The 144,179-nt window shown below is 49.0% G+C and overlaps 3 protein-coding genes and 1 non-coding gene across 6 annotated transcripts in view; 3 read left to right on the top strand and 1 right to left on the bottom strand.

Moving 5' to 3' along the window:
• srrm3 (serine/arginine repetitive matrix 3) overlaps positions 1-36,421 on the bottom strand; it is a 40,425-nt gene extending 4,004 nt beyond the window's left edge. Inside the window, exons 1-9 of one of the 3 annotated variants that reach the window (XM_028982347.1) lie at positions 36,238-36,421; positions 18,210-18,424; positions 10,423-10,515; positions 9,581-9,679; positions 9,375-9,455; positions 8,916-8,984; positions 4,560-4,610; positions 4,312-4,416; positions 3,872-4,013 (exon numbers count right to left, since the gene is read on the bottom strand). In XM_028982347.1, coding sequence (XP_028838180.1) covers positions 3,872-4,013; positions 4,312-4,416; positions 4,560-4,610; positions 8,916-8,984; positions 9,375-9,455; positions 9,581-9,679; positions 10,423-10,515; positions 18,210-18,412 — 843 coding nt within the window. In that variant the 5' untranslated portion in view covers positions 18,413-18,424; positions 36,238-36,421. Of the gene's footprint in view, positions 1-3,871; positions 4,029-4,311; positions 4,417-4,559; positions 4,611-8,915; positions 8,985-9,374; positions 9,456-9,580; positions 9,680-10,422; positions 10,516-18,209; positions 18,425-36,237 lie in introns of all 3 variants that reach the window. The other 2 variants (XM_028982346.1, XM_028982348.1) reach the window with 2 other exon arrangements.
• Positions 36,422-42,324: 5,903 nt separating this feature from the next.
• On the top strand, positions 42,325-42,395 carry trnag-gcc (transfer RNA glycine (anticodon GCC)). The gene has a single exon. It is a non-coding gene; the product is annotated as a tRNA-Gly (tRNA).
• Positions 42,396-43,233: 838 nt separating this feature from the next.
• On the top strand, positions 43,234-47,515 carry LOC114792783 (solute carrier family 46 member 3). Its single transcript, XM_028984217.1, has 5 exons — positions 43,234-43,555; positions 44,115-44,979; positions 45,620-45,703; positions 45,849-46,005; positions 46,894-47,515. Exons 1-5 carry the CDS (start codon positions 43,364-43,366, stop codon positions 46,985-46,987), a joined length of 1,392 nt encoding a protein of 463 aa, XP_028840050.1. The 5' UTR covers positions 43,234-43,363; the 3' UTR covers positions 46,988-47,515.
• Positions 47,516-74,746: 27,231 nt separating this feature from the next.
• dchs1b (dachsous cadherin-related 1b) lies at positions 74,747-138,635 on the top strand. The gene is made up of 21 exons (XM_028983973.1): positions 74,747-74,946; positions 82,065-83,883; positions 117,399-117,587; positions 118,118-118,349; positions 119,226-119,462; positions 119,542-120,564; positions 122,112-122,299; positions 122,644-122,740; positions 122,916-123,073; positions 125,361-126,210; positions 128,026-128,265; positions 128,750-128,875; positions 128,942-129,151; positions 131,280-132,146; positions 132,601-132,714; positions 132,793-133,004; positions 133,098-133,249; positions 133,556-133,686; positions 133,773-134,059; positions 134,516-134,657; positions 134,893-138,635. The coding sequence occupies exons 2-21, from the start codon at positions 82,090-82,092 to the stop codon at positions 137,493-137,495; spliced, it is 9,852 nt and encodes a 3,283-aa protein (XP_028839806.1). The 5' UTR covers positions 74,747-74,946; positions 82,065-82,089; the 3' UTR covers positions 137,496-138,635.
• Positions 138,636-144,179: the final 5,544 nt, after the last annotated feature.

Here is a 144,179-nt window from a genome sequence, read left to right as displayed (position 1 = left end):
CAGTTTTAGAAAATGGCTAAAACACAAAAGTGAAATCAAACTTAGGAATAAAAAAAAAAAAAAAAAAAAACGAAAAAGAAAAAAGGACAACTCGACAGAACATCACAGAAATGGAAGGAACAAAATAAAGATTCACAATAATAAAATCAGTCGAATCAGAAAACAAATTCCATTTACTCAAGAGTAACTTTCTGTTTGTGGATCTTTTTTTTTTTTTTTTTTTTTGCCCTGCAGACAATTGCTGAGATGTGAACAGCGACCCATTTCCTCTGACTGTTACTGGTTAATCTCATAACTCCCTTTCGGTTAACATCCACTTACCAATAAAGTGGTATTCCCTCCTTTAGTAGGTAAGGTATGAAGAAAAGGGAAAAGTGGGGCAACATAAGTGCATCATTAGAGTCACAAAATGCAAGAGAAAAAGACACAAAACTCTTCCCTGGCTGTGAATCATGAGACAAATGCATGGAAATCAAACTGAAGAGAGAAACCAAAGGAAACGTACAATGTGTAGAGGAACGCGCTTTATTCCCAGGTAGGTGATGATCCATAGGACAACGTTTTTTCTATTAATCTGTTCTTTTGTCCTAAGCGCATACATTTTCATATATACCATAGTTTTATACATGCTATGCAGCAATTCTTCTTATTAGTAGTACTTTGGAGTTTACTTGTAGCAAATATCGCTAACTTAAAGTTTTGCTCACATTTTAATTTACATTTACTTTTATTCCAATGATATTGCGCAAAGCTATAAAAATGCGAATGATTTCTGTTACGGAAATGATCTAAAATTGTACCACTTTACTGTGATTTTGTAGAATTAAATCAGATAGGTGATAATAACAGCGTGCATACTCCAGTTAATACGTGAACACGTTTCCGACAACGGTGGCGTTTCTCGCTGGACGGATACGGATAATTTATCTGGGGACGTTGCCAGAGACGTAACGACATCCAACCGCTAAACGCAGGAGCACTAAAGAAGATTGGCACGAGCCCTGGTGCAGATGACAACATGGCCTTCGTGAACAGAACTGAACATGAATCGGAAAGGAAATAAACATAGAATAATAATAAATGGATAAAGGAACCATTTCACCAAGGAACAGAAAGATGCAGCACAGACATGGAAGCATTCTACCGAAAACAGAAGAGACGTGGACAAGGACATGAGCCGTAGAGGAGGGTAGTGCGCTGGACATTTCAGTATGAGCTGAGGAGGAGGAGTTAAAATCAAAGGATAAAAGACTCAAGGAGTTGAACATTTTTCAGAATATTTTCGTAACAACTGAAACTGTTTTAGGCTTTTAAATGAAAAAAAAAAAAAGAAAAAAAAAAAAAGAACGAGAGAAACATAGAAGTCAAGCTAGGGTGCTCGTCACATTCTCATCTGAATAAAGACCACGTGCGTAGGCAGAGGATTACCTACCTTCCATTTCAACCAGAGACACGTATGCAAGATCAACAGAAACAAGGAAAGGAGGAAACAAGGGAAAAAAAAACAAAAAACAAAAGGAGAAAGGAGAAAGGAAAGTTCTCCGCAGCGGAATGGGAAAAAGACAATGAATTCTTTTAGTATCAGCGCCAGGCACCGCTCCTCACACTGAGGAGGTGGGGAACAGACCAACAAACAGAACTGAGGCAAGAAATGAAGGAAGAGCCCACAAACGAAGACGAGAAGAGAGAGAAGAGAAGAGACGTCTAGAGCTACGTGACGCGCCGCCGTGTTTTTCCGCTCTGATAAATGCAGCCACCACAGTACCAGGGCAGGGGGGGTGAATTAAAAAATAAATCAGATGGGGTGGATGGAGGGGGCGGGGCATGCAGATGATGGAGGTGGAGGGGTGGAAGTGACACACGAACACGACACGGATGGGATGGGCGGTGTAGGGTGGCGCCGCTAGGGTGGGGCACGTTTAAAAGGGACCCCGGTGGCCTGACGCCTCGCCATGCAGCCACGTGTACAGGCGAGTGGCATGTGGTCATCTCTACAGGCCGTCCCTTCGGGTCCAAATATCTACAGTCCCTTTAATGTCACTAAAATGTGGCACGTTGTCCTATCTAAACGGTGACACTGTACTTTAAACAACCAGACAGACACAAGACAAACTGAAACAAAAGAGGACATAAGAAAAGGCATAGATTGACCTTAGGTGTCCCCAACAAACTGTCTGAACACCGTGCTACAGGTGCAGGCCTGGAGGTCCTACGTCTCCTGAATATCAAGAAGCCACCTGCCGGGACGGAAAGTCCCTGCCTTACTGCGTCCCACATAGAGAGGTGAGAGTAAGCATCGGGCGGGGGGACAGTCGGACAGAAGTGACACTGCCACCCAGAGGCAACATGCAGGTCAAGATGAGCGAGTTCAGAAGGGCGGCACCTGTGACAGATCTGGAGGAAGGGGGGTGCTACAGCATCACTGTGCAGAACATGTGCGTTGAAGACAGCTGAATTGACAAGAAGAACTGATAATTGACATACCCATTTAACCTACGTGGTCCACTTCCAAAGAACATGAGTGCTTTTCACACAAACAAGACAGAAAAGTTTGGGTTTTTAATTCGCGGGAAGTCAGCAGTCAAACCAACAGGGGTGGTGGGGTCAAATAAAAGAGTGACGGATGGGGCATGCAGTCGAGAAAACAGAGAGAGAGAGAGAGAGAGAGAGGAGAGAGAGAGACAGCAGTTCAGACCTCCTCGAACGCATGCAATGTGAGCAGACGCCACGCGCTGGCCGTTAGACCATCATCCTCACGAAGAGGCCTGTAAACTCCAAAACCAATAACAGCAGGTAGACAGAAAGACCGGTGCCGGTATCTGCTACACAAGCGTCCCTGAAAGAGAATTAATTTGCGTCTGTCGCCGGTCCAGATGCCCCACGACAGTTCTAAAATAACATGGAAACGTGTAATGCGATGTACGGTGCCTAGAAAACAATAGGCACCGTACATAAACCAGAGTCGGCTTTAGGCAGCACAGCCGCCATTTTTAATCGATCTGATGCGGAGTGTAAAAACAGACTTCATAACTTCTCTATTTGCTATTGTGATGGAGCATTCAGCTTTGAGAGCAGATGGAAGCGGTACGATTATTTGAACAAGCGAGGCCTACACGTATTAAATGTAATTCATGTACATAAAACGGAAGTGTGAGGCTGCAGAATCCCACCCGACAGTGAAAACACCGTTTTTTCATGTCAATTAATAATGCACCACTGACTTGGTTATTGGTAAAGAGTGCGATGCCAATTCTATCTCTTCTAATAGTAGTGTGGCAACACCACGTACCTGGTCACTTATTAAAATAAACCCTCCTACGAGAGCGGGCATGTGGCAGGAAAGGGAGCGACGAGCCACCACGACAAAGCGAGGAAGAAAAACGTGTCTTATCGTTTTATATTATATATTATATATATTTTTTGTTTTAATGACATCTTTCCTGTCGATTGTGGTCCTCAAACCCAACCCAACCTGCTATGGTGAGGTGTTTCTTTTTTTTTTAAAACCTACCGTCAATGCTAAACAGCGCTGTAGCATTTAAAAAAAAGAAATGAAATGGCCATATGATCATATATGATCAGCTGTCAGACTGCCGGTGGTGAAATTCTGAAAGGTTTGTCATGCCCTCTGGCTTCCTGTGCAACAGTCGAGGCATAAAAGCAGAAGAGAGCGCCCACGGGGTGTTTATTTTAGTTAAAGAGGGGACCCCCCTACCCACAAGGAACAGTCTGAGAGAAAAACAGTCAAACAGACAACAGATCAAATAAAAGAAGTCAACCCACACTGATATGGCTGGACTGGGGGAGAGGGGGAGGTGCGGAGGAGACCGTTGTGGAGGGCGTGGTGGGCGGAGCAGAGGAGACTACGTACATTGTGCACTTTCTCTCCGTCCTGGTGGCCGCGCACGTGGTCCTTGCCGTTGCGGGCGCGGTCACCGTGGTTTCCGTTCTGCCACGCCGAGGAGTCGTCCGCGGCTGGGGCGGGGCCGGGACTTCCATCAGACGCGTCCATCCTGTGGCGGGCGGGCCTGGCATCACACACACGACTGCGTCATCGGCGTGTGTGTGTGACGCGCTGGTGTGTGTGTGTGGTGCTCGTACATTTACGGCATTTACCAGACGCCCTTATCCAGAGCGACTTACAATCAGTAGTTACAGGGACAGTCCCCCCCTGGAGACACTCAGAGTTAAGTGTCCTGCTCAGGGACACGATGGTAGTAAGTGGGGTTTGAACCTGGGTCTTCTGGTTCACAGGCGAGTGTGTTACACGCTAGGCCACTACACCCCGCGTGCTGAGGTACGTGTGTGTACCTGCCAGGGGATCCGTTCAGGCTTCCAGCAGAGGAGACCGAAGCACTGCGTGAGCTGCAGCTCCATCGTCTGTGGGAACTCCTGCTCGGAGAGTCAGCTGGAGACCTGAGCGGTATAAACAATGGCGTACAATTACGTGTGCAGATGTGCAGCCCTTCCGCGTTCATTATCCGTTTCCGCTGATTTGCACATACACGCGCCTAGAAGCCGTGTTTAGAATAATAAATTCCTCGATGCCCCGTCCTCACCTTTTCCTCTGTTTGTTCTTGTCTTTGTGTTTGTTCTTTAAGCTCCCAGACCTGGTAAAAAACACAATTTTAAGTCAGTAGGGGGCTTGAAGTAAAGCTTCAGGTCATATGTATTTCGGCAGCTGAGAGGTCGACGCGGGCGCGGCTGGACGCGTTGCCATGACAACAGGCCGTCTTTGCAGACTCCGAAGTCTCACCGGCACCTCCTCTTTCCCTGGGAGTCGGAGGCAGACCTGCCGGAGACATCAGGAGTCGCTGCTTCACCGCGATCCCACGAACTCTTACCGTTGGAGAAGCAACGAGACGCTCTGAGCAAGAATAACGAATGCCCCCCAACGTTAAAACTCGGGGCCGCGGAAATTAACCTCACAATCGATGCATCGCCATGCAAACACGCAGAACATAATCGATTATATCATAATGATGGTGATTTTCTGGAGGCGTGGGTTGCATCGTGATGATTTGATCATCGAGGCACGGACAATCGTAACCGAATCGAATCGTGAGACCAGTGAGGGTTCACACCTCTGGTTAGAAGTGAAGAACTTCACTCATCTGGTTGCAATGGTGGATTCATGAACAGTTGATGTGCTGGAAGCAGGAAAAAGTGTCGTCACTTTACTGACAAGATTATGATGGTAGACAGAACATCTCCAACACAGCAGATGAGGTGTTCCTGACATGCAGTGGTTAGTAGTGGTCCAAAAAAGGACAACCGGTGAACCCACAAGCCCGACCCCAATCAAAACCTCTTGCATTAGGTACAAGAACGTCTGAGGTGGATCATGACAGGGTAAAAGAAGGTACCCTGGTCTGATGGATCATGTTTCATCTGAACCCTTGGGAAGAATAGGCAGTGCAATGTTCTGGTCAATGTTCTGCTCGGAATCCTTGGATCATGTATTCATCTTGATGTTTCTTTGACATGTACCACCTACCTAAACATTGCCGACCACGTACACCCTTCCATGGATACGGCACTTGTGGATAAAAGGATGCTCCGCCCTTCCACACTATAGAAGCTGTTTAGGAGTGGCTTTGAGGAACATTAGATGAAGCTGTTGAAAATTCCCAAAATCTGATGGAGAATCTGTGGGGTGCTGTGCTGGAGGATCAAGTCCGATCCACGCAGCCACCGACTCGCAACTCCCAGGATCTGCCACTGACGGCTTGTGGACTCCAAGAGAGCTTGTGGGAATGAATTCACAAGGTCAAGAGCAAGACTGTGGTGCAAAGCAAGAAAAGTCACGTCACACAAAAGACACAGCGCCGGTTCAGAAAGGTTCGGCTCTCACAGAGGCAGCAGGGTTATTATTAACATATATAAAAAAAATTCTAGATTCAACATTTAAATCCCAGGCTCTTTCTGTTTATTACAGAGTGGGCCACATGGTGGCACCGGTGGGTTCTCAAGCATGTAGATGTAGCGACTTCGTCCCTCTAGACTGTAATAACACCTAATCTAGACCACAATGGGGCGATAACACTCTGAATAGCAATGCAACTTACATTCCATAAACGCTCATCATGTAGATTTTTATGTAGATGAGTTTTTGTCATTCAAATGGTTTGTTTTCTGCTAGAGCAGTCCTGGCTTTCGAAATGCCTCAACTTGACCCTAATTTACTACTTTACCTTCCTCAGCCTGTTCCACGTCCAGCGAGACGCAGGCGATAACATGTAGGAACAGTCACTGAGGGATGCTGATCGCCTCGAACCAGCTCATCCAGACACCAGACACTCCACTGCAGATGCAGATCTGATCACATCCAGACACACGCTCGCTGTGTCTTCCACCCACGGGTCCATTATTTATTAAAGTAGACGCAGCCCTTCCTCAGTGACACGAGAGAGGAGGGGGACGAGTGAGGTGGGGCGAGGCGTGGCACTTATTTCAGCACTACTGAACATGAATTGCACAAGGTGTTCAGGTTATTAGAGAAATAAATTCGTACCCGAGGGACCGTGTTAGACCACAAGGGAGGAAACATGTCATCATGTCCCCAGCGTGTCCTCAGTCCTCCACTAGATCCATAAGTGGCGCATGCACTGAAGTACCTGCTCTTACACGTCTCACCCTGTACCACCATGATGAGCAATTTTTACTGAGATTTACTCCTCACACCTGCAGTATTTTCACTGCAAAAAAACCTTGGCAAATGTAACAGCCCTCCTGTCCCAGAGAATACGTGAAACGTTTTCATTTGCATTCATTAACTCGGTGGATGCTTTCATCCAAAACGTAATGAATAAAGGAGCAGAGAGAAGGTTAGAGGCAGAATCGCAACACCCAGAAAGAGCCAGGACTGGATCAGAAACATACAAATGAACAATGGATGCTACAGAATACTCCGTTAATAAACTGATAGTTGATCACAAATCCTTATATATTATTATTTGTGCTTGTCCTTCAGATTAATTAAATTGATTTTTTTATGAAGTGCTTGTTGTGTTATAATTATAACATTTTATTATGGTTGTGCTAGGGTCATGTTATGATTGGTGTAAGGTTGTACTATGGTTGTGTTATAATTGGTGTAAGGTTGTACTTTAGCTGTGTTGTGATTGCTGTAAGGTTGTACTATGGTTGTGTTATAATTGGTGTAAAGTTGTATTATGGTTGTGTTATAAATGGTGTAAGGTTGTACTATAGCTGTGTTATGATTGGTGTAAGGTTGTACTATGGTTGTGTTATAATTGGTGTAAAGTTGTATTATGGTTGTGTTATAAATGGTGTAAGGTTGTACTATAGCTGTGTTATGATTGGTGTAAGGTTGTACTATGATTGTGTTATAATTGGTGTAAAGTTTTACTATGGTTGTGTTATAATTGGTGTAAGGTTGTACTATAGCTGTGTTATGATTGGTGTAAGGTTGTACTATGGTTGTGTTATAATTGGTGTAAAGTTGTACTATGGTTGTGTTATAATTGGTGTAAGGTTGTACTATAGCTGTGTTATGAATGGTGTAAGGTTGTACTATGGTTGTGTTATAATTGGTGTAAAGTTGTACTATGGTTTGTGTTATAATTGGTGTATGGATGTACTATGGTTGTGTTATAATTGGTGTAAGGTTGTACTATAGCTGTGTTATGATTGGTGTAAGGTTGTACTATGATTGTGTTATAATTGGTGTAAAGTTGTACTATGGTTGTGTTATAATTGGTGTAAGGATGAACTATAGCTGTGTTATGATTGGTGTAAGGTTGTGCTATGGTTGTGTTATAATTGGTGTAAGGTTGTACTTTAGCTGTGTTGTGATTGCTGTAAGGTTGTACTATGGTTGTGTTATAATTGGTGTAAAGTTGTACTATAGCTGTGTTATGATTGGTGTAAGGTTGTACTATGATTGTGTTATAATTGGTGTAAAGTTGTACTATGGTTGTGTTATAATTGGTGTAAAGTTGTACTATGGTTGTGTTATAATTGGTGTAAGGATGAACTATAGCTGTGTTATGATTGGTGTAAGGTTGTACTATGGTTGTGTTATAATTGGTGTAAAGTTGTACTCTGGTTGTGTTATAATTGGTCTAAGGATGTACTATAGTAGTGTTAAGTCTGGTGTAAGGTTGCACTATAGCTGTGTTATGATTGGTGTAAGGATGAACTATGGTTGTGTTATAATTGGTGTAAAGTTGTACTATGGTTGTGTTATGATTGGTGTAAGGATGTACTATAGTAGTGTTAAGACTGGTATAAGGTTGCACTATAGCTGTGTTATGATTGGTGTAAGGTTGTGCTAGGGTCGTGTTATGATTGATGTTAGGCTGTACTGTAGTTGTGTTATAATTGATGTAAAGTTGTACTATGGTTGTGTTATGATTGGTGTAAAGTTGTACTATGGTTGTGTTATAATTGGTGTAAAGTTGTATTATGGTTGTGTTATAAATGGTGTAAGGTTGTACTATAGTTGTGTTATAATTGGTGTAAGGTTGTACTATAGCTGTGTTGTGATTGGTGTAAGGATGTTCTATGGTTGTGTTATAATTGGTGTAAAGTTGTATTATGGTTGTGTTATAAATGGTGTAAGGTTGTACTATAGTTGTATTAGGATTGGTGTAATGTTGTGCTATGATGGTGTTATAATTGGTGTAAGGATGTATTATAGTTGTTTTATGATTGGTGTAAGGTTGTGCTAGGGTCGTGTTATGATTGATGTTAGGATGTACTGTAGTTGTGTTATAATTGGTGTAATGTTGTACTATAGTTGTGTTATGATTGATGTTAGGATGTACTGTAGTTGTGTTATAATTGGTGTAATGTTGTACTATAGTTGTGTTATGATTGGTGTAAGCTCATGCTATGGTTGTGTTCATGATTATAACTGATGTGAGGTTGTGTTACAGTTCTGAACACACCTGTCTCTTTTGTGCTTCTTTCTGCTCTTCTTCTTCTTCTCTCTGCGGGGGTCAGGAGACCCCTCCACCCTGCAGGAGACACAGAGGAGAAAACGGAAGAGGACTGAATAAGGAGTAGCGCTTTGCCCGAACTCCTGCACCTGAGATCTGCAAGGCTGAGCGACCCTTTTGTTTTCGTATGTCTTATTGTTCAGTTTGGTGCTCCCCTCTTGGTTCTCTTCTCTCCGTGTATGTCACCTTCTGTTATCTGAATATGTGTTTGTCTCTTGATCTATTTTTGTTCTGTTTTCCTCCTGCATTTTTTTTGTTGTTGCCTTCAGCTAAGATTCTGCCTTGTGCTTTTCCCGGTGTCGCTATCATCTGAGAGACTCATTATCTCACTCAGGCAAACCCTCTTACTGCGCACCAGCCATTTAAAGATTCTTATCTGCTCTGATCAGAAACATGTGAAGAGCTCACCGGCTCCTTCTCCGCCCGGATTTCCTTTTCTTCCTCTTCCTGGGACGGGGCGAGGGAGAGCTGCTTAACTTCCTCTTTGTTCTGTTTTAAAGCAGGGAATATAAAAAAAAAAGGCAAAAACAAAAAGTTACACTCTCTATTGCTCTGCGACACATCGGTATCACTATCTGTAACACAACTGCCACACGGCCATGAACACTATGCACCTATAGTCGTCGTCATAGTAACCGTCCTGCCAGTCACTCTCCTCCCCGTATCCATCTGCCAAGGCTGGGTCGTTCAGGTGATGGGGATCGAGGGCAACCCTGTGGACCCAAGGCACCAGACTGAGATGTCATTTCCACACATTATTCATGCATATCAAAGCATTTTAAATCACCTTTACATTTACAGCATTTACCAGGCGCCCTTATCCAGAGCGACTTACAATCAGTAGTTACAGGGACAGTCTTGCTCATGGAGACACTCAGGGTTAAGTGTCTTGCTCAGGGACACAATGGTAGCAAGTGGGATTTGAACCTGGGTCTTCTGGTTCACAGGCGAGTGCGTTACCCGCTAGGCTACTACCAACCCTAAATGTCTGAGGGTGACACTACGACTGAATCCTAGCAATAACAGGTCATATTCAATACAAATGGAAACATTTACACTGAAGCCCCTCCCACATAACTGTTCTCAAACCCTCCAATTAACATGTTACCGCCACCCATTAATACTTAAACCCCGCCCATTAACGTCCTGATTGGAACGTAAAAACGATTTCCGTGTTACAGCATGAATAAAATTCCATCTGCGAAAAAAGGTGTGCTGGTGCTGGACGATGAGACTATGCCGCGGAACCGCTGGCGGCTCGTTTATTAAGTCGGGGACTCCGGGCTGTGGCGGTGATGTACGGTTGCCGTGGTTTCGCTCGGGGCTGTGGCTGGGATTTAACCGGGGCCATTCGTCATCTGTAAAGCAGCCGGTCAGCCAGCCTCTCCACTCTAGGCACAGCTGTGTGTGTGTGTGTGTGTGTGTGTGTCTGTATGAAATTGTGTGTTCTACTTACGGTGTTAGTCCGTCTCTGGTGATCACCCCCTCCTTCTCCATCAGCATCTGCCGGAAAGTTCCGACTTTCTGCCTGATCTCCTCCTCGGAGTACCTGCACACAAACATGTACAAACGGCCACAGAAATCTGCTTCAATTATGACTAATGGTTGAAAATGTACATGAATAAATGTGGCATCCGATCTTTTTTTTTGCGCCACGAAAAACGAGCGGGGGTGAAAGAGGCGGGGCCACGGCCGTGGAGACGCTGTGACTGTAACACCGAGTCACTGCCACGCCCCCCAAACACACACTTTTCGTCTCTCATGTGTCCACACAGTAACCGGGACGACCTCCTCATTTCAGCACACACGCCGATCACGAGTCGCGACTTCCTGTGTCCGCACAGGGCCACGCCCGTTTCTGGCAGTTTAGCGTAAACATGGGCACGGGCATCTTTTTCCGAGAGGCCGACACGGGAAGTGGCGAGCTGTGGCCTTTCACACATGGCGGGGAAGCGGAAGGTCCCTGCAGCGTCACGGGGACGAGGGACAGTTAATAAAATGACATCCGAGTCGATATTCATTCGGGCCCCCATTGATCGGAGACACTTAACGGGACTGACACGGTTAGGGCTGCCGGGGACTCGCCATGCGGGTAAACATCAACGTTTTCACATCGCAGAGGACCTGTTGCCTGTGAACATTACCCAGCATGCAAATGGGCCGGTCTGGACATTAAACAGACTGCAGAGACGAGATTAGCACGGTCTGGATGGGCTCAGAGTTGGCCGTCGAGCCCCAGTTTTTAGACACGTGCAGGGGAGGGTTCCAGAAGGTGTTTTGGCGTGGTTTCACTTGGGTTCTCGTCCTCTGTTTGTCTGGCGTGCCTGTGGGACGCCTTGTCCAATTGGCCTAATCGGAGACGTTCAGCCGTTTCACACACTATCAGCTCTTCTCCAGGAGGAGATTTGGCGGACCAGGGGGACCGCGGGGCCGTCGTCTTACTGAACCTACATATGCGCCAGCGTAGGGCGCTACTAGAAAGTGAAGGTGCAGTGATCGTCATTGTGAAACACTGCAGCGCAGCACACAGCATGACAGGCGCCCGGGGACCAGTGTGTGGGGACGGTGCTTTGCTCGGTGGCACCTCAGTTGCACCATGGCAGATCGAGATTGCAACCTTCTGATTACTGGGGTCCCTTCCTTAACTGCTAGGCCACCACTATTCAGTCTGGGTTTTCCTACGACTATTCATAACGGCTATTAATAAAGGTTACGCCGTGTATTAAAACAGTTGCATTGTTAAAGGTCCCCTATCATGAAAATGTGCCTTGGTGAGATGATTTAACATTAACGAGTTCCCCGAGCCTGTCTATGGTCCTGCAGTGGCTAGAAATGGTGATAGCTGTAAAGAGTGCTTTGGTCATTTTGTTCAGAGAGCAGCAGCTCAGACGGTCAGATCTGGAATTTGTCCCCTTATGTAGTCATTTACAGCATTTATCAGACGCCCTTATCCAGAGCGACTTACAATCAGTAGTTACAGGGACAGTCTCCCTGGAGCAATTTAGGGTTAAGTGTCTTGCTCAGGGACACAATGGTAGTAAGTGGGATTCGAACCCGGGTCTTCTGGTTCATTTAAAGCTACAGACGGTGAAACGGTGAAAATCTAGTCGTGGAACTGGATCAAAGTGTCTGAACTTCGGAAAGAGACGTCAGATACAGAATTAGGGGACCAACCAGACCAAAATATAAAAAAAATAGCATAACCTTTAATGCTACTTTTTTCAGACATAAATACCCCCAGAAATGTAGTACACAGGCTCCCTCACTTGGTGGAAGGGTGTTAATGGCTGTAACTATTTTAACGATAAACATTTACGTACAATTGTACTGCTTCTGTAATCTTTGTATTCTGCTGTGTGTACGAGTTCCACTGTATTGTATACTGCTGTTGTTTCGTACTGTTGTGCTTGAGGGACACCATTGACTGGAATAAAATTCATTCGCATACTCACACAAAAACGTGATTCGGATTCAGATTTTTGGTATTTATCTGCCCGCTGGTGGCTTATTTTGCTCACAAGTCACGATTACGAGAAACCTCTCCAAATGTCCGGAGAGAAAGAGGTGGTGATCGGAGAACATCGATCTTCTGCCCGGCGGAGTAAAGCCACTGACCCTCTCTTTAACAGCGAGGTCATGACTTCACGTGCGAGCGAGTCTGCAGCCATCAGCGGCTCACCCAGTTCACCTCGATGGGGGTTGTTAATGGATGGCGGTAACGACGACGTCAGAACATTCTGAAAGAGGCCTGATTTAAGTTGCTTCCTGATGAATCTCCTCTGCTGCTGGAATGGAACGACGCGGACAACTGTTTCTCACTCTTGAGCCTTCTTGAGCGTGATGTACGAACTGGCGTCTTCTTGTAGGAGCGATTGGGTGCAGCTGGAAACACAGCGGGCACCGGTCTGCTTGACGGTGGGGCTCCAGCCTTGGACAGGTGTGCATGGCTGGAGCCCAATTATAAGGACCTGCTGAGCAGCCGACCCGGGACCATGCGTGGACCGTGCGACCATGGACAATTGCCACATGCTGGCGGGTTTCTTTTTGTTCTCCCCTTTTGTTTCGCCTGATTTTTGGCCCTCGTGCCTGTTTGGTTTGTGTTCTAATAAATCGTGTTTGCCAGTATGTCCCGCCTCGGCGCTTCATTCCCCCGTAAGCTCGCGGACGTGACAAAGACAGGTGAACTCAGTCCGGACATATGAATAACTTCGCAAAATTAACACAGAAAATTAACATAAGAAAAAAATAAAATCACATTTTAATAAAACTTCACGCTCCTTCGTGAAGACCAAACTGCAGCCGCTAACATGCCCGGGCTAACTAGCTGACAACACGTGCCCCCCAACTCATTTTGGGCCACCACAACCAATACAGCAACGTATACACATATTTACAATTTTACACATCAAACAAGAGCCCCTACTTACACCATGTAAATCAGAAAACTGATCCAACCACGTACCTCCCTCCAGACAGGTGACCTAATTTCTGACAGTTTAACCCCTTACCTCCACTACAAAACAGATTTTGGTAAAATAAAATTACACAACATATCTAAAAGGAAATAAAACACATTAATTCCCTGCTACACATAGGTTGATCATGAAACTATGTGAAGATGCGCCATAAGTAGGATGCACGACCACAGCTCTGACGATGAGGAACTTTATTATGGAGCTGGAAAACCGCATGACTGCAGTGGTCCGTCTAGACACTCCATTCTGACTGATTTTCTTTCTTTTTCTATTCTATATTCAAATATATATTCACACGTAATATATATTTGGTTGTCATTAGAACACAGACAGAGACGCTCCCCTGTGCCATTAAGACGTTCATTATGCCAATTTTCTCACATAAAAACACACACACACGCACCCACAGCGCATATTGAAACATAATTGCAATTAGAAACAGGCATAATTTCCCGTAAACGTGTTGAATAAATCATCAGTTTAATCAAAGCCAAACAAGCGTCTTGCGACTTACAAGTGTGACATCACGGGGGGGCGGGGCTTGTTTAGGAGGGATGAAAGGTTACAATTCAATGATAAATAAATAAAAAATCGTGTTCTACCAAATTCTACCAAATTTCCCTTAGACATACTACTATATAGAGCAGGATGAATATGGTTTCATTATATGGTTATTTCTATTTATTTGTATTTTGCTGTTTAAAAAGTGTGCGAAACTGATTAGGGTCAAGATGCTGACTCAGCCGCTCCCCTTCTGTCATCATGACCCCGCCCCGGCTGCCCCCCACACCAGACATATGGTCCCTTCCCATCACCTGGGTCCCTGGGGGCCCTGTAAACACCCAGCTGCTCCCCTCCACCCAACCCCATCCCGATAATCCCACTCGTCTGTTGCCGAGGTGGAGAGCCGTGGCAGGACAAGCAGGCTGCAAACTGCGTGGCGTGAGATTCTGATCTTTCCGGGCAACAACTCCCCTCAGCGAAACCTTTCAATTCAAATAGTCTCGCTACTGTTAACACCCACGGCGTCTGGAGTTTGGATTGATGACAAACTGGCAAGATTCGTCCTTTTCTCTCACAACAGGCTACGCAGCTCCTGGTCCAGGCAATGGTCATCTCTAAACTGGACTATTGTAACTCTCTCCTGGCTGGAGCCTCTGCGGTCACCATAAAACCCCTCCAGATGGTCCAAAACGTAGCAGCCCGCCTCATCTTCAATCAGCCGAAACACCCCCACGTCCCGCCTCTCCTCACCTCTCTCCACCGGCTCCCGGTAGCCGCTCGCATCGAGTTTAAATCCTTGATGCTGCCTACAGGGCCGTAAATGGAAGTTCTCCCTCTTACACCAACACACTACTAGCCAGATACACTCCTGCACGCCCGCTCAGATCTGCAAATGAAATGAGACTAAAAATCCCCTCTTCACGGGGTCTCCGGTCCCATTCGACTCTGTTCTCCTTTGTTGTCCCTGGCTGGTGGGACAACTTGGCTTCCAAACGGCTTCCATTCGACTAGCCGAGACGACCACCACCTTTAAGAAGCAGCTGAAAACCCACTTGTTCTAAAAGCATTTCAGACGAATCTAACACTAACACACACACTCACAAAAAAAAAAAAATGTTCCTCGTCCAGCACTTAACAAGTCCCGAGCATGTTCTATTCCTGACAAGTTCGGCCTTATCAGGGATCTTAGTTTTGTAACTCAAAATCTATAGAAACCGAACGAGAATTGCTGGTGTCGTCCTCTTGTAAGTCGCTTTGGATAAAAGCGTCTGCAAAGTAAAGTAAAGTAAAGTAAAGTAAAGTAAAGTAAAGTAAAGTAAAGTAAAGTAAAGTAAAGTGTTTACATTGAGGAGAAGGTGAGAATGAAAAAAAGCTGCAGATTCGCTTCTTTCTTGAACGCAGCTTGTGTATTTATCCGAGAAGCTACGCTGCTCCATTAAATGCAAGGCCACGCGCCTCGTCATTAATTAGCGTCACCGCTAGCTTTGTGCCTCCACTCCGAGCAAGTCTGAAAGGTTCCGAATGTGGCCGTGGGCGCGCCGAGGATAAGCGACAACAAATCCACCGTAGGCGCCGAGTCCCCGTGATGCGACGCTCGGGGACGAAAACATCCTAATGAAGAACGCCGTTGTTCTGTTCGGCCTTCGGTTTAAAAAAATGCAAACCAACCCACACTGGGAGCACAGGGCACGAGCAGACGGGTGCTGAAAAAGTGGTTGTGGGCGGGGCTTCACCTCGATCTCCAGAAAGGGTCACCGGCACACTCTCTTTCTTCGACTGCGAACAGTGATCATTAGATCATCCCGCATGTTGAGAAATGGCCATCATTAAGAGGCAGTGATGACTACATTTACATTTACGGCATTTATCCCTTATACATCTCGGTTGTAGTTTTTTCTTACATACAGTACAGGCCAAAAGTCTGGACACACCTTCTCATTCAATGTGTTTTCTTTATCTTCATGACCATTTACGTTGGTAGATTTTCACTGAAGGCATCAAAACTGTGAATGAACACATGTGGAGTTATGTACTTAACAAAAAGTGGAGACCTGGCCTCCACAGTCACTGGACCTGAACCCAATCCAGATGGTTTGGGGTGAGCTGGATCAACAAGTGCTACCACTGGGAACTCCTTCAAGACTGTTGGAGAAGCATTTCAGGTGACGACCTCTTGAAGCTCATTGAGAGAATGCCAAGAGTGTGCAAAGCAGTAATCAGAGCAAAGAAACTAGAATATAAAACATGTTTTCACTTATTTCACCTTTTTTTGTTAAGTACAGAACTCATTCATACAGGGAGTGCAGAATTATTAGGCAATTGAGTATTTTGTCCACATCATCCTCTTCATGCATGTTGTCTTACTCCAAGCTGTATAGGCTCGAAAGCCTACTACCAATTAAGCATATTAGGTGATGTGCATCTCTGTAATGAGAAGGGGTGTGGTCTAATGACATCAACACCCTATATCAGGTGTGCATAATTATTAGGCAACTTCCTTTCCTTTGGCAAAATGGGTCAAAAGAAGGACTTGACAGGCTCAGAAAAGTCAAAACTAGTGAGATATCGTGCAGAGGGATGCAGCACTCTTAAAATTGCAAAGCTTCTGAAGCGTGATCATCGAACAATCAAGCGTTTCATTCCAAATAGTCAACAGGGTCGCAAGAAGCGTGTGGAAAAACCAAGGCGCAAAATAACTGCCCATGAACTGAGAAAAGTCAAGCGTGCAGCTGCCAAGATGCCACTTGCCACCAGTTTGGCCATATTTCAGAGCTGCAACATCACTGGAGTGAGCATTGCACACCTGGTGCTTTTGGGCAGAGACATGGCCAAGGTAAGAAAGGCTGAAAGACGACCACCACTGAACAAGACACACAAGCTGAAACGTCAAGACTGGGCCAAGAAATATCTCAAGACTGATTTTTCTAAGGTTTTATGGACTGATGAAATGAGAGTGAGTCTTGATTGACCAGATGGATGGGCGCGTGGCTGGATTGGTAAAGGGCAGAGAGCTCCAGTCCGACTCAGACGCGTCCAAGTACTCCACAGCGTGGCTGGCAAGAAAGGGTATAAAAGAAGAAAAACTAATGACATGGCCTCCTTGTTCACCTGATCTGAACCCCATTGAAAACCTGTGGTCTATCATCAAATGTGAGATTTACAAGGAGGGAAAACAGTACACCTCTCTGAACAGTGTCTGGGAGGCTGTGGTTGCTGCTGCACGCAATGTTGATGGTGAACAGATCAAAACACTGACAGAATCCATGGATGGCAGTGATTTCGCTGATTTGTTTTTGTTTTGTTTTTGAATGTCAGAAATGTATATTTCTGGAGATGTGGAGACGTTATATTAGTTTCACTGGTAAAAATAAATAATTGAAATGGGTATATATTTGTTTTTGTTAAGCTGCCTAATAATTATGCACAGTAATAGTCACCTGCACACACAGATATCCCCCTAAAATAGCTAAAAATAAAAACAAACTAAAAACTTCTTCCAAATACATTCAGCTTTGATATTAATGAGTTTTTTTTGGGTTCGTTGAGAACATGGTTGTTCAATAATAAAATTATTCCTCAAAAATACAACTTACAGGGAGTGCAGAATACAAATTCTGCACTCCCTGTAGTGTTGATGCCTTCAGTGAGAATCTACCAACGTAAATGGTCACGAAAATAAAGAAAACACGTTGAATGAGAAGGTGTCCAAACCTTTGGCCTCTACTGTAACTGCCGTTTGAAAATACTCCAGGGGAAATTCATTCCATCACCGAGGGGCCAAGACGGAGAAGAGTCTAGACACATGTCTTCCTCGTACCTTTAGGTGTGGAGGGACAGGCGAGCAGTACAGGAGGGTCAGAGAGGGCGAGGTGCGGTGCGAGGTATGGTAGTATGAGGTAGGATGGTGAAACCCCATGTTTGGCTTTGTAGGCCAGCGTCAGTATTTTGAATCTGATGCGGGGAGCAGCTACTGGGATCTACAGCAATTACATGTACAGCATGTGTACGAGGTGCAGAAAAGCTGCCAGATGTTTGCTGTATTATGATATCACAATAATGCACCATGTGTGGGTGTAAAAATCCCACTCACAGGCATAAATTGAAAGTTCAGGGCCAAGTACATTCCCAAATGCAAAAATAAAAACCATCTTTTAAATTTTTGTGCATCACACTTTCTTATTACAAAATGTAGGAGTAAAATGATCCTTTCATGTGGATTTGTCACCACTCATTTCCCGCAGTTTTCCCCGTCTGTCAGACTCACCCCTGCTCCTCCATCATCTCCTGCAGCTCCATGCACTTGAGCTCCACCCTCCGCTTGCGCTCGTGGTCCAGGATCTCTCGCCGGGCCTTCTTCACCACAACTGGCTCCTCCGCGGCAGGCTCCTCGGCCGCGGGCGTCCCCGGCTGCGCGGGGAGGCCGTTGGTGCCGTCCTGGGGAGACGGAGCCTTCGCCCCATCGTACATGGCCACGGCGTGCTGAGCAAGGGCGAGAGAGAGAGAGAGGATTCTATTTTTAAACACTGTTGTGCTATTAACACACACACTCACTGGCACTGTATAACAGAGGCAAGAAGACCAGAAAAAAAACAGGAACAGCAAATACAATACATTCAATAAAAATCCATTATTAAATATGGAATTACTACGAATATTATAAGAAAGAAAAATACATAAGAGGGCAGAATCGAAGATTACATAATCAAACAAAGCTGCTGAACAACCACATGAAATAATTTTATTAGCATCCAAATAATCCGAACAATAAAAAAAAAAAGTTGTATTTGGATGTAGGGTGGTAGTAGCCTAGCGGGTAACCCAGAAGACCCGGGTTCAAACCCCACTTACTACCATCGTGTCCCTGAGAAAGACACTTAACCCTGAGTGTCTCCAGGGGGGGACTGTCCCCGTCACTGCTGACTGTAAGTCGCTCTGGATAAGGACGTCTGGTAAATGCTGTAAATGTATATCAAATAATTCCTGGTTGTGTATAATTCATAACTTATTCATAATCTAATGAAATATCTAATTTAACCCAAGCCTACTCATTAACTCATGAACTCGTTAATGGAAACAAATGAGCAGAATAGACTGTGGAGTTGGAATGGCCGCGGCCCATGATGACGAATTCGTTTGAATGAGCAGGTCCGGTGACGAGGATGCACGGCGCGGCGACGTCTGGCTCCGAGACACGCCCGAACCCGCTAACGCATCCTCGCTGCGCTGCCCGGAAATCTGCAGCGCTGATGGCATCATTTTTCACAGATGCCGCAACAAAAAAAACAGATCGCTTTATCCGCGGCTCACTTTTTTCCCCCCATTCTTACCGCCGCCGGCTGCAGCAAAACAGGAAGCTGCGGCAATGGGGCGATATTAAGATATTAATGATGCGTCCGCCGCTAGAACAGCCTTCCGAAGGGTAAACGGGCCGACCAAAGTCCCAGTTCTCTCCCACTACAACAGGTGGCGCGCCAGAAGGCGCCATCGTCGCCGAATACATTATCCTGCAAATCACCGCGCCGAGAGCCGCACCTCGCGTCTCTTATCCTCCCCCACCGCCCAGGCGCCGGCGTGACCAGACCGGCCTCTCGTCCCTCATTAGGCCGAAGGACGGGCGGAGTCGCCAGCGTGCGCATACCGAACCCTCCACAAGGCTGAGCGAAAGCGACTGGCGCGTGGCACCGGTCCCCGGCACCGCCTCCCGATGTTACAGGGACGAGTCAGGCCGCCATGGACGGAGAAGCTCCGCGGAGATCAGGCCCAAGGCTGCATTAGATCATTTGCATTATTTAGTCCTTGTGCTTCAGGAAACAAATCATCATTGAAGGACCAAGGACATGTTCATTATTATTAATACAGCAACGGTAAACCGACTACAACCGGCAAAAGTCTCCAGGTAACAGCCAGGACTGACTGGGGCATTCGCCTTGTATAAATAGCCAAGGTCGCTTAAGGCCGTGTGGCCTGTGACCGGCGGCCATTTAAATGTAGTGAAGGTCCCACTGAGGTCATGTCCTTCATGGGTGATGCAGGGCTAAATGCAGAGTGTGCCGCGCTGCGGTGAATCGGCCGGTTCCTTTCACCAAGCACTTTGAACAGCCTCGGTATATGAGGCTCCCAGGAGGAGGAGGAAGGTGCCGGCTACTGATAGAAACACGCCACATTTACGGCACTCTGCGGTAATCAGCGTGGATTCAGAGATGGGCGCCTGAAACAGTGGTAGGCAGGATGCCGTGGGCAGGCCGGAGCCCGGTGTAATGACGTCTGCGACGCCGCTCCGGCTCCCCGCAGCCCCCCCGACTTGTTTTCTGCTGACGCCAGATTGCACCGAACAAGCAGAGTTTCAGCAGAAATGAGCTCGACGAGGGAACAATCTGGAGCAATCGCTAGTGCGAACAGAGCGCAGCGCGGAATCGGCACGGTAATGAAGCAGGTGTTCTGCCGTACACCCATAGGTAAACTAATTTGCATGCAAAATATAATGTCCACTCATTAAATGTGGCAAAAAGTCATGGTCTTCGATGGCATCGATGGGCGGAAACGCATTCAGCAACCTCGAGTTCCCCGCACGTAGCGGTGTACACGGTAATCAGTATGTAAAGTGCTACTCATCCTTTTCTGTAGTAGAAAAACACATCAAAATGCTACTAGCTAAAGATCCCGATATTCTGGACTAGCGGTGCAACGGTAATTGGTAAAATACCGAGCTGTTCGTTTGTCCAATGCGACACTATGGACCACGATTTCGTTTTTTTCAGTTCATTTCGAAATTTGTCCAGCAATGTCCAGTGATTGGACATTAACCCCGTCAATGTCCAGTCACTGGTGTGACTCCACCCGCTTGACCCATCTCACACTGTTATAACCGGAGTTCGAGGTTCGAACGAGCAAATCAAACAGGTAGCCTGTATTTTTGTGCGTGTGCGAGGGTGAAATGCTGGGATTTAAAAAGGTAAACCACAGACGTGCGGGCTGATGATCCGCCCAACCACATAACACAGCTAGTCAAACCGCAGATTTGAAATGCACCGTCTATCGAAAAATTACTTTGAACATACCTACCGTGGCATAAAACATAAGAAAATATGAAATAGTTCTCTTTACGCGCAAAACATGTACCAAGAACGAACCGAAACCATGGCCTAAAAATCGAGGTACAGACCATACTGAAGTGAATGTGACACCACAGCACAGCACCCAGTGCGCACAGTGAAATGTGGTCTCTGCGTTTAACCCATCCCCTGAGGACGTCGGGCAGCCATGACACAGTGGCACCTCAGTGCCAGATTGGCGGATCGGGATCCGAACCGGCAACCTTCTGATTACGGGGCCGCTTCCTTAACTGCTAGGACACCACTGCCCCTCAAACAAATGAAGGCACCACTGGGATTCGAACCCAGGAATACTCCTGTTTACTAGACAGGCACTTTAAGCAACTCAAGACTCTGGAACAATGCCGGTGACAGAGGCAACGCCCTTGAGACGATGCAATTGTGATCAAGATTGGCAGAAAGATTGGTTTCAGACCCAGACTGAGATAAACAGGCTCACAGGGGAAATATGCTCATTCAGATGGTTCCATATCCACCAATTTTAACATGTATCTGCAACTTCACACATTAGACCTACCCAACGTACGTATCTACTGCTGCTTAATTCAAATCACTATTGATCTTCAGCAATGGCTCCGAAGCACTGCGGTCTTGAAAAATTCATGCCATTTATCACACCTCTTTTGCCACAGACACCAGCTCTCAGTCCTCACCTGGTGGAAAGTGGCTCGTTCATTTCGACTGGCCCTCGGGGAGGGCTGACACATGGCACAGACAGTCAAGGACGCGAGTAAAAACGATGAACAGTGCAGCCTTTTAAAACTGTCTGGAGCTCAATTTACCCACTCAGGTGTGTCGGCACGAAGGTCCGTTTCGGCCCAGAGCAATTGGTTTCGTCCCCAAAGCATCAACAGGGACCTCCGGACTTCTCAGAAGTGAGGTATGGACTTTTCTAAAAGTTTACAAGTCTTGCCGGTGATTGATTAGCGGATCAGATCACTAATCGCAAGGACAACTAGACCCTGTTTGACTGCAACTGTAGAGTCTTGTTGGTGCAGTAACATACGGGAAGAGTGGCAGTAGACACTCTACTATCAACCGGAAAACCATAAAGTCACAGGTTCAAGCCACAGTGGGTGGGGTTGGTGGCCCAAACGTGGCGTGCGCTGCTCTGAAGCCCGTTATTTTCTAAGGCTTGCGTCGCGAAAGAGAGGTTTTCAGTGCCGTATCCGTACCACATTTTCGCACGACCAATAGAGTCAAAGCTTCGGGTGTTCGGTCTTCCCCTTCGAGGCACACGCACACACAACCACAAAGCGGGAATGGAGGAAAAGCTGATTTTTGATAGGTGAAAAACCTTGTTTACTCTACTGCACACCCCTTCCGACGGACGGAGCGCCGTATGCCCACGCTCCGCCAATTTGGCTGCATTCGCCATTCGTCGGGTCCCGTTCTCCCCACTGCTTCCGTCCCTCTCCTGCCCGCCTCCCGACTCTCGCTCAATGGCTGCATACAGCCGACCCAGCACGTCTGCGCATGTGTCCTCCGGGGGTTGCATTTATGGAAATCGCGATTTTGGTTTGATTTTTGATATATTTTTCAGCCCTACACTTGACCACGAGTGTCTCCAGGGGGACTGTCCCCTTAACTACTGATTGTAAGGCGCTCTGGATAAGGTCTGGCAATCACTCGCTCCTCCACTTGGTCCATTGCTGTGTCCCACGTGGGACATGCCGGGGTCTGAAGTTGGAATAAGAGGTTTAAGATGAACACGTTGGCCTTGACCTACAGTGGTCGGCACTGACCAGCTGCTACGATTCAGAGGTCACCGGCTTTTGGGACAGAGGGTCTGTTGTGTGACAAGGATCGTGAGCCATAACCTGCAGCAGGATTCCTCCAGTGGGAACAATATCAAGTCAGGGAGCACAGGGACAGTAAGAACATCCGAATTGGATCCGTCAAATATAAACAGGTAGTTACCCTTCTTCTTCCCCTCCCGACTCAGAGATGACAGGCCCATTGCACCGTGCTGAGAGTAATTTATAATGCATTGCAGGAGCGGAGTGCTCCGGCTTTTTCCATCGTTCCTTCTCTTCCATCGTTCCTTCTCTCCCCCTCTCGTCCCTCTTATGTCCTGGATTTCCACGCTGGTGGAAGCCGAAGCGCAGCGGCTCCGGAGGATATTCCAATCTTCCTTCCAAACGCTTTAATTACCAAACTTTACGCGCCACTCCTCCGGGGGACGATTCGGAAGACGCGCCGTCGATCCAACGCAGAATTCATTAAGAGCCGCACACTCTTCACCTCCTCGCTGGTACCCTTCCGGCATGATTAAAAGATTCAGGGGATCCAACCGCACACACAATTTTTACATTTTCAGGGGTGTAACGATACATCACGAATCGGCGGACAATATAATATAAATGTCTGAGATGAAAACGCCACCTCAGTGCGCTACGGAGTGCACCGGTACGGCACAAAGTACACGAAAAGCCACAATGCACAAATTGCGGAGGCTGCAGCGATTATAAAAATCTACTTGCCCCATATCAAGTGTTTTACCCACAAGACAAGCTCCCCGCATCACATGACTGCTGGGTGGCATCAGACGAAGCACTTCGTGAATTTGGTTCAAGGGATCTTATTTTAGTTTTGTTTGGCCAATTTTTAAAAAATGTATTTGTATAAAATTCGCGAGAAATCGAATCTGAAACATTTGCCTGGTTTATGATGTTTCTGGTTATATAACCTATACTATATAACCTATATAACCTCTTGTTGATTCAAGTTTTGTTCTACAATGTACATTCTTACAACCCTATTAAATACGCTTCTAAAAAGGACCTAAAATAAATGAAATTGCATTTACACAGAAAGGAGGGTTTGTTCAAATGAATTGTACAATCGATGCATCACGATTCAGACATCGATGCATCTTTCTGCACGTTTTCCATTGTAAACATACTTATTCCTCGAAAGACTTTCAATTATGAAGTGTATGGGGGGAAAAGAGCAAATGCAATATGACAAATCCTGTTTAACCACTGGACATAATGATAATAAAATCAGCGTGTTTGTATGGATTGGACACTGACAGCCTCTTTGGACCAGCTGGCCGTGAGTTTACGTCGCGTTGGTGTGTGTGAAAGTCCCGCCTCCGCAGGGGCATGTATAGAAACGTGAATTATACACAATTCCGCGTTTTACAACGGACTCCATTACATTTCTTGGATTCTGTGATGCCGTCCGCGTTTTCCACATCGCGGAATTCATAGGGCCCTGTGTGTGGGGGCTGAGGAGCATGTTACTGTGTGTGTGTATGTGTGTGTGTGTGTGTGTGTGCAGAAGCCCCACTGATTTTGCTGAAAGAGATGCCAGACTGAATCCATCTGCCCATAACAACACTATCCAGCCGAGAGGGTTTGGAGGAAATACAAATTCCCCCACCGAGGTCAGAGATCCTGGAATGACCCTCCAGTGAAGTGGCAAATGTTGCTTTTACAAAGACTGATTCACTTCTGAAGGCTAATGCTGCCGTGAGGGTCTCGGGATGGAGTCCCGGGTTAAGATCTGACCCCAGCCTGCACCATCTTTGCTGAAGAACACAGCAGAACTTTACCAACAATGTCAATCAAACATCAACAGAGCATCCATCCATCATCAGCGCCTTTAGACTCCTCACGAAGGCATTTCATGCTCAATGGTTAATGGCCCACGGCGAGGGGGCATGAAGGACATTTCTGCTGCAGGCCGTATTTTCTGTGGAACCTTCTCTCTTCAAGTTAGACTCCATGCTGAGAGGACTGAGGGGGGTTGCAGGTCCGTGTGTGTGTGTGTGTGTGTGTGTGGAGGCATAAATCACGTAAATTCAAGCCAATATGGCAGCATTAGCATATTGACATGGAAATATTACAAACAACCAATACAGTATAATTCAACTTCAGCAACATAAACGTTGCACTGCAATTGAATGTGCAGTGCACATATATTTTAATGTATTGTCACGGTTGTGTTTCTGAACAGGGTTAGGGCCGGCTCCTGTCATTTCCCATGGGTCTGTGCAGCGAACCTGGCGCACTCCTCAGCCGTGGGCGGGTTACGCGTTGGACTGAGGAGCCCGGGAGGAGCTGGAGAGGAACCGGGAGTTTCAAAGTGTGCTGTTGTCCATCAGAACGAGCCCTGCGGTGCTGGGACAAAAAAAAAGAAAAAAGGTTTCTGCCGCATTTCAACACTCATCACCATGTCACTTACGAAAGGACAAACCGTCAATCACCTGCTCTGCTGGCTGTGCGGTGTTGAACGGTGATTCCCTTTGCGGTGGACGGACATTTAAAGAATTTTAAACATTTACAGGAGAATTGGTGGCCTAGCGGGCCCGTAATCGGAAGGCTGCGGGTTCAAATCCCGAAACGCCAAGGTGCCAGCCGAGGTCCCCTTGATGAAGGTATCATCATGGCTGTCACGGCTGCCCACTGTCACCAAGGGTGATGGTTAAAAGCAGAGGACACGTTTCACCGTTAACCATACTTCATAAGAAGAATTCATAAGACTAAAGCCTAAAGAGCTGATGCGATGCACGGTGCTTTTTTTTATATAAAAAGCATTCTTATATTTTATATAAGAATGTGGCATACAAAGACGTTTTATTCATTCACGCCAGTGCTTTAAATTCTCGTTTATTTCTCTAAATCCTGATGTGTACTTACAAACATGATCTTATCTGGTACCAGGAAAACTGTTTTTGTACGAGGAATGGTGAAGCACTCTTGTCTGTCCTGGTCGTTCCACGGCTCTGCTGAGTCACCGGTCAAGTGTGTGTGTGTGTGTGTGTGTGTGTCACTGAAGACTCCTTCCTGCTGCCTTTGCTTCACTAAGAGCATGGTGTGTGGGTGACACTGTTAATTACAGCACACACACACACACACACACACACACACAGGGTGTTCTGCTGCTCATCAGCACAGACTGAGCTTCATAAGAGCAGGACATCTCATCCAAACACAGTCCCACCCTCCACACAGCTATGGGGGCTCCTCAAGACACCACAACCTCCAACTAGTACACAAACACACACACACACGCACACACACAGATCTGGGTCACATTCAGCACTAGCACGCATTTATTTCTTCAGAAGAGCTCATTTCTTGCAACAACCGCCGCTCAGAGTCTGCCTACATCTTTGAATCCCTGAGGTTATATTATTTGGCCAGAAGAAGCCAGTTGGGGTCCATTCAGAAGAAGAACGTTTTTCAGCACCACCACATCTGTTTCTCGCCGCCTGGGTTTTTTCGGCAGATTTCAGCTTCACTACTGAACGCGGCGCGTCTCCACGGCAACCAAGACACGAAGAATTCAGGGCTCATTAGCTGGGCCGCGCTCAGAATGCAGATAGGTGAGTATATTATTGTCACAGGGGGAATTCGATGACGTACTTGCAGACATACTTTGGGCGTGGGGATAAGCCGTCGTACCGGTAGAGGACGCTGGGCGAGCGGGGCAGGAGGACCGGGGGCGCCTGGCCGGCGAGGAATGAGGAAGCAATGGACGCGCTGCAACGCAGCGGGGAGTCAGTTCGGGATCTTTGGGAAGGACCGGGGCAGAGGAGAACCGGAAGACGCCGGGTTTCAGGATGGTCCGGGATCTTGGAATGGACGGGAGTAGGTCTTGGGCGGCAGGACGGTAGGGGAGCTTGGAATCCCGTCTTAACCGATGGGTCAGGTAGGTTCAAGGTCAGGGGCAGGTAGAGGTTGTAGCCAGGAAGTTCCGGTCGGGGTTTTTTACGTGGTTTCCAGGGGATCAGGCAATTCTCGAAGTCGTGGGCAGGCGAAGGTCGTATTACAGGAAGGTACAATTATCTTGGGTCGTGGGTGAGAGAGCTAGCGTCTCTGGCGAGTAAACTCATACAAAGAGCGGGCGTGTCTCCTTGGGGTTACCTCACTTTTATACTTGCCACCGCCCGCGTCCATTTCCTCTTCCGGGTCGTCGTCTCCCAGGCTGGTGAGGCGCCCTCTAGCGGGCTGGAGGCGCGTTGGCCATGACAATTATATAAGAGGCCTAAAAATGATACCACGCAAAATCTCAACATTCAACGTCACTCCATCTAAAGAAATAAAAAAAAAAAGTGGTTCTTCTGTGGTATGAGCAGTCTACCAGTGTATCAGAAGGTTGCCGGTTCGAATCCCGATCCGCCAAGGTGCCACTGAGCAAAGCACCGTCCCCACACACTGCTCCCCGGGCGCCTGTCATGGCTGCCCACTGCTCACTCAGGGTGATGGGTTAAATGCAGAGGACAAATTGCACTGTGTGCACCGTGTGCTGTGCTGCTGTGACAATCACTTCACTTTAAGGATTTTAAGCACTTTAAGCATGACCATATCCATGTAAATCAAAATGGCAGTAACAATTATTCCTGTGTGGCTGCACCAATCAGCAATCAGGACACAGGGCAGGGTCACCACCCCACCAGCGGCACGTGTCCTGTCCAACGCCACCAAGAAACATTTCAGGACCTACACTAGGGGCAACATTCCGTCGTGTTTCACGCCGGCGATGCCTGGACCTGGGCGTGTGTGGCGTGACGGCGGTGTCCCGGTAAGGGGAAGTAGGCTTCGTAAAAGAAAGACAAAGCCTGCCAGGACAAGCGGTGGGGGAGGGACGGGGCAGAAGCCAGCCTGTCGTCAGGTGAAAACCCTCCGACGGCTTATTTCCCCCGCAACCCCGCCGCTTCCCTGCGTGGCTCCTCCCCCTCCTCCTGGCGGCAGGACGGAGGCGAGGAGATAAAGACAGAGGGAGGGGGGACGCAGACGGGAGAGGCCGGAGTGACAGGCGCGTCTCTCCCGCCATCTGCTCGTCACACACCTGAGCGCTCGCAACGCGGGCAGAGCGGCTGCCCCTCCGCGGTGACGGCTCAATCTGCGCCCGAAAAGTTCGTTCGTTTGTTTTAATTCCAACTCGAGTAAAAAAACAGGAGCGTTGCCGTCACGTGACCGGGGTGGGGGTGGGGCCGGGCGAATATTAAATTACGTCTCCGAACGCGTGGCCCGAAGCCATAATCATAAGCTGCTCGTGCGAGTTGGATGGGATTAAGGAGCAGGCGGGGGAGGTGTAATCCGCAACTCGATATTAAGAGGGCGGAGAGCGTTTAATACGCAACGCCGGCGAGGGGGACAGAGCGACCGAGGACGTTGCGTCCCAGAGAAGTCCCAGCTTCGTCCCGGGTTCGTCCCGTCCACCACTATTACTGCCTATCGTTATTTTTACATAGAGCCCGCCCACACCCCGCCTATCTCACCGATTAGTCAAAAAGGTCAAAGGTCAAAACGATAAACTCGGAAGACAGCAAAGAGTCAGGATTTTGTAAAGAACCATTTTCTGTTATCAGGGTGACCTCAACTCAGTAGACCAGCAGAACCCTAAATTCAGCAAAAGATCTAGATTCTTCCTCACACCCTGCATCGGGTGCCGTGTGCCGTACCGCGGCGTAAAAATAACCTCCATCATGAGTCAGCGGGCACGTGACGCCCTCGCCACGGGCCGAGCGCCCTCCCTTCTCGCTTCCGCCTGGGTCGGCCTGTAACCGCATTAGTCACAGAGACTCTTTTCCCGCACGTTTCCACCCCAAAACAGCACATCTAATATTTATCAAGCAGACGTTCTAAACCTTCCCAGCTATCACAGCGCCACTTCACTGTCTAGTTAATAAATGATAATAAAAACCCAAACGCAGATATCGCTGAGTATAAAAAAAGCATTTCCCTCTATACACAGACCCTGGACATATTGATGCAGTATTGGTGAAAAAGTAACATATTTTCCTATATACATCGATAAAAACACGACCACTGCACATTAAACTAGCTAATAAATACATAAACGTGATCCATCAAAGCGGCCATTAAAAGCCATTATGACGCAAACAAGCCGGCAAGTGTCCCATGAGTCTCTGGTACTCGTCTCAGTGAGCTCGTATCAGGTGCTATATGATGCCTCATTGCCCCTCTGGGATTGGACGGTGGGGTTGGGTGTCCACGCCCGGTCTAATATCCTGTCCTGGACGGGCTTCTGTGGCCATCTGCTTCCCGTCCGGTCGCCGGCCGTAGTCCAGCGTGAGCGTTGGCTCATCGCGGCTCTTCTGGTTCACGTGAGGAATTACGGCGTGCGGGATTTTTGCCGCCTAACATAACAACCTGCAGCGAGACAGCGAGGGACACACTCGGGGATTTGATTCACGTCAGGCGCGCTGCTCCTGTTCCAAACCACTTAACAGCTATACTAAATAACTCGGGAACCAGCATCAACGTGAAGTTAGCAGATCTTTAATCTCACCACTAACACCAAGGCCGTCAAGGTCAGCAAAACAAAAAAAATGAAACGTTTTTTCATAAAACTTTATTTAAATTAGGAGAATCATAGCATTTAAATGAAACGTGTTAACTTTAAATGAACCTTGTTAAACACCTTGTTAAATCGTGGCAAGCGTTAAACAGCGAAGAGCGTTAAACAGCGAAGAGCGTTAAACAGCGAAGAACGTTAAGCATCAAAGAACGTTAAACAGCAAAGAACGTTAAACAGCGAAGAACGTTAAACAGCGAAGAACGTTAAACAGCGAAGAACGGTAAACAGCAAAGAGCGTTAAACAGCGAAGAGCGTTAAACAGCGAAGAGCGTTAAACAGCGAAGAACGTTAAGCATCAAAGAACGTTAAACAGCAAAGAACGTTAAACAGCGAAGAGCGTTAAACAGCGAAGAGCGTTAAACAGCGAAGAACGTTAAGCATCAAAGAACGGTAAACAGCAAAGAGCGTTAAACAGCGAAGAGCGTTAAACAGCGAAGAACGTTAAGCATCAAAGAACGGTAAACAGCAACGAACGTTAAACAGCGAAGAGCGTTAAACAGCGAAGAGCGTTAAACAGCGAAGCGCATTAATCAGCGATTAACGTTAAACAGTGAAGCGCCTTAAACAGCGATCAACGTTAAACAGCGAAGAAAGTTAAACAGTGAAGAGCGGTATCAAAGAACGGTAAACAGCAAAGCGTGGTAAACAGCAAAGCGTGGTAAACAGCGATCAACTTTAAACAGTGAAGATCGCTAAAAAACAGCGATCAACATTGAACAGCGGCGAACGTTAAACGGCGACGAGCGTTAAACGGCGACGAACGTTAAATGGCGACGAACGTTAAACGCCCACGAACGTTAAACGCCAAAGAATGTTAAACAGAATCAAGCAAATGCCAGTGAAATGTCAATCGAAAGCAGCTACAAATTTTGCCGTAGTAAAAATGCGTACGGCGTCATTATGCTACAATCGTCCATGCAAAATCATCTTCGTCTTCACCGCGATGCATTGATTATGACATCTTTTTTCTGAAAATTTCTACATTGTAGAACAAAACTTGAATCAACAAGAGGTTATATAGGTTATATAATATAGGTTATATAACCAGAAACATCATAAACCAGGCAAATGTTTCAGATTCGAGGCTAACTGTTGATTGACTGTTAAAACAGGCTAAAGGATCTTTAAAAAAGGACAAAAACAACATTGTGTGTAAATGAAATGGGTGGATTTGGGAATAAATGCGGCAATAGAAAAGACCTCCTTCCTGTCTCCGTATCAGACCTACGGTGACCCCGGCGCTACACTGGGGAGACTGCCGATGCCCAGATGTCATGTGGGAAAAGGTCAGAGTGCCTGCGGCGCCAACACACCAGTGAGATTGTGGTCCATTCCAGCCCCTTTTTAATACCCCCAGCTAAGGAACATTTTAAACGCTAACAAATACCAAAAGCAGAACACATGCCGAGATGAAGGAACAGAAAGGTCTTTGGTGAACGATTATTATTATTAGTCTGCTTCGCTTCTAAAGAACACAATAAAATCTCCACCGGAACCTCCAACTCCCATCATGCACAGAGGAGGTAAAAAAGGTTTGGAAGGATGAACAGTAATGACCCTTAAATTATATATGATGTGCATGACCACAATAAAATGATTTCTCATGAATAAACTGGGTAGACATTTATAATTCGACCCAGATTACATCTGTGTGTAATCTATGTTTATATATAAAACATACATACATACAGTACAGGCCAAAAATCTGTACACGCCTTCTCATTCAACGTGTTTTCTTTATTTTCATGACCATTTACGTTGGTAGATTCTCACTGAAGGCATCAAAACTATGAATGAACACATGTGGAGTTATGTACTTAACAAAAAAAGGTGAAATGATTGAAAACATGTTTTATATTCTAGTTTCTTTGCTCTGGTTACTGCTTTGCACACTCTTGGAATTCTCTCGATGAGCTTCAAGAGGTCGTCACCTGAAATGCTTCTCCAACAGTCTTGAAGGAGTTCCCAGAGGTGTTTAGCACTTGTTGGTCCAGCTCACCCCAAACCATCTGGATTGGGTTCAGGTCCGGTGACTGTGGAGGCCAGATCTCCACTTTTTGTTAAGTACAGAACTCCACATGTGTTCATTCATGGTTTTGATGCTTTCAGTGAGAATCTACCAACGTAAATGGTCATGAAAATAAAGAAAACACATTGAATGAGAAGGTGTACTCTATGTATGTGAAAAAAAAACTATTTCATCATATTACTATTTTTTACCATGTTCTGACTTCCACATTGTTTGGTCATCTGCCTCTGATGGCCTCAGCCGAACTGAAGAGCTGTTATCTTTTAGAAACTAGTCATTGTACTACAACAGCATTGTATTGTGTGATAAAGGCTAAAGGTCAAAGTCAGGTTATTGAAAACTGTAAGCTTTAGCAGGTGTTTCATAAACTTGGTTCCTTTTAAATTCATACACAGAACAGAGAATAACAGCCATGCTGCAGGTTCAAACTCTCAACACACACACACACACACACACACACACACACACATACTCTGAAGCCTCCTCCTGTCATGTGTCAGGTCTACATTATTAATGAGCCTGAGCTCCTCAGACAAGTCAAATCCCCGAATATACCTCCTACAACACACTCCACACACACATTCACATTTACACACACCGGCACAAAGACACGCATTTCATCTCATGCCAACCAATACTGCATTTTTATACACACACACACACACACACACACACACACACACACACACAGCAGATGTCACCTGATGCCGCTTTGTGTGGGTTCTCCAACCAGACAGCGCTCTCCTGCATAATTCAGCACTTCAGTGAGGAGAGGATAACGCCTGCTATTCATGCACACTCGAACACCCTGGTCCTCACCGGCCATCGGCAGCCGATAAAGACTGGCCTCGAACCCCTCACGTGGCATTCAAACGGCAGTACAAAACCCACACAAGGTTCATCCGTCCGCCATCACTTCGAAGCAGCTCTCCAACGCGAAACATTAACACATTAATTATTTTAGAAGATTTTTACACAGCAGATGACGCGGCATACCGGTTTAAACAAAGCGTCCTAATTAATCACACGGAGCAAGATATTTTACATTTTAATCATTTCATTTCCAGTCGTTTAGTTGGAAGTGCTCGTAACAGCACAAAAACACTTTGACTTTCAACTAAAATGTTAAATTTACGCGGCAAACATAGATTTTTTTAGGATTTAGGAGAGGAGAAACGAACTTTTTCCTTGATTATTTCCATCGCCCAGTAGATGGATCTTTTATTATATTTGTGTATGTGACGTATTGACGGCGGCAGGACAGTGACCGCTGGCCAACAATGCTTAGCATGTAGCGCTTAGCGTCAAATTTGAAAATAGTGCCCATAGACTTATATTTACAGCATTTTCCAGACGCCCTAATCCAGAGGGACTTACAGTCAGTAGTTACAGGGACAGTCCCCCCCTGTAGACACTAAGGGTTAAGTGTCTTGCTCAGGGACACGATGGTAGTAAGTGGGGTTTGAACCTGGGTCTTCTGGTTCATAGGCGAGTGTGTTAGCCGCTAGGCTACTACCACCCGTGTAAAGCATGACACGTTGAGCTCAACTCGCTGTTGTGAAAAGGGCCTTCAGATTTGCTACCATGAGCAGAAAAACTGCTCCCAACAGGTCCCAAAGGTCCAAAATAAGCCCCAACTGGACCAGGCATCTGAACTGAGGGAACCAGGCATCGCTGCACCTCAACCATGGACCTGCGCATCTCTTTCAATCACGCCCGTTCATCTGATCCTTCACTGGCCACCAGACCTTCTCGGTTCACCGTTCGGCCGGAAGCTGAGCGGAAATATCCGACTTTAATTGAGCAATAACGAATCTGGGCTGAAGGGTAAACATCTGACACCGTTCTCCGGGCAGAGGCTCTGAAGGCTCTGAAGGCCTCTTTAATTATTCACTGCCACGTCTTATCTGGATTTTATTTTATGCCAAATGAGGTCTCCTTTGAAGGCGCTGGTGAATTAAAGTTTCACACGTTCTGACTCTTCAATCCAAACTCATCCACCGCCTGGGACGTCAATAAAACAAGAAGCCAGGGACCCCAACATGAGCGTCCAGCGTCCATCTCTGAACCCTAACGTGAGCGTCCAGCTCTGACCCCCAACATGAGCGTCCAGCTCTGAACCCTAACGTGAGCGTCCAGCTCTGAGCCCCAACATGAGCGTCCAGCTCTGAACCCTAACGTGAGCGTCCAGCTCTGACCCCCTACATGAGCGTCCAGCTCTGAACCCTAACGTGAGCGTCCAGCTCTGAACCCTAACGTGAGCGTCCAGCTCTGACCCTCAACATGAGCGTCCAGCTCTGAACCCTAACGTGAGCGTCCAGCTCTGACCCCCAACATGAGCGTCCAGCTCTGAACCCTAACGTGAGCGTCCAGCTCTGACCCCCAACATGAGCGTCCAGCTCTGAACCCTAACGTGAGCGTCCAGCTCTGAACCCTAACGTGAGCGTCCAGCTCTGACCCTCAACATGAGCGTCCAGCTCTGAACCCTAACGTGAGCGTCCAGCTCTGACCCCCAACATGAGCGTCCAGCTCTGACCCCCTAACAGTGAGCGTCCAGCTCTGAGCCCCAACATGAGCGTCAGCTCTGAACCCTAACGTGAGCAGTCCAGCTCTGAACCCCTAACGTGAGCAGTCCAGCTCTGACCCTCAACATGAGCGCCCAGCTCTGAACCCTAACGTGAGCGTCCAGCTCTGACCCTGACCCCCAACGTGAGCATCCAGCTCTGACCCCCTACATGAGCGTCCAGCTCTGAACCCTAACGTGAGCGTCCAGCTCTGAGCCCCAACATGAGCGTCCAGTGTCCACCTCTGACCCCCAACGTGAGCATCCAGCTCTGAACCCCTACATGAGTGTCCAGCATCTAGCTCTGAACCCCAATATGAGCGTCCAGTGTCCAGCTCTGACCCGGAAGGAACCCCCAGATCCGTTCCCCAGGATTCCGACAGATGTAAACACACACGTGCGCACAGGGTAGCTGTGTCCTTCAGGGAGGCGAGAGAAGTAGGACAGTGTGAGGAGGAGGAGGACCATTGCATCAGTGCAGTATTATAACAGAAAAGTCCTTCTGCAGTACCAGTGCAGCAGTACAGAGAGAGAGGGAGGGAGGGAGAGAGAAAGAGAGAGAGAGGGAGGGAGAGAGAAAGAGAGAGAGAGGGAGGGAGGGACAGAGAAGAGAGAGAGAGAGAAGAGGGAGGGAGGGGAGGGAGGGAGGGAGAGAGAGAGAGGGAGGGAGGGAGAGAGAGAGAGAGGGAGGAGGGAGAGAGAAAGAGAGAGAAAGAGGAGAGAGAGAGAGAGAGGGAGGAGGAGGAGAGAGAGGAGGGAGAGAGAGAGAGAGAGAGAGGGGGGGGAGAGAGAGAGAAGAGGAAAGAGAGAGGAGAGAGATAGAGGAGGGAGGGAGAGAGAGAGAGAGGGAGGGAGGGCCATATTGCTCATCAGACACCATTAAGCCCCAGAAGAAGGGGGTGGGGCTGAACACTTGGGGGGGTGGAGCCTGCAGCTCTCAGCACCACTGCTGTAGAACCGCACCAGCCTTCCTCCACGCTCCCTCGTCCACACGCGCACAGACAAATCCACACAAATCAGACCGGGATTTTCCTGCCTCGATCCGTCCTCACTTACGATCTAACGCTGAACTGAGGGCTGACAACGTGTGAGTGAAACGTGCCCGTTTCCAATGCAGTATACAAGACGTTCGCCATCGAGATCTCCCCATTCTGACCTGTCCGCATGTTCTGGGCGTGGTCACTTTTAACTGAAGTTATTATTATCATCATACTATCATTATTATCATCGTAGTATATCGTATACTACGTACCAAACGTATCCATACGCTGCTAAATTATCATTCTGCTGCCACTTTGTCTAGTTTGTGTCGCCCTGCACTGTATTGTGGGTCGGTGTCCTTTGTCATGTTTTTGTGCTATTTCCACTTGCACACTGTGAGTCCCCGAAGCCTCGCTGTCTCGTCTCTCTCTGTGCGCCTGTGTGGGACTTTGGGGTCCAGTTCTCCTTGCAGCTCCGCGTGTCTCGCAGCTCAGTGACATATCTGGCCACGCGGCCTGCGCCACACATCAAACGATCCAGAACATTCTACTTCTGGGTGTCTCTGCGTAACTAGAACGCAGACAATCATGGAACCCGAAGACATGTTTGAGGTGACGTTAGTGCACAATGTTTGTCACAGCGCATCAACAACCAGGACATTAACACAGACTGTGGGTGTCACGCACTTTTGTTTGGTGTGCCAAAAGGCCGGGTGCGAGGGACATTGGCATGTCCTCGGGGACAACATTGATCTCCTCGTTACGGTGACAGCAGCCAGCGGGTGGGACGTGGCGGGGGAAGGGAGGGGAGGCGCTTCGTCCTTGCCGTTGGTTTGAGCGACTTTGACGGATGCCGCTGAAGAGCCGGACGTTTTCTGCCCGCGGTGGCGCCCCCTGGCGGTAGGAGGCCGCGTCACACTGCTGCAGTGTGGCCAGAGTTGCCAGGATTAAAAATAAATTGTGTATTGCACTCCACTGTCACTGTCGCCTTTTTATTGCAACTGGTTAGTCTCCCGAGGTCTACACATTAACGCGGGATCTGGGGTTAAAGGAGCGAGCAGAACCTCCACTGGGCATTATGATGAGGCATAAGAGCGTTATAACGATGTTGGTTGTGCGCAGGTTCCTCACATTCTCCACCTCTCCAGGATCACAGCGCCCTGGACGATTCCTTTCGCCCTTTCATCCCGCCATCGCGTAATCCCCACCGCAGCGCGGCCACAAAAGCAGCCCGGGCGGCGTCGCGCCGGCGGACGGACGCAACAACGTACCTGTCGCTCGTCGACTGCGGCGGCTCTCCCGCGGGCTTCTCGGTCCGGTGGCGCCTGTGCTGCGGCCGCTCGGCTCCCATCCACTCGTCGTCGGGCTGAGGCTGCGCTCCCGGTCCCCGCTGCTGAAGTGCTGGACAGCGCAGCGGCGGCGTCAATAACATGCGGCTGGTGTCGGCGCTACGGGGCCGCGCCCTCTGGCGGCCGGAGGCTGCGCTGCACGACGCGGCCGTGTCCGCGGTTGCCAGGACGGCGCTTTTTACGCCGTTTTCATTTGACTGCAGAGGTCTACCACGTCGAGATCAGCTCCGTACACGTTTTAAAAATCCTTTTAATTTACAGTCTTCCTCATAATCACAAAGACTCTTATTATCTGGAAGCATGAAATTCTTTTTCTTCTTAAAATTAACTAATAATTATTAGATTAATTTCTGTTTATGTCAATTTTAAAGTTTAAAGTGAAAAGTTTAAAGTGTAGTGATTGCCACTTGTAATACACAGCAGCACAGCACATGGTGCACACAGTGAAATGTGTCCTCTGTATTTAACCATCACCCTTGGTGAGCGGTGGGCACCATGACAGGGCGCCCGGGGAGCAGTGTGTGGGGACGGTGCTTTGCTCAGTGGCACCTCAGTAGCACCTCGGCAGATCGGGATTTGAACCGACAACCTTCTGATTACGGGGCCGCTTCCTAGGCCACTGCTGCCCCAAAGGAACCGCGGAGAATGCGGGAGAATTTACCACGGTGGTAGTGACAACAACTGCTGGTTAACATGATTACTTTCTCGTTACAACAGTTTACACTCAGACCCCGTTTTTCTCTGAAACAGGTACATTTCTATCTAATTTCTATCTAATTCCGTCCACACGGAAACCTAGGATGGTTACTCTCTAAAACGGGCTCCAGCCTGCCCACTCTGAAACCTGATTGGCTTACTTACTCATGCTGTCATGTTCGTTTGCTGGCTCTAGATTCTGGAATATTTGATTCAGTCTGCGGGCATCAATCTGCCGGGAGACTTGGGATGTCTGTCACGCTGGTTTGACGTGGCGAGGCAGTAGATCTGGAACGATGGCTGGACATGGCGAGGAAGGAGGACGCATATGCACGACGTGAACATCACCAAACACCGACCCAACGGCGAACAGACACGAACAGGGCAGCTTTATCCAATCATACACAGGTGAAAACAGGAAACATAATAGCACAGGACCAACATGAAACTCCGGTCCCGAATGCATGAAACCACCTATCCTGTGACCCAAGGTTCATAGTTTATCATTTCTGGTCTGCTTAAACAGTGCTTGATAGTAAATTGTCTTTGGGCCAGTGGTGGCCTAGCGGGTAAGGAAGCGGACTCGTAATCGAAAGGAACCATCCCCTCACACTGCTCCCCGGGGAGCCAAGGGTGATGGTCAAATGCAGAGGACACATTTCGTTGTGTCACCATGTGCTGTAGAAATAATCACTTTCATATGTATGTGTATTCAGAGCCAGACTTTCAAAGTAAAATGTATAAAATAATAAAAAATAACTGTGTTAATGCACAATAAAGTCATCAAATGGCGTTAGTTTAGTTAATGTGTTCATTTACATATTTACATAATTAATTTATCTATATCAAGAATCTTTCATTAACATGTTAACATCATATGATTGATATGCAATATGTCAAGAATTCTTCATATACATATATTTACATACATTTTGTAAATGAAAGAAATTCTTCATAGTCATGGACATGAACGTCTTCATGAAGACATAATGTGGGGAAAGTATTTATATCTAAACTTGCATTAAAAGTTTATAAGAAGAATGGAAAATACTGCCAATCGAGAGGAGAGAAAGGAGGTTTATAAAAAGTGTAGCGACACGCCCAACGATCAGCCGCCGAAGATCAAAGAGGAAGTCAGCACTGAAAGAAATGAAGAGCCGGACAAGTATAACTTTAAATCACTGTTGAAGAGTGAGTATGAAAGACTGGAAGCGGCTGAAGAAAGACGAGACTAGGCTATTAATGACTGTCTGTCTGCCATAGAGAGCATATATTTGGGATTGAATATTAATAAAGAAAAAGATCTGCAGAGCTGCTAGGAGAACACAACAGTTCTTCATAATTAAATGGACCGACTGCTCAAGAAGTGTCAGTCTCTGCAGGCTCAGGATGGTAATGAGCATGAGGAGCAACGTATAACGGATCAGCTCTGCAACAGATGCAAAATAATGTTGGAACGCGAGGAAAACTCCCCACCAAAGCACATTCCAGATGAGACACACAAGTTCTCTCTGCAATCTACCGTCAAGAATGTATTTAGCAGTCCTATACATTTCGGACTCCTTGCTGTTGGATTCACAGTCGCCTGCCTTTACTAAATAATGAAGCCTGAGATCTGAAGAGCAACGTTTCCAATCAAATGAAAGTGAAGTGGAGGACGTTCCGAACAACTGCCACCATGCCCAGGTCTGGCCGTCCAAGCAAACTCACCCCCAGAGCAGACCGCAAGATGTTCAAAGAAGTCATCAGACATCCTAAAATGTCCCCACGGGAAGTCCAGCAGGCTCTGGCTACTGTGGCGGTGAAAGTGCATGTCTCTACTATCAGGAAGTTTGACTTTCGTTCTTGGAGGGGTGCGAGGCGGAAGCATTTTCTCTCTAAGCACAGGACGAAGTTTGCCAGAGCGAATGTGGACAAAGGCCATGACGTCTGGCATAATGTTCTTGAATTATGTGGACACCAGGACGGAAGACATGTTTGGCGGAAACCAAGTACGTCCTTCCAAGAAAAGAGCCTCGTGCCAACATTCATTTTAGTTCATATCTATTTTTTGATATGTACAAAAATTGTTGATTAATCGCAATTATGTCACTTTCTTTGGAGTAATAGATAAAAGCATGAACGGACATTGATAATGCGAACAGTTCTTAATAAAATAATAAAACATGCACAATCAATTTAGCAAACAGCGTTAGTTAAACAGTGTGTTCATAATTACAGAATTCATTTGAAATATACATTTTAACATAATATGATTGATAAGCAAGATTTCTTCATATGCATTGTAACGGAATAAAATTCTTAATGAAGATACAATGCGGGGAAAGTATTTATATCTGAACTTACATTAAAAGTTTATAACAAGAATGGCAAATACTACCAGTGAGAGAAGAACTGTAGTGAAGGACAATGGATCACTGTTGAAAAGTGAATATAAGAGACCAACATCGACTCGAGAAGATAGACACGAGGTTTAGAAGAAGTGTAACGGTGCCTTGCACAGCAGGTCTGCTGATTCACAAAAAGAGTATCACGAGTATCTGCAGGGTCGAGCTACACGTACTCGTGTGGAAAATCCATACACCGTCCACACTGAGAAACTGAGCACGGACCAGGAACTGCAGCTGAAAAATCTGAAGGAGAGCCGAGAAGCGATAGAAGAGCAAATTACCTGTTTAAATTCCCATTATACTTTGCTGCAAAGGCTGCAGCAGCATCTGAAGACCGAGGAGGAACTCAATGTTAATACAGATGAAGAGCTGCTGACGTACCACCATAGAATAGTAGATCACATGCATGAAATGAACCTACTGCACAAGAAGTGTCAGTCTCTGCAGGCTCAGGGTGCCAATAAGCTCGAGAAGCAACACAAAGCGGTTCCGTTTTGCAAGAGTTGCAACAGAGTGGTGGAACGCACAGAAAACCCCCCATCAGAGCACATTCCAGATGAGAAACACGAGTTCTCTCTGCGATCTACTGTCAAGAATGTATTTAGCAGTCCTATACAAACCGGACTCCTTGCTGTTGTGTTCACAGTCGTCTGCCTTTAACTGAAAGCATGAAGCCTGAGACCTGAATTCCAGGACCAATAAAGTCTTTTTTGACTTTTAATCAGAAGCAAACTAGAATGGACAAAATATCTCAAATCGGGCAAAAGACTGGGAAGCGTCGTGGCCAAGAATAAAATAGTTCTAACCCTCAGGTCATCACCACTGGCCCTGGTCCTCTTTAATTTCTATTTTCTAACTTTATAAAAAAACTTTTATAAAAGCTTTAACTATGCTCGGCCAAAAAACAGAGCGGATCAGGAAGCATTTCACTGCGTGTTGGAATGCTATAACTATGCACGTGACGAATAAAAATCTTGAAATCGAAATAAATGTTTAAATGATTAAAAAATGTATAAAAATTTCTTTTCAACCTTGATTTTAAAATGTCCAAAGACGGCAAGAATCTGATGTGCAAAGGCAGTTTATTCTACAGTCTAGGTGCTGCAACTGCAAATGCCCGAATGGACCTAGGACCCAGTGACGAGCAGTTGTTGGGCAGATCGTAGTGATCCAGAGGGGACATGGATGGTTAAAAGGTTCCATTTACAGGTTTAAACACAGTAAAATCCTATAGGGAGCCAGTGTAAGTAAGTGGCTATGTATTATATTCGGCCCTGTTTATTATTACTGATGTAGTACAGAGAAGGTCGCCGATGGCACATTGTTCACTGCACACCAGGATGCTCTCCTGGAGAGATTTACCATCCACATGGGAAAGGATGGTGAGAGATAAAGAGATGTGAAGTTCGCTTGAATGACAGTAATGACTGTTCAGAAGCTCGGTTGTATGATTGTGGAGGACTATGATTGTGTGGTGCCTATCAAAGGTAGATCTACCCCATTTTGTCATCTACTTCTCAGACCAGAGCGGTAGGTGGGCTCTGGGACTGCCAGTCTGCTGTTAAAAAAGCTGACTTCATCTCAGCCCTCACTGCTCTCCACTCCCTGGACTTCTTGGCATTAACCGAGACTTGGACATCCCCTCAGAATACAGCTACACCTGCTGCTCTCTCATCTGCTCGTAGTTTCTCCTAGAAGAACTGGGAAAGGTGGTGGCACTGGCCTCTTATTATCACGGAATTGGTCCTTCACACCACTGGCTCTTAAAGCATCCTTCTCATCATATCCTTCTCATGGTCATATCTCGCCCTCCGGGGTCACTTGGAACCTTCATTGATGAACTGGACACTCTTCTCAGCAATCTCCCCACAGACACCCCTTTAACTCTCCTTGGTGACTTGAACCTTCAACTTGGCAAACTCCAATCATCTCCAATCATCTTGCCTTCTTCCCCTTCTCCACTCTTTCTCCTTGACCAATAGCAGTAGCTCTTCCACACACAAAAGACCTGGACCTGGTCTTCAGTCGTCCCTCTCAACCTACTGACCTTTCTTCCACTCCACTTCACATCTCTGAACACCACTTTATGTCCTTCACCCTCACTGTACCTAGATCCAAAACTGAAAACCATATATCACTTCCCTCACAACAAGAGACTCTGTCTCTTCCTGCACTCTTTCACTTCTTTCAACCCCTGACTCATTCTTCTCCTCTCCACATTTCCCTTTTGACAGACCATTTCTGTGGTCTATCTTCCAAACCCGAATGGACTTCTTACATTTACAGCATTTACCAGACACCCTTATCCAGAGCGACTTACAGTCAGTAGTTACAGGGACAGTGCCCCCAGATCACTTTATCGGCATTTTCTCAATATTATAATTGCACCTAAGAAAGAAAATTAAGCCGCCAAGGTTTTATAGAATAAGGTGAGTAATTCTATTTCATTTAGAAGAAAAATGTCTTATCCATTTTAGATTAAATGTGTTATTCAAACTAGAAAAGTCCAGACGGTTTAGCCCACCATTTCATAAGGGTTCATCACCACTGTTTTCTTAATATGATGAGATTTATTTTCTTCTTTTTCCTTGTAATTGGAAATCCCAGGTATGAGACTTCATTTTTGACCTGAATATTATAGTTAGGAGTGTTATCGCCTTCTTTCAGTGCCACGAGATCACATCTTCAGGGTGGGGTTCAGGGTGGGGTTGCCAACGTTCTCAACCCCAACTGAGGGACACTTTCCTGCATGTGTTCACAGAGCAATAATGGAAATCGCTGGAAAGGTTTCATACTATAAATCAACACATTTCACAGTAAAATGCCACCACTGAACCATGTATGCTACAAACCCTGTAAAAGCTTTAGGCCTAAACCAACCACTGTCACCAACTTATCCCAGTTCTCAGCACCAGCATCTCATGCATTGGTGGTTCAATGGTAGAATTCTCGCCTGCCACGTGGGAGGCCCCGGTTCGATTCCCAGCCAATGCAGCTCTGCAGTTTTTTTTTTTTTTCAGACTCTATAACAAGGACCTCACAGCTGACCACACATACACAGACAAACACACACACTTTGGCACATTCTGTTAAACTGTTAACTGTTTAAATTGTAAATTTGTACATATATACAGATACATATTTATGTTATTTTTTGTGATGCTATTACCTCTGTTTTTGCTGCTATTACCTTCTGCTTCTGTCCACTTTCTGCCGTGACAAGTGCAATTTCCCACTTGTGGGACTAATAAAGGTTTATCTTATCTTATCTTATCTTATCTTATCTTATTATGCTGAACATTTTTGCAGGAACATTTGTGTTATATAGTTATATATTAGTAATATATTAACATTTTATTATAACTTTGCAGCCCTAACAAATTTTAGGTGGTGCCCCCTTGCATTGCATTGCAATAAATTCCACTGGTAGTGTAGATATAACCAAAAGAAAGAAAGAAAGCAATTGCTTTATCTTAGTCATTCTTTTATTTAAAGATCCCCTGACATGTTTTTTGGCTCTTGTATCAGTCTAATTAATCTTATAAATCGTGTCGGTTTTTTTAAAAAAAACAATTGTGCTCATTTTTACAGTAATTTTTCAAGTTGAAAAAATACGATTAAACAGGGTTTAATCGAGGGGTTTTAATCCCTCTAAAACAACCAGATTTTCTAGCGATTTAGCAAAAAAAAAAAAAACGAAAGTTACTTATGATAAGCGGACTTGGCAACCTTTAGGTCAACCTCCTCCCGTGACTTGCATATTGTGAGGGGCGGGGAGGGGGGCGTGTCCGCACAGGGACCGACCAATCAGCGAGTGCGGGGGGCGGGCTGCAGGAAATAAACATTCTCCAGAACGTCGCGTCGCGTCGCAGCAGCAGGTCCGCCGCGCCGGCAGGGATGTTCCGGGGCTGTTAACTTCACAACCGGCGTCTTCGTCGAACCCCCCCCCCCCCGACGCGAGGATGAAGCGGCTCCGCTGCGTGGAGCCCGTGGTTGCCGTGTACTCGTTCGCCAGTTTCCTGCTCTTCCCGCTGGTGCAGCAGTACGTGTACCGGCGCCTGTGGATGGACCTGACCAACAGCACCTACCCGTCCGGGGACGACGGCTCCCGCTGCGGCGTCAACGGCAGCAGCAACCGGTCCAGCAGCCACGAGGTCCCGCGCCGTGCAAATATTTACAATATTTACAATATTTCTCACACTAAACAGAAAGCTGGAAATCTCTACTTCCATCACAAAGTCATGCATGTCGGTCAACTTTCACACACACGTTGGTTCATTTATTATTTTTTTTTATCGTTGCAGCAGGTAAATTGTGAAAATGCGAAATAATCGAGCCGCTCTGACGGTATGCGGCGTTTCAAAATAAAAGCGCGGACCTAAACCTAAACTTTATTATCTGCGGCTTTCACACGTGTGAAAGTCCACGATGTACATTTTATTCCGAAACGTCGCTTTTCGCATTTTCACAAATGATCGGCCGCTGTAAATGAAAAGTGGAGATTTCCGTGTTTTATGTCTTCATGAGAACTTTATTCTGGTGATTTTTGACTATACTAGAGCGCTGAGAGCCTCTGAAGTGTTCGGATACTTGTGGAATGAAGGACTCGGTAGTTTGGTTTATTTGACGTTGATTTGACGTTTCTTCAATGTTTCCTTCTCATGGCTGCCGCATTCGTCAGATGTAATCGGACTTCCTCTTTCCTGGTCGCAGGAGGTGCAGAGAGCGGCGTCGTTGTTCTCCCTGCACACCGAGCTGTTCTCCATGGTGCCCAGCCTCGCCGTCACCTTCCTCCTGGTGGCCTACAGTGACCAGTGTGGCCGCAAGATCACCATCGTCCTCCCGTTGGTGGGCTCCATCCTGTACTGCTGCTCCTTCCTGGCCGTGTCTTTCTTCCAGCTCGGCCTGAACTGGCTGATCGCGGCCTCGGTCGCCAGCGCGCTGTTCGGCGGCATCGGGACCATGCTGGGCGGCTGCTTCTCCTACGTGGCCGACCTGTGTCAGGACGGCCAGGGGCGGACGCTGCGCATCGCCGGCGTGGACATGGTGATCGGCCTGCTCTCGGGCGTGGCCTCCATCTCCTCGGGCTACTTCGTCCGGGCCGCCGGCTTCAACTGGCCGCTGTTCACCTCGGCGCTGTGCCAGTTCCTCAACCTGCTGTACGCCGTCTTGGTCCTGGAGGAGAGCAGAGTGCCGGAGCGGTCCGGAGAGGTCACCTGCAGGGCGGCCGCCCGGGGGCTGCTGCTCGGGGTGCGGCAGCTGTTCGTGGGCGGCGGCCACCGGAGGAACGTCCTCCTGCCCGTCCTGATGGTCACGTTCGCCCTCTTCAGCTTCTCCGACATCGGCAGCATGTCCGCCATCACCCTGTACGAGCTGAACGAGCCGCTCTGCTGGAACGAGGTCCTGATCGGCTACGGCTCCGCCCTCTCCACCATAGTCTTCCTCACCAGTTTTGTCGGCGTGCTGGTGCTCTCGCGCTGCGCGTCTGATGTGACCATCGTCTTTATTGGCATGGTGTCCGTCACCACTGGCCTGGTCATGATCGCCTTCGCAAGAACCACCCTCATGATGTTCCTGGGTAAGACGTTCCATTCCTCGCTAAAGATAATCGGAATTTCTGCAGATGGCCCAGCAGCCAATCAGATTCCAGGATTCACCCAGTTTAGGGGCTTTTATTACTCTCCGTTTTAAAAATTCTATTACATGAATTACAGGGAGTAATCTAATTTACTCATTTATATGATGCGTTTATGGCCACATAAAAATGAGACAAATGAAAATATTGTGTTTTTATATTGCTCAAATTGTTTTATAACCCTTGAACTGCCTTCGTTCTGGAGATTTGTTTTATCACACTTTAAAAACGTAAAGTGTACAATACGCATCATAAAACGCTGAACTGTAAACGGTCAATGATTCATGACACTTCTCATATGTTTCTTTTTTGTGTGTACTACACACACACGGTAGTAGCCTAGCGTGTAACACACTCATCTATGAACCAGAAGACCCAGGTTCAAACCCCACTTACTACCATTGTGTCCCTGAGCAAGACACTTAACCCTGAGTGTCTCCAGAGGGGGACTGTCCCTGTAACTACTGACTGTAAATTGCTCTGGATGAGGATGTCTGATAAATGCTGTAAAAAAAAAAAAAAAAAAAAAAAAAAAAATATATATGTGTGTGTGTGTGAAATAAAATTATTATTATTTCATTAGTGAGGATTCCCATGTTACTGGGTGTAATGCCTTTCCCTGTCCTGCGCTCTATGATGTCGAAGGTCGTGTCCACGTCTGAGCAGGGTAAGTGAACTGGTTGGAAAAAGAGCGTTTTTTGGAGCGATTTCTCTATGTAAACATTTGCTTTGAATGTTGGAACGTTGGACCTCGGTGCTCGTGCCTGTTTAGTACGGAACTGCTGACCATTAACAGCCCTCTCCTGTTGCAGGGGCCTTGTTCGCGTGCGTGGCGTTCCTGGAAAGCCTCAGCGGTAACGTGGCGCTAGCGGCGTTCAGCAGCATCTACGCAGCCACGGTGGCCTGGTACCCCGGCTTCACGTTCCTGCTGGCAGCCGCGCTCTGCTTCATTCCCATCGTGATGCTCAGGTGAGACGGACGTGGCACACACCACACACCACAACCCACACACCAGTGCGTCGCGTTAGTAGGAACCCGCACACACACCAGTGCGTCGCGTTAGTAGGAACCCGCACACACACCAGTGCGTCGCGTTAGTAGGAACCCGCACACACACCAGTGCGTCGCGTTAGTAGGAACCCGCACACACACCAGTGCGTCGCGTTAGTAGGAACCCGCACACACACCAGTGCGTCGCGTTAGTAGGAACCCGCACACACACCAGTGCGTCGCGTTAGTAGGAACCCGCACACACACCAGTGCGTCGCGTTAGTAGGAACCCGCACACACACCAGTGCGTCGCGTTAGTAGGAACCCGCACACACACCAGTGCGTCGCGTTAGTAGGAACCCGCACACACACCAGTGCGTCGCGTTAGTAGGAACCCGCACACACACCAGTGCGTCGCGTTAGTAGGAACCCGCACACGCCAGTGCGTCGCGTTAGTAGGAACCCACACGGAACCCGCACACACCAGTGCGTCACGTTAGTAGGAACCCGCACGGAACCCGCACACGCCAGTGCGTCGCGTTAGTAGGAACCCGCACACACACCGGTGCGTCGCATTAGTAGGAACCCGCACACACACCAGTGCGTCGCGTTAGTAGGTACCCGCACGGAACCCGCACACACACCAGCCGCAGTGCGTCGCGTTAGTTTCAGGTCCTCGAGGACGCGTCTTGGTTGGCTGGGCACTCCGGTTCCGTAGCACCGGCCTCGTGAAGAGCGCAGCTGCTCTGGTTCCACGTGGGGCTTCCAGGGGCGGCTGCCTGATGTCGAGTGCTCTCGGTTCCTCGTGGTCGCTCGGCTGTAGATCTCGCGGTTGGCTCTTGACCTCCTCCCCTCGTCCCGCTGCAGCATCGTCAAGCTCATCGGCCCAGTGGACGCCAACGAGACGGAACCTCTTCTGCCGGGAGCAGAGACCGGAGACCCCGTGGACCCGGTCGCTTAAAGGTCAAAGGGAACCCACAAACCGATCTGCACTGCTGCAAGCAAATGTCAATGTAAAATGTATAAAATACATGTTTTTTTTTTCCTCAATTCAAATATATTTTGTAATATATATATATTTTAAATAATCTTTCAGTCTGTGCCATGTCCATGTCTTCCTGCCGCAGGCGTTATTCCTGCTTTTTATGAAAATGTTGAAGTGTTCCGAGCGCCACGAGATGCTCTTCCCTTTTGTAAATTTCTACGTCAGAGGCTTTGCCGTAGGAACGCTGATTCTATGCCCGCTGCACTTATACTCCACCTGTTGGTGAAGTAGCTTCATCTCCAGAACGTCCAGGCTGGAACTGAACTGGACGGGCTGCCGGTGATGTTCTGGTCACGTGTGGGAAGTGATCTGGTTGCCCGGAGCTTTAGAACGTCTGCAGTGCTGGTTTAAAAGTTTAAAAGGGAGAATTCTGCACCTTCCTGTGTTGAAGTGAGGCGGTTTATTGCAATAAAATGGTGAGGAGTGCTGTGACCTGGTTATGAACGAATGTAAAAGTGCTTCATTTCAAGTGTGGCTGGTAGTTTATACTGTCGTGTACCGAACAAGTTCAGAAGAATGTGAGTAGCAACAAGCAGCCGCACAACTCCAGATTAAATAAAGTGATTGACACTTGTGAGACACAGCAGCACAGCGAAATTTGTCCTCTGTATTTAACCCATCACCCTGAGTGAGCAGTGGCACCTCGGCGGATCTGGATTTGAACCGGCAACCTTCTGATTACGAGGCCGCTGCTGCCCCGAGGCTCTTATGACTGATTTGAGGAGGGTATATACAACTTCTCCCATTGGAAAGAACACAAAGCGTAATGCAATGCATGGTGAAATGTGTCCTCTGTATTTACCATCACCCTTGGTGACAGTGGGCACCATGACGGGCGCCCGGGGAGCAGCGTGTGGGGACGGCGCCTTCATCAAGGGGACCTCGGTGGCACCTTGGCGGTTCGGGATTCAAACCCACAACCTTCCGATTACGGGTCCGCCTCCGTACCAGCTAGGCCGCACAAAGTTTCCCGTATCCACTTGGACCTGTTACGCGACCGGAGCCCACCAGGACACTGGGCGCAGGGCAGGGACACTAGGAGGACACGCTGATAAATGCTGTAAATGTACACGCTCACAACGGTGGTGAGTTTGGAGTCACCGATCCACCTCGTGCCAGTGCGGGACGAACCCCTGAGCAACCAGCATGGTGGCCGTTTTAACGTCATGCTATTTATCTCAGAACTGAAAAATAAATCTAAAACGTCCATTTGTTATTTTGGACAGTGGAAAGATTATACTGGACACTTTGGCGTCCTTGTTGTCGTCAGGACTGCAGATCAAGAGGCCACCGGTTCAAATCGGGGTGCCCCCTCTTCAGTGCCGGATGTGCAGAGATAAATTCTACATGTGATCAGCTCCCATTACGTCTTCTCCATGAGGTCAGCATTTCTTACAAGCTCCTCATTCAATTGGCCTTCCAAAATATGATGCCGAAAGCTTGTTTTGTGTGTTCCTAGATGATGTGTTTCTAGATGTAATTCCTTATTCATGGTTTAGATCAGCGATAATTCGCAATTCTTCACCTTCAGAGTGATCGTGATTTTCATGGTGGAGAACAGATTCTGTGTGTGGACACCTATCACCTTCACACACAAACACCACCCTAGTCAGGCGCATAATATGCATGGGGCTCATGACCCCCACGAAAAAAATCTGATCCAGCCAATATAACCCCCCACCCCCCAAAAACGGTTTATTTTTACGATAAGATGTTAGCCTGAAAATAACGTACTTCACGTATTTTACAGCATTTTACCTCAAAGCAACTCAACAAAGCAACTGAAAACAAAGATGGTTCAGTATTAAAGAGAAGTTGTGTAAAGTGTAATGAATGTAATGAGGAAATGGCGGCCACAGGCACAGTTCCTGTTAAACCCAGGTGTGGCGGGCCAAGAACAATACAAATTTCAAATTCAAATTTTATTTGTCACATACACAGTCATACACGGTATGATATGCAGTGAAATGCTTTTTGCGACAGTATTGCAAATATTGCAAGTATACAATGAACCAATATGCAAATATTGCAAACATAACTAAATATTACATTTTTACGTCTTTAACATAAAATATTTGTAACAGGTAGGGTGAAGGTGTGCAAATGAGTTAAAGACAATGTTTAAAGAAAAGAGAAAAAGAGCCATAAAAAAAAAAAGTAAAGCAAAAAGCGCAAAGTGATTTTGTGCAAAGTGACAGGGGCGGCATATGGAGACGACCCTCAGAATCTCGGGATGAGATCCGAGGTTCAGGTGAAGAGAGTCAAAGCTGGTGGAGTAAAGCCAGTCAGTGTCTCTCTTACACACACACACACACACACACACACACTCCAGGTTATTTGATTTCTACTGTGTTGGGTCTCAAGGCCAAATGGCTGGAGCAGCACGTCTAGTGGACAGTTTGGCCTTGCAAGAGAACCAGAAAGTGTGCAACAGTAGCGGTGCTGAACATCGCGAAGCACGCTGCTTTATCACTTTAAATCCGCAGGTGGTGACAGCACATGTACACCCTTCCACGTTACAACTTTTTGTCATTTACAGGTCGAGAAATAGAGAATTCTCTGTAACGCCACCACCAGGGGGCGACACAACACCCCTTTCATGGCTTCCTTGTAACCTTTATCATTTATTGAAACTGGATCTCTTTCTTTTCTTATTATTTGCTGTGTGATGATGAAAGAAAAAGCTAGAATAATAATTCCATAAACAGGTAGAGAAGTAGAAGTGTGAAAATAGAATAAAGGGAGGTGTAGGAATTCTGAACATTTAATTTTTCATGTCTGAGCTGTGTGAAATTCATACAATCCCACCCCAAAACCATACAATTAGGCAAAAAAGAGAGATTAACACGAGATTAAAACGAAAATGACAAAATTAACCTCTGGTCAGGGTGCTCTATCTTGGCACTATTTACTTGGATTTAATTTTGTGCACAAAAAAAATCAAGACATAAATTGAAGAACTGAAATGAAGCCGTTCTCATGATTTAAAAAAGTGAAGTAAATACAAACCAGCTGATCAGCCATGAGTTATTTTGGACAGTGGAAGGATTTTAATGGACAATTAATGCGGAACAAGTGAAAATGTGCAGAATAATGACAATTAAAGTGCCTTCCATAAATAAATGATCTCTACAGCGGTGTAAATGTTAACATTTAGAAGGTTCTGCCATCGGAAAACTTATTCTGCAGCAAGTTGAGTCACTGCGGAACGTGTGTTGTTGTCAGGGGGTATAGCTCAGTGGTAGAGCATTTGACTGCAGATCAAGAGGTCCCCGGTTCAAATCCGGGTGCCCCCTCTTTTTAACAGACGCCTCAAAACGGCCAGAACGGAGGCCAAGTTAAGCCCCGAGTGCCCTGAACGCAGGTGGTGTTGCAGGTGACGTTTCTGGCCAGTGCGGAATGAGCGCACCAGCTTTCCCAGAATCCCCTCTTTAACCGCTGCTGCCGTTCAGAATGTTTCACCGGAGGCAAAAGGAGCACTCCCTCCATCCCTCCATCCCTCCATCTCTGGTGCAGACTGTATTAAATAACCAGTCTAGTCTGATGATGGACACATTTTTGATGTTTTGAAGTTTATGACGGATCCTCGATCCTCATCCATCTGTGTAAACCTTCTCCGTGCTGTCAGTGGAACTCGCTCAGCTCCCCACGATAACGCGCACACACACATACACACACACACACACCACCCAATGGATCAAACGCAGCCACACTCCAAACAAACAGCCAGCCACACCAACAAAACAGGCACATCTGGGCTCGGCTGCGCACAGGTTCCGTGCCCACGCCCCTTCTACCACGGGGGAGCAGGGCCCAGATGTGGGGGAGCCCGGTGTCACGGAAGCTGCAGATGTGCTGCGTGTATCAGCGGGGAAGCGGGCGCCCACCTCCCGTCCGGATTCGGTTTTACCAACTGTTAAAAGTGATACCCCAGGAATGCACTGGGTGCGCCTCTGAGGTCGGAGCTTCACACACACACACACACACACACACACACTTCCACATTTCTACACGACGCTCTGGTGCTGCTGGAGCTCAGATTGCCTCTTCTGATTGAAAAGTGTCAGGGTGGGAATGTGCGCACCAGAACCGGCCCACGCGGGAATGGTGGAGGGTCGGATCCGTGGAGACCCCGCCTCTCAACCTACAGGACAGTCCTGGTACCAGATGCCACAGCAGATACCTTCAGAGGCCTCAACAGCAGCGTTCGCAAACGATTTGTTCAAAAGAAGGGCTCATACCGAACCGAATCACTTCCTCGAGCGTACCGTGTAAGCGCACTGCACGGAACTCGCCGAGTAGACCAGTTAAGTAGCGTACCAACGGACAGGAGACCTAAAACACCAGGATCTATGAACCCGGTGCCAGGAGCCGCGAACTGAGCTGAAGCCTGTTCGGCCGTGTACCAGTTCAGGTGGTCCAAGCGCCGCATGGTCTAGGCCGTCAACACAGTCCGATTGTTGCAACGGACGTTACGATTGTTCCTGGGACGCGGGATTTTTTTGTCCCAGGGCGAGAAAATGTTTTAGTTCGCAGTGTCACAGGTACAGATTTTTTTTACCAAAAACAGCGCCCCTGTGAGACTTTACACTACCAGGGTAGTGGCGGCCTAGCAGGTCAGGAAGCAGACTTCTAACCAAGGGGTTGCAGGTTCAAATCCTCTTGAGGTGCTGTCCCCACACACTGGTGCGTGGGTGCACTTTCACATGGCGCACCAGCACCTTCTAACGGTTCTTTGAGGAATTGCAGGTTCAACAGAACACAAAATGAACTTCCAGTCTAGGCCCACGGGGACATTTACAGCATTCACCAGACGCCCTTTTTCAGAGCGACTTACAGTCAGTAGTTACAGGGACAGTCCCCGCCCTGGAGACACTCAGGGTTAAGTGTCCTGCTCAGGGACACGATGGTAGTAAGTGGGGTTTGAACCTGGGTCTTCTGGTTCACAGGCGAGTGTGTCACCCGCTAGGTTACGACCACCCAGTAACAACACTCCTTCTTGCTTTAAATACTTTGTGTTCATTTACATCAAATTTAAGTACCTACTTACTTTAAGTTAAGTAGAATGGTTAATGTGGTACTTTTACTAGAGTGCATTTGTGGTTTGCCGGTTCTGAAGCTCCGCAGTGGGAGGTGATGACTGGAGTCGAACACGTTCCCCACAGACACTGACCATCACGCTACATTTCACTGCAGTGCTTGCATTTCCATGCAGTGCTTGCACTACTCATAGTCAGTTACAAGACGGCTCTGACACTTTTACACTTTACAAGCTCTGTTGCACTTCATTGTTTACATTGTTTACGTGGTTTGCACTCTCCACCATGTGCCCTTACTTGTATATTGTGTTTTTAAAATGTATATATTGTGCTTATTTTTATACCTTTGTATTTAATGTTATTGTTGTATTTAATGTTACTGTTTATATTTAATGTTACTGTTTGTATTTTAATGTTAATTGTATGCACCATGGGTCTGAGAGTAACGCAATTTCAGTTCTCTGTATGTCCTGTACATGTGGCAGAATTGACAATAAAGTTGACTTTGACTTTGACTTGATTTCTTATCTCGAGTCAGTCAGTGTGAAAGTTCACGCGAAGTTTCCCTCCCCAGAGTCAGGTGACCTGTCCAGCCTGTATGCTGGAGAGCTGCCGTCAGTGAGAATCAGACACGCCCCTCCCCCGCAGCGGCGTCGCAGTCGTACCTGCGACACGGTTCGTGTGTTGAGAGTCCGTGGGCGTGAAGACTGGCGACGGTAGCGAGACACTCACCTATCAAGCAGAGGACCACAAAGCCCCAGGTTCAAGCCCCACTTACTACCAGCAAGACACACAGCAAGACCGTCCCCGTCACTACTGATTGTAACGTCGTAAACGAATGTTGAAGCTACAAAGCGTACCTTCGGTCTAATATAGACTGGAAGTAAATTTTGTGTTCTGTTGAACCTGCAATTCCTCGAAGAACCACTAGAAGGTGCTGGTAATATTGGGGACAGTGGTGGCCTAGCGGTTAAGGAAGCGGCCCCGTAATCAGAAGGTTGCCGGTTTGAATCCCGATCCGCCAAGGTGCCACCGAGCAAAGCACCGTCCCCACACACTGCTCCCCGAGCGCCTGTCATGGTGCCCACTGCTCACTCAGGGTGATGGGTTAAATACAGAGGACACATTTCACCGTGTGCACCGTGTGCTGTGCTGCTGTGCCTCACAAGTGACAATCACTTCACTTTGAATATAATTCTGTTCAGTTGAGTGTGAGGATGATGATGATGATGTGAAAGTAGCTCGTTTGAGAAGACGATGACGTTTTGTTCTGACAGCACGCGTCAGTGGAGTTTTATTTCTGTGGATCCATATTGTTCCACTTACGATGGTGCACCGTATTTCTGGGCCCCCGTGCCGTGTGGCCCGCCATTTAAGACGTCAGTGAACTTCTACACTGTAATTATGTCAAACGGCAAGGAAAGTTGAGGCGGGGGTCTCACCGTCTCCCCCTCACCTCAGCCTATCAGGCTTACGCTGCTAAATCGACTTCAAACATGGATGAGTTGGAGCTCTTTAAACCACAGGCACAGCAGACCACCCACCCCACCCTCTCCATGTCTCCATGCTCCTCGCGTGGAGTTCGGCTCCATGTCTGGGATGTCAAGGCAACACGAGACACTGCCGACGACCCTGACTGCACCATTTTATATGACCCTTCTACAAATGGTTCTTTACTCCTTTACTTCCTCACGTCCTTAATGTGAACAGACTATCTCACAGAGAGAAGACCAGGCATCGATAATCTACTGCAAGCTCACAATTCTGCATCACTGGCGGTTTCCTGACACACACACACACACACACACTCACAAACGATTTCTCACTCCCCCGGGTTTTAGATGGCGGCTTCATGTTCGCACACCCAGGAGGACACCAGACGTGGAGATGCCTACCATGTGGGTTAAGTGTCTTGCTCAGGGACACGATGGTAGTAAGCGGGGTTCGAACCTGGGTCTCCTGGTGTGTTACCCGCTAGGCTGCCACCACCCTATTGACCATATTAATTTCCACGAGATGGAGGTGATTATTGACGTGCTCCATGCTGGCTCTGGATGAAGCGCTTTGTTGCAGATTGATGGCGTCGGGGTCGGGAGGGCGGGGGAGTCCGCGCCCCGAAGCCGCCTGTTTATCAGATCGGCTGGAGCCCGGCCCTGCCTCTGAAGCAGCAACCGCCGGCCCAGCTGCCTGTTCATGGTTAAGGTTGCGGTGAGCGGCCTGTTTCCACCGCGCTAAGAATAGCGCTGTTCATTAGGACTGTACGGTACCTCGGCAGCACTTAATTATACGTCGCAACATGTCATTATGGCGTCATGCATCAGAAGCCTGTGTTCATTTCATAAATGTCACGGGTATCGCTTACGTGGCAAATCATCAGTAAATTCTGCCAATAAACACAATAAACAATAACTGTTCTTCTTCTTACATTTTACATTTTACATTTTTTACAGCATTTATCAGACGCCCTTATCCAGAGCGACTTACAATCAGAAGTTACAGGGACAGTCTCCCTGGAGCAACTTAGGGTTAAGTGTCTTACTCAGAGACACAATGGATATAAAAGTGGGATTTGAACCTGGGTCTTCTGGTTCATAGGCGAGTGTGTTACCCACTAGGCTACTACCACCCTTCTTCTCCAAATTATTTTAATAAATACAGACATAAGACAAACAAAGACGTTCAAAAGAACTGTATGTAATAATAATAACTGTAAATAATATGTGATCTTATATACAGTTCCAATTAAATAAATAAACAGCGTTTTGTATACTGTACGCCGACCTCAATGCGTGAGTGTGGGCCAGTCCGCTGTGTGTGGAGCTCACTGATTGGCCAATGCGTTTGTGTTCAGTATACATTTGCATGGATCGATTTCTCATTGGCTGCAACTTGCTCCATGTGTGGAAATGTATAAATGTTCCATTTTAATAAATACTTTGATATGTTAAGTTTGAAAAAAATAAAATGAACCAAATGAGGGATTACAATGATCAAGATCTTAAAGCACTTATGTAACTTGCACTCAGGGTTAAGTGTCCTGCTCAGGGACACGATGGTAGTAAGTGGGGTTTGAACCTGGGTCTTCTGGGTCACAGGCGAGTGTGTCACCCGCTAGGCTACTACCACCCTGTAATTTAATGGCATGTTTTCATAAAAACAGTTGCACGCAACAAGGAATTAATCTAGTGTTTATTTTATATATCGCAGCAGCATCTCTATGTAAATGAAATGATGGATATTAAAAATGAAGCTGTGAACTCATGTTGGGTGGGAGTGAAATTCTGCAACGAAACAACCAGAAACAAATTCATCCCGAGCCAAGCTGCCCCATTAAAGGCGGGTCATCCCCCGGGATGACCTCGATTCCCAAGCTCTGAACACGGTCACGTCCCCGTCAGGGGCAGAGGACGTGGACAACGTAGCAAGGGGAACAGGTGGCCGGGACACACACTAAACAAACCAACATGCAATAATAGTATGTTACCACAACAACACAGTCTCCGCCCTCTCCCCCTCATCGAGCACGAGGCTTCCTTTAGTGGCTGCCGTGGGCATCTCACGAGTTGGCTGGGCGGAGTCCGCAATCATAAGCTCCTCCCCCCAATCGCCTGAAAAATGGAAAACAGAAAAAGAACATACAAATAACACAAATCCCTACAGGATATAACAAGCGCGTGTGGTGAAGACGTGGTGCTGTTCTGTGAAATGGTCCTGCAAAGAAACACCGAAGGCCAACACGGCGATGGTGTGACAGTGACATTGTCTGATATTTCTGGGGGGAGATTCTGGGTCTGATCTGACCAAAGATTCAGTCTCGCTTCAGCAGCTGTTCACAAAGCCTCACACACACACACACACACACACACACACACACACACACACACACACACACAGAAGTGTGTCTGACGGTGTGTTTTTCCTCTCTGCCCCTCGCTGAATAATATTGACACCCCGGCACCATTTCTACCTGGATCTGTGGGGCGTGCCGTACCTATTTAACAATTTTTTTATTTATTCATTTATTTATATTTATTGTTTATTTTTCATTTATTATTTAACACACGCGCATGCAGACCTGCACTGAGTCGTATATCCAAATATATCAAAACACATGAACACCTCAGGGTCCCATCGGTCCTGGTTTCTGGCGTCTCGTCTGCGGTCAAATTTCAAGATGGCGGACGATGTGAACGGATCCGAGTTTTATCACCTGGATCGAGAGTCTCTGCGATGTGACTGTCGTGTCACTGCGTGCGAACTTTTCCAGCACGGCCTTTTCGTGCGGTTTTCCAGTCGCGTTTATTCATAGGATCGATTTTGCCCGGAGTGTTCCAAACCCAAACGTGTCACCGTTTCCTGTCCAGCAGGGACAGAGGGCAGAAAACACTCTCTCTGGTGTCCTCTCCCCGCCTAGCAACCGGACAAACCAGAGCCAGCGGTCGAGGGGCGGGGCTTGTAAAACATGTCACGCCCAGACACCACCTCTCCTCATATCCGCTGCGACCGCAGGACAAAATGGCTCCTCTGAGGTCCCCCCACGCTGGGGCCGGCCTGGAAAACCCGCTGCCACGCCCGCCCTCAGCATCCGACCGGCCGGTGCATCGTGAGAACCAGCGTCTCTTCCCCCTCACTTCCTGTTTCGGACAATGAGGCGCGGCTGTATTAATAACCGCCTCTGATCCTCGCGTCTGACACGTTCGCTTTTCTCCTCGCCACGCCACGCCACGCCACCGCTGCCCTTCGACTCACCTCCTCCCCCGCCCTCCCGGAGGTCATTTCACGCCACGCCGTCACCGAGAAGATATATCACGACGGCAGGCGCCATGTTCTTATTTTCCCATCATCCCCTCGCAGGCCTAACCACCATTCTTCAGCGGCAGATCTAAAGGGGACAAAGGTGTGGCGTGAGGTTCCAGAGTTTATGAAAACTATAATTAAAGGCCTCAAAGTTGTCATCGTCGGATTAAAATAATAGTTCTGGATGTTTCCCAGCATGAGCGGGAAGAGGAACGGAGAAGCGAGTATTCTTACTCGTCCGGTAGGTATTTACGGGGGAGACTACTACTAGTGTAATAGCAGCGCAGCGGGTGAGACCCAGGTTCAAATGCCACCAGCTGCCACCGTGTCCCTGAGCAGGACTGTCCCCGTCACTACTGGCTGGCAAACGTGCATACTGTCCTCAATACTTATTTTGGACAAGCGTTTTGCACAAAATATCAAACGAAATGAAGTCTGGATGCAACGCACAAAATGTACAGGAACAAATGAACTAGCAGACCAAGAAAAGTTGGGAACTGGAGTGGCAAGATTTTATAATCAAGTCAAGCCTCACGTCTCACGTTCGGAGGACGTTTCCAGGATGCCTCTGTGCATCCTGTGCTTTAAATAATGCGTGTGGAGTGAGTTAAAACAGCGGTCGGGACATTCTCACCAAACAAGGAGCGGGGAGTTACAGCGCCACCTACAGGTGTGGAGGGGGTTTAAACAGCGTTTGGGACGTCCTCACCAAACAAGGAGAGTGGGTAGTTACAGCGCCACCCACAGGTGTGGAGGGGGTTAAAACAGCGCTCGGGACGTTCTCACCAAACAAGGAGAGTGGGTAGTTACAGCGCCACCTACAGGTGTGGAGGGGGTTAAAACAGCGTTTGGGACGTTCTCACCAAACAAGGAGAGTGGGTAGTTACAGCGCCACCCACAGGTGTGGAGGGGGTTTAAACAGCGGTCGGGACGTTCTCACCAAACAAGGAGAGCGGGGAGTTACAGCGCCACCCACAGGTGTGGAGGGGGTTAAAACAGCGCTCGGGACGTTCTCACCAAACAAGGAGAGTGGGTAGTTACAGCGCCACCTACAGGTGTGGAGGGGGTTAAAACAGCGTTTGGGACGTTCTCACCAAACAAGGAGAGTGGGTAGTTACAGCGCCACCCACAGGTGTGGAGGGGGTTTAAACAGCGGTCGGGACGTTCTCACCAAACAAGGAGAGCGGGGAGTTACAGCGCCACCCACAGGTGTGGAGGGGGTTAAAACAGCGCTCGGGACGTTCTCACCAAACAAGGAGAGTGGGTAGTTACAGCGCCACCCACAGGTGTGGAGGGGGTTTAAACAGCGGTCGGGACGTTCTCACCAAACGAGGAGAGTGGGTAGTTACAGCGCCACCCACAGGTGTGGAGGGGGTTAAAACAGCGCTCGGGACGTTCTCACCAAACGAGGAGAGCGGGGAGTTACAGCGCCACCCACAGGTGTGGAGGGGGTTAAAACAGCGTTCGGGACGTCCTCACCAAACAAGGAGAGTGGGTAGTTACAGCGCCACCCACAGGTGTGGAGGGGGTTAAAACAGCGCTCGGGACGTTCTCACCAAACGAGGAGAGCGGGGAGTTACAGCGCCACCCACAGGTGTGGAGGGGGTTAAAACAGCGTTCGGGACGTCCTCACCAAACAAGGAGAGTGGGTAGTTACAGCGCCACCCACAGGTGTGGAGGGGGTTTAAACAGCGGTCGGGACGTTCTCACCAAACGAGGAGAGCGGGGAGTTACAGCGCCACCTACAGGTGTGGAGGGGGTTAAAACAGCGTTCGTGGGAGTCCTCTGTGTCTCTGTGTTTTTTTTAGATAATGCAGGTTTTTTAGAAACCAAAAAGCATCCTTGGTGTGGACAGGCCTTTATTTTAGTTTTTAGCAGATCTTCTCCGTGTTCGTGTACGATGCCTTTGGTGTGATGACTTGCTGCATTCCTCCTGTCCTGCATGAAGGCTCGGAGGATGATCTGCTGCGGCTCCCTGGCCTGGGATTAAAGGCGTGCTCTTTACCTCCCCAGCTCCGTAATTCGCTCCGACGGCTCATGAGGGGGCGAGACTGCAGTGTGGGAGACGTCGCCACTGTCAGATCGACTTAACGGGCTCTTCCGGCGACCCAGTGACAGGCCAGCGGTCTGGAGATGTTCCCAGCCTGAATGGAAAAGCGGTGGCACGGTACAACAGGCATCTTTAGAAAGCCATGGCGCTTCTGGGGCCAGAAAAGAAATAACAAATACCTCATCACGGGTCCCTTTTCATCTGGGTTCTGTCACGGGGGAGCAGCTTGTCCAAAGTGACAGGGAAAAAGTGGCCTTTCGCGTATCTCCGGAGAGTGTGACCCTGACGATGCCGCCCATGATGAAGGGCCAGGCGGATATTTTAAGTGAAGGCGCCACACGAACGTGTCCAACCAGGCTGTCACGCGCTCTTCCCGCTGTAATTTACAGCCTGGACCAGCGTACACTCACACTCACAAACACTCACACACTGGTCCACAAACCAAATGGACATAAATCTTCAGTACTGACTATATAAATGAAGATGCCTGAATTATTTGCTGTTTTTGGATTGATTGTTTAAGAATTTGAGGGGCGGTAGTAGCCTAGCGGGTAACACACTCGCCTGTGAACCAGAAGACCCAGGTTCAAACCCCACTTACTACCATCGTGTCCCTGAGCAGGACACTTAACCCTGAGTGTCCCCAGGGGGGGACTGTCCCTGTAACTACTGATTGTAAGGCCACTTTATTAGGTACACCTTGCTTGTACCAGTGGGGCGCTGTGTGGTCTTCTTCTGCTTCAGACATGTGATACACAGCAGCACAGCACACGGTGCATACAGTGAAATTCGTCCTCTGCATTTAACCATCACCCTGAGTGAGCAGTGGGCACCATGACAGGCGCCCGGGGAGCAGTGTGTGGGGACGGTGCTTTGCTCAGTGGCACCTTGTCGGATCGGGATTCAAACCGGCAACCTTCTGATTACGGGGCCGCTTCCTTAACCGCCAGGCCACCACTGGCCCAAATTCTCTCCAAATCAAAAAGCTTGGAGTTGCTGCCCTGCGATTGGCTGATTATCAGCGGCCGGCGAACAACAACAGCAGCAACGGCATTTATTTCTCACGTGGCCCGTAAACGCGGCCCGATCTTTGGTCCCGCCCGTTCTGTGAATGAGCGGGGATTCCGGCCGTGCGGAGGTGCACGACCGCACGGGTAAACACGGTCGATATTGTGACTGTAGCTCCCCTCTGATCTGACAGATCCGTAATTATCTGGGCCCCGCCCGTCCCCTCCTCGGCTTTCATGTGGCTCGCTGGCCGGGGAACCGTAAATCGCCGGTGAACCTCGAGTTTGCAGGGCCTGCTGGTGACGCTGTGACGGTTGAGCGCGTGAGGAGGCGGTATTTTTAGTCCCAAACCGAGGGCACCAGTGGCAAATGTCCTCTGAGTGACAAGAAAAGTCCAAATAAACCAACATGGCTGTCGGTTGGTTGGATGGTCAGTACGCGTCCTTTAAATGACTCCTGGGCCGATGCAGATAATCAGGTCCAGAAAACTTTATTGCTCGCGGAGGACGTTGCTGATGCTTGATGATGTCGAACAAATGGACACATCCGCTGTCCTACAACGACCTAAAACAAACCCCAAAAATCCCTGTTATTACGTGCAAACAAACTGGTATCAGCGGAGAGAAACGAACGCGTCTTTGCGAGATTTGAATTGCTGCCGACGGTTTGTTATTGTTTCGCTGGCCTGAGATGAAACGGCCGAAGGAACCTGCAACCGGAGAACCGGGCCCACGGACCTTCTCGTGCTCCACTGTTTGTTGTTGAAGGCGTTGGCCGCGTTGGACGCCCGGAGACGGTGCTGAGACGGGATCAGTGATGTCACCGGCATGCTGTTGGAAGAGGTCTTCATCTCTTCATCTCACACTGTTCTGAGGGCAGCTGCTGGACCTGCTCTCTTGCAGGATGTTGGCACGTTTGACTTCAGCGAAGAAATGCAGTTATAGTTCAGAACCTGGACGCAGCTTGATATCTTCTGCTGTTCCATGGACCAACGTCATGTCAGCATCTAAAAAATCTTTGTAATTGTCCTTTTTTGGACTTTTTTTTGAAGACTAGGATGAGGTTCCTGTGGCTGTTAGCAAGACAGAAGATGGGACCTTCACCGGACCTTCACATTCGAGTTTTATTGTGTACGAAAGTCGAGTCTAAACATGTATTTAACTGCTAAAAGAGCTGCATTTACATCCGATCAGTCTAAAATATGGAAAATAGGAACCGATTGGGAATTTCAAGATATGACAGGAAAACATGACATTGCAATCGGCATTTAATCACGTCCAACGAATGCCATGTCCATGTTTCCAGCCCGCAGCTGTGGAGGCGGGACGTGAAATGGACGCCAGCGTTGGGGCTTTGCGGACCGCCATTGGCCCCGTCATCGTGCCGTCTCCGCCTCACCCCGTCCAGGCATTCATCACGCTGCAGACAGGCACTCCTGCGGTGAGAGCCGGAGAGAGAGCAGGCCAGGGCGCGGAGGGGAAGAAGTATGAATGAGATCAAGAGATCTGGAGGAGAAGGAGTCATTTCGCTGCGCTTTTCTGGGCGTGATGGATGGGATCCAGGGACCTCTTGGTGTTGGCCGAGTTCCTCTCTCTCGGCGCTGGCCGGCCTCCTCCCTCACCTCCCGCGGGTGCTGGAGCTGTGGGTGGTAGCTGTCTGCAGTCTTGGGTGTGATTAGTTCACTCGTACTCTTGGGGTTTTGAAGCCTGGTGATCCAGCTGAGGACTTCTGGAAATGTTCTTTAATACGTCACATCCCATTTATTTGACGAAAAAGATTTTTTTAACCTTTAAATTAATCATTTAATCATTTAATACCAGTTGGTGGCCTAGCTGGTACAGAAGAGCCACTGAGGTCCCATTGTTCAAAGCACCATCCCCACACACTGTGAACACTACTACTACTACTGGTGTACTGTGTACTCCTTACCACCAGGGGTCAGTGTCAAGATAAAGCAGATGAATGTATGAATACCTGTATCTCAAAATGGGTAAGGTTAGGTTTAGGCCGTATCATGGGCGATCTTACCTGGTCGTACCTGACCGGCCAGCTAGCTTTTTTATGTCTGCTGTCTGTTTGTATTCTTACGGTTTCTACGCTGATTTTGACGATTATTTTAATTTCAGTTCCATGCACCTTGGGGTTGTAACAGTCGGCGTAGAAACAATATATTTTTAATATTTTTATTAAAAACCATTATTTTATCAAAATATTTTCAAAACCTTTTGCCACCAAATACTTCTGTTTGTTATCTTTTAGTTTTGTTTTTGTTTAATAACTTTGAACTGATTAAGAATTCATGTCCTTTTCCCGAGAGCCTTCGATTTATGAATATCTCAGTTTCGGCCAATATGCCCATGTGGTTCTCGCCCCTCACTGGACCGATGCGGAGTGGAGACGGGTGTAGTTCCCATCCCACGTTCCCATGTTCTCCTGTTTCCGTTCGGTTTCCTCTGTCTCTCTCTCTCTCTCTCTCTGTGTATTTCCCTTTATTTCTGAAACTAGATTAACCAGCTGGACCCCACGTCAGTCCAACCGTGCCCAGATACGTCCTGCCAGGGCTGTTGTTCTGCACGCAGGTGAATGGAGAGAATTGGCCCGCGGTGTCCTAGCGGTTAAGGAGGCGGCCCCGTAATCAGAAGGTTGCCGGTTCGAATCCCGATCTGCCAAGTTGCCACTGAGCAAAGCACCGTCCCCACACACTGCTCCCCGGGCGCCTGTCATGGCTGCCCACTGCTCACTCAGGGTGATGGGTTAAATACAGAGGACACATTTCACTGTGTGCACCGTGTGCTGTGCAGTGACAATTACTTCACTTCACTTTACTTTTTAAAGAAGTGGAATGAGGGGAACCACCTGCAGAATTAACCCAGAATCCCTGGAAACACGTTTCGGCCGGGGGAAGGTCGTTCTCATGCCGCCCGTGTTTCGAGGCCACCAGTGCTGTCGATTCCGCACCTGGGGTGTTAGTGGTAGGGTGGTAGTAGCCTAGTGGGTAACACACTCGCCTATAAACCAGAAGACCCAGGTTCAAGTCCCACTTACTACCATCATGTCCCTGAGCAGGACGCTTAACCCTGAGTGTCTCCAGGGGGGGACTGTCCCTGTAACTACTGATCGTAAGTCACTCTGGATAAGGGCGTCTGGTAAACGCCGTAAATGTAAATGTGTCTCCAGACCTCGCGGCACAGCGGGACGTCTGAATCACGGTGAAGCGTGCGAACTTGGCAGATTCGGGCAGGTGCGTGTGTGGGCGCGTGCACACGTGCGTCCTGTTAAGCGGCGCCACATCACAGCGCCGGCCGCGCTTTTCTCGGTGAATCATCCGCGCTCCTTCGCCCCTCGTCGGCCCCCGCCGGTGATCCTGTGCAGGAAGCGGCCCTCGGCGTCGCCCTGCACCGCCGCGCCCGCCTGCAGTGTAATTATTACCACCGCGACTCCCGACACCCACATCAGACGGAGGCCCCCCCACCGGAGCGAGTGGTTGAGATTTCGAGGGGGGGGGGGGCCTGGAACACATTTACTCCGCCAGGGCCGCCATTACGCTCCGGGTTACCAGCGCCCGTGCCCAGATGGTCGCCATATTTAATTACAAAGCGGCGTGTGAAAAACGCGGCAATTTATACCCGCTGCCGCCGAAGGTCGCGCCGGGTTCCAAACGACTTCCTGCCTTTTGTTCTCGCGGCCGGCAGGAAATGAAGCGCTCGGCGCGCAGGTGAGCGGCCGCGGCGGACGGGATAATGGCCGCCCTCTTTGGCGGCCTTTTTTCCTGCCTTTTTTTAATTGTCACCGTGGTAAGTGCGGCCTGAGTAGGTGCAGCTGTCACGTTCTTTCCTCATTCCGGACCTCGGGCGGCCGGAGGGCAACACATGCACTTCACACGCCGCCGCATTTACCGCTCTTCACCGCATTCGCTCCTAATTTTGACATTTTTATTTCATCGTTTATCGCATTGTGTTGTCGCTTTGTTTTTTTGTTTTTTTTAAGTGAAGTGACGGTCATTGTGATACACAGCAGCACAGCACACGGTGACACGGTGAAACGTGTCCTCTGCATTTAATCCATCACCCTGAGTGAGCAGTGGGCAGCCATGACAGGCGCCCGGGGAGCAGTATGTGGGGACGGTACCTTCATCAAGGGGACCTCAGTGGGCACCATGACAGGCGCCTCTGGAGCAGTGTGTGGGGACGGGACCTTCATCAAGGGGACCTCAGTGGGCACCATGACAGGCGCCTCTGGAGCAGTGTGTGGGGACGGGACCTTCATCAAGGGGACCTCAGTGGGCACCATGACAGGCGCCTCTGGAGCAGTGTGTGGGGACGGGACCTTCATCAAGGGGACCTCAGTGGGCAACATGACAGGCGCCTCTGGAGCAGTGTGTGGGGACGGGACCTTCATCAAGGGGACCTCAGTGGACACCATGACAGGCGCCTCTGGAGCAGTGTGTGGGGACGGTGCTTTGCTCAGTGGCACCTTGGCAGCTCCTGGTTCAAATCGGCAACCTTCTGATTACGGGGCCGCTTTTTTAACCGCTAGGCCCCCGCTGCCCCGGGTGACCAGAAGGCTGCACAGATGGCGGCATCATACGGGCGGAGCTTGTGAGGCTGTTCGGGCGCAGCCTAAACTTCACAACGCCGTGTCTTCTTAAAATGCGTTTTATAACATGATGGTAAAAAACAGACCTACATTTTCAGTGGCCGACCATGTCGTCTCCATGGCGATGGTACACCGCTGTCAGAAGGTCTGCTGGAGGTCTTCTGGAAGTCTTCTTTCTTTGCCACCCAGGTTGCTGTGTGAGCATCGCGACCTGGCGTGGACGCCGTAAATCATGCGATGTTGTCAGCAGACCGCAGAGATAATTCGTGCTTCGTAGTGACAACGTCCCGCTCCGATTGGCCCTCGGCTCGGTGAAGGCCTTGGCGCTCGAGGCCCGATCGCCGGTCCCAGTCTTCCTGCGTCTGAAGTCACGGAGCACGTGGATCTCGCTTAATTAAACGCAGAAGAGCAGATAATAAGTGCCTGTGCGCCTTGGCGCTGTCACATGCACCCTGCCACGCGGCACACCGTCCCAAACCGAACAAGGCCGGGGACGCGCCAAGCGGCCCGGTTCTGTCCGGCCCACCCTGATGGGCTTGTAACGCGCTGCAGTAATGTAAGAAGATCGCGGTTTGGTTGTTTTCATTTCCCGCCAGCGGGCAGCAGCGCATACGTGACCGCGGTGGTCGCCGCGCTCTTATTAGCGGGTCTTCATATCGTATGACATTTCACGAGGACATCCTGGAAAAGGTCTAAATTCGTTTCTGAGACATCTGAAAAGGAGTGGCTTAATGAGTGCACAATTTGCGGGCTAAAGAGCAATCGTCCCCCAAAGCTGCCCTGTGGGGGTCCCGTTTCTCTTCGAAAAGCCCGTCATCATCCACCACACCAGCAGGGGGCCCCAGAGAGCACTTAAAAACGGCTATAAATATATATACTAAACATGGCAAACTTTTTCACGAAGACGTCCACGGTCTGACAAGGTCATATGACTCGTTTATTCATTTTTATGGGGGTGACGACCTGTGACCTACGACCCCAAAAACATGAATGTTTGTAACAAGGATGGTAAACGTTGAGCCGAGTCTTCTTTGGTGAATGAATGTCAGTTAGCGCATAGTTCACTTATTTTAAAGTTAAATCCTGCTTAATTCTGTATAACTTAAAGTGCTAATTACTATTCAAGTTTCCTGAAAATGCGCCAACGTCCCAGTTTCACGCACGATTTTCAAAGGTTGCGCAACCAAATCCGACACGATATCCTGCGGGGATCTGCTGTGGGGGATCCGCTGTTCTTAATCACGGCCAGACCTCCCCCGCCTTTACAGGCCCCGCTGCTGTCGCCGGGACTCTCGGCAGCCACGTCCCTCGCGCTGATTACGGCTCCCCGAGCCCAGACCTCCAGCTTCACCATGGCAACCCTTTCTGAGGTGGTTTTCCAGCGAATCCATAGCCAAATATCACCGAAGCGGCCCGCTGCACGATAATTACAGAGGCCGCTGTGATGTGGAGGGCAGGCGGACCCCTAAACGCTGCAGCAGGCCTCTCCGTCACGTCGCGCCACCTTGTTTTTCCATCCACGGCTATCGCGGCCTCCTTCGCTCCACCTCCTTCCCTTTGAAGGGGCGAGACGGCGAGCGCCGCGCTGACGTCCCCGTAAGGCCCACTCGCGCTCGGCGGTGGAGGAATGTTTTTTTTTTTTTTTCTCCCAGAGACGTCTGGACGTGGGACAAGTCGGACCCCCGGCCCCCCAAACCGACCCCTCTACTCGATTTACCTTCAGACCTTATAGAAGTATAAAGGCCGGATTCGCGTGCCAGGTAATGAACGGCCCCCGGCCTGCAAGGCGTAGCGAAGCTCGGCCACTCGGTCCTTTCACCGTTTTTTTCTTCGAGGATTTTGTGACCGTGTGGTTTTGGTTTTATTTGACTACGCATGGATCACCGTAGCGTAAAAATTGGGTCTTTTAACAACTTTTTTGGGGGGCCATATTTTAAAAAACAGCAAACAGTGAATAAGGTTGTGGGTTTAGATGATGAAAATACGCGGTTTTCCACAGTGACTGGTGCACCAGGCAGCGTCCTCGCGCAGAAATGAACAGAACGGAATGAGACTTGAGACGGAATGAGACGAGGAGACTTCTACCACCTTTAATAAAACTACTACCTACCCACTTATTCAAAAAGTCTTTCAAACCAATCTAACACTTACACACGCACATGCACACACGCTCACAACATTAAAAAAAAAAAAACACCTTCGTCCAGCACTTAACAATTCCCCAGCATGTTCTATTCCTGACAAGTTGGGCCTTATCAGGACGCTTAGTTTTGTAACTCAAAATCTATAGAAACCGGATGAGAATTGCTGGTGTCGTCCTCCTGTAAGTCGCTTTGGATAAAAGCGTCTGGCAAGTAAAGTAAAGTAAAGTAAAGTAAAGTAGGCCAGAAAGTGGCTGCAGGGTTGCCAGGTTGTGGACTTCAGGACGAATGAGCTCATTTACCGGCACGGCTACCTGGCAGGCTGTCAGGGCCGCGTTCCAGCCACTCGTGGTTAACCGGCGTGAGGGGAACCCTTCGGACGCCGTCAGGTGAGCCCCGGCGTGTCATCGCACGGGTGTCCCCCCCCCGCATTTCGGCCGGCATCTTCAGCTACAGTCGGTCCGCCTTCCAGAGTCTGGTTCGTATAAAAGCCCGTTGGGAGCTGGACCAGCTGCGGGGTTTTTCATCTTTGTAATATAATCTAATTGAAGAAACATGTCCCGATGAATGTGTGTTTATAAGGCGAACGCGCTCCTCTAAACATTTGGTTCCTCGCCGAAGCGCCCTATCTGCTGCAAGCTGCAGGTACTGATGGAGAGAAGAAAGACCAGTAGATAAAAAACGCAGTGGAGCAGGAACTGGCAGATGAATTATGCTGGACATGTGTTTTCGGTTGGCCTTAAATAGCTGCTTACTTACTGCTCTAAGTGGCTGTTCTGACCGTGATGTGGTCGGTAACGGGGATTTGGTGTCCAGTAACCCGATCGGTGGTCTTTATACAACCTGCTGGCTGGTCCCGATGTTCACACGATGAAAACGTTCCTTCTGCTTCTCCAGTCTTTCCGTACGCATCAGCATTTTTCCTTAATAGTTCATTGACCTCTGGTATAATCCATTACATCACAGCATATAAAATCTCTGGATGTTATTAATGTTCATCTAGGGAACAGGAACCATCATTGTGACTGAAATTCTGGGTTTATGCTCTTTGATCCTGAAGGACACCAGGTCTTGTTGTGGAGAACATTACCATCTGCTGTGAGAGCTGCAGCCTCCAAACATTTTTTAAACTGGTTGTTCTGATTTGAGGCCGTTTCTGGTCTGGTTGGTCGTGGGAGGCCTGGACCTCACAGACATGAAGCTCGGACAGAAGCAGTGACAGGATGTTCCTCACCCGGCTCAGAGGTGGAAGGTCAGTGTGGTGTCATTTCTAATCTCCAGAGTGCGACACCGCAGCCAAACAATCAACAGGAAGCAGCTGATGGATCCGTCAGACCCTGGAGAAACCGTGTGAAGGAGTCCTTACTGAACCTCTGAACCTGACATTCAGGTTTTCCTCTTCACGTCGCCTCGAGCTTCGGCTTCGAGGTGACTCCTCCCTGATGGTTTCCACATAAAATATGGCACTTTTTGCATTCAGGTGCCAAAACGAAGAGATGGGGACCATGAAAGAGAGGAAACGTGTCCACTGAGCAACCCCGCAGCACAGCTGAATCCGCTTCTGGCACTGATAAGACCTTCCGCAGTAATATGTTAACTGATTTGGAGTGAAAGTGAAGTGAAGTGACGTGACGTATTTAACCATCACCTGCGGGCAGTGGTGGCCTAGAAGGGGACGGAAGGTTGACCCCACACACTGCTCCCGGGGCGCGTATCATGGCTGCCCGCTGTTAAATACAGAGACCACATTTCACTGTGTGCATTGTGATACTCAGCAGCAGTGAAATTTGTCCTCTGTATTTAACCATCGCCCTTGGTGAGCAGTGAGCAGTGGGCAACCGTCTGATGACGGGGACGCTTCCTTAACCGCTAGGCCACCAGTGCACCATGATGCCCCGTGATGTGTCACATGTGACCACTAACAGGATGTGAGCTGTGAGCAGCCATGACAGGCGCCTGAGGAGCAGTGTGTGGGGACGGTGCCTTCATCAAGAGGATTCGGGACTCGAACCGGCAACCCTTCCTTATCCTCTAGGCCACCGCTGCCCCTGTAAGATGGGGGAGTTTTGGTTTAAACTGCATGAGTAACAATTAGTGTTAATTTTGTAAATGAAATATTTGATGAAAAATGATCTTCAACGAACATTTATAACGTGAAGGAGACAAGATGCAGCGTAAATGCTGGTCGTGTGACGATAACTATAATGAAATATATCATGTAATATTGTTGACGAATAAAATGATTACGGGTTATCAGATGTCTTGGAGAAAAAGACGAAGTGACGTTTGGACACTTTTTTTTACAATGAAGTGGAAAAGAAAACAGGATGTGTTTCGAAAAAACACGGAACGGATGTCGAGTATTCATTCACATTTACAGCATTTACATTTACCAGACACCCTTATCCAGAGGGACTTACAATCAGTAGTTACAGGGACACTCAGGGGTTAAGTGTCTTGCTCAGGGACATGATGGTAGTAAGTGGGATTTGAACCTTTGAAAAGAATTGCATTAAAACTAGACTAAAATATTCATAAATAATTTAGACTAAAACAAGACTTAATCGTAATTTAAATTTGATCTTAATTACATGCTACACCAGATGCTCTACATGCAAATGTCCAACATGATGGCACATTATGAAATGGGAAGTAGGGACTTAGTTTAAACATTAGTTTAAATCCGTGAGGTTTTTAAAGCATTTTAATGAATGACGTGGAAATGTTGTGCAATTAAAGTCAAGATTTCTCCATAACAAAAAAATCCACATTTTCAACAGCAATAAAATGTCAATAAAACATTAGTCATGATACAAATTTTATGTTTGAAAAAAGTACATTTGAAGGCAAATAATTTTGTACATTTACTCAAGTGGAAGGCAGAATATTTACTGGAGTACAGCTACTGATATTTTTACCTAGTTGTATAGTGGTATAATGTAATATCGTCACGATGGCTGGACATGGCGAGGAAGGAGGACGCGTACGCACGACGTCACAGGACAGGGGTTTCATACATAACTGACAAGACAAGGACACATCAGCAGACACTGACCCGACGGCGAACAGACACGATCAGGATAGTTTTATACAATGATACACAGGTGATAACAATCAGGGAACATTACACAGGACCAACATGAAACTCCGGTCCGAACTCCGGACCCGGAGTCGCACCTGCCGGACCGGATCATGACAAATGTACATTTTGAAGTATATACGGCATGTGCTTTACTTTATCTCAATGAAAGCAGCGTGAATAATTAGAATACATGAACCCCATGTTCTCATGTCTGTATTTGTCATGCTTGTGTTCCCTGGAGCCCGCTTCTGCACGCAGGAATACGCCGCGCGTTCCCACGGCCGATGCCCGCGACCAGGCCGCGCCGGGGGAAGGAAGCTGATGGATAGGAATGCCGGCCTGGCAGAGGGAGGCTGTGCCACGCCGCTCCCGCCTCGCTGGGGGCCCACTTCCTGTTTTCTGTACGACCGAATGAATTCGACGACCGCTGGGGTCGGAACCTCGAAGACCAGAGGAGGGGAGACAGGACAGAAGACGGAGACCCTGGAATCACAGCCTACCGTCTCAAGTTAAATCTACGTTCCCACTTGACCCGTATTCATACCGGAAGGAATGGACTCCTCAGGGCTCGGGAGGACGGGATTTGGTCCCTCTCTGTCCAGATGTCAGGAAGGAGGTGATGTTAGGTTCCTGGTGCAGCCGTCCCCTCCCACGGCCCTCGCTCGGCCTGTCCAGCGCGCGGGAGCCGTCGCTGTGCCAACGTCTCCCGCTGCGCCTGTCCTCATTATGGTCGGGATCACAGGCTTGGCCGGGGCCCCGCTCCCAGCACCATTCCCCCGGGCGGAGGATGTCTCTGCTGGTGGAGCCTCCTGTCCCCTCGTTCTCCTCCTGCCCACTGACGTCACCGCTCTCTGTTGTTTTAGGCCGGAGAGAAGAAAGACTCGTCTCCTTTCTGTCCGTACGCGTGTGCGCGTTACTGGTCCTCAGACTTCCTACTGCGCTTGTGGGATAAATTATGAAAATGTGAGCTCTTCGGGGGCCGAGGACGCGCCGATCAGGAGTTCTTGTTAAGCTGGAGCTCGGTTTCAGCGCTAAGCGCATTACCAAAACCACTAAGTCCAGATTAAGTCGAGTGATTCTGGTGGCGGGGGACTTTCAAAACTTACACTTCAACAATGAGAAAGTTCGGAAAAGCTCCAGAATTTTCCTCCATGGATTTAAGAACTTGCTCTGACGGCGCAGCAGCATTAAATCTTTATTCCATCCAGGCCGGGTCCCTGTCCTCTGTTTTGTCTGAGAAGACACAGGCCTTGGTTTTTTTCCTGTCCCTAAGTTCCTGCCACTGTGTTTTTTTTTTAAAATACGTGTCCCCAAAATAGGTGCCCAGCTGCTGACGTAAAGGCATCCCATAAATCCGAGCGGAAACAGGAAGTGAAGATTAGTGGCAGAGTGGAGGACGTTTCCTGAAGACCTGGTGCAGCTTTTTTACTCCCCCATGACGTTCACAATGCTCGACTTATTACAGAATCAAATCATGCAATTAATTTCAAATATACATTTATACAAATATACAAATATACATTTATACATATATACAATATACATTTATACAAATATACAAATATACATATAGTGACTCAACTAAGTGTCGAGTAGGACAAGGTTCAGAATGTAAAATGTACGCTGTTATAATATAAATTTATTCCATATATAAACATATGGCTGAATATGAGTATAAAATGGTCATAAACATGTGGAAAACCTGCTCACAGTTAGTAGCGGGTTCTACTTCAGAACCTTTCTGGCGTCCCTGGTTAGTCTGAGGTGGTCAGACCTTCGGCACCACTGGAAATGGACCCACTGCAGGTGTAATATTAGAGTATGAAGAGTCTGTCTACACTTATGCAGTACTGTGAAATATTACTGAGGACCAATAAACTTACAGTCCAAATTTAATTTCAGTGAAACTTTCAAAACAAATGACCATTTCATGATATACTGCCACCAAGTTGTCCCACTTAAAAAGATAATTGTACCTATGATGCAATTTTCCTCATAAGTACACTTCAACTGTGAGAGACAGAATGTAAATCACATTTTAAAGATTTAAAGAATGTATTTGTATAATGGTGCAGGGTCAACAGCAAAAGTTCACATGAATACTGTAATGACCGAATTCGAACGTTTCCTGTCGGTCTTCGGCAGGTTTGCACACACTGTAGCCGGTACTCTGGCCCAGTCTTCCATGCAGATCTTCTCAGGAGCTGTGATGTTTTGTTGGATTGAGGTCTGGAGACTGGCTCGGCCACTCCAGAAGCCTGTAAGGCTTTTTACGTAGACTCTGGTTCGTGTTTGGGATCATTGTCATGATGGAAGATCCAGCCATGTTTCATCTTCAATGTTTCCAGCGATGGAAGGAGCTTTAGGGATCAATCGTCCTGTCCCCAAAAGCATAATGTTTCCACCCGGAGCAACACAACATTCTTCCCCCTCTAGGCACCATGAACTTTCCTGCTGTTCGGAGGCTGAATGGAAGTAAAACTCAACATCAATATGCTTCCAGCCTTATGCACCTGATAACATACTGACCATTTTGCACGTCTCAATTAATCTTGCACATTCCTGCACATTTTGCACACGTTTATCCAACTTATCCACTTACAAGCGTCCTACATGATGTTGTCCAGATATGTCCTGTTCATTGTACAGAAAAGCTCTACTTTTTTCCTCTAGAGATACTGAACAGTATTTAAGCTTTAGTTTAAGTTAGTATGGTTTAGTTTAGTGTATATGTACGTATATATTTTCTTTTATGATTGCACTAATGGGGGGGGGGGGGTGTCTGTGTACGGTACACTGTGTATACTGTTGTACTGACAATAAAACAATCTTAAATCTTGAATCTCTAAAGACGAGTTCTATTTTGGTCTCTTCAGACCACACGACCTTCTCCCAATCATCCAGACGGTCTCTGGCAAACATTAGATGGGCCTGGACATGTGCTGGTTGAAGCAGGGGGACGTTTCGGGTGCTGCAGGATTTTTATCCATGACGACGTAGTGTGTTACTAATAGTAACCTTTGTTAACGTGGCCCCAGCTCTCTTCAGGTCTTTGACCTGATGTAGTTCTGGGCTGTTTCCTCACCGCTCTCAAAATCATGCAAGATGTCACCACAAGGTGACTCATCACTGTGTTGAGATCGGCCCGCGTTAACGTGAGAAACTTCCAAACTGTCCTCGTGCCACGGTTCCGCCACAGACCTCCATTAAACCTCCAAGAGGCAGAACAAAAGTGACCTTGGGGCGGCTTGTAGCTGGAGAGTCCCACCTCTGTATCCTGGAATGGTGGATGAAGGACAGAAAGTCTGTCCTCTCTGGGACGTGGAAAGCCGCATGGAATAATCTCCACCTCGTTCGGGAATTGGGATGAACATAATTACCACGCTGGACACCGAAGGGGATTTAGAATGGAGGCCGATTCCAGCTGAAGGACTGAAATGAGCAGCCGCAGAGTAGAAGCCACTGCTCCTGGGCATCCAGGTGACGTACTGGAGAAGTGTTAGGATTTCAATGTTTGCAGGAGAATTACTGCCAATTCTGAGGACATTTGCCGGCTGTAACAAGCTGTACAGGCTCCTTAGGATACGTTGGCAGGAACATGGATTCCCACAGAACACCACGGACAGGATAATTAATCAAGCTTACCCAAAAGGAGAACCTTGAGACTGCGAGAAGAACCAAGGCCTAATGCTCCTCCTAATGCCTGGAAAGCTCTTCATGTCCTTCAAGTCCTTTTGTTGAGAGCCAAGAAAGCCATGGAAGACCACCAAGTGAGTCCCTGCCAAACAGGCAAACAGAGACTTTCTGCGCTGTGGTGGAAATCACTGAAAGCCATCGAGGACCACTAAAACAGGATGAAACGTCCAGCATCCTGAGCTGTTGCACAGACACTGAGGAGAAACACGAGGATGACCCTGATGTTGTTAAACTGGATCATTAGGATCATGAGAAATCCTCTTGGTTGCAGGTCTGGCTGCTCCGTGTGGTGTTAGATGGATAAGGTAACATCTAGCACTGAGGTTTTTTGGTCCTTTTGTAGGTACCAACAGGTACCAGAAGCTACTCGCAGTCTGTGAGTCCATTCTGGGCTTCTGTAGCTACAGTGAAAGTTTATCATGGACTTTTGAGAGTATGGACGTGTGTCTGAAGACAGAAGGGCCCGTCCCGAAAAGATGAAATATTGCACTGAGGAGCGTTATGAAGAGACGCATGTTGAGCAGATGCCTGGAAGGGGAAGCGGGTTGCAAATGTGGAAATGTTCTGTACGCTGAGTGTAAAGGGATGGCGAGCAGATGAGGTGGATCTCCGCTGAGATGGTTGTGCTAGATCATAATAATTGTCAAGGCCCTTTGTTACGGACAAAGTTATTGCAGAACACTGCGCTGAGATCCACAAGAAGGAGGAAGGAAGCTTGGTGAAGATGGGTACGAAGAGGAGCCACGATTGGCACCGAGGAGATGGTGGTCAAACATGGCTAGACCGGAGCCAAACGGAACCCAGGCTTCTGCAGGGTCGTGAAGATCTTCTCCCAGAAGGCCCATAAGAGCGTCACAACGTTAGCATCTGCTCTGCGTTAGAAGTGTGCTTCCATAATCTGATGGCGCAGGAAAAAGTGGGTCCGCTCCCTTCTCCTTGGTCCTCTCTGGGACGGGTGAAGCTGCTGACGGAGCACAGCAGAGCATGGGTGGGCCTGCTTTCTTCTGCTTCCACGCATGCATGATGACCGCTCCTGAGATTAAAATCCCCACATTGTTCAGTTCGGCTGCGTGCGGCCATCACAACTCGTCACTTTATTCTGATTTTCCAGATGATTTTACTCTAAAGCGGAGAACAATGCAGCGGCTTCTTTGTCTGAGCGCCAGTTCTCCTCGGCAGAGCATGGTGGCACCAAAGTCTGCGAGAAGAGCCTCCCTCTCCGCAGCTCCCCACGTGTCGCATGCATTAGCGGTCCGGGCTGCAGGAGGAGGAGAGCAGGAGAGCAGGAGAGGAGGAGGAGGAGGAGAAGGAGGAGAGCAGGAGCAGGCGCTCGGGTTTCACTCGGCGCTGGATGCTGGCGCGTCTGCGTGCGTGGAGGTTCCACCTGACCGGCGACGGGAATATCTCCTCCCGCATGGATCCCCTGCAGCCCTGAGGACCGGGGTGCGCGTTTCCTGCGGATGAAGGTACGTGGCCTTCAGCACCGGCCCCGCGACGAAACGTTATTACGAACCCGCGCTCATCTATAAATCGCGTTTAAAGCATATTCCTGATAGAGCCACGATCTCCGGGAACCCGGCAGAGAAGGGGGGACACCGAGGTCCCCGGCGATGCCATTTCGACGTGGCGCGTACAATAAAAGCCGCGACTGCGGTGTCCCCTGCTTGACAGGTAGCCCGTGTCATTTTTGGGCGGCGACGCACCAGGCGCCCCGAAAGCGTTTTAGTGGCCGAGTGGACAACGGGTTCCATCCAGCAGGAAAGTTCACGGTGGCCTGGTTCTGGTGGGGGCGGCCACGGACCCCCGCCAGAGAGAAGGAAGGGTTGCCAGATCATAGAAGAACAAAACGCGTCTAATAAACAAGCCCCCATAATTATAATATTACGGACCCCCGCCAGAGAGAAGGAAGGGTTGCCAGATCGTACAAGAACCAAATGCGTCTAATAAACAAGCCCCCATAATTATAATATTACGGACGCCCGCCAGAGAGAATGACGGGGTGCCAGATCTTGCAAGAACAAAACGCGTCTAATAAACAAGCCCCCATAATTATAATATTACGGACCCCCGCCAGAGAGAAGGAAGGGTTGCCAGATCGTACAAGAACCAAATGCGTCTACCAAACAAGCCCCTATAATTACTATATTACGGACCCCCGCCAGAGAGAAGGAAGGGTTGCCAGATCTTACAAGATCTAAAATAACAGCTTTTTATAAATATATACAGTACAGACCAAAAGTTTGGACACACCTTCTCATTCAATGTGTTTTCTTTATTTTCATGACCATTTACATTGGTAGATTCTCACTGAAGGCCTCAAAACTATGAATAAATACATGTGGAGTTATGAACCCAATTGAGATGGTTTGGGTTGAGCTGGACCCCAACAAGTGCTAAACACCTCTGGGAACTCCTTCAAGACTGTTGGAGAAGCATTTCAGGTGACGACCTCTTGAAGCTCGTTGAGAGAATGCCAAGAGTGTGCAAAGCAGGAATCAGAGCAAAGAAACTAGAATATAAAACATGTTTTCACTTATTTCACCTTTTTTTGTTAACTACATAACTCCACATGTGTTCATTCATAGTTTTGATGCCTTCAGTGAGAATCTACCAACGTAAATGGTCATGAAGATAAAGAAAACACGTTGAATGAGAAGGCGTCTCCAAACGTTTGGCCTGGACTGTATGTTCACGAACCAAAGCCGTCAGTTTCAGGCCAAGTGTCTTGAACCGACACCAGAAGTCTCTGAAATCGAAATGACTCACGTTGAATCAAAGGCTGTTGGCTGCTGCTTTCTGTTTCAGGTCAGAAGCTTTATGACACACACACACACACACACACACACACACACACACACACACACACACACACGCAGCTGAATGGGTAACAGATGACGTTAGTGCGGGCGAGAGCGTACTTCTGCTCCCCGCCAGTGGAAATGTTTACATTACAATTTACGGTTTCCTCGCTGCAACGCTCCAGTAGCAGATATTAATAAAACATCGGCTGGAACTGCCGTTTAATTATCTCACCTCCTATAACAGCCCTTTGTTTCATTTATAGGACGTTTTCCATTCACCAGCTACTTTATAAAATCCCTCATTATAGTATTACTGTTGGTAATCGTGCATTATAACGCAGTAACGGGGTCCCGCAAAGTGAGAGGGGCTTCGAACGCCACAAAAACATCTGCTGCTTCCAGCCAATCGAATGCCGCCAGTTTTGTTTCCCTCGTTCTATTTGTCAAGCGCCGCTCTATTTAAAGACGCCGGCGGTTCGGCAAGGCAGCTGTCTCGGGACGCCGCTGCCGTGTGTATTCTCACCGAGGCCTGAAGTTGAATGGATCACAGGAGGCCTGATTCTACCTCGTAACGCGGTCGGGGCCATGTGCTGGCCGATCTCCAGCCGGACCGTGCCCTGTAATTTCCGCCAGTCCCGGGCGAATGGGCCACGGCGAGGACGGTGTCCCCCACGTCTTTATTAACCAGCGCCGGGCCCTGTGATTATGAGGGGAGCTCATATCCTGACATTCACCATTGTGCTGCGAGTGGAGCGCTCAGCAGGAAGCGGGGTGATAGAGGGAGACGGGCGGCTATTTCTGTGGAGGTTCACGCACTCCGGTGGTGCCGGATGCCACGTGTGACGTCCCTTTTTAGTAATGCCAGGCGGACGGTTCACACGCTCTCCATCGGATCTTTCGACGTGATTTACTAAGGTAGTTGGCGCCAACAAGGCACCAATGCTTTTGAATTCATTGTAAAATGAAATTCATATTTTTCATATTTACGGCATTTACCAGACGCCCTTATCCAGAGCGACTTACAGTCAGTAGTTACAGGGACAGTCCCCCCCTGGGGACACTCAGGGTTAAGTGTGACACGATGGTAGTAAGTGGGATTTGAACCTGGGTCTTCTGGTCTATAGGCAAGTGTGTTACCCACTAGGCTACTACCATCCTACAAACTCCCAGTTGAATCAAAATATTGTAATTTTTTGTTTTTGCTCTCGTATGAAAAACGTCACTTACGGCAATATCTTTACCGCTCAATATGAAGGTGCGATATTTTTAAATTAAATTACCAAATGTGACCGTTATACTGTATACACACGAGTTAATCATAATCATCTGTCATATTTGAAGGTGGTTCTGGCTCCATCAGGCTTTTTATTTGCCGACTGTCGTCCTCCATACGCGGCCAGTCTGGGCACCTGAATAATTCAGAGCGTCTCCGTCCGCGTTTTCCTGTCCCCGTCTCGGAACGCCGCCTGAATGCGTCTGGCTGCTGCCGGTGTGTGGACGCTCCTTTGTCTGATCTGCTCGTGTTCCCTGTAGCTCCAGGCCAGAGATGCCGGAACTCGTCCCCGCTGAGGACGCTTCATGATAATGAGAAATGATAAAGTCAAGTGAAGTGATTGTCGATAAATGACAAAACTGCGTCATGCAGCTGGATTGACGCTTGGCACCTTGTCCCTGCAGCGACGCGTCTCGAACGATGGGGTCTCTTTGTCCCTCTGATCGGGTTGCGAGCGGGGCCGGCACCAGGGCCTTTCCCAGGCCTGTTTTGGCTACGCGTGCCGTGTTTAGTCTCCGGCCCGTTCCTGCGACGGCGCGTGTGTAAAAGGCGCTACGTGGCGGCGTTGTCACGCGATACCGGAGCGAAGGTGGGTTTCCGTCAACGGCACCGTCTGGAAAAATCGGTGGGAGGAAACCCAACGCGCAGCGCCGCCAAACTGCTCCCAACCGGCAGCTCGGCGTCCCCCCCGGGGGCCGAGAGAATGGAAGTGGCGCTACGCCGCGAAGACGTGGAATAATGAACTAAGCGAAGGGAAGGGACCGCGGGCCTCGTTTTGTAATTTGTGCGTAAATCCGTCCTCGTTTTATGGGCCCCGCGCGCCTGCACGCTGTAACGTGAGCGCAGGTACGACATCAACAGGCCTGAAGATCCCAGGGATCAAATTCCGCTTCGTACATACGTACGCTCGCAATATCACGTTCCACGTAGGTGTTTACCGGGCTTATCACCAATTCCCGTATGCACACAGAGGGCCGGATCGTGCCATCGGCAACATAGGTTGGGGATAAGGAAGCGGGACCGTTATCGGGTTGCGGGTTCGAATCCCGACCCACCGAGGTGCCACTGAGGTGCCACCGTCCCCACACACTGCTCCCCGGGCGCCTGTCATGGTGCCCACTGCTCACTCAGGGTGATGGTTAAATGCAGAGGACACGTTTCGTTGTGCTGCAGTGTTTCTCAATGACAATCACTTCACTTTTACTTTCATCAATGCTCAGGGCGCCACAAGCAGAGGAAGGAAGAAAGTGGAACATTCCACTATTCTAGTCATTAATATGAAAGGAACAAGCCCACATGAGTAGTAGTAATGATAATAACAATCATGCCCAATCCTATATTATCTGGTGCTCAGGGGAGGAAATCGTCAAAAAGACAGCAGTAATACTACATAATAATAATGCAATTAAATGTCTCGTCTTGTTTTCGTTAAGAAAAATGAATTTTATTTGTCTAATTTTTATTTTGGAAAATATTTGTGTCATTTTCATTCCTCAACAATATTACATGATATATTTTGTTATAATCATCGTCTCATGATCGGCGTTTACGCTGCGTCTCGTCTCGTCTCCGTAACGTCATAAAGGTTCGTTGACGAAGATATTTTGTCAAAAATTTCTTGGATTTATAACATGGCGGGGCTGATGGAACCAGGATGGCTGGGGCAGTTTGAGGGGGATTCGGGGTCGAGCGTTAACAGCACGACCGTGGGTGTGTCGGGTTACCTGGAGAGGCGGGGCATCCCATGACGCCATGTTTTGGGGCGGGGCCTCGTTAAATGCTGGGCATGGTCACCTGACCCCGCCGGAGGTCTGAGTAACGAGTTGGCGGCAGTGGGCCTGGTTTGGACCTCGGGCCGCGGTGTAACACCATTAAGGCCCCGGAGCTCTTGGATTTAAGGGCTCTGAGAGTTTACAATAAAAACTTATTGAACGGAACTTTGTTTCTGGATTCGCTGCGAACAGCACAAATGGAACACGTCAAGTTTTTACGGTTGAGCTTCGTCCAAGTGCAGAAAATGCACACTTACCACCATCATAGCTGGACTCAGGAAATTTTAAAAGGTTAAAAAATAGAAATGCACAACGCTTCCAGCCATACGCTACCCCCAATGTTTCCCGACTTCTCTTCTTCGCCGTTAACATTGATCTCGATGTGTCTCTATAAGCACATATATTTCTCAGTGGACGTGGGAGGCGGCGGGGACTTCCTGTGTTAAAACCCGCAGGCCGCGGCTCATAAAAAGCTGTCCGTCAGCACCGGGCGTCTGCCACCTTCGCGCCGCGCTTAACCAGCTTCATCCCCCAATGACAGCTGGGCGCCTATATTCAGGCCCCAAAACCCGGTGAAAATTGAGATGGGCCACATACCACAGCCGCCTGTCCTCCTCAGACCCCGCCCCTCCTGCCGGTAGCGGGATTCGCCGGTGGAGCTCCGTTCCAGCGCTGGCGAGACGAATTTCCCAACAAATGTCGCGCTGTAAGAGCAGGGCAACGAGCTCTTGAAACAAGTATAAAAATCCTCCACCAACAATAAATATTCATAATAGCTGTGAGTAATTTTGCTGATTTTGCCGATGGGCGGTGTGGGTGTAGACAACAATATTCATATCTGTTCTTACATGGCAGTCTAATGATAATTTGTCACCACACCGGCCTCATGAATTATAAGTTACTCGAACACAGAGACCTGTGCACGCGAGACTCTGCTTTTAAATCTCTTCTCTTTGGCCTTCGACACACTGTGAGATGTGGACATCATATTATTGTATATTTAATGTCTCATTTGTTCGTCTGTGTATTTCGTTGTCTTTAATTTATTGTCTATTATTTATCCTTCTTTATACTTCACAAGGTGTATTTTTTTACAAGCCTTCAGTCCCAGAATCTGACTATTAGTATCATTTACATTTATGGCATTTATGCCATTTACTAGCTGTGGCTTCCCCGTCAGGCCACTGCGAGTAGGGGACGTCCCCAGTCCGTGTTGGTCCCGCTCGTGACCTCCAGCGACCTGCTGAGGAGGAGAAAAGATGTGCGTTGTGGCGATACGGTGCGGCTCTGCGTGACTTGAGGATATTACACTTGGCCGCCGGCGCCCTTGCACGGCCCCGCCTGTTTTGGTCGTTAGGACCGGGGAAGGACCTGAAAGGGAACGCTTCGCTCGAGCAGCGGCCTGTTCCGTGCAAAAGCGAGCCCCGAAGTGAGTCGACGAGCAAATCGAGCAGCGGCACTTCCACCGAACCCTCTTCAGGTTGTTATAAATCCGGCAGCGTAGCGCCAGAATGGCTTTACCTTTTCTGTTCTTTTCTTTTCTGTTTTTAGATGAATTCTCCCGAGTCACGGATTGGGTAGGACTAGATTACAGGGTTCCAGAGCCTTTCAGAGCACGCGTGGGTGGGAGGGCAAGGCCTCGCGACGCGCATATAGTGCATATTAAACACTACAAAAGCGCACACTTCACACACACACACACAACTCCAGTCACGCACGCACGGACGGTAATGGCCTCTTGTGCACACTAACGTCCGGCTGCGTTCATAATTGCGTGCTCATGAGGAAGATTTATTTCAGGGAGTTCAGAAACGTGTAAATCTCTCTTGTTTTTTTGGACTGTACACTCCTACTGAGCCACTAGAGGGAGGGAAGAAAGATCTGAAAACCCATTTGTAATGTTTCAGGGTTATTTGGCCAAAACTTCAAACTGCGTTCTCCAACGCTGTTTTTCACCATTTCTGCCTTTGAATTTATTGCTTGTCGTCCAAGAAGACCCCTTTTTAAGCCAAATTTAAAATGACCAGAGACAAATTACCACCGTAATCCCCTCGTTAATAATGCCTGTTGAGACGCCAGATCCTGAGGTTCGAATATCTGCAGGAAAAGTGGCCGGCCGATTCTGACTGTGAGCCGCCGAGGATTACCGGGACTCGGCGCCAGAGCGCTGTAATTGGCTAATCTCTGTCCTGCAGTTCCTTAGGACGGCATAAAATATCGTCCCACTCAGTCTGGCCAGTCTCGCCGCGAGTCCTACATCCATTTCGCTGACAGGCCTCCAAACATATGGTCCCGACTCTGGCCACGGGGCTCTTAACAGTAGGAACACTTCCCTCATTATTTCCCGCCCCTCCTCTGTGTCCTCCATCGCTCTGCGTGTGGAAGGGTCTCACGGTTCCAGCGTGTCCTGTGCGCGACGTTCGGGTTACTTTAACCGTATGGAACCGAGGTCGGGGGGAAGATCTGGCAACCGTTCTGTGTTTATGGTTTGGAGAGGTGAAGATCATTTTTACAGGTGTCACTTTATAAAACATTGTGCTTGGACGGGCGCCCGAGGAAGCTTCTGAGGTAACGTTGGTAGGACCAAGAGGCTTTTGTGGGAGCGGTGCGCGAGGAGCGTGTTGCGGTTGTAAAGGTTTCTGCGGTTTCCCATGGCCAGCGGCTGTTTATTTGTGGTGCGTGTGTGTCCTACACGTGTGCTTCAGACCTCAGGACCTTTTTTTCTTCTCTTTTTCCAGGCAGGTGTGAGACGAATTTGCCAAGATGTCAAGACCCAAAGGTTTGGAAAAGAATTCCTGCAGTCGGGCCGGAAGCCCAGGGATCTGGAGGTGGAAGATGCTGCTGTGGTGTGTAGTTTTGGAACTGGTAATTGTCCACTCCACCGCGGTCCAGGGAGTGCTGGAGCTTCAGCTGGACGAGGAGCAGCCTGCAGGGACCATTGTAGGAGACATCAGTGCTGGGCTTCCACATGGTGTGACAACATCGTTCTACTTTGTCTCGGACCACGATGGAAAAGAAATGGGTGACGACCTGCTCATCGACGTCACCACCGGCATCATTAAGACCGCCCGGCGCTTGGACCGCGAGGAGAAGGACCATTATAAGTTCATTGCATTTACCATGGACGGCATCCATATAGAGGTGTCCATTACATTAAACGACATCAACGATCATGCTCCATCATTCCCAAAACACAGGGTCTCTCTGAAGATCCCAGAACAGGCTGCAGTCGGGACCAGGTTCCCACTAGAGCCAGCGACTGATGCCGACAAGGACCAGCTAACCACACAGGGCTACCTGATCAAAGATGGCAACGTGGGACAGGTCTTCCGTCTCGAGACAAAGAGGGCTGCCAATGAAATACTCTACCTGGACCTCGTGGTGAACGGAGTTCTGGACAGAGAGAAAAGGTCCTCTTATTCTTTACTCCTGGAGGCGTTTGATGGTGGCTCTCCGAAAAAGACAGGACAGATGACCCTAGACGTGTCCGTTGAGGACATAAACGACCACGCTCCCGTGTTCAACCAGAGCCGCTACCACGCCATCATCTCCGAGAGCCTCCCTCAAGGTAGCAACATCCTGCAGGTCTTTGCTACCGATGCGGATGAAGGCGACAACGGCCTGGTGCTCTACGACATCAACCGTCGCCAGAGCGACCCTGACCGATACTTCGTCATTGACCCTCGCTCTGGCATCATCACCCTCAACAAGCCCCTCGACTACGAGGTCCGCAAGGTTCACGAGCTGGTGGTGCAGGCACGCGACAACGCGAGCCAGCCCGAGGTCACCAACGCTTTCGTCACCATTCACGTCCGCGACTACAACGACAACCAGCCCACCATGACCATCATCTTCCTCAGCGAGGACGGCTCGCCTCGAATCTCCGAGGGGGCGCAGCCAGGCCAGTATGTGGCACGCATCTCAGTCTCAGATCCCGACTACGGCGAGTATTCCAACGTCAACGTCTCCCTGGAAGGCGGCGACGGCAAATTTGCCCTCACGACTAAGGACAGCATCATCTACCTCATCTACGTGGACCAGGTCCTCGATCGCGAAGAGCGGGATTCGTACGAGCTGAGAGTGATGGCCACCGACTCAGGCAGCCCACCGCTCCACGCCGAGTCTTCCTTCACCATCCAGGTCATGGACGTCAATGACAACCCTCCCCTCTTCGACCAGCAGGCCTACAAGCAAACCATCCCCGAGGTGGTCTACCCAGGCAGCTTCGTCCTGCAGGTCACGGCCAGGGACAAGGACCAGGGCCTGAACGGAGACGTGCGCTACCGCGTCCTGCCCGACGCCGGCTCGCATTCGGACTGGTTCTCCATCGACCCCGTCACCGGGATCATCACAACGGCGGTCCAGCTGGATTACGAGAAGGACCCCAAGCCCACCGTGACAGTGGTGGCCACGGACGGCGGCAAGCCTCCGCTGTCCTCCACCACGGTGGTGGAGGTCACCTTGCAGGATATAAATGACAACGAGCCCGTGTTCGGCAGCAGCATCTACAACGTGTCCATCAAGGAGAACACTGCGGCGGGGACCTGCTTCCTGGAGGTACGAACTGCCGTTTGCCTGGTTTATGTCACGCACGTCACACCGTGCGTACTGACTAGAGATGCTCATATCGACCGTTTAACCGCTAACCCAGAGAATGAATTTTGATCGATTGTTACTATCAGTTAAACTGTTTAAAATGTTTACATATATTTTAATTATTATTATTAGTTGTAGTATAAAGGTTTGCGGCATAAATATGCTACTATTTGTTAACTCATGGGGCGTTGTCACGTGCAACCACGCGTGCCTTCACGCGTAATTTGCGAGCGAAAAGAAGTACTGTGTGGGACCATTTCCCCAAATGGACAAGCAGACACACAACTGAGAACCTTTTGTAATCTTGAAAAATATTCTGTGCATTTTTTCATTTATATTAATTCGTTTTTGTCCGTTGTCAGAAACGCTGCAGGTGCGTGAAAATTTGACGTGTCCATGTTGTTCGCACACGTTAAAATAAAACTGAAACAAAAATGTTCACATATTTCATCAGACACTCCTCAGTTCTATTTTAATTCAATCCTAATTTAATATTTGTTATATTAAACTTCCACTTCTGCTCTTGCGCCCTCTGGTGGGCTGGAGGTGACAGTATTCTAATCCGATCACGGTTGGGGAAATGAATCACAATGGACCCCTAGGACTGACGATGATTTAAAAAATTGACGTCGTGGTGGGACATTATTAACATTATGAACTGCCGTGCATTCAACTGTTACGACTGTGATCACCCACACTTTAGTCAGATCCGTCTGTCCCCCACCTCATCAGAACTTTCAGAATGAGATGGCAGGTACTGGTGAAAACATGAGGAACGTGTTCTTTTCACTTTTATGTGCTTGATGCACCGTTGCCTTCAGGGGAAGCCACACAGTCATGTTTCCATTGTGTTGCGCTGCAGTGAACTTCCTTTTCTTGGTTTTGTGAAAGATAAAAAAAGCGATTTGGACTTCGAAACAGCCTGCAGCTGAAACAGTTGCGATAAATGCCGGTTCATTTAGTCTCCGTTTGGACATTGTGGTGTGTTAGTGCTCAGGAGAGGAATGCAGGGGAACGGAGTAGAGATGAGGATCGGAGACGGGGGCAGGAGAAGCAGACATTTGCATCTTCCTGGTGAGCTGTGAGATGTTCTATGGAGGGCTGGGAGAAGGTTCCACAAAATCTTTTGCCAAATTAAGAGAACAGGAAGCAGTTTTCGTATTGAAGTAAACATGAATTGAGATAATGATTGAGAGTTTCTTTTCAGGAGATAGATGTTCTTGAGCTAAGGGCACTTCAGACTTGAGCCAAAACATGGCAGAGGCTTCACAGGAGCTACTGCTGCTTAATGAGGTCCAATACCAGGGTTTTTTCCACATAAAATCACACACTCATATTCATTTTAACTCTTAGTACTGGCTCTCATACGTATGTTTAACACTTGTTCATAATTCTGACCACTAGTCGTGGGTAACTTGTCTTATGAAAATGTCCCATGCATCACGTCCTATAACCTTGCTTGGTGCAGGCAACACTGAGCTGCAGTATGGTGGTAGCTCCTTTTTTATGGCTTGAGAGGAAGAAACAGGACACTCGATTTCATTTTCAGATGAACTGAAGGCCTGCACCAGATTAACAACTCTATTGTCTGGATAATTGAAGCCTTGGTGCAAGATAGGAGGGTTAATGGCTGTCACAATATTTGCCTGCGGCTGCTGTGGTTGGGTGCATTGCTCCGGAATAGGCCAGTAAAATGTGTAAGTCATGCTGGGGATGGTGGTCGGGACTTTGGTGGCATTAAATATACCAATTAAAAGGTCTGATTATTGAGCAAACATCTCCCAGAGAGTCCTCTTGTTCGCATAGCAGTAAATGAGTGTTTTTTTTTTTATCATAGTGGGTTTATGGGCGACTGAATACCCAAAATACCATTTTTCTCTGTCCAGCATGAGCCGCCGCTCCTCAGAGGTTCCTTATCTGCGCTGATGCTGTTTGCGCAACGCTGTTTATTTCCTGGTTTCCTTTTTTGTCCTCGTGTTGCTGTCCTTGTGCTCCATTTTTCTGGTATGGAGACTGGAATGGCATGCACGCTCATACACACACTTCCTGAACTGAAGGGTCAGGCCCTGTCATCTCCTCCCGGCCTGTGGATCTGCTGATTGTATTTATGTCTCGGACTCGACCTGTTGTGTCTGTCAGCTTCCTCTCGTGCCACAGAAGGAGCTTGTTCCTGTCCAGGTCGTGCCTTGGCAGCGCTCCGGACAATATATGCATGCTCCTTACCCTCGAAGACGCGGATGAGACACGAGCAGATGGGCCAGGTTCTGGGGGAGTCGTTTCGGGGTCAGGTCCTGGGTCGCTTTGCCTCTTCTTCGTCTTCGGATATCGAGCTCAGCCTGACGGGCCGGGCCGCGGCTACCTGTTCGCGCCGCCCGCACGCTCCCCGCGGTCAGCACCAACACCGGCCAATCGCCGCAGCCTGTGGGCAGAGGGGTGGCGGCACGCCTCATTACACCCAGCGCTCACAACCATATGGCGAGGGGGGTTTCACTCGGGTCCTCTCACTCCTCAGTCTCTTTGTACCTCGTGTGAAAAAGAAAGCGAATCTCATTGTCTCTCCGTCTCACGCGCGGCCTCTTCCCTTTGTTTCTGGGTGTGGCGCCGAGCAGCGCCCCGTTCATCAATTGATTACCAGCCAATCGGTGGAGCAGTAAATCAGCAGATGTCTCGCACACTCGGGACGTTGGCAGTGGGTGGGGGGGGGCGGAGCCTGGTCTGCTGTTAACAAAATGCATATAAAATCACATTATCACATTCAGTCTATCGTGCTGATTCAATACGGTGATTATTGTGACCCGCGTGTTCTGTCATACCGCATTAACTCATTATCATATCCACCGAACTGTGGATTTTTCTCAGCGATTTGTTGTATTTTCATGGAATGAAAATGTCTCATTATGTCTATGCAACTTATTATATGGAACTATTGATTAAAAAACACATTTTGTGCAGAAGGAGGGGTTGGAGCAGGGGTACCCCTGAAATGGGGTAAATGGGGAAGTAGAAGAGCAGGGAGGAGACAGATGTCCTGATTCCTTTCTGCTCCCTTCATCGCCCCGAACTCTCCAAATTCGGCCTGTGACCTTTGACCTTTGGTCACTGATTTGAAATTCTGCACACCTCTGGAAATGTGCCGGGGAACCGACATGGCCTGGTCGGGCCAGCGGACCGCCATCGTTGTTTCCAGATCCGACGAGTGCCGCGGGACGGGACATGCTGGAAGTTCTCCGTCATCTGTCTTTTTCTGAGGTCACACATTTGCTGCACGCCTCCAACAGGGCGCACACACACGGATAAAAATATTCCATTCGTTTTTCTTTTCATTTCCTTCATTTCATACTTTTCTTTGAGGACGTTTCCTGACCCACAGATCTGCTCTGCACCCATTTTCCATTGTTGTGTCTCATCCGCTCCGCCTTTTTTTCCGCCTCCGTTTATTTTCCGGGGGGTCGTGTTCAGTTCAGATTAGATATTTGGGAGCTTTTCCGATAAAACGGCGCACTAATTTATGGTCTTGTCCGCCGCTCTCGTGGAAGTTCTGCTGATGAGACGCAGCAGTGCGGCGCTGCCACTATCTCCTAAATCGTGCTTCACATCGGCCAAAAAGATCCACATCATCCCCCCCGGAGTCCTCGCTCCCGCCATAAACCCGTCCAGAGCCTCCCGCTGCCCCGAGTTCTGAATGCTGACGGTCCAATCAAACACGGCAACATTTACGGCATTTTACCCACTGTTACTCAGAGCGACTTACATTCAGCAGTTACAGGGACAGTCCCCTCCCCGGAGACACTCAGGGACACCATGGTAGTAAGTGGGGTTTGAACCTGGGACTCCGGGTTCACAGGCGAGTGTGTTACCCGCTAGGCTGCCATTTTTTAGCGAATATACCAGGAAAGGATGACGTGGTTCAAAACCTGTTGTCGTATTCATAAACTGGGCGTGGTAGGAAGTGCAGAGAACGGAGGGAAAGATGGAGGAGGTTTGGATTGTCCAGAATGACAGCTGTCAATCGTAGTCAGTTCCTTCTCTCCAGCAGCGGGTAGTCGTCTCTGTAAATCCATCAGACATGGTGATGTTGGGACATATGATTAATTATATTTTATTTTTTATTTGATCCCGCCCCTGATTTTGAAGTCGTCGGGTCACTTCCTGATCACCCCTGCACAGTAAGGGATGGAGCCCGTCTTCTTTTCTCTTTCCTTCCCTCTGCACCCCGTAACGACTGGTTAAAGGTCAGGAAAACACGTATGAACCCTCACCATGTTTCCGCAGCGGAATAAAATTCTGGGGACCCCCATCCCCCCAACGTACAGAGCGCAGTACTTGTGGTTTCCCGTGCGGCCTCATCATTGAAATTCAATTACTTCTGATTCCATGGACAGATGGAGTCGGAGGGACTCTTCTCCGGTCAGCAGAAGGGCCCGGCGTGAGACGCGCCGCTGTCCAAGCCACATTGTGGCGTCTCCTCCACCTGCATGTCCCCCCCCCCCCACACACACACACACACACACACACACTTATACATGTGTGAATGTCACTGTGTGGTATCTGTTTGCATTAAAATCCTGTATAAACAGGATTGATCCGCTTAAAATCCACCACGTCCAATCACATAAAGGCATTTCCCAGCCTAGTGGGTAAGGAAGCGGACTCGTAATCGGAGGGTTGTGGGTTCGAGGTGCCACTGAGGTCCCCTTGATGAAGGAGCCTGTCATGGTGCCCACTGCACACCAAGGGTGACGGTTTAAATGCAGAGGACACGTCTCACCGTGTCACCGCGTGCTGTGCTGCAGTGTTTCACTACATTTATTTAATGTGTTAAAATAAAGTACATTTTGCATTTTTTACATTATAGAACAAACCTGAAGACGCAGGACAAATGAGGTTATGAAACACAGTCCAACAGTCGTGAAGGTTTTATTCTGAACACTTTCTTATCGATCACTTATCAATGTTAATAAGCATCTGATCAAGCGGCTTTTAATGATGAGAACAAAGCAGCCATGAAGGTAAAATCTGAAAAAACAGATTCATCAAACATGCTTCACTTTCTCCTTATACTGCAAATACTACTTTACTTTACTTTACTTTACTTTACTTTACTTTACTTTACTTTTATCCAAAGCCACTTACAAGAAGACGACACCAGCAATTCTCGTTCGGTTTCTATAGATTTTGAGTTACAAAACTAAGAGTCCTGATAAGGCCCAACTTGTCAGGAATAGAGCATGCTGGGAATTGTTAAGTGCTAGTGTGTGCACTTGTACCTGTGTGTGTGTTAGACTCGTCTGAGGTTTCAGCTTGTTCATAAAAAAAAAAACTAAATCTGTTTTTTGCACCGGATTCTCCAGAATAGCTCCATCTTAGTCTCCAGAACCACCACAGAGTCGGGGCGTCTGGACTTTTGACTGTTAGTGTACATCAGTGCCGGAAGCCGTGTGAACATGTGCCTTATAAAGGATTATATTGATCTTTTTTTATCAAACAGCGTTTCTGTTTGAAACTTGTGGATACTTTCTGGGTACGAGACATCAGTCTCAGTCCGAGTATTTACGAATGCTGATGAAACGTGAACGTGTTAGTAAAAATATACTAAAGCACGTACTTGACTATCTGTGAGTAGAATGAACATTATTGGTAGAAACGTGTGCCAGAACTGTGTTGTTCTGTAGAAGAATTTCAATTCAGTGAAAACACACAGAGAGAGAGAGAGAGAGAGAGAGAGAGAGAGAGAGAGAGAGAGGGGTTTTTGCCTCAGACTGAGCGGCACCCGGGCTTCTCGTTCTCCCTGGTGACGTGTGCATCTCAGCGGTGGTCCGTTCCCACAACGCGCTGCCAAGCCCCCGTCTGACGGTTCGAGCCGCATCCTGGTTTTATTGCCTTTGGCGTGTACGTGATTTAAGGTTACGCCGCATTTCTTTTGTAATTAGGAATTTGCGTGTTAATCTGAGGTTTTCTCCAGAAGCTCCTGTGCTGATTCAGTGCCTTTCTGGGAGGAAAACTTCTTACTCTGTGGACATATTGAGTTTCTTCAGGATGCCGCTGGTTCAGCAGAAGAGTTAATCCAACATTCCATAAGGTTCAGGAATTTCAGTATTTCCGGAAAGCAGGATCCCAACATCAGCACGTTCATCCAGTTCGGAATGATAGGGGATAGCGAGACATCACATGTAGACGTGTCCACCAAGATCGCTGCTTGCATGGCACCTCATCATCTCAAACTGAGCTGATGTTCCGTCCCACACCAGAGATTCTCCAATCTCTCCTTCTCACCATGGACAATTCTCACATTACCACTCATGCCGAGACCTTCTCTACAACATTCGTACTCAGATACTTGTTCATCTCCAAACTGGATCTTCTGTAACTCACTCCTGGCTGATCCAGAACGCTGCACCACGCCACTCCACTGCTGCGTTCCCTCCACTGGCTTTCTGTAGCTGAAGTCAGGGCGGTGATGATGCCCTTCCAGTAGGACACGGCAGCCCCCGCGCTGGAGAGAAGATGGTTCTCCTTGTGGTGACATTTCTGGATGTTCTCCTCATTAAAGCTGTGCAAGACCTTGAATTTGAGGAGCACATGCATCATGCATCGTTTAGGAGCACATGCATCAGATGCATGATGGGATACGCTCCTCTGACCCGCCCTGACTGATCGAGACACCAATCACAGACTGGCAGACTGCACTGGTTCCGTGGTCAGAGTCCATCTGGACAGTCCAGCATCGGGCCGGTCAATAAACCGATCCAACGGCACAGCAGCTGTGTGGGCGGGCGTGTCCACCAGAGACGCGCGCGCGTGTGTGTGTGTGTGTGTGTGGATGACAGGCCAGTTAAACAGAGGCTGCTGTTTCCACAGTTAAACCGCACACACACACACACACACACACACACACACGAACAACGCAGGAAAGTGTGCACAGGATCTATTTTGGCCATATGTGTGTGTGTGTGTGTGTGTGTGTTATTTTCTCTTTCGTCTCCTGTGGAACGTGGACGGTCGTTTTGCTTCTTCAGATCTGAATGCCATGATTTACAGAGATGTCTGCTACGCCACGCGTGACGAATCGCAGGAAGCGCTGCGTCCGGCCGCCCACCGTCCATCTGCCGTCCTGGGCGGAGCCTCGCTACGAGCCAATCGGAGGCGGGGAGGCTGTCACAGCGTAAGAAGCCATGCGGGCGAGTGTCGACGCTGACGTGCGGCGCGCACGCATACTGGCGGTGGTGCTGGTAACCATGACAACAAGGAAAGAAAGGGAGAGACTGTGGGGATGGGGAGGCAGCAGTGATTTACAGTTCTGTGGCCTGTTTTAGTGTGTGTGTGTGTGTGTGTGTGTGTGTGTGAGTGTCTGCTTTGTGTCTGGACTGGCCTGTCTGGTTCCTCCCTTCGGAGAGCTGATAAATGGGCTATGTGGTCATAATGAAGTGGCAGCGCAATCCTAGGTAAATCTCATGGCATTTAACACACACACACACACACACACACACACACTCTATCCCTGTAATTCTGTTGCCATTATATTACAATTCATACCTTCTTCACCAGCACACACACACACACACACACACACACATTACTGACCTTCCCAGTCCAGGAAACCGTACTGTTCCTTTAAGAAGTCTTCACAGAAGTGACCCAGATTATAAAATGAAGGTATTTCAGGTTCAGGAACAATAACATGAATAAGATGATAAATGAATATTACTCATTTTCACCTGCGGAACAGTGTGTGTGTGTGTGTGTGTGTGTGTGTGTGTGAAGGGGGGGGGGGGGGGTGAGGTCTACAAGTGCACACGTATTTGTCTTTGTCGGCCGGGGCCAGAGCGGACGTGTGTTGTTGTAATGGAGGGGCGGGGTGGCGGCGGACACCCCGTCCTCGGAGCCGGCGGTGGGGTGAGGGATGATGTTCATTAGCTCACGTGCCGGAGCATGACGCCGGGGTGCGTTTCCTCGCCGTTGTCCTCACAGTCCCAGACGCGCCAAGCGACACCTTCGCCCCGCGCCTCAATTTGTCTTCTGATAAGAAGGACTTTTCCACTATCTGCTTTCGGGCCATTTCCTTTCCTGTCCTCGAAATCGCCGGGCCCCACATCCCTGCCGAAATTCCACTGGAATTCCACCAGATCCCAGATACAAAGCGAGGACCTGGAGCCAAACGGACAAACCTGCCGTCTGGAATCCGCTCCCCGCCTCCCTTTCGTATGAGCAGAATCGCTTCTGAACCTGTGTGAAGCTTGTGGAATTCAGACCCTCTATCTCTACGCTACCACGCTGATTAATGATTATAAATCTGTGGAACAAGTTCACCACACCCTCTGCCACAGAGTCTTAAAGAACCAGCCGCGTGGTTTTACGTTGAGGCTGAAGATTTTGAAGGTGCAGAAATGCTGTTCGTGATCCGTACTGAATCGAGACCAGGAACGGCATTCCAGCGTTTGTCTTTTCCGGGTTACCCACACTCCTCTCTGCTCCGTGGCAAGGTCACATGACTGCCGGCCTCCACTGTCCGTCGGCACGTGGCTCTGGACCCGTGTTTCTCCACTGCAGACTAATGGACTTGTCCTCCACGCTGATCTCGTTTCTCTGTTTCTCTTGGAAGAGCCTCTTTAAAGACTTCAAAGTCCCCCCAGGGGGAAAAACGGGCTGAAAACTGACTATGATTTTCCTGATAATTGAGCGCCGTGTTGAGGGCTCTGGTAAAACATCATCATTAATAACCATTAGTCTGCAGTGGGGTGAATTTCGTACGAAAACACGGTAAATATTTATGCAGTTTCGCCATAGAACCATCTACCAGAACGGCTCTCTCCGCACCTCACGATCGAGCGTGACATTGGGGGTGACATGGCGTCCTGCAGCTCCACAAGGAGAAAATGCAGCGCGGGTGGCGGAGTTTGGAGGGTCGCCATGGTTACTGTCCCCGCGGGACGGCGGGGTGAGATGAATGGCTGTGGACTTGCCAGACAAAGGTGGCACCGTTTTATTGTAGAAGACCATCTGAAGCATGGAGCAGATCTGTGTGTGTGTGTGTTGCGGTTGGTGGTACTGATGGAACCGGTTCTGATCCTCCACAACCCATTTCAGATAGTAGGACAAAGTCGGGGCGTGGCCATTCCCGCCAGTTCTGTTGATCAGTTCAATTACTGTAGTGTTTCAAACTCCAAAAACCCTCTTTTGTGAGTTGTTTAATGATTCGCATATGTTGAAGTAGAAGTGTTGTAGATTTAGGGTGTTAGGGGTGCCCGGATGGGCTCTTAGAGTTGTCGGTGGGGTTTGACATGATTAAACATTCGTTTAATAACAGCGTTTATTGGTTTATTGAGACGTCATTTCTGAAGCCAATTCACCAACATCAGGACCAGGACCAGTGGCGGCTGGTGAAGTCATTTTTTTGCAAGTCAATTTTTTCAGAGGGGCTCTAACCACATATCATCACTATGGTACACCAAAGCACACACTACTTAAAAAAATTAAATGAAAGCAAAAATACAATGTCTGTGTTTTCAGTCGGTTATTATTTATGAGTACATTTTGTCCGTCTCTCCTTCAAACATGCAAATTGTTCGGTTAAAGTCAGGCAAGTCCCTAACAAAATACATTTTATTCTTTAAATACAATATAAAACATGATTTGTTTTATAAAACAAAAATTTTTTGTTCCTATTTCATCTGCCGCATTTCCATGTATTGTTGATGATGATTTTTTTTTTCTCAGATACTTTAAATAAAGGGTTTTTGGGTCTTTAAACTAATTTTACAGACTTAGACTGTGGACCCAGCAGAACGATTTTGATGTGGCGTAACGAATGTAATTGTGCCCCAACACACACATATGAAAACAACCACATTCCCCGCAGGATTGGAACCCACACTCCCATCATGAGGCCTGCAGGTCAGGGGTCATGTGGGCTGGGAGGAGGCTGCATTACCTGTAGATCAGAATAAGGAAGTGCAGCAACTGCAGATCCGCTTCTTTCCTGTCTCCGTCCGTGCTTCTCGCTGATTAAAGAGCCAGCGGTGGGATTTGCATCACGGTGTAAAAATAGAGCGTATTGTGCTGGTGTTTTTGCATATTTTACATTCTTACATTTGGGGCGGAGACACGTCGCTAAGTTCTGCATGATGATTGAAGGGTGGGGGGATGGATGAGAACTATTATTGTAATAGGGATGAAAGTTCACATCATTGAGAAATGACATTACAAAATGCGGCGAAAAAAAACAGTCATCGCCTCCTAATGGCGAATTAATCATCATTCCGGGCCATTTGTGGATCCCAAAATGACCTTTTCCTCCTATTATACCTCTCCAATGTGATGAAAACTCCGCGCTGAGCTCTGTTTGCTTTTGATCAGACGCTGTGATAATGTATTTCAGTCAAGTTGGTTCCGTTCCACTGATACGCTTCCCTGTAGCATCCTGCGCCAGAGTCCTTATGGGAAATGAAGGTTACTCAGGATTATTGAGCCATCTGGGGGACATCACAGATACAAACGGAGCAGGTGACCCGGCATGAACTTCCAGAAAATATTTCAGTGACTGTTGAAACGTCCCGTCTTTAAATACCTCATTTGCTGCAAGATGTGGACCAGTAGCAAAGGCCGCTGGGACCAGGCAACTGAGATTAAGACAAAAGATGGAAAACTGGGAGGATTTCCTGTCGTCTTTGTTTGTGTGTGTTTAGCTTCTGCATTCGATCCTTAGACGTGACCCTTGACCTTAAGGACCTCACTGTCTGGACATACAGTACCTTCCAGTTAATAAATCTTGACCCTAATCCCCACACTCGCCATATCTGCCACGCCCACAAGGCATTTATGAAAACGTAAGTCCTCTCCAGACTTTGTCCACATGCTCCGCCCCGAGTGGGATGAGGTTTTCAGGCCGTTTGTGTTGTTTTTGACTTCTGAGCGGGCGCTTTGATGTCACCGAGGTACCTCTGCGTTTCATTTCGATCTTTCAATCTTCTGTCCTGGTCTTCTTTAAAAAAAAAAAATGTCCCTTAAACAAAACCACATAATGCGTCCCTCGGGGCGACTGGAGCCCCGTTCCCCCAAATCATTTCAAATGTGCCACTTTCAACTGCCGTTGGGTGCCGAGCTCATCCGTTAAACAGGGCAGCTGTGATGTGGGATCCCGTCTGCACCAAGGCCCTTTGTCTTAAAAGTCTTTTCGGGACCTTTTTTCCACCCCGCCAGAAGACCTCCCTCATCTGGGAACAATCTCCTGGCGAGCTGTTCGCTAGCCACCCGAAAAGCCGTATCCATCCCCGGCCTGCCTTTGAAATATGAAAAGGGAGTGGATGTGGGCCCGAGACGAAAGCGTTCCTCTACGATGGAAAGAAGCCATACGACCCTTTTTGCGAAGTAATTAGTCTTTCTTATTTATTTGCTCAGCAGACAAGCCGCTCCGTGGCAAATTGCGTGTCCTCCGTTTTCTTACACATTAGCCCGGCCATTTGTCTACCGGGATGCCATCTCCAGCAGGTCAAACGACGGCACCCCTCGCCATTACCCACAATGCCGCCCTTTCTTCAAAGCCCCCCCCCCAAAAAAACTGCTTCATTTACTACGCGGGAGTTGACTTTCGCTTCAATCATCCCGCTCTGGGATTTAATTCCGTATTTTTAGCCCGTATAAGCAGGCAGTTGGAGCGATGGCAGCGGCCGTAAGGATTCGGGAATATGCTAATGTGGAATCTCCCTGGCCTGGAAGCCAGGGGGGGGGCGGCTGTCTTCTACGCCGGGGGAGGAAATGAAGGGTTTCCAAATAAAGCCGGCCGAAATGAGGCGGGCGAAGGTGGGGGAGTCGGGCCGGCCCGCGGTGACCAGGCGCAGGAAGCGGGCCGGGAGCTCCCCGCGCCGCAGGCGCCCGGCGCGTAACGAAGTCGGATTCTTTTTGGGCCGCGGCGATTACCGGACGTAGCTTTAGCTGCGAAATCACGTCTCGGTTGGAGTGCGACGAGATGAATACATTTTATTTCGAGCGTCGTGGTGGAAATCGGCACATCTCACATCTCACATCGCCACCTCTTCGCTTCACTTCGGTTCTGTGTGCATTACGGGCTTTGGCGAAAGGCTCAGCCGTACAGCCGTACTGTCTTTGCTGTACTGTCTCGGTGGTGGAATGAACTTCCCCTGGAGGTCAGAACAGCTCAAGACCTTCCTCTTTTTTATAGAATATTTAGATGAACTTGTAACCTTCTTCTGTATGGAAACTAGAACAGAGTGAATAAAAAGATTGTATTCATAGTTGGGGGTCCTAGTGAACCAGAACTGACCACTTCATCCATGGTGACTTGAAAGCACGTTGTAAGTGGCTCTGGATACGGCCGTCTGCCGAATGCATTGGATGTAGATGTAAATGTAATGTTATTCGGCGCCTGTTTTTTAACTTCGGGAGAGAGTCTGCGTTCCTGGAAAATCTGCCATTGTGCTGTGCCAGCCAAGCCTAGAAATAATGGACAGACGAATACGTGGACCTCCACCTTCCGCGTTTCCTGAGGACTCGAGGCTGTCGAAACCAGCCGGGCAGCAGCCTTTATTTTCCCCATCTCGTCACCATCAATCTCCTGTTTGGAAAACAGGGCCCTCCACCGACCAGCTTTTAGGGCCGAGTCGAAACAAAGAGACGTTTTATCGGCGCTGGCGTGAGCCATAACTCGCGCTGACGGCTCCATCCTCTGGGCATCCCCTCGCACCAGAGTCCTCCTCCACATGGGGTTCATGGATGAGAGCATCTCTCCATCTATTCCAGGAGGTCGACAGGAGCAAGTGATGGACAGACGGTGCCGAGGCCTGTCTACTTGGACGCGTCGGAATAGCCCAGGCTTCTCAGCGGGCTTCCTTGGAATGGCATAAGCCTACATAACAGCTGATTCCGCTCCAGTCTCGCCTCTCAATTCAACCGGTTCCTCGCGGCGTGTTTGAATAGCCTTTGGACGACCTCTCTCTGCGCCGGTATCAGCTGATGACATCCCCACAGCCCAGGATCCTGTGGAAAGGAGTGATGGGGCTCTCGAATATCCTCCCCTGTTCCAGGCCTGCTCTCCGTCCCCATCCTCCCGCGGCCTTGGGAGTAGTAATCGTTCTTGGGTCGGGTTTACGGTTCCTTAAATCACCGTAGGCACCACGCCGGCCTGCCGCGCTCCCCAGACGTTCACTGGAAACGCGAGCGCTTCATTTGAAGGCTTCAGGCTGCCGCGTCCCGCCTTCAATCGGGGTCCAAAAGCGCTACCGCTAACGCATCTCCTCCGATGCTAGCGCGCTAACCAGCTAGCAGCGGCCTGCTCACTTCGTGCAGGAGACGGTGCGTTGTTACGGCGGCCGGTAATCTGCGGATTCGCCGTTTAATGCGCTGTCCGCCAGGCGGGAGCGGACTTAATGAAGACGAACTCAGGCCGACGTGGCCGGGCGCCAGCAGCGCATCCATCTAGATAGCGCAGCATTACAATACGCCGCCGTGTTTACACAGCCGAGCGAATCTCGCCGCTTTCTCATGCTCCGCTAATGCATATGTATATATCCCATAATAACCCGAGTTTGTTTTTCCCAGCGCTTTGCACGGGACGTATTAACAACAATGATCTCATCCCAGGCTGTGCGTCTGCGTGAATTAGTTCATTCCTCGCCCTGTGGGGAATGTTCATTTTCCCCCGAAAAGTGGTTTCAATCACTGGCCTTTAACAGCCGAGGGGACCTGAGTAGCGCCTGTCCAACAGACGGGGCGTCCCTGGAGGCTCGGCTCCTGGCAGACGCGTGGAAATATCTTTACACGTCTGTTTTATCAATCTGCCCTGGCGCGGCTCACGCACGCCGCTGATTGGAGACCCAAGGCCATCCGTCAGGCCGAGACTCCAGGCGCCCGACTCCTACAAACAAGCACTCCTCTCCCGTTTCCCAGCGAACGCAGACGGAACAAGCGCGGGGACGGCTGCGAGTGCAGACGATAGCAGCGAGCGGCGGAAAGGACGCGGCACGAAGGCGAAATGAATGTTTTGAGAAGTGGAAATATGCTGTGCGTCAGGTAGTGGGGCTTTTTATAAATAAGGAAACCCCGCTGTAGCCAAGTCTGTGGGTCTTGGAGATGAAGGTGGTTTGATATCAGGTATTCTTCACATTTCTTAAAATACTTTTATAATTTTACTAGGGTATGGTGAATTATAATTACTGGTCATGCATGCATTCCACCACCTTTTTCATTCAAGGTCCCCTATCATGAAAATGTGACTTTGTGAGCATATTTAACATTAATACGAGTTCCCCGAGCCTGTCTGTGGTCCTGAAGTAACTAGAAATGGCGGTCGTTCTGCTTCACCGTTCAGAGAGCGGCAGCTCACACAGTCGGATCTGGAATTTGTCCCCTTATGACATCACAAGGGGAAAAAGAATTTCCCGCCCCTCCCCTAAAACATTATCTCCCCCGACCGCCATGGCTCCATCATTTACATTTACATTTATCTTCATCGACTGTCCAACTGTGTGAAGTATTGTGATGTCATTTCCGCGAATGTCCCCTCAACGTCTATAGGCCGCTTGTCCCGCCTCTCTCCTCCTCATTAGCGTATAAAACAACAGACGGTGAAATGGCGCGTCCTGGGAAATCTCATTGTGGGACCGGATCGAAGTGGCTGTAATTCTGCACCAAGGCGGAATTTTAGAATGAGACTTCGGATACAGTATTAGGGGACCAACAAGACCAAAAATAATTGGGGACCTTTAATAAACATGGTGGGTGAGCGTCACTTACGGTTGCCACACATCCTTGCGTCAGAGAAGGGGTTTTGTGCCGTATTTTTCTGTAAATGCAGCACCATTTACCGAGTGGTTGCGATGTCTACCGTAGGTCCCACTATGGTAAGCATTCAATGTCTTGCTGCATGAAATAGCCACACTAAACAGTCAAATCACTTCACTTACAACTTAAAAAAATTGCAGCTGCAGCAAAAAGATATTGTCCTCTAGATCTATCGACATACAAACCATACAAACGCTCTGAATAAAGCTTCGACTGCTACAGATGGAAAACCACTTTTTGTGCTGCCCTTCTAGGTGGTTGGACCAGAGCCCGATTCTGTTGGTTTCCAGATTTAGTTTATACAATAGTCAAAAGTGTTGCAATATCCCAGTAACTTGATCGACGTTCCTCTCCCACTTGGTGAGGTTTAGCATTATGTTGCTCATTTGAATGCACATATTACATAAGCGTAGGTATATGTGTGCTGGAAGCCCGTTAGCTCACTTGTCTATGGCCGCGGATCTGATGTAACGTACGCGCTCTGTGCCTCCGAGTGTACGGGACCTCATTACGTTCATACGAGTCCCCGAGTGCGGTCCTGGCCCCCAAACTCTGGGGGTCTGGACCACGTCGGTCCCACAAATCACGCCTTCCTTGGCCTGTCCCAGCAGTGCGACTAATCCTGCATGGAATGCAACACTCCGCACTCAAGTCGGAGACTCTGCAGAAACAAAAGAGGCGCGGAACAAAGAGATGGAAGCGAACCCACAGACACGGCCTGGAAAGCCGGCCCTGTTTGGGAGCAGCGAGAGCAAGGCGTTGCCATGAAAACCGTAAAAAAGGCGCCGTAAACCAGCACCAACCATGGGACGTTGTTTAGTGGAGGGATATGATTTTGGCCTTGTTAGTCTAATGGAGAAGTTTTAAATCATGGCTCATGGTGGGTATGGCAGCCGCGCCGTGGATTACGTTTCTCACCCAACAGCCCAGCTGCTGACAGATCCAGTGCCTGTTACATGAGTGACGGAGAGCAGGGAGGGAGAAGAAATGTGTTAAAGTGCCGCAGTACACTCGGAATGTAGAAGTGCATCAGCGGAGCTGGACTACTCGTTAGGTTTTTTTTTCTAGGTTTTTTGTCTTCTCATAGAACACACAGCTTGACATTGTTCAATACAGTAAATATAAAGCTAATCTGGGCAATAGACCTGTGATTTGAATGCATTTTTATACTGATATGGTTTTATGTGATGCCAAACAACCTGTTTCAACAGTAATTCTGAACCGTACATTATGTCCATCCTACAAATATACCATTTTACCATATTATAGTTCTATATCACCCAGCTCTGCTATCATCAACTCGGTCAGAATACAAAATGAAGTGAAAGGGAAGTGATTGTGAAACACTGCAGCACAGCACACGGTGACACAACAAAATGTGTCCTCTGCTTTTAACCGTCACCCTTGGTGCGCAGTGGGCACCATGACAGGCGCCCGGGGAGCAGCGTGTGGGGACGGTGCTTTGCTCAGTGGCACCTCGGCGGATCGGGATTCGAACCCGCGACCTTCTGATTACGGGGCCGCTTCCTTAACCGCTAGGCCACCGCTGCCATCAAAAAATGACAAGAGCTGGTTAACGTGGAGCTCTTGCGAGTTTTACCCGCCAACCCCTGCATTCATTTGTGGATTTGTCGGTAGAAGTTGCCAGATCGCCTGAAGCTGATGGATGAGTCCGGCGTGCCTGAAGGAGCCTCCATGCTAAAAACATCATTATGATTTAGGCGCTGACCTGCAACCCCGGGAAATTCCCCCCGACATGACCTTTAGCGTGCTGCGCGGTCAGGAGAGCGCCGCTAATGGTGCTTTCTGAGCCCCTCCCCGCAGCCCGTGGCCTGATGGGAAAAAAACCTGTCGAGCGCAGCTGCCCACCACGGCCATTACCTGCAGATGAAATGCGGCGCGTGCGAGCGGGTCCGCAGGACGCTGATTACGGTGCGCGAGGCACAAACACGAACCTGATGACCTCGTTCCAGGCCGTCTCCCATGAAGATTGAGTGGGTGTGTGTGTGTGTGTGTGTTTTCTGGACCAGCAGCCTGGAAATCAATGTAAAAACCCCCCCCCCCCCCCCCCCCCCCCATACACACTAGAGGTAGAGCTGCAATCGGGCTTAAAAAGTTTGAAATGGGACAGACTAAAACCGACGAACCTGAGCCGGGACACGGGACGGGGTCGGGCCGAGATTTACACGTCTCTGTTCATCTGAGCGAGTGAGAATGAAATGACCGCCATGAACGGCCTTCAGCCAGGCCAGCGTTGATTCAGGGCCGTCCATCACACGTTTTACTTCCTTTATTACACGTTCCAGTTCATCTGACCAACTTCTGGAACAGAAAACTGATCAGAATTAGAATTGTACTCAACAACCTGACAGATGGACTGATGCTGACTAACACCGTGAACGTTACGCTTGGTCTAATCTGAAGTGAAGTGATTGTCACACGTGATACAGCAGTGAAATTTGTCCTCTGCATTTAACCCATCACCCTTGGTGAGCAGTGGGCAGCCATGGCAGGTGCCCGGGGAGCAGTGTGTGGGGACGGTGCTTTGCTCAGTGGCACCTTGGCAGATCGGGATTCGAACCGGCAACCTTCTGATTACGGGGCCACTTCCTTAACCGCTAGGCCACCGCTGCCCAATCTGTGGCCTACGTAGGAAAACATGTCACAATGTTCAGGATTTAATATTCTTAACGGAGAATTATGAATGTCTAAGAAGTATCCAGATCAGCAAATGCTGTAAATGCCCCCGAAAGCACATTGTGAGTGTTTTTGTGCCCCGTTCTGCTCCCAGGTGCCCCTGATTAAGGGGTGAAAGGTCACGGGGAAGCGAGTGGAAGGAGACACGCTCTCCAGCTGCGGCATGCGCTCCTCGGGCAGCCGCTGAGCACGTCTTATTTTCTCCATCTGCGCAGTGACATGCTTGCCGGTCCAAATTTGTACAGAAGTGCTCTGATTTCAGGACAAATCGCTTGGTCACAGGGAGACACCGTCTCCCAGCTCTTCTGCATTCGGGTAAAGTGGTCTTTAAGCGAATTAAAACTGGACTACAGGCTCTAGATCCCTGCTGCTGGGACGTGATGTTTTTTGCAGAAGGACACGCTGGACCTGATCTTCTGTCCAGATGGACATCAGAGTTGTTATTAAAAATGGCAGAAAAACCAACTGGTGTCAGTTCATCGCCAGACATGTGAGGATGCCGCCATCTTGGCTTTCAAATGAAATCAGAATTCCGATTTCAGCGGACGTTCCGGTTGAAAGCAGAAATGGGACACGGCGTCACGTTCTGTATCATACAGCATCTGCAACCAGTCAGTTTATCTTGACCCAACTTTTGTGTACTTTTTGTCCCAAAGCTGGACTATTAGGAGCTATTTGGGTCTTTCTGGTTCTGGACCAAGCAATAAGTGGGATAAATGCAGTTGTTGCTGTGGAAAATTGCTAAAACATCTGGGGACGTCCCTGAGCTCGGCCCCCGACCCAGACGTTTTTAAATGTCTTCGGTTTCAAATTGAGCTTTTATCCCCCCCCCCTTGTCTGTCATGTTGTCGCTCGCTCTTCCAGCTCCATTTCTCCTGTTAACACACACACACACACACACACACACACCTTTGAACACACTGAAGTGCATTGGGAAGGTCGAGAGGAACGTCAAGGTGAATAAGTACAGCTGACCGTAACTCCGCCGACCTCAGAACCCCAATCTGACACCCATTACCAGAATTCCCCCAGAACCAGAGACAGCCGCCTTCCCGTCCTCCTGTCCACGCCGCCCCGCCCCGCATCGTTATGGAGGGAGAATGCGACCACGGGGCTGCTGGCCTTCTGACGGAGCTGCACGTTCTGCCTTCCTCGCAGATGGAAATGAAAAGCCTGGAGAGCAGATCGCATTTCTGCGACCGCAGCCAATGGGAATGCGGCGCTGCCAGTATTCCCAGTCAAAACGAACTTAATGAAGCCCCATTACGTGCAGTGATTTATATGGAATATGATTTTCAAAATTGCTCTTAATCATGCCGGTGACTGACGTTTTTTTGTTGTAATTGTCATGAACAGAACGAACATACGACGCATTTTTTTAAAATGGCGCTTGGCACCAGCACGTGGGCGTGAGTTGGTGCGAATTGAATCTTCCCGCTTACCAGACCAAGCGAGGTGTGAAGTCAGATTCCGCTCAGCCGTGTGCTCAGTAAATAAAATATATGTACAAGAACGAAAAAACAAGGTCCTGTTTTAGGTCCAAATCAGATAGTCGGTTTATTGAAAGTGGGCGGGGCTACCCGACTCCGGACTGTTCCCACGGGATTGGAATTGTTGGAATGGATTATTGATTTCTGCCGAGCCACAATCGCGTGTTTTCATTTGTCACGAACGTTTTTGGGTTCCTGAATGTAAATGCATGTATTATTTGCTGCGTTACACCGTGAACTAACACCATAAAAAAACAGAATCATGCATTGTGTGCAGCGTCTGCCAGAGGAAGCGTGTTGCTTCATGAGATAAACTAAGCAGCGACCATCCAAGAGCGAGTTCATGTCTTCTTGGGAGTGGACCAAGCCCGTGTGGACGTTTCCGTTTCCTCGGACACAACAATGGGCGCCCTTCCGGATGCATGGCCGCATTACCGCCGCTCTGGCCGCACCGTACCGGGCATGTGAGCTGCGTTAAAACATGTTCATGACAGAAAAGTCCCCATTTTTGATCTTGTGCTTTGTACGGCTGTTCAGAGGCTGTTCGTAATTGATGTCTCCCCGCCGTAACGTTACAGACGTTACACTTCTTTTCTGTTGTTCTACGTCGTAATGAGAACAGCGTGTACGCGGTCTCTGCCGATGACAGGCTTTTAAAGGCGGCACTAAATAATGCGCCTCCACAACCCCTACAGCAGATTAAGAAAACCATCTGAGACGCACACACACACACACACACACACACCAAATATACACCAATATATACGTCGAAATGGAAGAACGACACAAATAAACCTGCTTTTTAATGGTGAAACGTACAGTTTCCTTTCTATACTCTCGCCGTGCTCACAGTCGGGTCACGTCTCAGCTGAGACGTCCCCACAAGGTCACCGGGCCGTTCCAGCGAGCAGCGCCATCAATCACTCCGGTAAAGGCCTGCTGTGGAGGAGGGTCTGCAGGCCGAATCGCTGCTCCGGGAGAGTAATCTCCCCCGTCCCGCAGCACGTACATCACAGGCCACCTAGGGGGTAGTATGTAGGTTACAGGCGCACAGTGTGTGTGTGTGTGTGTGTGTGCGCGCACACAGTCACACTTTGGGTTGGAACACTTGGCCGAATTGGAAAGTTAAGTCGAGTAGAAGCAGGTTATGCGCTTTTCCCCGAGACATCGTGGAGAACAGAGAGAAGAATCCACTTTTCTACGACTCGCGTGCAATATGGCCGTCTTCACAGGTTAACCAGACGAGGTCCGGTGGGCGTTTCCTGCCTCGCTGTGATTGGCTGTAGTATTTGATTGACCCCCTTTAATGGTCTGAACCCTGTGCTGTGTACGAAAGGTTACCAAAACGAAGACTTTTTAATTTGTAAGAAGGCTGCACTTTTTAATGGTGTGAAAGTGAAAGTGATCGTCATTGTGAAACGCTGCAGCACATTTGTGCTCTGTATTTAACCATTACCTTAATGAGCAGTGTGTGGGGACGGTAGCTTCATCACGGGGACCTTCATCAGTGGCAGCTTGGATTTAAACCTGCCACCGCTGCGGCAAGAGAGGGGATTCTATTGGCTGGAGTCCTGCTGCGTTATCTGAACCCGGTTTACCAGGCTGCAGTCTGTTACCTCTACTAGAGGGCTGAACCTTCACCGGTCTCGCGATTCCATTACGATTATCACGACGCATCCGATTCATTTTCGACGTTACTTCGCGTGATGTCTTGCTCGCCCGAGTGGACTGCAGAAAAGCAGCCAGAAACACGGCGACTGGAGAACATCCGAAGCCGATTTCAGAGTGAACGCGAGGTTTGCACTTGGTCTCAGCACAAAAAGTACGCGTGACCGGTAAGACGTACAGACCTCTCGAGATGAATTCTAACGACCCTGGCAAGCACAGAGCATCCATCGCGTCATGGCGGAATTTCCCGGCTGGAGGGTGTAGAGTCTCGGTTTTGACATCTGATAGCGACGTGTGTGAACGTGGGCACGGAGGAGACCCACAACACAGACAATGGTGGCTCTGTAAGCTCCGATCCGACCTTAACCCGGCCTGACAGGGCGCTCCGGGCCAAGCCCGCGAGGGACGGCCGTGTTTAGGTTAGAAATTTACAGCACCGCGCGGCAACTGTGTTCTTTGGGTCTTTACGTCTCTTCTCCGATATCAGTCTGTCGGAGCTCATTTTTACGTTCCGCTTATGCCGTGATCTGATCACAGATTGTTCCATCAGGTATTTGACATGATTGGCCACATTTTGGCTGCACTAGTACTACATTTACATTTACATTTACGGCATTTGGCAGACGCTCGTATCCAGAGCGACTTACAACGTGCTTCCATGTCACTATGGATGAAGTGATCAGTTCTGGTTCACTAGGACCCCCCAACTATGAATACAATCTTTTTATTCACTCTGTTCTAGTTTCTATACATAATTTAGAAAATAACATTTAGATTTAGGTGCAGTGGTGGCCTAGCGGTTAAAGAAGCGGCCCCGTAATCAGAAGGTTGCCGGTTCGAATCCCGATCTGCCAAGGTGCCACTGAGGCTGCCCACTGGAAGTTCATTCCACCACCGAGGGGCCAAGACGGAGAAGAGTCTAGATGAACGTCTTCCTTGTACCTTCTGAGATGGAGGGACCAGGCGAGCAGTACTGGAGGCTCGGAGTATACCAGGTGCAGTGCGAGGTGTAATAAGGGCTGTGAGGTAGGATGGTGCTACTCCATGTTTGGCTTTGTAGGCCAGCATCAGTATTTAGAACCTGATGCGTGCAGCTACTGGGAGCCGGTGGAGGGAACGTAGCAGAGGGGCGGTGTGGAGAACTTGGGAAGGTTGAAGATCATTCGTGCTGCTGCATTTTGTAGTAGTTGTAGAGGTCGGATGGTACATAGAGGTAGACCAGCTAGAAGGGAGTTGCAGGACTCCAGTCGTGAGATTAAACCAGTAGCTGGGTGGCCTGTGTTGACAGATAAGGACGGATTCGTCTTATAGTACTAACACTAGACAAAAATGGACGAGACCAGGTGAAATTTTCAGGTACACGACAGCAGCAGATACGAAGTGCTCGTTTGGACCACGGTCCATGCTTTCTGCTGCTGTGCACAATCCCATTGATTTTAATGCAGGGATCGCGTAACTGCAACCTGAACTGGAGAGAAAAACCAATAAAATGCCCATCGGCTACTAAGAGTACATTTGTGCGCGTGTGTTCCTGTAAACGCTGAGCTGGACTAAATTAGATACCTGTTTAAGAATATTGCACATTAAGCATGATTGGAGACATGGGGAACCTCCAAAGAAGACCTGCTCATGCCTGAGCTATGCTGAGAGCTTTTACCCGGACGCTATCGTGATTAGGAAATGTCCAGTGTGGAACGTTCAAGTGCAGGAAGGGACGAGAGGCCGGGCAGTTTTGCGTTCGGGGGAGGAAGTGTTTTTGGTCTCTCATTGTACTTCAGGAAGCCGTGGAAGGGCAGACTGGAGTGTGGGAAAGGGTCCTTCGGGCCCGTCTGTTGTGTTGGACACTCTGAAGGTGTCCACTGTCCACCCTTCCAAAACAAACAAACAAAAAAAACCCATGCAGAACATATAGTAAGCATGTAGTAGTAAAAAGATAATTTTTTACTTTAAAAGGCCTCTTCAAAAGTTCTTCACAGTTGTAGCAGAGCGGTCCGGCCCACCCGGACACCCAAATCCACTTTACCGCCCTTTGATCAGCTTATAAAACATGTGGTCTTCCTCTGTCATGTGACGACTCAAAGCTCCACCCATGAGACGTTCTTCAGCTTAAGTCTCCTGTTTTCACAGAGGTCCTGTGATTCCTGGCTAATTATCCTCGGTTTCATTGGCACCCCCTTCTTGTTCCAGTTAGAGTGCTGCTTGGACTATGGAAGGAAACCTGTGTGAAGGAAACCCAGAGTCTACATGGCCTACAGGATTATACAGAACTTTGATTGTCCTGTTATCAGGGTTTTATTAATATATTTTTGGTAACATCGGCGCAGGTGAAATTGTGCGGCCCCCCTGCGGTCTCTAGCTCCCCCATCTGGGAACCACTGCTGTAGTAGATGCACCACTGGACAGAGTAAACATGCTTTGTGCATCGTAGAAAACGCAGAAGGAAGAAGCCCTGAGAGGGAAAACCACGAGGACCACGCTGGTCTCTCAGGAATTCTTCTTCATTGATTTCCTCTCTTGTTACTAATGCACTTGGTTAAACAATGAATACACACTTTGACCGTTTTGGTGGTGGTGTTGGAAATACAACCTGTTGGAACATCAGAAGCCAAGTGGTTGGGTTCTGGCCAAGGCAGAGAAGAGAAGCACTTGCCTAAGCAGAACAGACAGGCGGACAAAACCATAGCCTGCCGTTTAATTGAGGTCAAGATGATGTCATTTGTCTCATCGCTCCCCTAAAAGCAACGGTTTTATAGATTCTCCCCAGCTGTTGGTTTCTGAAGGTCCAGCATGTCTGCCTAGTGACTCATCTTGTACAGGGCAGAAGACCTGTAGTATCTGCAGGGAGGGTCTTGGTGTCCATCCCAGTTGGAACCCTGCATTGGTGCAGAACACAAACATTTGAAGAGATGGAATTTGGTTGGTGTGGGCGTCTAGCGGTTTACTAAAGCTCTTTGAATGACTGCGGGGTCACATGTATACTGTTCTTCATTTTAGTTTTAGTCTAGTCTTTGCATTCATCTGTCACATAATCCACACTCATTTTAGACTAGTCTAGTTTCAGTCGACTCAAAGTCAGAATCATCCATGTCTGTTTTTTTAGTAATGCAATTCTATTTAACCCAGTCAATATAGTACAGGTACCAAGTAGAGGAGACAAAATCAACATTTTCTTGTAGTTAAACCCATTTCACAATTAAAACAAGGTTTATATTTTATTGTTATATTGTTGTTAGCTTATAGATTCAAGAAATGTCCCCCGTTTTCGCACATTCTGTTTTTTTTCCACTTCATTGTAAATGAAAAAGCGTCCAAACGTCCGATAACCCGCCATCATAAATTTATAACCCACCACAAGTACACTGAACCCCAAGTGACGTCATCTGTGTGACCGGACGGGAGACACAGGAAACAGAAACACGGATAGACAAGAGGAAGTAGCGTCTCGTCATCAAAAATAAAGAGACATTTTGGTGTACTTGGTGTACAACAAAATAGAAAGTACAACATGATGTATTTCGTTATAATAATCGTCACATGACCAGCATTTGCGACGAGTCTCGTCTTGTTTCCGTCACATCGTGAAGGTTCTTTTGACGAAGATGGTCACTAGTCACATGTGAGGAGTTTCTCTGCCTGACTCTCTTCGCAGCTGCGGCGGCCGCTGACCGCTACACTATCCTGGCGTCCATGTTTGTCTTGGCCATTCCTTGAGTATTAAGTAGCCAAGAGGAGAGCGAGTACAAAGGGAGGGGACGGTGCCAAGTCTGCAGTCGAATTTCTTCACCCTGTGCATCTGTGTTACTCCGCCATATGTCCAATTTACGACGTCCCCCGTAGCCGCGAGTGGCGTGGATGATTTAAAAGTTGCTCCCTGGCCTTCCCTGATCCAGAACCTGGAATAACACGTCTCCTGAAGCAGTGGACGATGTCCACAACCCACTCTGCACGCTTGTTTCGGTCTTTTTGAAGTAGCAGGTGGTTTGGGTATTTTTAGAATTGCAATTTAGCTGAAGTGTCCAGCTAATTTTCAGGCTTTTGCTCTAACAGGGGCTCGCATATCTGCGTTAGACAAGATGGACGCGGTGATGCGGGTAAACCGTTCACGTTACAAGCGTCCTCGCAGGTGACGATGTGACCTTTGACAGGACCTTTGATAAAACTCTCTGGGAGATCGTCAGGTCTTCATGGCAAACCCACCCCCCGTCCACTCTGGGGAGGAGAGTTCACGACCTGGAACCTTTGCGTGCCGTTTCGGGGGTTCGCCCCTTTTGTAATTTGTCGAGAAAGTGTCCTATTGGTCCCCCCCACCGCAGAAGAACGAGGCCCCGCTGGCCCCACCCCGCCGAGTAAGCAAACACATTTACTGATCCTCTTATTTCCACAGAGGAGTTCACCGGCGGGGCAGCCGGGGGGGAAACTCGGTTAGCGCGGCAAACCCGATTACAGTCGCAGGTCGAATGGACGACGCCACGCCCGGTCACCTTTACCGACAAAGGTTCATTACGCCAACCAACATCGGCCTAATGCAATAAAATGCGCCATTTGGCGGATTGACGGGGTTCCGGTCCAGCGCGTTGGACTACGTTGGCGTACATGCACCCCGCGGACGGGGTCCTGTCTTCCCGCTCTCTTCCTGCTTCCTGACCCCTGCGTGACCCTTGTTAAAATATGGATTCCTCGTGTGGGCTCTTCTGGAGACGGGGGATTACTGCCGCTCCGCACGTCCTTGTCATCTTTTTCTCGTCCCCCCCCCCCAAATCCAAGGTGCCTTTGATGTTCGGAAGCTCTTTGACCCGCTGAAATTTAGCTGGTTTTACTCTGGCTAATGCGAGTGGCCACGGAAACCCGAAACCGAGCAGCACACACCGAGTTTTCAGCACGTTTGTTCTTGGTCAGGATTTCGGCTCGGGACGTGGGGAGTCGCGGGGGTTCATGTTCCGAGCTGCCAGCGATCGGATCCTCTCGGATCTACTCCGCACCATCTCCGTAATCCTGCTGAGGTCACCGACTACAGTGGGAACAGCATCATGTGACACATTTTATTTTGCCTCCTTAGGTTGCCACGTCCATCTCCACAGTGGTGCCGCTAACTTCATATTCAGCACCCGCGGGTGCTGTAGGTGCGCTGTTTGGGTGTGTGTGTGTGTGTGTGTGTGTGTGTGTGTGTGTGTGTGTGAGAGATAGCAGGTGGTGACCCTTTAATCTCGTGGTCTTTTCCCAAACACAGGTGACACTTCAGGGTCACCATTCACTGGCCTTTAAGATACGACAGAGATGGGATGAACCGTGGTTGACCTTTGACCTTCGTTTTTCTTTGAGGCTCCTGGCAACCGTATTGATTGAAAAGTTTGCAGTTGTTGAAAAGTGTGTGTGTGTGAAGTGTGTTAAGAGCACAGGGTGCTGCCCGTAACTGTAATGCCATGTGATTACACGCTCTCACCTGATTGGCTCAGGATGCTTCCATTTTGGTCATAAACACCCTGACCTGACATTACGGCAGAGAAAAAAGTGCCCTTGCGGTTCCGGTGCGCTCTAATTTACTGGTGTGATGACACAGCGCACAGATTGCAGTGTCTGCCCCGAGGCATGATGGGTAATTGAAGCTTTGACTTTACGCTGCGGCGTTTCAGCAGCCGATGGGAGTCAGTTGTGATGTTAGTGAGAATGTGAGGTATCCCAGAAGGCCAAACGCATCCAGGAGGGTCACCCTGGACACAAACTGGCCCCTCAGACACGTCATCGTCCGCCCTGTGGCTCTGCATTCCCGTCACCGAAGCGCTGAGCTCCACGTGATGGATTGAGGAGAACACTGTTCCACAAGCAGGGTCAGAAAACCAAAAAAACATAGGACATTGTGTTAGTTTAATAATCCCTTCATTCTTTTAGACATTGGAAGCGGTTATTTATATAAGGAAGACTAGAGTCATGTGCAACATCACCGATTCGCAGCACTGCACACAGACTTGATGATAAAAACCACGGCATCCTGCAGCAGAGGGGCCAAAGGACCAAGTGAGATGGATGAGGGGAGACGTTCAGCCATGGTGATGCATGATCTTTACATTTCAACATAAATGTTTGTGGAAGGGGAACGTGTCGCGGCCTCTGCCACGTCCTGTAGAGCCGTGTGGGCTTAAGTGAATCCTTTTATTGTGGAATACAAACTGCAACGAGATTTACATAAATAGAGAAAATAAAAAGGTACTTCGAGGTGGTTTTCTGTACACTGAAAGAACGTAACTAACTTTCCTTTTGATAGGTGTGTAATTATTTCTACGATCCAAAACACAATGTGCTGTCTAAAATGGGAGGGGCCTGATGATTGACATCTGTCAGTCTTCGTTCTGGATGATTAAAATCCCCCCTTGTTAATATGTAATTAAAGATGTTTCTTTAATGCTTTATGTATTCATTTATGTAAATCACGAGGACGCTTTGGACCTTAAACCGGCAAGCAAGCCCCATTTTCAGCATGTTGAAAGCCTCAGTAGTGTTGAAATGCATCCATTCCGGCCAGCGATTGATTGAGTGTAGGAGGTTAAATGACCCAACGTTATCAGATTAGATCCACCACAGACAAACAGCAGCAGCTGTAAATCAAACACAAGTGACGCTGTGGCGGTGCAAAGGGAGCAAAGGCGAGGGCAGCGGCGAGTGTGGATTGTTATGGAGATTAGCGGCCATATCGGCTGGTGGCCATCACTGCATGCATGATGAATGGCTTCCACCGAGGGGCATTGATCAGTGCTGGACTGGGCCCTTCTGGACCAGTAGACTCTTGTCTGGGTTCTGATCTGGCTTGGCTGCAGAACGTTTTTCTCCAAAAACGGGAAAAGGTCTATCTGATCTGGCCATGCGTCCACTTGGAGTTATTTTCTGAAACGGGTTCCAGAGTGAATTTCTCTTGAAGCTGACGTATCAACCCAACCTTCATCCTGACCTTTAACCCCAAACACGTCCTACATGCAACAATGGAACAATGCAATACATGCACATTTCTAATGAAAAGACGAGACCGGAGAACAACGACGCGTTTAACTCACCGCGGTGGAGAACTAGACATCGAACAAGGAGAGCGGGGCGTTACAGCGCCACCTCCAGGTGTGGAGGGGTAACGCTCAGATAACGCTCCCATGTGGACGCAGGTTTTTTTAGAGACTGAAAAACTTGCTGGTGTGGACGGGGTCTTAGATGGAAGTCATAATAGCCGCAGCAGCAGCGCGGATGCGGCGACTGACAGACATCACAATTATCCCACATTAGAGAAGTATTAATAAGGCGGTCGGCGGGATGTCGGAACGCTCCGCGGAACAGGCCTGCTCTGTTCGGGACACGTCAGGCATGCAACCCGCTGCACTCTGTCCAGCAGCCGGTCATTAAGGGGTCCGCTGGGGACGCTAATCAAGCTGCGTTTAGCAAGGATTGGTCCCCAGGCCCCATCACCACGCTGTAATATCCCATCATGTGCGCGCTGTGCAGGCCTGTGTGTGTGTGTGTGTGTGTGTGTGTGCGTGTGTTCCTCCTGTAGTAAAGATGGCCTGCGGCATCCGAGAAGCTTTCAGGCACAGCGCAATAAATCCAGAGTTCCACGTCCCACGCAAACACAACTCCGCTGACTCCTCATATCACCGCGCACCCAACATAAACAACTAATTGGAAGCAATAACCATCTGTAGCCACACACACACACACACACACACAGACAGCAAAGTCAGAGATCTGCGTTGGACAGAATACACAACGTGCAGCGATACAACCAAACAGAACGTCTTTTACGGACCATAAAGTTTTACTGGGAAACCACCGGGGCTGCCAGCGAGTGGAACGGTATTTACTAAATCCAGTTCTGCTGAAACAATCGGTCGTGTTCCTCCTCTCGTAAGAGACAAACGGAGGACTGTCCCGCCTCCGTCACCACCGCCGCGTAATTACTGTTTACCTCCACGCTGCAGAGAAATTACGGTGGAGCCGAGGAGCAGCACTTGGGAGGAATCTCTCGACAAAACAGACAGACAGAAGGGAATACATTTTATACAAGTATATTATGCATGATCAAAATTTATTCTTCACCGTCCTCAAAAATGTCTTTACTTCTCATTTCTTAGGTCTTATTAAATGTTCAAACTTCAGCCTTGCATCATTAAAGCTTCCCCAGCACAACGTAGTGCATTTCCCATAGTGCATCTTGGTGTCATGTCCGTCCGTAGAACACGGGACCCATCACCTCCTTCCACTGCTCCGTGCTCACATGCCCATTGCAGGAGCTTTTGGAGGCCGACATGGGTCATGCTGTGGGTTCTGACACCTTTCTATCAGAACCAGCGTGAACATTCACTACGCTTTGAGGTCCAGTGACCCTTCTACTGGATAAGACTGTGTGCAGCAGCGAGGCTTGACCAGTTGACCATAAAACCATAGCTGTGCATTCAGCATGTGGCTAAATGTGCAAGGTTTCTTCCTCTCCAGGAGACTCCGGATGTCGTCTGGTCTTTCCACACCAGTCCCGACGACATGGTTAATGCTGCTGTGTGTGCGTGTGCCTGGACGGACAGCTGCACATTAGGCACGGCCCGGTCTCAGCCACGAGACGTCTGGACCAAGTCTGGGATGAGAAGCTCTTCTAACAAATCCAGCCTCCCCGCTAGTTGGCACCTGTGGCCAGAGAGCCGCGCTGCAAGCAGCTATAAACTATCGACGCTTTTGTGATGTCACCTCCGATTAGGCCTGCTGCCATCTGCTCTGGAATGGATCTGCACGTGGGTCCCCTCTCTGATGCCGATGCACCAGGCAAAGTCACATTCAAAATGGCCGCGTCTTCTCTACCACTGCTGACCCCCCGAGTCGTGTCGTTTGCTGGGTTGAAGAGGAAGAGATCGGACCGTTAAACGTCGTTGTCATGATGGCTGGACATGGCGAGGAAGAAGGACGCATACGCAAGACGCCACGAGAAAGGGGTTTAATATGTAGGAGACAGCACAAGGGGAACATCACCAAACAGACATGGACAGGGCAGCTTTATACACTCATACACAGGTGAACACGATCAGGAAACATTACACAGGACGAACGCGAAACTCCGGACCCGGAGTAGCCCCTGCCGGACCGGATCGTGACTGCTGAGGCCTGAAAGAAAACTCTTCACGCCGAAATGCGGGTAAATGATGGCGGCAGCAGAGATAAATAACTCAGACCACATGTGAGGCCGTGTAATAACAAACCTGTAAATGCCGCGTGACCCCGGACCACGACCAGACCGATAGATGAATTAAAAATGGTGTTCCGTGTTGGCGGACTGATTGACTGTGACTGGTTTCCCACGCAATGAGCAGGGAATGGAATCGGTTTGTAGGAATGAAAGCAAAGACAAGAAACTGCTTAAACGAGCAAATTGTTTCACAGAACTTAATGAAAAACAGCATCACGGTGTGGAACGTTCCAGACAAAGGCCATGCTTTGGAATGATGTTAACTGGTCAATAAATGGACTTTGCATCTGTGTCCATTTCTGTCGCTGCCGAACTGAAATTAGTCAGTTTCTAATCCCTGCTTTTAAGAGAACGTTGTGTTTCTGCATCCCTCCACCTCTCTTTTGAGTCCTTACATGGACTTTGCACTAATCGCTTCAAGCTGCGCTCCTCCAGAACCTCGTATTGATGTGAAAACAGAGATGACGACAAGACAAAAGAATTCAGAAAGCATTACTGCGTTCTGTGCATTCATCCAACAGCGACTTCTTTCTTGTGTCACCGCTCCCAATCCTAAATCAGCACTTTCCAGCCACGGCGCTTCAGAGAACGTCCCCGTCTATCGAACCGCGTCTCAACCCACGGCTCCGCATTAAAGACGAATGTGACGTGAGTGCGTTCAAATGCAGGTTTTAAGATCTTCTCGTGTGCTCTCTTCGACCGACGAGCTCGTTTCTAGCCCCACCCATCCTGGCTTCATTGAGGGACCAGTCAAAAAAGTCCCTGCATCTGCAGCGTCTCATTCACACCAGGTGATGTCTCTCGGCTGCTTTTGTTGCACCATGGGGCGGAGCTATTAATGATATAATTTAAAGCAATTGTATTATCAGGATTTCCCACAGACCTGCACAGCTGCTCTGCTGTTCAGACTGTTCCCTCTGGACAGGCCCGAAATGTCAATTCTGGACACTGCCATTGACAGGCAGTTATAATCATTATTGATGACTGCTGTAAATATCTGACATCTTTCTGGATTTTGCCAGGAGAGCATGTTTGTTGTATCAAAACCTTGAATCAGTCGTGGATTTATCGCCCTCTTAAGTTTTCATTAAAAAAGGAATTCCGTGGGACGTGGCTGGTGTGTGCGGAAGTGCAGAATGTTTGTCCCTTGGTGGGGAGTGTGGCGAATTGATGCTAAGCGTTCCTTCCGTGTGACCGGGCCCAGACCGGCTACGGAGAGCCACCTGGTCAAACCCGCTTCTGTTCTCATCAGGCCCTCATCCGCGTCTGGGAAAGGCTGTCTCGGTGCGCTCTGCTGCCCTCTGATGGAGCGGAGGACACATTTACATTTCCAGCATTTACCAGACGCCCTTATCCAGAGTGACTTACAATCAGTAGTTACAGGGACAGTCCCCCCCCTGGAGACACTCAGGGTTATGTGTCCTGCTCAGGGACACGATGTAGTAAGTGGGATTTGAACCTGGGTCTTCTGGTTCACAGGCGAGTGTGTTACCCGCTTGTCTACTACCACACACATACTTATTTCGGTTTTGGTTTTTCCCTCACATTCCCTTTAATTAAATTAGTGGATGAGCTCACGACGGAATGGCCGGGTTCAGAGGTTAAGCCACAGGCCTTCCTCATGCCAGGTGGCTTGCAGTGGACATCTTGTCCCCGAAAACCGACCCCGCGGCGCGTCCCTCAGCAAGTTATGGTCACAGGTGCCTAATCCCTCCGATCTATAAAAACAGGTCGACGTGGGCCGCCTGATTGTGTTACACGGCCCTGCGTCCGATAGGAAGCGGTAACGACGTGGACATCTGTTGTTCTGCCGGCCACGGTGGTCGGGTACCGGGCTGTGGTTGATCGGGACAGAAAGTCGGTTATAAACACGCTCCAAAACGAGCGACGCCTTCACTGGCCTGAAGGGACTGCATGTGTCCAACTTAGCCGGCAGTGACCAGCATACGGCGTGGGACAGAGACATGTCTGCGAGGAGCGGGATGGACGGGCCGGTCAGAATTCGCCAGTGCGGTGTTGCCCCGGATTGGGTTCGGGCTGAAGATAAAAACCCCTCCCTGTCAAGCAGGTCTCTCTCTCTCTCTCTCTCTCTCTCTCTCTCGGTGACCCTCTACCTCTGTGACCCGGTGACCCTTTTCTACTTTTTGGGGGGGCAGCGGTGGTGAACGAGGTGAACGGAAGCCCAGTCTGAGCCCAGATGACTCGATTGGTTTATGGGTTTGGGGTTTGGGTTTATTTATACTCCTAATGCCACGTGACTTTACAGGACATTGTCTGATTGGCTGAGAACAGGGACAATGGGCAGACATTTACAATTAACCATGAAACAAAAGCAGTTCTAACGCAGGGGGGATTTCCAGAGCCTTCAAGAGGTAAATTAATAACCACACCAAATGAAATCCTTTGTTTTTATCTTCCTCCTACATTAGAGTTTAAAGTTTCCACTTCAAAACATCAAAAACTTGAGTGTAACTAAGTGACATTCGTCCATAAATCAGATAAACACCCGCGTCCCATTCCTGGACGTACCTCCGTGAAGCCGTGAATGTTTATACAGCTCTGCATGTGCCCCCGTCGCCCCCGTTCCATCCGAACCCCACTTTTCAACCGGCAGCTGGGAAAACGCCCCGTTCCCAGTATCGCCTTCCCCCCCGTCCTAGCGGCCACGGCTCCGAGGCGAGGATAACATCTGTCCAGCCACCGTCCCGCCGCCGAACTCTCCTCCGCGTCTAGATTTCAGATCTCCGCGTCTATCACGTCTCCAGATCGGCTAATGGGCCGCGTGCGTCCTGCCAAGAGCCGTCACTTTTCCAGTATCAGGACCGTATCGGTGAGGTTCTGTCCCGCTGCCAGCAGCTACAGGAGGCACAGCGCCTACACAAACGAATGGTTTTGCGATTCGTGGAACTGCAGAGGACAAGCGTCCAACCGGCGCTCTCTGTTTACCGCGGCGCTCCATGTGCCCTGTCCCTCCTGCTCCTTCACAATGATGTTACCTCACTCGTCTCTGTGGTCTGGATGGGTTTATGCTTGTGCATGGTAGTGTTGTATATACAGTACAGGCCAGAAGATTGGACACCTTCTCATTCAACGTGTTTTCTTTATCTTCATGACCATTTACGTTGGTAGATTCTCACGGAAGGCATCAAAACTATGAATGAACCCGGGTCTTCTGGTTCATAGGCGAGTGTGTTACACACTAGGCTACTACCACAGCTTGATGCACAGAATGGACTAAAACTAAAATTGAGACAAAAACAACTATAGCGCATGGAGTGGGATTGCAGGACATTGTCCTATGATAGATGACTGGTGTGGTGTCCTGTGATGAAGGGTCTTGTGCAGAATATGGGGTTTTCGTGCTGACCAAGAGAACAGAAATGGAACAGTAGACACTTCGAGAGCGGAGAGTCAGCGAAAGGGAGACGCTGGGGATGGAGAAGTGCTTTTCCACCGTCCCCCGGGGAGGGAGAACGCTGACGCTGTGTAATGCGGTTCTTGGGGGTATCGGTGATGTCACCGGTCAGGTGTCGGGGAACAGGAGCTCGCTTCCTCCATGTGGAAAGTGTGAGTTGCTTCCCCGCACTTAACCGTATTTCACCTTCTTCCCTGATGGGACACAGGTGACGGCCACAGATGGAGACCGGGGGTCATTCGGCACAGTCGCCTACTCCATAGGGTCCGGGAGGAGCGGCCCTGCGCCAAACCAGTTCATCATCGACAAGGAGACGGGCCAGATCTGCACCAGCGTGGCCCTGGACCGGGACGAGGGTTCAGACAGCTTCGACTTCACCGTCACCGCAGTGGACGGGGTGAGAACACACACACACACACACACACACATACACACACACCTCATCAGCCCAGGTCCTGCTTTAATGAAGTGTGCAGCCTCCGCTCATCCCACATCAGGCTGAGCGTCCAACAATTTACTGCCTAATGGAAACCGTCCAAGCGAGAGAAGCACTTTCCTCCCAGTTTACAGCTTCAGGAGGACCGGGAGGCAAACCATACGATGCTTTATTATAACGTATTACTGCAATGTCACACACACACACACACACACACACACACACACACACACACACACACACACATCCAGATCCTCCCGAATAGTGTTTTCCAACTTACTCTCTTATGAAAAGGCAATATGTCAAAATATCCCTTTGGCCAGTGAAACACACACACACACACACACATTTCCATTATTGACAAACCGACCAGAGTGATGCACTTATGAATTCAGACGCATGCGAAATAATGAAATTAAACGTAAAAATGGTATTTTACAGTTTGTAGTATTAGTACAGCGCAGAAGGTCTTACCCGTCTTCTTCCGGCAGGGGGGCCTGAGCTCAGTGGCTCGTGTGACGGTTTCTCTGGAGGACATCAATGACAACAAGCCCACCTTCTACCCGGTCAACTACGCCGTGAGCCTGAGCTCGCAGAGCGCGCCTGGCACGTCTGTTGTCAGGGTGACGGCCCACGACCCCGACGCCGGGGACAATGGGAAGGTCGCCTATCGCATGCTGCCAGGGGCCGGATCTGGAATCTTCACTCTCAACAAGGACACGGGTGGGAACACTTCCCGAATCCATTTCATCACTGTTGATGAAGAAATAAACCACAGTTGTAAAGTGTCTTAAAAAAACAGCATCATTAGAGCTAAAACCATCAATTGTCCCAATTTCATTAATAACATGCAACATATCCACAAAATAAAGCTACTGAGGCAGAATTAATATAGAATTAGAATGAATATAATAGATATTAATATATCGAATATAATTAGACATAGAATTCAGCGTACGATATGTGGAACCAGGTCATAAATCAATGCTGTCATTAATTTATCTACAAATTATCGCATCTGTATTTGTTAAACCTTGAAATGCATAAGCACTTTATTAAAAACTTGCTGATTGCTTAATTAGAAGTGATAAGATATAATGTTCATGGTATAATCTCATGCATTATCATTTAATAATAATCTACACAAACAGAGAGGTTACGGTTGCTTAGCAACAATAGGAACATGAAAACTCCTCATGGTTTATTAATATAGATCAATCATTACTAATAAATGTCTATGCCATTTATTTTTCTGGGAACTTTTAAATATAAAGATGCAATGCAGCATAAAAGCTACGTAACATTATACAAGCTAAGTTATTTAGAATTACGGTTATAATAAATGGATATTAATTTTTTTTGCACGATGCACGTATAGTAGGTGGTAGTAGCCTAGTGGGTAAGACACTCGCCTGTGAACCAGAAGACCCGGGTTCAAACCCCACTTACTACCATCGTGTCCCCGAGCAAGACACTTAACCTTAAGTTGCTCCAGGGGGGACTGTCCCTGTAAAATACTGACTGTAAGACGCTCTGGATAAGGACGTCTGATAAATGCTGTAAATGTAAATGTATAAAAATTCGTCTGTCTCTCTTCAGGCGTCATTTCTCTGTCCCGGTCTCTGCACGGGAAGGCCAACTCCGTCATCTCCATGGTCATCTCGGCAGAGGACGGCGGCGGGCTCGGCGCGCCCGCCGACGCCAGGGTGGACATCAGCGTGGTGGCCGGCTCGGTGGCGCCGCCCGCGTTCGAGCAGGCGCAGTACTTCTTCACCGTGTCCGAGGACGTGCTGCGGGGCACCGAGGTCGGCGTGGTTCGCGCCAGCAGCCGCAGCGGTGAGTTCGGCCCTCGCTCGGCCGCTGCGGTGCATTGTACGGAAGCCCCGCCCATAACCCTGTAGTTTTCTCTCTGCAGGCGTTTCTAAAGACATCTTCTACACCATCTCGGCCGGGGACCCTGACGGCTACTTCACGGTGGACGCCGACAGCGGCGCTCTGAGGACCGGCCTGCCTCTGGACCACGAGGCGCGTCCGTCTCTGGACCTGGAAGTGCAGGCCCGCAGCGGCTCGCCGCCGGCCTTCGGCCACGCCCGGGTGCGCGTCACCATCGCCGACGTCAACGACAACGCCCCGCGCTTCCTGCCGTCCTCCTCCGAGTCGCTTCTCCTGCCCGAGGCCACCAAGATGGGGACGGTCGTGTACCGCATCCAGGCCGAGGACCGGGACTCGGGTCCCAACGGTCAGCTGAGCTTTGACCTGGTCTCGGCCGGCGGCCAGCGGACGTTCGGCGTGGAGCGCGGCAGCGGCGAGATCCGCCTGGTCGGCGGCCTGTCCTACGAGAGCGTCCCGCGCTACGACCTGCAGGTGGTGGCCAAGGACGGCGGCGTCCCCCAGCTGAGCGCCACCTTCACCCTGGTGGTGCACGTCCAGGCGGAGGACGACCAGGGCCCCGCGTTCGACACGCTGACGTACCGCGTGGAGCTGAGGGAGGGCACGCCCCTCAACACGCGCTTCCTGCAGGTCCGCGCCCTCCACCGGGATCACTCCGGCACCGCCACGGACGCCCTGTCCTACCACCTGCGTCCCGACGGCGACGCCGCAGGATTCGGCATCCTGCCGGAGAGTGGATGGCTGTTCGTGAAAAGCGCCCTGGACAGGGAAGCCAAGGACATTTACCTGCTGACGGTGCTGGCGAGCGCCGGGAGCGGCCGGATGAAGAAGACGGGCAGTGCCACGGTCAGGGTGTCGGTGACGGACGAGAACGACAACTCCCCCCGACTCACCCAGGAGCGGGTCTTTCTGGCCGTGCGGGAGAACCTTCCGGAGGGGACCGGCTTCGGCAGAGTTTCTGCCACCGACCGCGACGCCGGACTCAACAGCCGCCTGACTTACCGACTCCTTCACTCAGACAGAAACTTCCAGATCAACTCGCAGACAGGTCCGGCCCACCGCGCCCCGTAAATACGAACAATAACCGCAGTCAACAACAACAACAGCATTTATTTCTTATATAGCCCAAAATCACATACAGTATGTCTCAATGGGCTTTGACAGGCCCTACAGTTGACCCCCCACCCCCCACACTTGACCCTTCTGCACACAAGGAAAAACTCCACACAAAAAAAACTCTAGGAGAGAGAAAAAAAAGAAAGGAAGAAACGTTGGGAAGGAGAGATACAGAGAGGGACCCCCTTCCAGGGTAGAGTGAGCCAGCAAATGGTGTCAGTGCAGGGCTGGTGATGATTTGTACAAAATAATAATAAGTCCTACAGTTGTAGGGTTGGAGAAGTCCAGGATGTATTCAGTGTCATGGTCTAGATTACGTGTCCATAATGATGTTACTGGTCCATTTGAAGATCCCTGAAGCTGTAGTTGTAATGGTGGTGGTGGCTGTGGTGACCCTCTGGTTTGTTTCATGGTATGTCCTTGTTTAGCAGTTGTCAGGAACCAGGATTTATCTGCTGGTCTCTTCACTGGGGTCTGCCAGTAGTCTGGGCGCTTGATTCCGTGTCTCAGAGAAAACAAACAGAAGCAGCGGCAGACGGTTGGACTGTACGACCGATACTGAAATATGTGGTATATTGGTGCTACAGTGGCCCGGTACCCTAAATAGGACAGCAGGTGTCAAAGTGAAGTGAAATGAGTGTCTGGGACTTTAACAGAAGGTCAGAGAAAACAGATTTAGACAGATTTGGATTTAAGCACTGAGACTGTGTCTGAGTCCCTGACACTGACTGGCAAGACGTTGAGACTGGGCCCGAGCTCTCAAATAAAGATATATATATAATTACAATAAATATCTAAATAAATAAGTAGACAAACTTCAAGCAAAAATGTAAACTTAAAAGAGACGTAAGTGGCCAATCCAATGAGGCTTTGAGCTGGTCTCCATCTTCTTCCAAGGATGTGAGTCTTCAGCTGTAGTTGTGCTGAATTAAATATATATATATTTTAAATATAACGGTGTATACATGTTTATACATAACTATAATATACATTAAATATAACTGTCTGGTTTTTTGTACCCACTGTGAGGTCATGGGTGGTTTAGGTTTCAACCAATAAGTTGTTATCATCTTTCTTGCAGCCATTAGTAGGAGCAAAGTTTCCCGATCCTGGGACAGATAATCCGAGAATTTGTCCAGTAGACACGTTAAAGGATCCCAGGAAAGGTTCACTTTAAGGTGCCTTTCCACGTGCCCCTCAACTTCAGTCCAAAAATGTGCGTTTGATCACCCACAAGTCCACAGTTTCTCCAGCACTTATTGCTGCCCCAACTCCCAGAGCGGAGAGACTTTAGTCCAGAAAAATCGGATTTTAGACTTCCAATCAAATTCCTTCCACTTTTGACTCCCCACCCCATTATGACAACCAGAACAAACACTTTTCCAAGTATCATCATCCAATGTCACATTGAGTTCCATTTCCCAGAAGCCCTTTTTAATGCCGTTCCAGTTCATTAAGCGCTTGGTTCTCTCTCCGCAGGCGAGATCAGCACGCGGACAGAGCTGGACCGAGAACAGCAGTCCAGCTACCAACTGGTCGTCGTCATTCAGGACGGCGGGACCCCGCCTCGCAGCGGCACGGGCACCGTCCACATCACCGTCCTGGACGACAACGACAACGCGCCGACATTCGCGAACACGCAGCCGGGCGTGGAAACGCTCCTTCAGGTGACTGTCACCTCATTCGTTCAGAGCCATTTTACTCTGCGGTTCTATGGTCCAAAAAGTCCCTAATGTCACATTCACTTGTTCGCCCATCAGAACGTTTAAACTGAAGCTAAAGCATTTTCATGGTTATAGTGGGCGTGGTCATCAGGAGGCGTGTGTATTAGGAGTGGGACAGCTGTCAGTCATGCCTTCAGGCACCTCCCTTTTGCTCATTTCTGGACATCCTGAAGTGAGACTTGACGTGAAAAGTGCAACAACCTTTTGGGTCCAAAGTTTTGGAATCCTGTCCTAAATGTCCTTTCTTTTCATCAAAACGCGTCTGCTGTGTGCGTGTCTTCTTGTAGGTTCTGGAAACCACCCCTTCAGGCTCCCTGCTGGCAACTCTTCAGGCCAAAGACCCAGATGAGGGGGAGAACAGCACCATCTTTTATTCTCTGTCAGGTTTGTGTCTGTATAACTGCTCCATGGTCAGTAAATTCCTGCATGGGCTTGCGTGATGGCGCAGAAGTGAAGCAGCTCTACTGCACATAGCTCTACGCTCTGCAGCTGGGGGCCGTTCTATCCTCCAACTCTCCTCTCCCCCCCTCTCCTCTGGCTCTGCCGGGAATGTCTGCAGGTCCCAGAGCCGAGCGCTTCTCCCTGAACCCGACCACCGGGGAGCTGCGCCTGGCCTCCCCGCTCAGGCATTCCGAGAGGGCGGCGTACAGCCTCACCACGACCGCCTCCGACCGCGGGACTCCTCCGCAGAGCTCCAGCAGCACGCTGCGCATCCAGGTGAGCTACGTCAGCTACGTACAAGCAAGACGAAATGACATAAAGTGACCGTGTGTGACATCGACAAACCAGGCTACATAAACGAGGGACACAAACCAAACACGTAGACAACGGGGCAGTGGTGGCCTAGCAGTTAAGGAGGCGGCCCCGTAATCAGAAGGTTGCCGGTTTGAATCCTGATCTGCCAAGGTGCCACTGAGGTGCCACCGAGCACACTGTCCCCACACAATGCTCACCGGGCACCTGTCATGGTGACCAGTGCTCACCAAGCAAAGGACACATTTTGTTGTATCACCATGTGCTGTGCTGCAGTGTTTCACAATGACAATCACAAAGGTGGGTAGTGTGTGTGTGTGTTAGTCCAGAGCGGAAAGTGCCCGAGTGTTCAGGTGTCTGATGGTCTATAGGATGAAGCAGAGTCTGGCAGTGAGGGCCCGAACGCTCCGGGACCTTTTTCTGGATGGTAGGAGGGTGAAGAGTGCCTTTGAGGGCTATGTAGTGTCCTTCACAACCCAGGAGGCATCACCTGATGCACCGTGTGTGGTAAATGTCCATTATGGAGAGAAGAGAGACTCCGACGATCTCCTCAGCTGTCCTCACGGTGCAGTTCCCAAACCAGACAGTGATGCAGCTGGTCAGAATGCTTTCAGCACACAGTACAGGGTGGCCATTTATACTGATCCACCTTAATAAAATGGGAATGGTTGGTGATATTAACGTCCTGTTTGTGGCACATTAGTATATTTGAGGGGGGGGCAAACTTTTCAAGATGGGTGGTGACCATAGTGGCCATTTTGAAGTCGGCCATTGGATCCAACGTTTCATTTTTTCAATAGGAAGAGGGTCATGTGACACATCAAAGTTATTGGTAATTTCACAAAAAAAACAACAACGGTGTGCTTGGTTTTAACATGACTTTATTCTTTCATGAGTTATTTACAAGTTTCTGACCACTTATGAAATGTGTTCAATGTCACCAACCACTCCCATTTTATTAAGGTGTATCCATATAAATGGCCCACCCTGTATATTTGGGGCTTTTACATAATAGAATGTATGTAAGTGGACGTCTTGCTGTTATTTATGTTATTTACTATTAACCCCTGTTCTGTAAAGGGTGCCGGATCTTATGCTGTAATGTTCACTGGAGTCGCTGTGACTTCACCCCAGCAGCCACGCGTCAGCCAAGCCGCCATGTGCAGCAGTAGCACATACGTAAAACGGCGCCACGCTTCAGCAGCGCTCGCGTTCATAACACACTGAGGAGGAAAAGTGATGTCACAAGTACTTTTATTTCCTTTGATCTGTGTTCAAACGGAGCCGGATGCTAATTGTCGATCGCCCCAGAACAGGCCGCGCCTCTTCCCATGCTGCACTTGTGTGACTCACAGATTGGTGTTGGGGGGGGGGGGGGGGGGGGCTCTGAATCAAACATTCCCAGATGGGGCCTGATGAAGGCCAGCTGCCCCGTCCGTGTGATCCCAGAGTGGGGCGGCGATCTCGCCGCACGGTAGCGGGCCGGGACGCGCTCGCTCACGATAACGTTTCCGGATAATAACCCCCAGGTCGTGTTATGAAACGAATTTTAAGGACAATTTTGGGGCGGTAGTGGCCTAGTGGGTAACACACTTGCCTATGAACCAGAAGACCCAGGTTCACTACCCACTCACTACCATTGTGTCCCTGAGCAAGACACTTAACCCTGAGTGTCTCCAGGGGGGGACTGTAAGTATAAGGGCGTCTGGTAAATGCTGTAAATGTAAATGTATGGGCTCGGGCGGAGAAAGTGACCTCATGCTGCATTGGTCCTTTTCGTCCAGGCTGCGCTGCAGTTATAAACCGCAGCGATGCGCACAACGTCCAGATTTATTCTGTCTGATCTACGTCAGCAGGCGTGCATTCTGCACAATAAGCGTAAGATTCTGTTTTATCCAGCTGGTTGGGCTCCATTGTTCAGTGTCCTTTGATCGCGCCACATTTGAACACACTCTGTAGTGTCAGAAGGCTGTCATTAACATTCGTTGTCCCTCTGCCTGGACCTGGACGATGTAGACATCACAGACTCTACGTTACCACTGCAGTATAAGGCGTCGTGCGTGATTATAACACGCGTTCCCTCCGTTCTCTACACTCCGACAAGCACCTGTACACAAACGTGACCGCGCCCACTACCAACACCCACAAACATGCAGATGACCAGTACTTTTATTTGAGAGTTTAAGACCTACAATTTGACTAAAATTGATTTCAGAATTATAAATAATGTTGTAATTGGTCTTAACTTCAGGTTTTGAGCTCAGTCAAGATGGCGCCCAAGTCCAACACCCTGTCCATGATGCTCAACACCGTGGAGGGAGTCGAGCCAGGCTCAGTCATTGGTTCGGTGAGGTCACATGATCAGAGGGACGTGCCGCTGGATGGACAGGTGGCGTACATTGTGGTGGGTGGCACTGACCACAATGGCACCTTCATGGTGGACCGGCTCTCGGGGGACGTGTACCTGGTGCGGGAACTGGATTTCGAGCAGGCGTCCCGCTTCACCCTCCGCATCGAGGTGGACGTTTTCTCCAAGACCCATCCCAGCAGCCACATGGTGGAACTGGACATTAGCGTACAGGATCGCAACGACCACGCCCCACACTTCCCTGAGGACCCCGTCACCATCGTCATCCCAGAGAACACCCCGCCCGGATCCTCCATCCACACCTTCCAGGCCACGGACCAAGACGGCAGTGGCCCCAACAGCGATGTCCACTACTCCATCCAGCATCGCTGGCCGGACAGCCCGGACCTTCTCACGCTGGACCCCACCACGGGAGTGCTGACCCTGGGCCAGGAGCTGGACTATGAGGCCACCACCTCCCTCATGCTGGTGGTCCGAGCCGCAGACTCGGCCGTCGATCCCGACCAGCGGCTTTGGGGGTCGGTGACGGCGCGGATCTTCGTGACGGACGAGAACGACAACGCGCCCGTCTTCAGCTCCCCCGCCGCGGTGAGCGTGATGGAGGACCAGCCCGTGGGCTTCGTGGTGCTCTACGTCATGGCGCGCGACGCAGACCAGGGCGAAAACGGGCGCGTCTCCTACCGCATCCAGACAGGGAACACGGGCAGCAGGTTCAACCTCAACCCCGACACCGGTAAGAACTGCATCCGTCTCGACCGCATGTACGCGATGCACCTCCGATTCTGGATGAATAACGTGCAGAACATGAACCTTCTCCATCATCAACGTCCGGATACGTGCCGCTCCGGAGTAGATTATAAATTGCCGTGCGTCTGATTCCATCCGTGTGAAGGAACCGGGCGGCTGTGGGCTGATGTTGACCAGACTCTTGGGAGTCTTTTTGGATGTTTGGAGCAGGGGGGTCTGGCTCCTGAAAGAGGGAGCAGGATCCAGCCTAAACAGACCTGCGGGAGCAGAAGTGTGTTTGGTCACTTGTAAATAAATGCGGGTTTGCGTTAAAGAGACTCGACCCTGATGAACGCACAACTGCCCCTATGCAAATGTGCAGAAGGACGTGGTGACAGCCATTGACAAGAGTGATGACCTTTAAGAAGGTATTTAGGACACAGTCACCACATTACCGACCCATATCCCCCAGTTGTCACAACAGGTTTTTTTTTGTCTTTTCACCCTCTTTATTACAAGAAAAGGATCTTGTGTGTAACTTCCTTTAAAAATTCCACCTTTTGTGACATTGTTGAAGGGTAATATGTGATTCCACAGTGAAACTCAGCTGAGTTCAGTCCATTAACAGAGTGGAAGTGTGCATCATGTAGAAAATGTTAATAGAACCGCTGATAGCTGGGTAATAGCTAATCAATATTTGGGAAAGATGATTGACAGCTATGATTGACAAATGCATGGTAAAGTTGGGAAAACTTTAACATTTAAAAACATTAAAGGTCCTCTAGTATGAAACCTTCACTCTGTGCGATGAGCCTGTCTGTGGTCCTGCAGAAGAAATTTGCCCCGGCGTTCAGAGAGCGGCAGGGGACGGGGGACTTATAACAATAACAAGCACAAAACATGGGAAACATCACCAAACAAGGAGCCGAACAGGAACTCCGGCCCAAACCCCAGATTCAGAGTAACCCCTCCTGACAGCCTCCCCTTATGACGTCATAAGGGGAAAGGTTACCTCCTGTTTCGCATGCTTTTTCTGACCAGAGAGTTTCCCGCCCCGCCCCTAAACCACCATGGCTTCCAAACGTGGGACGTATTGTAGTTAATCAGAGATTGGATGTAAAAATGAGCACAAATGAAAACAAACATTGTTGTTGCTGAACAGTGTTGATGACGTCATTCCTGCGAATGTCCCTCAACTTCTATGGGCTGCTCTCCTCCTGGTCCCGCCTCTCTCCTCCTCATTAGCATTTAAAGCTGCAAACAGCGCGTCCTGGGAAATGTCATTGTGGGACCGGATCAAAGTGGCTGTAATTCTGCACCACGGCGGAATTTTGGAAAGAGACGTCAGATACAGAATTAGGGGACCAACAAGACCGAAATAAAAGCAAAAATTATTCATATCAAGGGACAGCAAAGTTTTCAACTTTCCCAACAGTTTTATTTTTTATTTACTAGCCTGCTTTAGATATCTGGTTCCCGGACCATTTGGACACTTGTCTCCAGACAGACTTTTTCTACAGAATGTTTCGGGGGGCAAGGTGTGCTGCATGCGAGGGTATGCAGGTCATGAACGCTTCGCCGTTGGGTGTTGATCCTGGCTCTGTTGGAGTTTGCCAGGGTCGAGTGTGTTTACTGCCGTTCTTCCACAGCGGAAAAACGGAGGTTCGGGCCAAAATAGTTGTGTTTACTGCCTCCCCAAACCATCTAAACTCTGCAGCTCTCACAGGTCGTGTGTGTATTACGCTTGAAAAAGCTCTCGCCTGATGACGCATGTCCTGCTCTGCGGCCCAGATTTATAACGCCGGAGACCTTTCTGTTTCAGGGTCCCTCTCCATCATCAAGACCCTGGACCGGGAGGAGCAGGAGTCCTACAACCTCACGGTCGTCGCCGAGGATTATGGGACGCCTCAGCATTCCACCACCCAGGTGCTGTCCGTGCAGGTGATCGACGTGAACGACGAGCCGCCCAGGTTCGAGCGGAGCGAGTTCGAGGCCCAGATTCCGGAGAACCAGCCCCCAGGAGCCGTCGTTCTCACCGTCTCCGCCTCCGACCGCGACCAAGGTGGGCTACGTCCTGCCGCACGTGGTCCTGCTGAAACGGAGAGCTTTTAATCAGACCCCGCGAGGGGGAGAATACGAAACGGCGCGATTATAAAAGCCTCCGTCCAGGAACTATTAGTGGAGCAAAGGCGCCGCGCTGCCAAAAAACGCTCCCACTTTGCACGCAATGTGGCAAGCATGTGCCAGAAAGAGGGGATGACAGAGCGAAAGGAAGGGGAAAGTCGAGCCAAGTGCTTACTCAGCTGCTAATGGCACAGATGCGTTTGATTGGATCAGAAAAAAAGGAATAAAACTTTTATTTCTTACATCTTACATGACTTTAATTCGGTTCCATTTCATCTCATTGAGTCTGCAGGACCGGGTTGGTCGTTAACTTCCTTTTATGTACTTGCGGTACATAATTGTATGAAATATTGTACGTGAAGTGTGAAGTTATTATAACAGAATATATATATATACACGTGTGTGTTCTTTTTTTCACTCAGGGCCCAACGGACAGGTGACGTATGGAGCCGTGTCCGAGGACGGGTTCGTCATTCACCCCCAGACAGGGGTCATTTCCATCACCAGGGCTTTGGACCGAGAGCAGCAGGACCACCACACCATGACCGGTACGGAGCCGTTTTCTCTTGGAGGAACGTGGGGAACGGGCGGGGCTGACATCTTGTGTTCCGCAGTGTACGCCAAGGACGGCGGCATGCCGCCCAACTTCGCCAAGGCGGTGGTGCGCATCGCCGTGCTGGACGAGAACGACAACGCCCCGCAGTTCGGGAGGCTCCGGTACGACCTGGAGGTCCCTGAGAACCAGGCAGCGGTGGAGCTGTGCGTCCTCCGGGCCACCGACCGGGACGCAGGAGACAGCGGGACGCTGGAGTACAAGATCGCGGGTATTTATTTCTGATGTTCTCCAGGCTCAAATTCTAATTTTATTTGTCACATGCATAGTCATACACGGTGTGATATGGGGCAGTGGTGGACTAGCGGTTAAGAACGTGGCCCCGTAATCAGAAGGTTGCCGGTTCGAATCCCGATCCGCCGAGGTGCCACTGAGCAAAGCACCGTCCCCACACACTGCTCCCCGGGCGCCTGTCATGGCTGCCCACTGCTCACCAAGGGTGATGGTTAAATGCAGAGGACAAATTTCACTGTGTGCACCGTGTGCTGTGACAATCACTTCACTCTCTTTCTATGCAGTGAAATGCTTTAGCGACTGCTACAGACCACAGTATTGCAAATATTACAATGAAGCAATATGCAAATATTGCAAACTAAACCAAATATTACACTTTTATGTAACATAAAACATAAAGCACCACAGCACACGGTGCACACAGTGAAACGTGTCCTCTGTATTTAATGGGGGTTTGTCACTGTGGATCGATTCACCAGGGGCTGTCGCTTACTTACATACAAAATAATACAACATATGAATGTAAGTATGTGGGAATATGCGGGAACGTTTAATGAATCGGTCCTGGAGCGAGGAATAATTACACTCCGGCGAGTCTGTGGCGATTATCTCCGTAATTACAGAGCGAGGGGGACGACGTGGGGCCCGCGTGTGCAGACGGGATTTCCTTTCGCTCGGGAACGCCAGTGAAGGGAAGATGAAAGGCCCGGCGTGCTTCACCTGAGCTCGCCGAAGCCCCACTTCTGAAGGGCCGGATCAGCGTGCGAGCGCGGGCTTGGGAGGGACGTCTGGGAAGGGACGGGGATCTCGGCGGAATAACAAACATGCCGGCCTCCATTGTTTGTGAAGCCGTGGCGCTTCTTTGTAGTGGTCGGGGAATAAAAGGACCGGGATTACATGAAGAAATGTCGGGCACTCGCTTGCCTGGGTCCGCCTGCCGGAATTTTGAACTTGTCACCATATGGTCGCTTGTTTTACGTTTTTGGTCTGTTTTTAATGACATAAACGGCCACATTTTCCACATGCTGTGTTTACTAATGTCTCTTGGAGTCGCAGAAATAAGGGACAGAAACAAGAACTTTCTGCCGGTTATCTGTATGTTTTTTGAGGAGGAACTAGCCGGGTAATGCGCCACAAATCATATACAGTTTGTGTTAATGTGCTTTGATTTGGCCCTTCAGTTGACACCCACCACACTTTGAAAGTGAAGTGAGTGTCATTGTGAAACAGCACAGCACACGGTGACATGGTGAAACGTGTCCTCTGTATTTAACCGTCACCCTTGGTGAGCGGCGGGCACCATGACAGGCGCCCGGGGGGGCAGTGTGTGGGAACGGCACCTTCATCAAGTGGACCTCAGTGGCACCTCGAACCGGCAACCTTCTGATTACCGGGTCTGTTTCCTTAAGGCAACATTGGCATTAAAATTGTTGAGAATTGTGCGTTTGATGGTAAGTTTTAGTCCAGTGTTATGGTCCGCAGTGTTCGTCCATTTGAAGAGCCCTGAAGCTTCAGTCGTTACGGTGTTGGTAGCCATGGGTGACCCTCTAGTACATTTCAGCGCCAGGAACCAGGATCTAGAGCAGCTCAGACAGATCAGCCTCGGGTGGCTGGTGACTGAGCGGTTATGGTAGATGCCTGCGTACTCCAAGGACAGCCAAGGAGGAATGATCATCACATTTTTTATGCGGATTTAACGTTCCTCCTCCATTTCCCACAGTATTCTACTATCCTAATAACAGGAGTTGATCATTCTTGCTGTCTTGACTGATGAATATGACATTAAGGGTGGTAGTAGCCTAGTGGGTAACACACTCGCCTATGAACCAGAAGACCCAGGTTCAAACCCCGCTTACTACCATCGTGAGCAAGACACTTAACCCTGAGTGTCTCCAGGGGGGGACTGTCCCTGTAACTACTGATTGTAAGTTGCTCTGGATAAGGACGTCTGATAAATGCTGTAAATGTGAATGTAAGAAGGTATAAGGAACAAAAATAACATCTGGCAACTAGCCGTTGTAGACGAGTCGTTGTGCCGTATTGAACTCATGCGGTTGGTATGCCATGTGGAAACACTAACAAACACATTTCATACTCGGCTGCAGCCGGTGACCCTGACGGTGACTTCCATCTGGACAGCAGTTCTGGAGCGCTGTCCACCTCTCGGGCGCTGGACCGGGAGAGGAGGGCCAGCTACAGCCTGCAGGTGGTGGCTCAGGACCGCGGCTCTCCGCCGCTGAGCGGCGCCGCCAGCGTTGAGGTCACCGTCCTGGACGTGAACGACAACAGCCCCCGGTTCGGCAGCAGCAGCTACGCGGTGGAGGTCGCGGAGGACGCGGCCGTGGGCTCGCCGGTGCTGGAGGTCACGGCGTCGGACGCGGACGACGGCGACGACGGCAAGATCCTGTACTTCCTCAGCCACGAGGCGAATGGGGCATTCGCGGTTGACCCCGATTCTGGAGTCATTTCCATCGTCGCAGCTCTGGATCGCGAGAAAAAGAGTTTGTACAGTTTCCAGGTGTTCGCCGCCGACCTGTCGCCGTCATCGCCACGGAACACCACGGCCCAGGTGACCATCACTATCCTGGACGTGAACGACAACGCCCCCTTTTTCATCCAGGACCCCCTCATCATCAACACGTCCAGCAGAAGTGTGTCCGCCCACCAGGTCATAGCCACCATGCGAGCCGAGGACAAAGACTTTGGTGCCAACGGCTCCGTGTTTTACCGCTTCGCCAGTCCCGTCGCCGGCTTCGCTATTAACTCCCTGACTGGCGCCATCCAGGCGTCTGTGGCCCTCCACACCCTGACCCAGGCCCAGCGGACCCTCATCGTCGAAGCCATGGACCAGGGCAGCCCGGCCCAGTCCTCCCTGGGTGTGGTCATCATATACGTGAAGGAGCAGGAGTACCAGGGCATCCGCTTCTCCCGGACCGCCAGAGACGTCAGCATTCCGGAAAATGCAGTCAAAGGTCAGTTCAGTTCTAAACGATTTTTTTCATAGCACATTGATACTAGTTTATTATGTTGCACGCTATTCAAACGCTTTTCAGACCCTAGCGAGCCTGCACCATGCCCAGTATCTTACTATAAGACGGGGCGGTGGCGACCTAGCGGTTAAGGAAGTAATCAGAAGGTTGCCGGTTCGAATCCCGACCCGCCAAGGTGCCACTGAGCAAAGCACCGTCCCCACACACTGCTCCCCGGGCGCCTGTCATGGCTGCCCACTGCTCACTCAGGGTGATGGGTTAGATGCAGAGGACAAATTTCACTGTATGCACCGTGTGCTGTGCTGCTGTGTATCACAAGTGACAATCACTTCGCTTCATAAATTAATAAATTGTGCATTAAAAGCTTAATAAACATTATTATTATGCACACACAACTATATGCAGCCATGTACAATATAATGTTTCTGTTTTTCAGGCACAGCTGTGGCTCAAGCTCAGGCTCAGTTTCCAGACGGCTCCCGGAGGGGCATCAGCTACACCATCTTCAGCGGAAACGCACAGGAGGCGTTCACTATCGGCGCAAACACGGGTGGGGCTCCTACGGGTCTCCTCGATCCTTTTTATTCCACTTCTCCGCATTTCTAACCCTCGTGGCCTTCCCCTCCAGGTGAGATCTTGGTTCAGAGCTCCACCGGTCTAGATTTTGAAGACGCCCCGAGACTCCGCCTGGTGGTGAAGGCCGAAACTGCGTCCTCCGCCTCCTTCATGGCCGTCAACCTGATCCTGCAGGACGTGAACGACAACCTGCCGCGCTTCCAGCTGCAGAACTATGTGGCGTACATGCGTGAGGCGCAGGGCTACGACCTCCCCATCATCCAGGTCAGGCCTCCTCAGCGCCCCCGTTGGTGCCAGATTAAAGTAGAAATCCAGTCTCATTTAGAAATATTTTCTCCATAATCCCTCACTCTGCAGGTCCTGGCGGAGGATGTGGACCAGGGCCAGAACGGTCAGGTGACCTACTCCATCCAGACTTCCAAAATGAGCGGCCTGTTCAAGATCGACCCCCTGACAGGCAGCATTACCACGGCCGCCATCATGGACCGGGAGATCTGGACGCAGACGAAGTGAGTGTGCGGCGCGCTTGGCGGCCGAGCGAGGCCGCAGCTCAGGGGGGTCGCGGAATGTTACCGCTCCGGGCGCGATGCTTTCTGGACCTCACGCCTCGGCCCATGTGTTTCGGTTCAGAAGCGCTCCCCCCGGACCCGGCCTGGCTCGCCCGGGGAGTTCCATTTCCCGCATATTTTGACCTGCCGGTGGTTGAAGTTTATTTTACCAGCATGTCTGCTGTGTTTTTTTTTTTTTTAAACGTGCAGCAAGTGCAGGAACTTGTAAGATTCCATGTTGCTTAAACTCGTTCTCTTTTCGGACAGGCTCCTGGTCACAGCCACAGACCGGGGCACACCGAAGTTGTCCAGCTCGGCTACACTGACTGTGATCATCGTCGACCTGAACGACAACAGTCCCACAATCCCCCTGCCTCGGGAAGTGCGTGTGCCAGAGAGTAAGCGAAACCCCATTCGTCAGCATCATCTCCGCGCGTCCCAAAGGCTTTTTTAATAATAATGCCTTTTCTGTCCGTGTCCCCAGATTCTCTCATCGGCACAGAGATCACGCTGGTGACGGGCAATGATGTGGACTCGGGCCCCACCCTGTCCTACTCCCTTCACCTGGACACGCCCTCGCAAGGGAAGTTTGGAATCCACCGCTACAACGGCAGGGTGTCCCTGACAGCCGCTCTGGACTTCGAGGAGAGGACCTGGTACACCCTCACCATCCGAGCGTCCGACTCCAAACACCGGAGCGACGCCAACCTGACCATTCTGGTGGAGGACGTGAACGACAACGTGCCAGTCTTCACGCAGGACCTTTACCAGGTTAACCTGCCCCGCACGTAGCCATTTCACCCTCTGTTATCCAAGTCAGTGCTTCCCAACCTTCTTTCCCGGAGGAAAAGGCAAGCCAGGACCCCCCAAACCCCAATTCCTTCCCGCATACAAACTTTTCAATTAAGAAAAGAATCAGCAGTCAGGAGTTATTCTCCTTGTTTCACTCGGCAGGCTGTATAGAGTCTGTATAGCCTACAGGATTATACCGAGTTTTCAGAGATGATTCTATTGGGTTGTGTTATTGGGATTTTATACATTTAATGTTGTTATACAAATATAATGTTGGGAATCACTGATCTATATAACTGCAGTGTTTAATTGATTCATCCTGTGAATTTTGCAATAATAGATATAAGTGAGTTTTCTCTTCGGCTAATGGAATGATGTAGAATCCAACGGGCTGTTTCTCTGTAACGAAGGAGCGCTATATGTCTGCTGTCCCAGGTAACGCTGCCAGAACATTCTCCGCCCGGCAGTCCTGTCATCACAGTAACTGCTACGGATCGTGACTCCGGAGACAATGGAAGAATCACTTACAGGTTGATGTCATCGACTAGAGATGGCTTCTATATTGACCCCAAAAATGGTAAGAGGCTCTTTGCTGTGAAATACACTTCACTGGTACGCCATAGGATTTCCATAGGATTTACCAAACAATAAAAGCACCCGACAAAATGGACTTTAGATATGAGCTTCATTAATGGTCCAATTAAATTGTCCACTAGAGGGCAGCTTAGTTTTCCTCCTGTTTGTCCATACAGGTGTTTCAAATCTTGTAGAACTATATGAATCTTCTAAATCTGATGTCTATTTCATGGCAGGTACTCTGTTCATAAGCCAGCAGGCAGGCTTCGAGCCTGAGCGGCCCTCTGTTAGTATTATGATCGAGGCTCACGACGGAGGAAGCCCGTCCCTTTCGTCCGTCACCACGGTCCAGGTGCAGGTGACCGACGTGAACGACAACGCTCCCATGTTCCACCAGTCCGAGTATCGCGCCACCGTTTCTGAGGACCTGCTCCCCGGGGCCACCATCCTGACCCTCGAGGCCATGGATGGCGACCTGTCACAGGAGAATTCTGGCTTTGACTTTGCCATTGCCAGCGGCAACACGGGAAATGCGTTTCAGATAGAGAGCAGTGTTCGCTTCATCGAGGGACAAGGCTTCCAGACCGTGGGCACACTGATCTTAGCTGAGCACCTGGACTTCGAAGCGATGCCACACTACAACCTGACCATTGTCGTGTCGGACCGCGGCGTCCCCCAGCGTAGCTCCAGCGTGCCCGCTGTAATCGTGGTTAGCGATGTCAACGACAACCCACCTCAGTTTGGACGCGCTGAGTATGCCGTCGTTCTAAGTGAAGGGTCCTCGGCGGGCGCCGAGATCTTGCGTCTTTCTGCGACCGACCCCGACTCGGGCCCCAATGCTGAGATTCAGTACGCCATAAGCTCTGGAGATGAGATGGAGCTGTTCAGCATTGACCAGTGGACAGGGGCTCTGCGTTTACAGCGACCTCTCGACCGCGAGAGCCGACCCACACATGTTGTCATCGTCCAGGCTTCGGATGGACAAGGCCATTTTGCTCTCGCACCCGTCACTGTTGAAGTGAAGGACATCAATGACAACAGACCTTATTTTCCCGTCGAGACCATGACTGCCAGCATTCGGGAAAACCAGCCGACCAATTCACCTGTTACAGTATTGCATGCCATCGACTATGACACCGGCATCTATGGTCAGTTGAAATACTTCATGGTGGACCGCTCTGGTGTTGGGAAAGACTCTTTCCAAGTGGACCAGAACACCGGTGAAGTGAGGGCCCGTACAACCTTTGACTTTGAAAAAGTCAACTCCTTTAACTTTGTGGCTTTGGCGATGGATTCTGGCAACAAGTCAGCCACTGTTACCGTGCAGGTGTTCATCACGGGAGTGGATGAGTACGATCCTCTTTTCACATCCACAAACTTCTTTTTCATGGTCCCAGAGGGTGCCAAGAGAGGTCAGAGCATCGGACAGGTGCAGGCCAGCGACGAGGATGGAGGAGTGGATGGAATCGTCCTGTACTCGTTGGCCACGAGCTCTCCTTACTTCGATGTGAATAAGACCACCGGTGTGGTCTTTGTCAAGATGGACAGCTCCAGCAGCCACAGTGGGTCAGGCCGGTCCAAGAGGGAAACTCGGCTGATGACCCTGGATGTGAGGGCACATAGTCCTCTTGACACGTCCCGGGTCACCACTGCACAGCTTACCATTGATATAACCAGTACTTCCTTTGGGCTGCCGTCTGACCTTAACATTCTGTTGGTCAGCATTATAGCTGCCTCCCTTGGTGTCGTTGTCATTTTGGTGATAATTGCGGTGGCCTTGTATGTGGTGAGATCCCGTCGGCAGAAGAAAGGCCAGGACACCAACAGGGACATGGCATCAGGCACCGCCATGCAGAAGCTGGACGGGGCTAAATCTGCTGGAGGAGATTCGATTTATCACCAAACCCTACCTGGCTATGCAGGTGACCAAGGTGGAGGAGGTCCCTACCCCCGTGGAGGCTCGCTGGACCCCTCCCACTCCAGCGGAAGAGGATCGGCTGAAGCTGCCGAAGACGACGAGATCCGCATGATCAACGAGTATCCCCGAGTGGCCAGTATTACCTCCTCTATGCAAGAACACATTTCTGCCCGTGGCCCAGACTCAGGAATCCAGCAGGATGCAGATCAACTCTCAGACATCTCCTGTGAGCCAGGAGCTCTAGATGCCAGCCAGTGGTTTAAGGGCAAAAAACTGGGCAGCATCAGTGGCACCCTCCTGTCGGGCCAGTTGCCGGTGTACAGAGATGAAGGCGGAGGATACCTGGGTGTAGGAAGGGGACTGAATATCTCCCATCCAAAGGACTATGCATTCCCAGAAGACGGGAAACCCTCCGTTGATGGGTCCCTCACAGCCATCGTGGCCAGTGACGAGGAGTTGAGAGGCAGCTACAACTGGGACTACCTTCTCAACTGGTGCCCTCAGTTCCAGCCATTGGCCAACGTCTTCACAGAAATCGCACGACTCAAAGATGAAAGCATACCTCCCAACAACCCACGTCGGCCCTTCCAACCCAAAGTCAAGACAGACCCAAAACCCAGAATCGACCCTCCCCCTCTAATAACATCGGTGGCCCACCCGGGCGCCAAGTCTGTACCTCCCAAGCCAGCCATTGGGCGAACGTTCCCACACCTCACATCGCTGCGCCGTTCCCCCATCAGCCACGAAGGCTCCATATCTTCAGCGGCCATGTCACCAAGCTTCTCGCCATCGTTGTCACCGCTGGCTGCCAGGTCACCAGCCGTCTCGCCATTCGGTGTCACGCAGGGCCCTTCGGCCTCCATGATCAGCACCGCAGAGCGCTCGCTGGAGCCCGGCGAGGAGGCCGAAATGAGGATCTAACCTGGACTTTTCCTCACGTTGAGGGCTTCTGGAGCGGAAAAAAGGACAACAGAGGAACTGTGTCCCACCGCCCACGTTGTGACGCAGGTCTCTGATGACTGAAAAGGGTTACGAAGGATTCAGTGCCATGCTGCTGGGGAACGACCCTTTATCAGTCCGACCTCAGTGTTCTTGTGCGTCGCCTCGCTGGCTGGCCAGGGAGATTAGGGGGCCTAAACGTCAGCGCGCTCGGACCTGAAACCAGTGTTACAGGACGCCTGGTACACTTTTTGTACGCTGTTTTATGCACACGTTCAAGGGGAGCGGAATTTTTATGTATTTTTATGGCCATTCACATTTTTTTTATGGGACTTTGTGTTTTCCGGTGCCATTATAAGAAGTGGTTATATCTTTCTATTTTCTTCTGTGTATATTTGTATGTATGCTAGCAGCCATAGTCTGTATGTTGTGTTACTGTATAGTTTCTAGGCTCGCCGTGCGGTTTGTGTACGTTTGACATCTGTGATGTGAATGAGTGGGAAGAAATTTTGTGCTTGGATAATTATTTATAAATGAGGGAATGTTGAGAACAGATGTATTGGAGCTTTTTTTAAGAATGTAAACCATCTTAGCGAGAGTTTCGTAGACAAATTTGCTAATGTAACCATTTTTGCCAACGGAACAGTGGAACAGTTCAGCCAGGCACCACTGGTGATGATGTACTATATTGCATAGCAACAGGAAGTCTTCATTCTAATGGTCTAGCGTGTCGCCTTTGGCCACAGTGACTCTGAGAAGCAGCACACGGCACATACCCGACCACGCATTTCCAGCCCGCTCGTCACTTCATTCGGGGGCAGGGGTTAGCGACTGCACATCTGAAATGGATGCATTATTCTTATTCTGCTCTTCCACCTTCCTCTGGTGCACGCCTGACACCAACGCTGCCTCAATCTAAAGCCGTTCCTGTTAGGTCACAAAAAAAAAAAAAAAAAAAAAAAAAAGCAATCAATAAACTGACAATGCCGGTTGGCGTCCACACAGCTGAGTGGAGATTGTGACCGACTGCCAGCTAAGTGGCAGTGAAACGATGGTAGAAATCATCTGTATATAAATATTTAATGGAAACAAATAAATTCCTACTGATTTCTTTTTGTCAAACTCTTGTCTTTGGATCTTCTCTGGTTTCAGTTGAGGGCTGTGCAATTAAGCGTAAAGCGCCTGGTTCTCGGGAGAATTGCAAATGCCAAATTAAAATGTGCTCTTTATTTTGGATCAATTTATGCCACAATCTGCTTGCGTTTCTGGTTTCGCCTGGAACGGGTTCTCAAGATTAAAATGGGCATATCTTGATATGCTGAGCAGGAACAGGACCGTCCCTGGGTGCCTCCCCGCTGGTGACTGAGGTGTTTCGCACACGTCCCTCTTCAATATGCAGCTTCAAGAATGCATCTGATGTTGATCTAATGGATAATTACGAAACGCTGCTCGTATGAGGAAGGCGGCCGTGTTTGCATAGCTGGAAGAGGATTTATGCCCCATTTCATCACCAGGGAGCTCTGAACAAAATATGTTTTTTTTCTGTTCATATGTCCAAACGGGTTAAATAAGGAATGTCTTTGGATGATTAAAAAAATATTCCATAGCTTTTGAAATAAAAATAAAAATCTAAGAAAATGAAAATGAAAAGATCTAAACGTTAGATCTATGTTTTATGCTTCAGTACCAGTCTACTTGTTTAGTGGCCACTCTTAAGGAAAATATAAAGAAGTGTTCTTGAGAAGTGAACTTGCTCAATAAGGTCCTGGAAATATGGCATCCATGGGGGCTTTAGCCACAGTGGGCCCTTAATCATTTAAATATGATTCAAGTGCAAACACAAATATATACCGCTGTGACGCTGTCCCTTTAAGAGTCACTTATTAAAACCAACGTCTCTGCATAATCTGCACTTTTGTATGTAAAAAGGACAACGTTTAATGCGTTTGTCCATAGATTCGTTGTTACAACCCTAATACTGAATTTGCATATGCAACACCAATTAAAATATTTCTATATATGAGACAAGAACACTTCTTTATATTTTCCTTAAGAGTGTATAGGCCACTTTATTTGTATACTTGTTAGCATATAAGCTAAGTTTGTGCATTAAAACGCATTAAACGTTGTCCAAAAGTGCAGATTATGCAGAGACGTTGTTTTTAATAAGCGACTCTTAAAGGGACAGCGTCACAGCGGTATATATTTGTGTTTGCACTTGACTCATATTTAAATGATTAAGGGCCCACTGTGGCTAAAGCCCCCATGGATGCCATATTTCCAGGGCCTTATTGAGCAAGTTCCAGGATGAAATGTGTTGCGTGAAGCCGTGTGCACCAGAGCCCCCAGCTGCGGGAGCTTGTGGCCCTCGCCAAGCTTTTGGGATTCTTGTGTTGAGCATGTCTTGCAGATTTACACCCTGAAGAGAACAGATGAGTTATGCATGGAGCTTGAATGTGATGCAAGATGGGATGGGATGCAAAGCACTGCAGTTTGCACCAAACTGCGTTAGTGGTTGCACCAAAGTGAAGCGGGAAGTTCCGAAATGCTTGAAAAGTCCCCTTTTTCACTTATGAACTTCTAAGCCTTGATACAGAGTGCAAATTAGATTTTTCCATTTTTACCTTCATTCGTCAAAGCAAGGAGCCCTGTTCTCTGGCAGCTTTTGGACCTGGTGGCTTCATGCTTAATTGTGAACATGTCAAGTAAAAACGGAAAAGTTCGTGGGTCGAGGCAAAAGTGCCTGAGAAAAGCAATTAGTGAGTTTGACGAGTCTCCGTCTGGTGCTGACGTCGAACCGTGGAAGCAGATGTAGATGCCGGCATGGCGAGTAGATAAATTACATAGCATGAGCCAAGTCTCCAACTGGAAACCAGGGCGTGATTCGTGCACCAGTAGCCCCATCAGGGCATGAAATGGCAGTTCTCGCGGCTCCCAGGTCCCAGTTCCTGGCCTGGAAGGGTCAACATCTGAGAGTCTTCTCCTCCGCAGATGCAGACGACGTGGCCGTTGTGTTTTGGAGCTGGTGGAGTCCAGATGGTTGGGAAATTAGAGTCCCTTTTACATGCCTCGCTGTAGACGTCATGAGATGCTTGTCATTTTAAAAGGGTCGACCCGTTGGCGAGGAGATAAGGACGTCATGCAGCATTTGTAGTCCACCCAGTAGGCATCGGTGTTTGCACGCTGTTGCTGAAAGTAATGAAATATGTTCCGATGCCTTAAAACCTTCAGGAAGCCCGGCGTTCCCTGGGGTGCAAGCATGTTTAATGGTCTATAATGACTCCAGTGCATTTATGCCCCCCCACCCCCACCCCACCTTGCAAATTCGACCGCAGAGAACGAAACGTAAACTTTTGGAAGCAATCAATTTAGCAGATATGCATCGGTAAGAAAGCAGGCGGAGCTGGACGCATGAGATGGAGATTTGACACGTTGGGAACCTCTGTGCCACGCGGTTATTGGTGCTAGAACGCCCATCGTCTGCAGATAAGCGCTCTTGACTTACGACGGGATTTGAGTCATTAAGCTGTCTGCTTGCTCCTGTCGTAACGTATGAGGGGTCTGCGAAGTTACACCCTGACACCCCACCCAATGCATCTGGACCCCAGTTTTCTTCCAGAACACAAGAGCCACAGATGATGTCTATAGTCATGAGATGCATCTTCCTACTGAACAAAAACTGCTTTTGAACCTTCAAACGTGGTACAAATCATCACTCGGGCTCAAATGAGAACTGGTCTAAGTAAAAGGTCAGAGGTCACTGTCGGCCCACATTCCTTTTAACAGGATATGTCAAACACACCTCGAGAGATTTCGTTCAAATTTGCTCCACACTCTCGCTCACGGATCGACCGATGAGTGTTTGGTGGTCAGAGGTCAAGGTCACGGATGGTCACCTGAAAGCGACCTGGTCTGCAACATCTGTTGGATGTTTCCGAGTTCCGTCTATGGCCCGGATGTATTAAAAGTCTCACTGCTGTGACACAAGTGCTGCATGTTATAAGGTGCTGGGGACGTGCCTCTCTGTCACCTGTCCATGACCTGTCACCTGTCCAGGTTTATAGTCACGTATCATACCAAACGCAGTCGATGAAATGATGAAACATGGAACATCTCGCTATGAATTTCTCATCCCCCCATACTGCCGTATTTTTGTTCTGTAATATTTATGGGAAGGTTTTTATTCCTCCCCTGAAGAACATTTTACCACTCAAGGCTTCATCAGTGTCCAAAATGAAGGAAAAAAAGATCAAGGAGAACTGTAAAGTGAACACGGGTTTAAATGGGGTTTAGCATCCTATCAAAACATCTGAAACATCTCCCCCAAATGAAAAACAAAAGACGCACCGTTACCCTTTGAGGCTTTGGCCAGGAAGGAAAGAAGCCATATAGTATATCAGCCGGGATATACGGATGGTTTTGGACCGCGAGGCTTGTAATTGTTTCAGCAAGTGAAAGCCACGAACTATGAAGCGAAGCACCGACTGACCAGATGAGGAAGCCTAGTCTGGGAAAGTGCTTCTCGTGCTGCCGTTCATACAGCTCCGGTGGAATTCCGACACAGCGGCCTTCTGGAGATACCCTTCTAATACTCGCTTAATAGAAAAACGGGGGCACACTTCGGAAAATAGCTCTTCAGAAACCAAAAATAAAGACGCTTACAGGCTCCATTACTGGCTTATTGGAAATATTAGGGTTGCAGTCGATTTCTTAGTATGTGACTTCAACTTCAGATCTTTTGCATGCATATTTACATTAATTATTAATAGCAACTTAATACCACTCAGTGCAATTCATTCATTTGTTTAATCATTTTCATTTTTAGGGCTAAAGCTGGCTTTAATGCAGATTTCAGACCACGGTGTGAGGAGGATCGGGTCGTTTTTATACAATAGAACCAAGTGGGCGTATATTCATCCAGTACGTCTGAATCGATTGACGGCTCTTGAAATGAAGCAGAAAATAAAATTTGCTAAAAATAAAGAGTTGAATACTTTTCCTCACGCGATGATGCCACTTTGCGTGCACCTACATTTAAGTTCGTATCCCTCTCTTAGGACAATGCCTGTGTGATGCCTGGGCCGTCCTGGGCCAGCTAGGTGCTGCACATCACACAGGTGACCTCGGTGGCACCTCGGCGGGTCGGGATTCAATCCGGCAACCTTCCGATTGTGTGGGTGAATAGGACCCCCTTGTCAGTGACAGCGGAGGTGGAACAGTCACGAGGAGCTCCTTGGCTCCCAGTCACCTAGTAACCGCTTTCAGTTCAGTTTCCCCTTCCCCCCGTGTGGGTTTTTTTTTTTTACGGCCGAGAAAGGAGCCAGATGAGCCGGCCTGGATCTGTTTCTCATTTCAGCTGCCGAGAGAGGCGAAGGGAGCGAGAGGGGCGCTGCCATCCTACTAAAACTGGCCTCGTCCCCAACGGCCGTCACTTAGCAGTCGACCCAGGCCGCTGCCACGTTGGTCCAGGCCGTGCGTTTGCCTGTCGTTTGTATGGAAAAGATTTCAATTCCCTTTTTCCTTTCATCTTTCCTGTTGTGACCAACGAGCAAGGAAAATGTGGGGCGCGGCTCGGGCTTCGTTTCATCCCCCGCACTGACCGTGGAACTATGCCGGCCGTAATCTCTGCACATAAATCACCGTCGGCCAGTCGACAGGTGTGCCAGGAAACCCAAACAGGGGCCGGATAATATGGACTTTTCTCATCACCTTTTTAGAGCGCCTGGCATTTGGTTTTAGGACTTCGGTCGTGTCTCTGGAGGAAAAAACCCTAAAGTGCTTTTTTTTTTTCCTTTTTCAGGAAGCCAGCTGCCTGCTAATAGACAAAGTGCCTTTGTAGCGCCTTCGCTAACGCTTCATACGTTCCAAAAGCTCATTTAGACGCAGCTTAGCAAACCAGCACCCTGCTCCGGTTCCCCACCTTTGACCCACAGCATATATATATATAGTTCTACAGACGGACAAAACGAAGTTGACCCAGAAAGACTCTTACGGAACCCAGATTCCGGACTTGCGGTGAGCACTGGGCTTCCAGGTGAAGGGTGCAGAACGGGCACCGGCGAGGCACGAAGGAGCCAGACTGCGTGTCAGTTTCAGAAGCTGCTGCTCGTCCTGCTAGATGTGGCTTCAGACAATGGGGGCAGCGTAGATGTTAATCCTTTCCTCTTAAAGACACCCGAAGCAGGGGTCAGGGGTCGCGGATTCATTTTGTTATGTTACAGCCTTATTCCAAAGTGGATTTAATTCATTTTTTTCTTTAGATTTCTACACCCAACACTCCATTATTACAACGTGAAAAAAACTTTACTTGAAGTTTTGGCAAAGTTACAAAAAATAAAAACTATGAGAAATCACATAGTACATAGGAATTCACAGCCTTAGCCATGAAGCTGCATGCTGGATCATCCATGAGATGTTTCTGCAGCTGTGTCCACCAGTGGAAGACAGTTTTTTCATTTTTAATAAATTTTGCCAAAAGCTCATATTTACATAATGTTGTCATTATGGGGTGTTTTATATAGAATTCAGAGGAAATAAATGCATTTAATCCATTTGGGAATAAGATTCAAGATTGGTTTATTGTCAAATAATGTTTCACACAGACCCCCCCCATAGTGCAATCATAAAAGAAAAATAGATATGTGCATACACACTAAACTAAAACTC

The sequence above is a fragment of the Denticeps clupeoides genome, chromosome 6 (assembly GCF_900700375.1).
Source record: "Denticeps clupeoides chromosome 6, fDenClu1.1, whole genome shotgun sequence".
Lineage (NCBI taxonomy): Eukaryota > Metazoa > Chordata > Actinopteri > Clupeiformes > Denticipitidae > Denticeps > Denticeps clupeoides.
Note: the sequence above shows the minus strand (reverse complement) of the source record. Positions and strands in the feature narration are given on the sequence as shown.

What these genes read in the sequence shown, in the direction of transcription:
- LOC114792783 (XM_028984217.1), top strand. Translation starts at nt 43,364, where the DNA reads ATGAAGCGGCTCCGCTGCGTGGAGCCCGTGGTTGCCGTGTACTCGTTC. An exon ending in CACCCTCATGATGTTCCTGG is followed by an intron (nt 44,980 to 45,619) that starts GTAAGACGTTCC and finishes TTATTTCATTAG; the next exon opens with TGAGGATTCCCATGTTACTG. An exon ending in ATTCCCATCGTGATGCTCAG is followed by an intron (nt 46,006 to 46,893) that starts GTGAGACGGACG and finishes GTCCCGCTGCAG; the next exon opens with CATCGTCAAGCTCATCGGCC.
- dchs1b (XM_028983973.1), top strand. Translation starts at nt 82,090, where the DNA reads ATGTCAAGACCCAAAGGTTTGGAAAAGAATTCCTGCAGTCGGGCCGGA. An exon ending in TCGCGCCAGCAGCCGCAGCG is followed by an intron (nt 119,463 to 119,541) that starts GTGAGTTCGGCC and finishes TTCTCTCTGCAG; the next exon opens with GCGTTTCTAAAGACATCTTC. An exon ending in ACGACCTCCCCATCATCCAG is followed by an intron (nt 133,005 to 133,097) that starts GTCAGGCCTCCT and finishes CTCACTCTGCAG; the next exon opens with GTCCTGGCGGAGGATGTGGA.